Source organism: Tinamus guttatus, unplaced genomic scaffold (genome assembly GCF_059628265.1).
Source record: "Tinamus guttatus ecotype Peru unplaced genomic scaffold, ASM5962826v1 Tinamus_guttatus_pri_ptg000343l, whole genome shotgun sequence".
Classification (NCBI taxonomy): domain Eukaryota; kingdom Metazoa; phylum Chordata; class Aves; order Tinamiformes; family Tinamidae; genus Tinamus; species Tinamus guttatus.
Genome location: NW_028288877.1, coordinates 32,592 through 154,487, shown reverse-complemented (window position 1 = coordinate 154,487; position 121,896 = coordinate 32,592). Strand labels below are relative to the sequence as shown.

General features: G+C 40.8%; 1 protein-coding gene across 1 annotated transcript; it reads right to left on the bottom strand.

The window, feature by feature from the left end:
* Positions 1–1,101: 1,101 nt before the first annotated feature.
* On the bottom strand, positions 1,102–63,539 carry SLCO5A1 (solute carrier organic anion transporter family member 5A1). The gene is made up of 10 exons (XM_088529742.1): positions 63,438–63,539; positions 62,711–63,326; positions 34,416–34,548; positions 30,025–30,251; positions 22,641–22,805; positions 17,718–17,916; positions 7,633–7,792; positions 5,152–5,393; positions 3,225–3,289; positions 1,102–1,668 (listed from the first exon to the last, which is right to left on the bottom strand). Exons 1-10 carry the CDS (start codon positions 63,537–63,539, stop codon positions 1,211–1,213), a joined length of 2,367 nt encoding a protein of 788 aa, XP_088385868.1. The 3' UTR covers positions 1,102–1,210.
* Positions 63,540–121,896: the final 58,357 nt, after the last annotated feature.

Here is a 121,896-nt window from a genome sequence, read left to right as displayed (position 1 = left end):
GCTCTTCTCCTGGAAAGGTGGACAGCAGCCTCGGACTTTGTCTTCAAGGAAAGCTTTAAAAGAAGCTGAGAAAAGGCAGGGCCAGGAAACGAGGGGGAGCTCTGGTCTGTGCAAACCTGCCTCCAGCACCCTTGAACCGCCCCTCAGCTCAGGCCTGCCGGCAGGTCGGGCCTCCTCCCTCGCTGCATCTCCCGCTGCCAGCAGAGGCTGCAAAGCCCCGAGCAGCCCGTGGGCCTCCTAACGAAGCCACTATTGCCCTCTTGACATTTTTCACCTAAGCTGAACTAGACCAGCATGCATTTCTGAAGTACAGCCAAGCACTTCCTATCAAGCTATAATGGATTTTTTTTTCTTCTTCAGGAAAAGTATGGATTTGGTATTAGCAACAGCCACCCAAATATCTGCTTATATCATTACAGAAATATGCACCTATCTGTTATGGTATGTGTGTATTCCTACATCTGAATGTTCTTACAAATTAATACGGCATTTTTTTGCTCCAAGCATTACACTTCCCAAGCCTGTGTACTTTGCTAAGAATTACTGCAACTTATCAAATGAAAATTAATGCACGTTTTAACAGGATAAAGATATTATATCTCAACCATTATCTGATGCGTAATTTTCATATGGCTTAACCTGTTATTAACAGTACTTTAAATGCTATGTTCTTTTTGATCTAATGTGCATGTCTGAAAACAGCCCCTTTCAAATTAAGTTGCAGTAATGTTTTTTAAAAGCCAACTTTAAACTTAACTTGCTGCACATACAATTACCTAAGTTGCATAGTTTAAACAAGTTCGGTTGTGCTTTGTAGCAGAACTCACAGTAATTTGTCATCTCTTAAAAATATGTGGACATGAAGTTATGACACACTGAAGAATTTTTGTGAAGTCTAGACATCAATGATATGAGGTTTTTCACTCTTCCACCAACTTTTGCTGTTCACAACACCTTACCCTTACATTGATATTAGATCAGAGCACGGACATTTTAACGGACACACCTGAAGTAATTACAAAGAGAAACAAGAACTTGGGTCGGTTTGAGGTATCCAGCCCTCAGAAACATAGTATGGTTGTTTGCATTAAGCTTTGTTGGTTTTATCATGTGTTACATTTAGATTAAAAATAGAAGGCACAGGTGTTTCACAAGGCGCCGTATTTAAGTCAACCAACAAAACTAAAGATTACATTTCCAAGCCAGGGGTCTATATCTCAGCAGTGACTTCTTCCAACGTATTTTCGTTTGAGGAATTTATTGCTTCTGAGAAAGGGCCGGGGTATGTCTGTGCTATGCAATTCATCCCTTGTGCCATTCTGAAGTCTCCACACTGCTCTCCTCGACAGCTGAACGTGGGGCAGGATCTAGTCCGTGCATAGTTTTGCTGAGGTCCCGCCTGGCCGACCATCTCACTCACAGTGTTCACCGGCGAAGCCCTCCACCGCTGTCTCTGCAGCTGCTCTTCTTTGTACTTAATGGAGTACCAGGCCAAGAAAATAAAAAAGAATCCTACAAACTTGAGACCAGCTGCCAAGCCAAAGTAGACGAAACGAAACGAGGTGACATCGTATTCCCAACAAGATCCCTGTACGCCACAGTCCTGTTGCCAGAGCATGCATGTGGTATCAATAACAGCCCCAAAATAAATTGGAGTGGGAATGTAAGCTGAAATAAAAATAGCAGCAGAAATAATATGTGTTAGCATACAGTGGAGGACTTCTGAAGAAACTACATGTCTCAGTCAAGTAGGTGTAGGTCAAGGAGGTTTGAGAGGATTTCTACTCTGCTGTTCTCCCACGCAATGTGAAAAGTGGAAGATGGGTCCATGACCTTCCCAACAATGTTATTTATCCCCCACACAAAATGCACCAATAATGTGAAAGAACTCGAACAATGAACACGATGTGATGCCACCTTGCAAGAGTTAGTGCCTCTGCCTCCAGCCACTTCTGCATGAAACACACGTTGCTCTCAGGAAATAAAATGAGGCAGAGTGTTACCTATTTAAAGTCCTTACCTGTGAGCTGGGAAACACTGGGGGTTGCTACTACAGATTAAGGGAAAAATTAACCCCCGGATAAACACAAAATGCAATTCTCTTAGTGGAGATGGATGGAAGACGGAGCTATCATTTTTAGATCGTTCTTTCAAATAAATCTTTTTCATCTTTTGAGGCTGACACAAATGTTGCCAGCCTATTAAATGCTCCTGCTTTCCTTGGAAATACAACATACATAGGACAAGTCAAATGAGGCCTTTCTCAAAGGAAACTTCCTCCTTAATGGACCAGGTGCAGCTATGTGGGTTTTTCCTCTCATTCTTTTTATAATAATAATAATTGCATGCAATATTCACATTTTTGTTGTAGCTGAACACCTGGAGTGCTCTTTATAGACAGGATTTTGTAAGTTCAAAAACTTGAAAGAAATCACTTTGGGTAAAAATGATTTTTAACAAGCAATCTTTTTGCTTTGAAATATTTGAAATTAGACCTTACAGTATAATTGCTTCTTATTTTAGAAAACTCAACAGCTATTGTTACTGCTGAAAGCAAAAATATACATCTGCTTCTTCTTTTTTTTTAAGTCTTATAAGTGATAATTAGTATATACATATATATTAGTATGTACATTATAAGTGTACATATACAATGTACATATTATCTACATATTAGTATGCACATATGTATGGATACATAAGATACTGGTACTGCATCATCTTTTCCAAGTAACCCCTGTTCTTATTCTTGAATGCTATGCTATGTTCAGGAGAAAAGTAAAACTGAAGATATATTTTCTCCTGCTACAGACAAGGTTTAAAAGAATTATTTAAAAGAACATTACTGTTCTTATTGAGATGGATCAGGAACCTTTTGTTTTTTAATATTAATTTGTCAAAAACTGAATCTTTTTTTGGGAAAATGACTATTCCAACATAGCTCTTTTTTAAAGGATTTTAAATAAAATTTCCAAACTGTAAAAATATCCCTGAGACAAAAAAAGAATTGTCTCAAAAAGTCAGTAATAAAAATTCCGACTAAACAATCGGAGTTACAAAGTTCAGAAGCTACTCATTTTATGTTCCTAATGACAACTAGTGGCAGATTTACAGACTTTCAATAGTTTTACAGCACACATAAGCAAAATAAGGTGAATCTTCCAGAAACATGGCGAAACTTTGGGGGATGCTTTATATGAACGCTCAGTAACCACAGGACTTACCAAGAGTTCGTAGCAAAACAAACTGCATTCCTAGTGCAAAGGGCCGCTCCCCATCTTCCACAGACCTGGCAAGCAAAACCAAAAGAAACAGCCATAGCAGATAATCTAATCATTGGGGTAAGTTTTACCCTCACTTCCTGTTCATTTTTTTTTTTTCCCTGACATGTAATAGATCTCGGCCTCAATTTCTCCTGTTTAACTTCTAATATTGTTAAGTGTTATTGCTAGGAAAAAATGGATGAAGCCTCCTGTCCCTGTTTAATCAACATCTCAGTCCTGTCTCTGAATCGTTCTTCCCTATGTAAGGCCTGAAGAATTTGATCCAAAACTATTAGGGAAATCAGAGACCCAAAATATACACGTTTTCTCATAATAATTCCCTTTATTATGATACAATCTTTTGCTTTACTTTCTTAACCTTTTTCAGATCAGTGATTCTACTCTAAATGGAGAATTAAGTTGCTGAAGGCTAGAATCTACCTCTGTATTACATGGCTACCTGCTTAGTACGAGCACTTCAAAATTATATTAGGAAATATATTTGTGATTTACTACAACTGTTTGCAATTCCATTGTGGAACATTACTAGTTCGTACACAGTCCTTTGAGAAATGGACAGCTTTCCCCTTGAAAGCTAATGGAAGCCACCTCCATCACCTTGGCTGAAAAGCACCAGGGTTCCAGGGGACAGCATGGATGCTTATTATTATAAGCAGGCAACTGGTAGTAACATTGGATTTTGAAATAAGGAACACACAAACAGATCATATTCTATGACTGAAAGGTCAAGATTGTGGAATCAAGCACTCACCATTCTGGATGGATGCACCGCATTTGATATGGTATCCCCCTCCCCTTTTTTTTTTCATTGAATATGGTAAAATCCTCCTCTGAAGATTTTCCTTAAGGATTTAAGGTTCACTTCAGTATTGATATCTACCACTTGAAATTTACCTTTCGACAATTACCCTGTGCACTGACATTTTATTATTATCCTCATTTTACAGGTAGAAAACTCAGGAGCAGAAGGAGCCAGAGGTATTCAAATGATCACAGTGCCGGGCACACTGTACTTGGATGAAATCTCATATGTCTAATGAAGTCTAATGATAAAGTACCATTTCCTGCTTTTGAGTATGTGGTTGCACAGTCTTGACTGCGACGTTTTTGCAGTTTCCACCTGTTTTATTTTGTGGGTTTTGGGAAAACAAATTCCATCACGGGCCATAACACAGCCCTGAGTCATCAACAAGCTTGCAACAGTTAGATCTCCTGCACAAACCTCAGCCACTCGAGCAGAGGAAATGACAGCAAGAGAGGGCCCGTGTTCACTGGAGATGAGTGCTACAAGGGGATGAGACCTGACAAGGGCTCCAGAGACTTGCAGATGGCGAAGGATGAAAGATTTCAGGCAGGACCATGCTGCCTAGCTCCAACACAAGCAGACAACGCATGCCAAAGTGCCAGTAACGCACGCATGGCACAGCTCTTTCATTGAAATTGAATCAACACTTTGAAGCATTCCCTTTATCTTCCTATAACCAATGGAATGGTTACCTATGGACGTGATTTGTAAATCCTGCTAAGTAAATATGAACTATGAATGAGTGAATATCAACCTTTTCTCATTTGGGTTTGAAAATTCAAACCATTGCCCTGCGGAGGTTAAACATTTCTTCAGCAGTAATCATTTTTTTACATCATGTTTTTACATCTCTACCTCTCTACATTATGTGGAAATTACTGAGCACTACTTGTTTCCTAAAGTGCATTATCGTGTTACATATTCCTTACAAAGGTCAGACGGTTCTAATCACCTTAAGCCTGATGGAATTAAGCAGCATTAGCCCAGGCTCTGTGGCACAGACTCTACAGTGATGGTAAGTAGTGCATAAATATCTAAATAAACATAGAACGGAACTCTTACCTGAGTGTCACTATGATTGCTGATGGTTGGGCACATGCTGTTATAAGGGTAACTATAAAAAGAAATATTAGGAATGGGATAAGGGTATTGCAGGTTCGGTCACACTTCCCAGAAACAGCATAGCCGTTTTCGTTCAGGTAGGTTTTGACTATGACCACTCGAAGCTGGCTGCGCTGGCCCACTGTCGGTGGCGTAATGACTTGGCGACTTTGGACACAGGCACATTCTGTGTAATTTCTTATCTAGGGAGAGTGAAGAAGAGAAACACATTGATTACTTCTGTATGGAATAAAAACCTGCTGTGAGAAAGACATTGTGCAAAGACACTGTATGACAGTCTGACTGGGCTTCCTCCCTGGGAGTCAAACGCTACTTCTCAGTCAGGAGTCTTCTGCCTCCAGCATTTCCATCCCAAGTACCGACGAGCACAGATTTGAAGTTTGCTTTCATAGATCTAAGAACCACACATGCACAAAGCTACACAACTTAAGCTACATCTTAAGGTTGTAAATTAAAACAGACAGTAGGAAATATCTGAATTAATAACCGAATTAAGGTTGCTTGTCAATGTTAATTTATACCTTTGTATGTGCTTGTGCTTTTGCATAGTCTTATTTTTCTCATAGGATTTTGCTGAACATTTTAATGAACTATCCATTTCTCTAGCATTTTACCTTTCATTTTCAAAATATGGCCTCAGGTATTTTTTTTTCCTCTCACTATCCTTATTCTACTATACAAACACATTGACTTGTATTTCATATGCGTTTTTCTATGGCACTTATGGCACTTATTCTTTATCTATTTCAAAAAGATTAATTTATCCTCAGAACAGGTATGAGATGAGGCAGTGATGTTGTTATCTCTATTTTATATCTAAGTAACTGAAACACAGGTCAAAACGTTCACAAATATGGGTGGCAAATTTGAGAAAACTAGGACCCCTTTTTCCAGTTTATTTGTCATTATATACAACCTAATATAGCCTAAATACAATTTTCCTGCCTTCAGATACAGATTTTGGTACTCAGTCCTTCTACAAATGACACTTCTGGTTATTGCTCACATCAATCACCCAGAACACGAAGAACCAGCTGGGAGATGTTTGGTCTGACTGACTTGCGTAACACCACTTAGGAACCGAGGCAGTGACTAAGCCCAGTTTCCCAAGGCAGCACTGCCAAATATCAGCTGGGTATCTGCTTTCCTCCTACAGTCCCTCACCTTATTGTCCTTACTGCTTCCAAACAGAAAATAATCTTCCTTCCTACATAGTCTGGATTCTTCACCAGAGAAACCAAGGCTGTGCTTGGTTGACAGAGGGGTTACGCAGCAGAAATGCTAGAGTGGAGACATGTATATACAGAACAGGTAGGAACATGTAACTGTATCTTCTATCCTATAAACTAAAATCCAATTTCTGTAGGCTAGCAATATTCATTTGGTGTGTTATAAAGCAATACAAGCTTACATCTGTAGTTTCCAAAAGCACTCCCCGTAAAAAATTATTTAATGAAGAAATGCATTGTCAAACCAATGTCAGCCCTATTTTATTCACCATTAGCTGCTGAGTTAAAACTTCAGGCCAAATCATAATAGGAAATATTATGTTTCAAAATATGTAGTGAAAAGTAAATATACCCAAAGTACTTCACTATTAAAGAAATTACTAGTACTAGTTTGATATCTGCTGAAATATAGCGAAGATCAAACCTATGGCCTCAGTCCAACAAAGTGCAAGTACAAGGCACATAGATACGGAAGGTTACCCAGATACTCACAGGCTTTTTGCAACTGGGCCAAAGCAATTTTCTACCAAAATCTAGCAAGGAACTCTAAAAAGGAAAACTATAAAAGAAACTGATTTGCTCTAAATGGAATCACATTTGAACCCTCATTTTTAGAACATTATCTTGTCAAAAACAAGAAAGTACAGCTCTGAACTAACATTCTCGTGTTTCACTGCTTGGCTCAGCACTGCAAATTAGAAGATGGATACACTATAAATAAGCTTTCTGGAAAGCACAATCAAGTCCTGAGAAGATCAATGTTTATATTGTTTCCTGTCTCTCTTGCTTATTCTTTTTTAGAAGAGAATTCTGTAACACGAAAATTTAAGAGTTTGTCTTTTGTACTAAGTGAGTATAACCATAACAACAGGAAGGCCAGATTCCACCTTTTCCACTGTTTTCCTATGCCCAGCTCCGGAAATTGCCAAATTTCCATGGTGTGGCTTTAACAGCAGAATGTCCTTCCCCAGTATCCTGTGACTGGAAGAGTTTGTTGTATGGTCGTACCAGGAAATACATTTGCCAAGAAAAAAAAGTATTTTGGAAAAACTCAGGCCTGAGTCACCTTCAGAACAACTTCTCCAAAGCTTCAGAGGGTTTGCTACAGAACCCAGGTTCTTGGCTCTGCCTTGGACCGCATGGGCTACTTGCTACTCGTGGAGTGAATGTGGTGGCTGTGGGAAGAACTTACCCCTGTGCTAAGGTTTCCACCATTGATGCAGCCAGCTAGGCAAGGATTAAAATATGTTATTCCATCTGATCCACAGACAGGCTCGTACTCATGAATCTTACATCCACAGTTAACATTACAGCTCCCGGTCAGATTCCTGTGGGCCATGGCAAGAGTGGGACTGGAGAAAGGAAAAACAACATGCTAATAGAGCAAGCACAAAGGTCCTGCGGTTTAGCGGGAGAAAACGTCCTACTCATTAATTCTGCAATGTATATTTGATTATCAGAAGAAAAGCAGCATTAACTCTAGATTATGGATAAAATTAAAAAGAAAACATAGGAGAGCACCTCAGGCTATCAGATAATAACACAATACAAAAATAATTCCAAAATGTAAATCTTGGATCATATTTGTCAACATAATAGTTTTGTTTTCCCCCTGATTTTCTCTTAAACAGTTAAGACAGCACTATTTTACGCTTCTATTTTAAGTTGAAGGGATTTACTGGTTATTACTAGTGAAGGGCCCAGTGATGAGATGTAAGTATTATGTGAACTAATACGCCTTGCCTCCCACATACCAACAACTGCTCAGAAAACTTAATGCATTTACACGTGTTTCTGAAACACACAGGAATCTCTCTAGATCTCGTACTGTGCTGGTACTAGAGTGCACGTGAAAGAAGCACAGCTCCACCTTCCCGGACCACTCTCCTCGATCCTGCCAAGACCCAGCCTTCTGAGTCCCCAAAGCAGAAGGGTTTTGCTGTGCACTCAGAAGGTCCTTCTATTTTGGACTGAAGAGAATTTCAAAACTGAGGAACATGCACACACTGAAGGATTGCTGGTTTCCCACGTCACAACAGCAACAGCAGGAAACTTCTTATTTTTCACTGGCCAAGTGCCATGGCAAACAGGATGTTTCTGCACTGTGGAATGGCATCAGCTCTGGTTAAAGCTGACAGCTGCCTGTCACCATGAGAGCTTCTGATCTGGGGTGACTGAAGTAGATGGTCATCTACTTCTTCAGTTGCTGCTTTGCCACAACACAGTAAAAAGAACTGTATAGCTATATGTATAAAATATGATCATACAGCAACAAAGGAAGACAAAACAAAAGAGCTAAATGAAGATGAAAGGGATACTAGATTGTTCTTCCCCAAATTAAAAGCAGACTGACATAACCAGACGCAACTTAACAGAGCTGACAACATAGGATTCAAGATGCCCAATCTTCTTTATCTAGAAGCCCCTACTAATTAAAAAGTAGGTGATAAACAATTTCTTTTTCCTGACAAGTAACATTTTGAAAAGCCAGGTACTTTTAACTATTTTTAACATGCATACTTTCTTCAAAATTTCCGGTTACCCACTTTCTCTCCAACAAGCCACTGCATTAACTGTAACCCTTTCAATTGCTGATTGCTCAGCTACATAGCTAATTGCTATGGCATCGTAGTGTCCTCCCTTTCCCGGCTGGTTAAGGACTCTTGTTCTCTACATGTTAACTTAAAGCCTGTTTTTTTTGTATGCACACATTTTCACAAATGTTACTTTAAAATATTTATGTCGTTTAGAACCATATAAAAACATCTGTTCAGACCATGGTTGTCTCATCACCGATGGCCTGTCCTTAACACTAGCCATAAGCAGATGACTACGGAAGGACAAGCTTTCTTAACTTACTTTCTCCAGCTTCTGTATTTCTTCAGCCTCTAATGACTCTGAAGTCTCATATATATATATGTGCATATATATATGTATACACACATAAATAAGATGTAATATGTTGAGTTTTGTTACGGGTGGTGGTGGTTTTTTGCTATGTACTTCTCCCATTGAGCCTAAACATTTTGCATCCACAATATCCTATGGCAACAATTGTTCCATCAGTCTATAAGCTGTTATAAGCAGTTGAATGTTTTGAATCTGGCTCTCACCAGCTTTATCTGAGAGTCCTCACTTACTTACACTATTTTGCTTGTAAGCTCTAAACACAAGAAGACTCCTGAAAAAAATAAATTCAGGGGCTTTTTATGCCAAAGTGAGAACATTTGCAAACTCTAGTGAATCTTTGCAATTGCAACGAAATATACCGTATCTAATATTAACTCCTGCATAATATCTCATGAAATTCAACAAGGCCAAGTGCAAGGTCCTGCACCTGGGGAGGAATAACCCCAGACACCAGTACAGGCTGGGGACCGACCTTCTGGAGAGCAGCTCTGCGGAGAAAGACCTGGGTGTCATGGTGGACGACAAGTTGACCATGAGGCAGCAGTGTGCCCTCATGGCCAAGAACGCCAATGGGATCCTGGGGTGCATTAAGAAGAGCATCTCCAGCAGGTCGAGGGAGGTGATCCTGCCCCTACTCAGCCCTGGTGAGGCCACATCTGGAGTATTGTGTCCAGTTCTGGGCTCCACAGTACAAGAGGGATGTGGAGCTGCTGGAGAGAGTCCAGCGCAGGGCTACGAGGATGATCAGGGGCCTGGAACATCTGCCCTATGAGGAGAGGCTGAAGGAGCTGGGCCTGTTCAGCCTGGAGAAGAGAAGGCTGAGAGGGGATCTAATCAGTGTCTAGTACCTCAAGGGAGGCAGTGAGGAGGATGGTGCTGGTCTCTTTTCAGTGGTAGCCACTGACAGAACTAGAGGAAACGGCCACAAACTGAAACACCAAAAGTTCCACAGGAACTTAAGGAAAAATTTCTTAACAGTGAGGGTGACAGAGCCCTGGAACAGGCTGCCCAGAGAGGTTGTGGAGTCTCCTTCTCTGGAGATCTTCCAAACCCGCTTGGACGCAGCCCTGTGCCACGTGCTCTAGGTGACCCTGCGTGTGCAGGGGGGTTGGACTAGATGATCTCTAGAGGTCCCTTCCAACCTTAAGCATTCTGTGATGCTATGATTCTATGATCTGAAGGTATAGCTATAGATACAAGGCACTACCAATTTTCATACTCTTACTAAACATTTCTAACTTATACTACCTACTTTGCTTAATGAGCTGTACGAAAGCACAGAGCAAGACTGCACAACAGAAGACAACGGTGCCCTTCCCGGGTTTTCCAGAGCAATTGGGTTGTCTTTTTGAAGACGTGTCCCTGGCAGTGTTCAAGAAACATGTAGATGAGGCACTTGGGGACGTGGTTTAGCAGTCAGGGTGTTGAAAGATTTATGGTTGGACTCGATGATCTTGAAGGTCTTTTCCAATCATAACGAAGACTCTTCATAGCCAAAGCCTGGGATAGCTGAACAATGAAGAAAGCTCGTGCTTTGAGAAAGCCATTTTGGATAATATTTCTCTGTATTTTTTCACTACAGAAATGAATGATAAACAGAACCCTTTGGTGAGTCATCAGCATATTTTGAAAGGTGTTTTGCAACAACTTTCTTGAATGCTCCATCTGCCCCTGTCTGAAGTGCTTAGAGTGCCCATTGCCCAGAATAAGGGATATCACAGCTACAGTGAAACTGGTCTGAACCCACAAAGAGGAACAACTTCCAGATGTTTTCTGGCCTAATGGACTCCACAAATTTGAGATAGGTGCCTGTTTTCTCAATATTATACATGAGACAGCCTGCCACTTCAGAGGAAGCTCCACAGAAGGAAACCAATACACTAAATGCCAAGCTACTAACAAAAACAGTTGAAAATGCTCAAATGTGGAATTTATGGCCTGTCCTCTCCCAGGAGACAAACTCTGCTCAACTCTGTAATGCAAAGCTGTCCTTCCTTCCTCTTCCCAGCTGATACATTTAAAATAGCTGGCCTTTCTTCACAAAAGAAAGCTAAAAGTGTCCTCCGGTGCATCTTTTGTCAAGTAGTCTACTGATTTAATATGCAAACCCAATTTAAAATGAAGTAAGTTGTTTGAATGCAAGGTGAATGTAATGAAGAAGCAAGGTCGCAGGGGCAGAACTTAAGGCCCTTTCACACCAACTGGAATACATGTGTTGAAATCCTCAAGAAGGGACTTTGGTCAGGGCCTGCGTGTCAAAGGGAGGCTGCCGCCACCCTCCCATGTTCCCCCTGCTTCATGTGCAGCCCAATACCCAGCGGATGGGAAGCGCTGAGGACGAATGCTGGTCAGCCCCTGCAAAACCCACGCAGACTTGAGAGATGATCTAGGTACTGAGCTCTGTTAGGACATGGCTATTTGCACATGCAAAACTCCTGCCTTGGCAGTGACGTGGGGATGCACAGCCCATCCAGGCCGGGCGACAGGAGCTGCCCGCGCTGGCTTGCTTGCCCTGCTCTCAGCGCACTCGGTGCTGCCACACTTGTTACGAGGCAGCTCAACTCCCTCTGCTATAAACACAGCAGCAGCTACGCAGAGAGCTTTAGCAGCAATTCAGCCAGGCAGGACCCACAGCAGAGGGGTCAAGGGCTGCGTGCCAGGGCCTGGGCATCCACGCTCACCACCTGCAGCAGCTGCAGACAGCTCTGCTGGTCTTCACAGTCGTGGTACACGGGCAGGGCTGTCGCAAGGGTGAGCATCCAGCACCCGGACTGCGGTGCACGAGCTACGGCGCAGATCACCAGGGATTTTCTTCTGCTCCGACCCGTCCTCGTGCCTGACTAGATGAGAAGCTGCTGGTGATGAGAGGCTGCCGCTCCACCCGGGGTGACCGCTGCCTGCGCTACCTGTCACCTCCTGTCAGCAGTGACATGAAGCGCTGTGGCTGCTGCTCAGTGGCTTCCACTTGATTCATTTTTCATGTATTTAAACACCACTATTTGCTTTTGCTAAAAATGCTTGCCTTTCTATCTGTGCATTTTTGCAGCTGAGTTACTAAGGAGCTCTTAAATATTTATTGACTGTGTCTACACAGCACACAAAGCAGGTTCATAAATTTAGCTCTTAGAACTACATTGCACTTTATGGTCTACTTGGACATTTACCAAAGACTTTCTGAATGTTTTCTTTCTTGTGCCATAAATAAACAAGGGATAGTTTTAGAAACAAGCTTCAACTTGAGCAGGAAATTGAATACCCAGAACTGATACTGGTCCTGTAGCCCTCTCAGCTATCAGTTGAAACTTGCCTTATTATATCACGCTGGATTTCAGAAAGCAATATGTAGCAACATGTCACATGGCAACAGACAGGACTTTTCCAGTAATGTCTTGACAGAGCCTTTTGTTCAGGGGGAAAATACCCAATTCATCAAAAAATCCCCCAGGAACAGACTGATGTCAGCAGCATGATGAAAGAAATTTTACACAGCAAGAAGAGATGGCACTTTGGGAGCTGCACGGCCTGCAGAGCTGCACATCCCTGCCGTGCTCCTCGGGCTCACCTAGCCCAGCCTCGCCACTCCACGCAGCACCCTCGCGGTCCAGCTTCCAGCAGGGTCCTCTCATCCAGCAAAGGGGCAGGTCTGCGGCACCCCGGGCTCCTGGGGAAATCACAGCTCAAGTTCTCCTCCACCAACGTTGCCCTTGTTGGAAGGCCTCTTACCCCTGCTTCCAGCGAGGGCATTTTTGGCTGTAAATGGAATTTGTGCCCGTTTCCTGCCCAGCTCCATTCCATCCATGACTAATTGGCTGGGGCTACATTGCTGAATTTTACCATAACACACAGGTTAGGAAATCAGCTTAAAAATACAGGTGAATGAAATGCATGCAAGAAATTAGAAGCACAAAGCACTCAATTCCTCGAAATGGAATTGAAACCACTGTGAAAATTTAATTTGAAATACTTCTGTTTTCTTTCCAAGATGCCTTGTATATACAGAAAAACAAAGCAAACTCAGGTTATTAATAAGCTACTGCAAGCTGTGTCTCTGCAGCTTTCTACCTCTTCTACTTCAGCAAAAAAACAGGAAGATTTATTGTTAGCATTTGTTTACCTTTGTTGTTGTTTATAGCAAATCCCCTGTATGCACAGAGAATTTCTGCTTTGTTCTCAAGAACAGATGATAGATAAAATCACCTGTTAGCTCCATCTCTAAAATCTCATTAATGGACATTTTAAAGACATCTGTCCTTTTATCTTTATTACCTTCTGTCTTCACTCTTCTGCCGGTGATGGGAAATTAATGAAGGAATTCAGATGCTGGGTGCAAGCTCTACTAACGCAGATCTTTGTAAACCTCATGGGCCTCACATGTATCTACCACATAGCACACCATATTGTAACAGATTTTCATGAAGAGTTCTCCCTTTTTTTTTTTTCTTGAAGGCATATATTTTTCCATCAGCAAGCTGAAAATGCAGCACTAATCCTGTCTTCTGACCTTGTGTGGCACAAGCGAAAACAGTGTCCTGGCCCCTGAGTTACTGCAGAGCATTCTTAGATGTGACTCATGATAAAAGGGATTCTGCTTCCCAACATTTTCAGTCTAAATTCTTATTCTCCTCTACGTATTACCCTGAGGCAAGGTCATGGTCTTGGACTAAAACAAGACAAGGGAAAGAGTAAGACAGGGTATGTTGCCTGGAGTTTGGGGGGCTGCGGCCTGTTATTGTGGATACTCAGGCTTGGACAGGAACCACACTGTGCTAGGGCTATGTGCACCTATTTTTTAGAAAAGGTGGACCCTGTCCCCAGCAGGTTACGGTCTAAACAAAATGAAGTGAGAAAGTTCCCAGTGCCTGACCTTGTTCTGGTAACATCCAAACAGAAAACTGGTGTGCACATGGTTTTATTCCTATTTAGACTGTTATAGTAACTACAGTACCAAAAAACACCAAGGTAACACAGGAAAAGAGACAAACCTTCACCACTAAGTTTCTATAGTCTTACTATTGGGCTCTGAGATAGAAAGGATGTATCCTAACTTGACACAACAGTAATTGTGGTTTGTTACTGAACCCTTAGGGCCCTGCACGTTCAGGATACGAGGCCTGCAGCCTCCCTACGGCCAGGAGCTGCAGCTGGGCCTGCAGGCTGCAGCCAGCAGTGACGCTGGGTTTGTGTCGCTGTCAAACAAGGGGCGCTCTCAGCGCCTCAGCTGGATCCCTTCTGTGGTGCCACTGTCCGGCCCAGCCGCTGCGTTCAAACCGAGCGCTCTCACCGGCTGCGGCACCGCAGCACCTGCGAGAGCATCAACAGAAACTCGACCTGCTCGTTCCTGAGCAAAAAGAAGATTTTTTTTTAAGGTTAGATGCCTCAATTTAATGATAGGTGCCTCAATAAGTCAATTATACATTTTAACTAAACTTTAAGCTGTCTCCTAATGAGGGTGGTCTCTTAATAACAGACTGCTGCCTGTCGCGTGTCTTGCTTCTCCTTCCCTCACTGCACTGCTGCTGTGTTTAATTTGCACATGGAGTTTTGAAAGCACCAGATGAGGGAGAAGTTCTGAGCACGTTGCAGGAGGCCATTCTGAAACGCAAAGTACTCAGATTGCTGCTGTTCAGAAATTGCAATTACAATGTGGTTAGAATACATATGTGACCTGAGACTTATTCCCATTGTGTCTGCTGTTCTATTTACCTGAATAAATTAATTACTGATCTCACCAACAAATCTTTAAAATCAAGAAATGTGCTATAACCACAGAGGTTTAGGCTCAAATTAATTTATTACATTATCGTGTCACTTGCACTTTCTCACTAAGTTATTATTTGGGGTAATTGGGGGGTGTTTGTTCCTATCACAGAATTTCAGTGGGTGCACAGAGGAGTTTGAGCTTCTTTCTGAAAGGGCTGCATGCTGCTTTCCTTCAACTTTGTTGTTTAATTCAATTTTATTCTGCTTTATTAAGACACAAATCTGAACTTCCTTCTGCCTCTCTGTAGGGGTTGCCAGGAGACAACTCCCTGATTTAGGGTTTCTCATTCTAATTTGAGTTATTATCCAAGAGGAGCAATGCCAGTTTGCAGCTTGGCATAAGATTCCCTGAGCGTTTTCGAACATTAAACAAATGAAATAGCCCCCTATGACAAGGCACAGGAAACCCAACAAGAGGTTCTGAATTTCTGAGATGCATCATGCAGAGGGGTCCTTGACGTTCCTGATTGCAGAACTGCTGATGACACCCCCGCAACCGAAACACTGCTGCTGTCCAACACAAAACTGCAGAAAAGCTTTGCCAATGTATCCTAATCCCTCCATACCTCCAGCTCTCCATCCATATTCTGTCACCTGATCCAGGCACAAAGCCACAGTGAGTAATAAAACGTCACAGTGGTTTATGAAATATCACTGCCTATTTTGCCAAGGAGGGTACACAGAGATGAGAACTGGCATAACCATGGTAGGGTTATCACACATAGTAATTTTCTTGGAACTAAACAGTTGTGCTCCTTCTTGTATCTGATCTAGCTTGTTGTACTGGTTTTGATGCCTGTACGCTGCACTGCTCTGGAACTAGAGAATGAAGGGTGTGTTTTACTAAACCTGGAAATGAAAGCATCAGTTTTTGTTACACAAACAATACCATTCTTTCATGTGTAAGCAAAAGAGTTCCTTACAAAGTAAATTATTTGAAGCTGTGGGTAGATACTCTTATTTAGATTCATGTTATATGGAAAAAAAATTACTGCAAAGATCAAATTAGATAGTCTTAAAATATTCCAGTACTCATATAACAATAGTTTCCATTTACTTCAATTTAGAAAGAGATTAAAATTAAACAGTATTTTTTCACATAGAGAAAAAAGCACAGCTTTCTCATTAGCCAGACAACATTCACACTCAGAACATTCACACTCATTACATGCACTGCAGTTAATTCTAATAATTTTCAATTCTTTGTCGCCACCACAGTCTGTCACAAAGTGGATCATCCATGTATTTTACCCACTTTCCACCCCCCTTCCCTGCAGGCTCGGGCGCTCAGACCGGGATGTGTCACCTGTGCTACCGCCTCCTGCAGTCAGCCCTTTGGCATCGAGCTCTCACTCTTGGCGTTAAGGGCCCAAAGGGCTACCCAGCTTTCCAGGAACTCAACAGATTCTTCAGTTGCAGATTTCTCCTGCTCTAGAATGGGGTCTGACAGCACAAAAGCAGCAACACCCAAAAACATGCAACACAAAATGCTCTCTGTGTAAGCAGTGCCTGCTTTCGTCTCCCTTGCACACCAGTCTTCCTCTTTGCTCTTCACTTAGCTCACCCTTTGGTTCTTTTTCACCATCTTATCTGCTTTCCTGACACACAACTCTTTTTACAGTCTCTCCAAGAGCTCAAAAGGTAGAGTCCAAAACAGAGCATTCAAATAATAAAATATTCAAATGGATACCCAGCAAGTAGAGACAAATAAAAGGTAGACATCGTATCAGATACAAAAGGAAAGTGACGACCATTGTTCCACACAAGTTGGTACTCCTCAGATGTCTACTATGTTCTTGTGCTTAAGCTACATGAAGAGAGTACTTTGAGGGAAAAGCAAATATGCAACATAGAAAAGAAAATCCTAATCATCAGGCTTCTAAGGAGACATCTTGTAGTGAAACACCATCACTTTTAGTACTCTCTGGCCTCCAGATTTCCCTCATTTAAAAAAAAAAAAAAGTCACATCCCTCTCTTCCAGTTCCTATCTTCCTGTCTCTACACCTCCTTATCCTTTAAGACTATATTCTTCACTCTCAATACGTATAAATTTTGATCTAGTCAGTATCCTTGGTAGGTGGTGGAGTACATTCATAAAACTTCCAATGGATTCAAACCTCAAGCCTTTACTGACTCAGGATCACAAGATGTTAATGCCGCTTGTGTAAATGATTTCTGTCAATTGGGGATTGCAGAGCTAAGACATGACGATGATATTGAATTAACCTATTCAGGAATAATCTTTGGTAATCCCTTCATTATTTTCATGATTTTCAGGAGTAGAAAAAGAAAACATTTCAAGAAACAGTAACTAAACTCTGAGTAACCTAAACAGGATACTACTGGTATTTTCTTGTGAAAATAACTTTTTTTTTCTACCATTCTAAAGCATCTTTCCAGCCACCAGAAAGGTAAGTTACTACATGGGCTTCATTGCAAGTCAAACACAAAAGAGAAGAGCCACACAGTAACAGTGTGTGTTTATGTGGCAATACCAAATTCTGACTCGAGCATGTGGATTCTTCAGCCCATCAGCAATTTTTACATTTCTTTACCATGCTCATGGAAAAAGCTGATTTTGCTACAGATAACTCAGAGACACTTACCCAGTTGTGTAAGGTATATTTATGCCGCCTAGATTAATGCTTTCGCATCCAACAATGAAGAGAGTGGAGAAGCACAGCAAAGAGACGCCGCTGCAGATCATGGCCAACTTTGCAGACTCCCTCGCACCAAGTTTCAGCTTTTTTATAATGTAGCCACCTAGGACAATACCAACACCAGCACTTGGGACAATAATGACACCTGGCAGGAAGAAATTGGAGCAAGATTAAGACAGGACCTATAGAAAGAGAATAAAATGTAAATATTGGCTTCATTCCCTCACTGGATGACCACGAACTCCGTACTGAGAACTCCATTGTCCGATTCTCCACTGGCAAAATGAGTCAGATTTTTCAAACCTTTGGAGTGTTGTCAAAGAATTAATAAAAGACTCCTTCTGATATTACCAGCAGCCAAAGCACTATAAAGGAACTATTGTCTCTACAAGCAGAAATACTGCTTTATTTTAGAAAGTGAAGTAGGGATACATATTGCTAAAGTTTAATTACGGAAAAATTGGGGAAATCCAAACCTAGGCATGAATATTCCTCTTTCTATTCTCATGATATATTGAGGTGAAGCAAATGTGTTGACCCAAAGCCGCAGAGACCTGCCTAAATGAGGTGCATGAATGAGCCTGGCAGGGAATTCTGCATCAGTTTCATGCCTGCCTTCTCTGGATTCTCCTAACTTTACTCCTATTCAGCAGCATTTTCCCATATCATTTCAACACATTCCCACACATTTCAACACAAGCACTCGCAGGGCAAACTATGATCAAACATAACTTAAGAAATTAAGGATTTGGAATCAAATCACAGAAGGTGAGTTTAATACACAAAAGACGTATCTATAGATTAAATCCCTGCTGCTTTGCTGTTACAGACTTAAGGTGGGAAGTGTGATAGTATGTCACTTCTCAGGGCAGCTATTAACAGATTTCTTGTACTTCTTAGCTTTTCTTGGCTTTTGCTTCTCACTGGCATGACAGAAGGTCTTTAAATAAGGTCTTTGCTAATAAAGATACATTACACAGAAATATGGAATTTGAGTAACTTTTGACAGCTGCATCTTAGGCAGAAAAAGCTAAACATTATAAGCCACTTTCCTAAATTTTTGGCTTTATTCTTTTTGAAGAGGCCTGTAAGACTATCACTGGAAAATATATGTAATATTACTGCAAACCCTTCTCATCTTCTGATAATTTGTCTGAAGGTAATTTGTGAAGGACACATTGCATTTATTAAAATGTTGATATTGTGAAAGTTAACATGAAAGGCAAAAAGACTTGCCATCTTAGTTATCCTGCCATCACCAATGCTGTTATGTCATTTTACTGCCATCACCAATGCCATTATATAAAGTATAACTGTTTGTAAAATAAAATAAAATGTCATTCCATCAGGGAGATTCTCAATAATAACCCTTCACAGAATCAGAAAGAGTTCTTCTCCAAAGAACAAAATTTAAACAGGGCAGAATTTAAACTCTTTCTAGGAAAGTTAAATGATCTCACAGTATTCAAAACTGTTTCCTCCCTGCATTTCAATGACTAAAGGATGAACAAGGGAAAGAATTCCAGTCCTTTCACTTGCCCAGAAAATGTTCATTTTAGATCAAAATGAGAAATAACAAGATAGCACCTCAGCAATCAAAGTCTACCATGAATAACCTACTCTAAGAAATCTGTTTCAGAAAAGTCCACGCAGACACGGAAGGAAGAAGAGAATCCTTTGCAAAATCTTTTAAACACCAGCATCAGATACTCCATATTCCATGGACCGAAGCCTAGGCTACATCAGTTACATCAACTAAGGAGCTAGCCCAAAGTAAGGGCTTAATTCCCATAAATTATCCTCGGCTATTTCTTTTACTTCCATCTTCTAAGCTTTTGTATTCTCCATGTCTTTTTGACTTGGATTTATCTTTTCTTTCTTCTTCTCTTGACTGCCTTTATATTGGAAGAGAAATTTCTTAGGTCCCTATCTAGTACCTTTTCAAAACACAGCAAGCTAATTTCAAGCAGGAGATTTAAGTAGTGGTTCTTCCTTTAGATGAGTATGAGAAAACTGCCCTCCAAGGCTATCCATCATTGAGAAGGTTGGAAGGGGAAGGGAAAACCTAGGTCCAGGATTTACAGAGAGAAATTCTTCCCTGAAAACTGGACTTGGGAATAGCAAAACTCTCTCTCTGGGAGACTGGAAGGGCAGGAGAATGAACCTGCAGATTTAGCTACTTGTGGTGAAAGCAGCAGACAGAAACTCATTCTTTCCTATGTGTCAGGGAGCTTGAGAAATTCTTTTGCCCGCAGTACAAATTCTTCATCCCCGCCCTCTTCTCCTTCCCGTGGGGCATGTGAGACCCGAAGCGCCATCCTGTCAAAGCCACGTCACCACCGCGCGCTCCCAGAGGAGCTCCCAGGGCACGGCAAGGCCCGGACATCTCACAAGGACACACGTCCCGCTCTCCCAAAGTCACTTGGAGGAGCAAAGCTGAGGATCTGCTGCAGCGCGCTCTCCTTCATTTCATAACGACAGTTTGGCTTACAGCAACTGTTGGTGTGCCAAATGTACTGCTCTGTACAGTGCTGCAAGGCAATATCAGCTTTCAGTCAGCAATTTTCAAGCTTTGTCCTTTTTGTCATCGTCGGGATGTTGCAGCACCTGAGGCCTTTCACAGAGGCAAAAGATGATCTTAACAGCTACTAATAGCCTGGTACCAGAAAACTGCAGTATTTGCTAACAAGGCTTCGCTTCCAGAGGGAACGTGGAGGAGATTTTCGAACCAGTTCTGTCTCAGAAACATACTGCACCTTTTTCATTCAGAAATAAAACTAGAACCAAGGCTTTTTTAACCATTTTCTCTGAGTAGTGCTTTACAATACGTAGTGTGCAACACTTCTGATTACAAATCATTTGAACTGTAACCCTCTTCTGCACAGACAAGTTCTCTGCCAAACCACCTGAAATTTTAACGTGGATTTGTCAAACATCTACCTGAAACCTAAAGTTCTTTTATTTTTTTTTTCCAGAATTGAGAAAATCCGAAGACCGAATGCCCCTTGCTTTTCTCCTGCAAAACAAAGCAACAAAAAGGGCAAGTCTGCAGCACAACTTGCTCAAGTTCCAGACCTGAAATTTGGCACTATGTTATTTTTACTGATGCTTAATGCCATGTTTGTTTAAAAACAAAAGAAACAAACGGAAACTTAATGAAAGAATAGATGCTTATGAACTGAGATGGAAAATGCCCAATACAACACTTATATCACACACATTTGAAGAGACTAAGCAGATGATCTCAGCTGTACACGCACAGAGCACAAATGCATCAAATTCTAAGTCCTCCTTTGGTTAAACCAGAAAAGTTTATAAACTGGAAATGTCATTTACTAGATTATCTAGTAGTAATCTGCTACCGTATTTCCAAATTTTCTTTTCCCATTTTTCCTATAAAAATAATCCAGAAAATTAGTTACAACTGTTAACATTAATGCAACATTTAGGAGCTGGGAAAAATATTTTTGGTTTCTACTGAGAATGAAGGGACTTTTGAAACAGCAATTCCATCAAGACTCCCAGTAATGACATAAATCACTAAAGCAAAACTCATTTGTTATGCAGAAACTATAAATATGAAAAAGAATTACAGTCCCAGGAACCTAAATTTCCTCTGTTTTACAGAATACATGGATTTCATGCCCTACAGAAAACGCAGAGCTTCAGAAAAGCCCAAACTACACAGCTCCCCAGCAAGCGCTCATCTCACGGTATTTATCTGAGTTTCTGCTCAGCTTTTCTTCCAGTCACCACAGATGACAAAGGATTCTCATGTGACATCTCTGGCTATTTGTTGCTCTTTCTTTTACTAATTCTTGTGTTTTTCTAGACTTATGCAGACATAAGCTTCACCTCATACCTTTACCCTGTTCCCGTAACTCTGTCTCCACTGCTGGGGCAAGTGGCTGATTCCTCACGGTCCCCATTCCCCAGTTTGCAGGAGCAGAGAATTAATTAACTCACCCAGCAATTAGCAACTACTCTGTGTAGGAAACAGAATGGAAAAGGCAAAAAAGAAAAGATGTTTACAAGTGAAGAAGAGCTGCAGATTGAGCCAAGAGTCTTTGAGGCAGCTAGGAGGAGATTTCCATGACCTAGGCCCCAGTTCTGCACAACACTTTGTAGCCAGGACTGCTTTCCCTAGGGAAGCTGCAGGTTGAGACCATCTCTTCTTCCCTCAGAGTAGCACAAAGCTGAGCTTCAAGCTACATCCAAAGCTGGATGTGGCTACACATTGCAGCGGGTGGCAGGGGCAGCGCAGAAGAGGGAGCCTCAGAACCAAAGTGAGAGACAAGGGAGGGCTGTGGTAGCTCTTCTGCTAGACTGTGCTGTTGGGTGCCTGGTCTTAGTATGTAACTATTGAGGAGAGCACCAGCCTGAAGGGGAGACATGAATAAGCAGAGGACAGCCTGGATAAACTGGTCACTGGGAAAAATGAAAGATTAGGATTTTTTAAGGATCAAAGCAGAAATAAAAATCATATAAAATAAGAATAGCTTCAAAATATAATTTAAGCTACACAAATTGCAACAATGCCTACAGGTTTTCTAGCTTATTTTTGTTTCTTCCCCTCCCTCCCACCCAGAAGACATGAACATATTAGAAAATATCACTGCCTAGTCTTATGCAACCCCCACCCCAAACTCTTCTAACAAGACAAATGAGTTCATTATTTAGTTGTTCACTAAACAAACATAGCAAGCAAACATCAAAGAGCAGTTTGTGTCATTAACTGACTGCACATAGTTGGATGCAATCACTTGCGATCCAAAGCAAGTTTTGGGTTTCTGTCCATACTGATTTATCTCACTGATCAGGGTCAGAGAACAACAACTTTCAACATTATACTAGATGGCAATGCCTTACCAGTGTAGATGCTGGCATTGGAAGCTGGGATGCCAAACTGTGACTCGATGAACTTGGGAATGAAGGTAATAAAAGCTGTAACAATGGCACTCTCAGCTGTGTATGACAAACTCACAAAAAGGAATGTCATGTTGCTTAAGATCCTGACAGCTGCTCTTGGAAGCTCTATAAAATGACAAAAAAAAATGACAAATGAATGTTATAAATCATGAGTGAAAAAATCAAATGCAAACTGAAACAAAACAAATTGATTTTCTTTGAGATGGACTGTAGCTAATGGCTTGTTAGCATCTGGCTACATTTGCTAAGTGGAAGGAAGAGAGCACATATTTTGGATTGCAATCTCTTTTGTTTGCTCTTTTGCTGTCTTACAGTGTCACCCTGGGGCTGCGGCCCCATTTTCACAAATAGAACAGACGTCTGCTTTAACAAATCTGTCTGGAGAAACAGGGTCTACATGGTAGCATTAAAAGAAAGGATAAACAGCAAGAATATGTCACAAATATGGAATTATACTGATGTCTTATTTCAAAATTTTGTGGGAGATCATAGGCATATCACACTGCTGAGCTTGGCAGCACTGAATTTTGACACCACACAAGGAAAACAAACCACATGCTTGCTTAAAAGTCTGCTTGTGGAATTCAGGGTTAATATTCTAAGTTGAAAAGGATATCAAAAGATTTTTAAATTAAAAAAAATGCAATTAAAAAGCACATGTAGATAAAGCATAATGATGGTATCGGTATCAACAAATTTTATATATCCACAGTTCATTTAATACCCCCAGAAGGAAGAAAACTATAAACCAAAAGCGATGTGTTCTCATTAACTTAAATGGAAAAGGTATTCATAATTTTTTCAAATATTAAAAGATGAAATTCGGAACTGAAAAAGCACTTCAATACCTTAAATTCAGTCCTGAAGCGATATCAGATGTTCATCATAAGATGATGATAACTGCATCCAAGATTTTTTTTTTGGCGGGGGGGAGTATGTAAGGGGGGCGATTTTGTAAGGTGATTACTAAATAGTTTGTTTTGTTTTGTTTTGTTGGCGTTTTTACAAGGCCAAATGTTCAGCAAATCTTATATTCAGCCTAATGTAGTCTGGGCTTTTTTCATTTGCTTTTCTCTTTGTATGGAAATTGAATACGGTCTCAACTAAAGCCCACTGAATGCAACGACCAGAATTCCCATTAGAAATGTAAGATATTGAATAAGTGCAGAACAGCAGGACTCCTGAGTGAGACTGCTAAAAGCTGCCAAGGCAAAAATCTGTCTCACTTACTCAAGTGACTTCAGTAGGTTGTCTAAATAAAAGAACCAGAATTTAGATTCTTGTCATGTCAAAACTTGTCAGACTGCGAATTAGCACCTAAGTCGTCTGACTGCACCGATCGTAGCTTCTGCCAGTCCTCAGAAATTAGAGTGAATTCATTATGAGGACAGAATGTGTAATTGTAATGTGGCCAAATGCTCTCCTGCTGCCTCTACAAAGAAAAATATTAAACACTAAAAATAAAATTGGGTGTAAATAAGTAATGAATAAATCCTATTAGGAAGGACTCATATTCAAATCCTCATGTTTTTAAGCACCTACAGTTTTAGGGTTTTTTTTTTTTAATTATGGTAGTGTAGAATAGCCAATCAGGAAGAAACAAGGTGACACAAGTAAGAGGCAATGTGATATCAGTGTGAATATACAGAAACTGTATTGCAGATGTACATAAATATCTTTGGAAAGTCATTACTGCAGCAAGCACAAGCAGAAAAGAGTATTAGAACTTATTGGCAAATATGCTGCCGGTTCAAAACACAGCTGATCAATTGTGTTATCTCACTGTGCAAGAGGAAATGAAAAAGGACAAACAAATCAAAGCTCTACAGTACCATTAAATGGGACTACCTCGTCATCTTCTGCTTTGTGCCTCCTTTTAGTTAGCCTTTTGCTTCAGTTGAAGGGGGCTCGGATGCAAAAAGCAAACAAAGGACGAGAACCAAGGCTCTTTTTAACCCATATTTTGCCAAGATGCATCAAGCAGATGGGATGCTCTCGCTAGCATTTTTGTTTGATTTTTGTCCTCCCTATCAAAGTTTCAGCAAAAGAATAAAGGTATGTGTTTGAAAACTGCTTATATATGTGAACACGTCTGGGCAGTAACAGCGGGAGAAGCCTCAGCTCTGAGCCATGTCATGGGTCTACACCGGCATTTAAACTGTTCATAGCTATCAGAATCAGGTAGGGTATCTGTGCACAAGTACCACTGTTCCAAAAATCCCAGAGCACTTGAGAAAGGAACACAACCAAATGTCTTTCATGTTTCATGCTCCCAAGCAGATAACAATGATGTAGAATAAGTGTTGGCACAAGAGTGACTGTGAACAAATCTTATCCAATAAAAAGCTACATTTATATACCTGGCAGCTCCTCACAATAGAATACAAGTGGAAAAAAATAATAAGACAGTAACTTTCAAAAGAGTGGACATCAGGGCAAGAAATGTCATTTTATCAGGATAACGGTGCGCTGAAAGTCCTTGGCCCAGACTAAGTCCAAAATCTTTGCTAAATCTCATGATTTTAAAGAGTCAAAATGTCATAATACATGGTAAGGTTTAGCTCTTCCTCGTAAAACAGAAATTCAGGAAAGTTTAAGGTTTAGAACCTTTGATGTAAAAATACTAAAGAATTAATTACCTAAAAGAACTGGATCTGAACTACACTTTGGCAAATGTTCCAATGAGGACGTGTTCTTTCTGTTGGCTCCTACTTACATCTTTCAGGATACTGAGTGCCTGGTACAAAAGTCATCCATTACTAATATGAGAAATAATATTTTCAAACTGGGTTTCTACAGACGAGTAGATAACACTCAGGCTGTCTTGGAACAAACACAAGTCTCTAACAAGTCTTTTAATCCTGTGAAGGCTTCTTCTTAAGAGGCCAGAAACAGAGCATTCCTGCACGCTGCACTAATACACCCGACCTGTAACAGGTTGAGTTGATCCTCTCTGCGACTTCTAAAGGGGAGCTGACTGGCATACGGGGAAACGATACTAAATATTAATAAAAATACACATTCATAATTAGGTTTTCCCTGTTTTCTTTGTATGATTACAGTAAAATCTTGTGTAACAGAATCTTTATTAGATTTCTCATTAAAATATACATATATATATATAATGAAAAGAGACATAAAATATCTTACATTTTCCAAGCACACTAATTTTAAGAAGCAAGAGGGCTGGCAACTTTAAGGAGCCAGTGTTTTGTACTACATAACCCTCCATGCATTTAAAACATTTCAATGTCATGTTATTTTTGTAAGGTCTATCAATCAGCCATAGGCTTAGTCTGTGGTTTCAAGGTCATTATTAAACCTCTAGGGCTCAGTGGTTTTCTAACAGACCCATCATCTGTCACTTTTACAATATACATGAGAAAGAAAACTGTGAGAATTTGCAGTTTCCATCATTTTGTCATTTGAGCAAGTGTCTATCAACTACATTCTGAAAACTGAAAGGATCTTCTAATATGACTTCAAACATGCTTGCTCTGCTGGATAGCAATTCAAAGGCTAAACTTTCCCATTTTTCTTTTAAAAATATATATATAGTAACTTTTTAAGCATAACTTGGAACCTGCCTTGCTGGATTGCTCTGCTGACTAGTTGGTAATTTGATTCCCTTCCTGATCTTTGATCAAAACATAAGTTTTCTTGCATTTTCAGCATTTGTTTTCTGTCACTGCTGTACTGCACCACTGCTGGACTCATTGCAAGGGAAAGGCAGTATAACTTGAGGAGAATATGAAACAAGGCACATATTTGTAGACACTGTATAAAATTCTTAAAACATTGTAACAAAATTTCAATAAAAACTCAAATAATTCCAACTTTACCTCCTTTTTCTTAATGTATTTTCTTTTATTCCTATTCCTGTGTATCTAGCCAAAAGTGGTGCATGAATGTCATAAAACAGGTAATAAAATATCCCAGTCTGCAGCACTATCTTCTTCCAGTCCCTCAAGAAACCCCCTTATGCAGATATTACAGATAATTATTCAAAGGACTCCCTTTGTGTCAAGCCCCTACAGCTCTATCCCAGTCTTCAGATTTGAGGGAGGCTGAATCCAGATGAAGCCCTCAGAAATAGCTGTTGCTCTTGCAGACTACAAGGCAAAGGCAATATTTGAGATGGAATTTCCACTTTGTTTATGAGAATGGGAATACACATTTTCAGCCACACATTAATATTTTAAACATACTGCTTAAAACATAATCAATCAGGTCTAGGCATTCATTCTAGAATAATACTTTGCCACACGTGTTTCATTTTCTACACAAATAACATTTAAGCAATCTCATTCAATCAGCTTCCACAAGGATTTGCACATAGACCAGTATTTTCCTCCTGCTCTTCTGAATCTTACTAAATTATCTCTTTTTTACTAAATTTACTAAATTATCTCTGTACCTTTACCCCAGTACAACCTGGCTGGGAACAGCGTTTGGGCTGGTAGACAAGGAAATTCCACATTTAAGAAATAGCTCGGGGTGATATTGGTTTACTTATATCTATATAAGCACCAAACAGCCATTTTTTTTCAGAAAAGCAAAGACCATTCAGAGTTTAGATCAGCACATTTCAGGTGAGTAATATATTCATTTCCCTGGTACAAAATCCTAGGGTTTTATTTTGTATCCACATAATAAAGGAAAACTGTGTTTCTCTCTGCTCAAGTTCATGTTTTATCCGTGCCTATGGGATTAAACCATAGTTTCTTCATTACACACCTCCACTAGCTCACATTTTTTATACTAACTTCATTTCTCCATTCCAATTTTCATACTCCTATATCCTAATTTTTGATACCTGCCTCAAAAGCATTCTTCCTCTTAAATTGTTTACTTCCATATAAATAAGGAAAAAAATAATTCCTAGCAGAATACCGTATCAGTGATATTTAGAAGTATAGAACAGAAAAGGCGACTTACTAAATCATCAGTCTCCCAGCTACTGCCTAGGTAGAGTTCCTGCCCATCTTTCTATAAAATAATTTGGCATAATATGAGGCCCTGAAATTCAAAGGGAAGTACAAAATGCACATCCTAGCTCAAAAGAAACAATGTTAAATGACTTAGCCACGTGACTCCTTTTTCATTCCCATTGTGAGTGAAATTACCTCAACTGAGATACTTGAGGCATGATCTCATTCCATAAAACCCACTTCAACATGAAAAATAATTAAATGATAGTGCAAGCTTGCTTTTTGCCAGGGTAAACGACACCTAATGGGAAAGCTATTATCAGCTGATAGCAAAATACTTCTCACTGTATTACCTACATTTGCTTGGTATCTTTCTAACATGTGGACTACACGGCTGTTTTTAACTGCCGTTTTCCAGACAGTGAAGCTTCTCCTCTGGAGAAAATAAAAAGGGTTGTAAATGCAAAACTATAATATTGGGACTGTCATTAAAATATTCATAAAGGAATTTGTTAATAAAAGGTGTGGCATACATTTAGGCTGATATATACCTAAGAAACACAAACTAAAAACAGATGTACAGAAGTTGTGGTTCCTGTGGGGGGGGGAAAAAAAGGGACTAGAAAAATTATCTGAAAAGTGTATTTGTTGATTTGTGTACATCTGCTCAGCCATTAGTGAGACAACATAATCTGGAAGGTGAAATTATGTATGGAAGTTGAGAATCAGCATGAGTGAACTCATCCAGACACACAGCTTACCTGAAAACCTGTATTCCTACAGAATGAGTGTGTCAGGAAACCATGGAAGGGGCTCTGAGCCCCTCTTTCGCACTTCCCTAAATTAGTGTAGTAGGAATATTCCAGAAGTACTTTTGACAGTTTGGAGGCTATTAAGTTTGAACACAAATGGAGGCTATTAAGTTTGAACACAAAACAAACCAACTAGCTTTATGAATTTAAGAGAAAACATTATATGAGTCACAAGTACAGGGGTACAGTCTTCAAAGCAAGTAGTACACAACATTTCCTTCTTCCTCTCAATGCACAACTCCTTGAGACAGTCTGGATTGATGACTGTACCAGGAACTATTATGTTCCACCAAGAACCAAAGAGAGGACCAGGTCCTACAGAATCTAATATCGCAGGTTTATCCTGCTTGTTGTGAGAGTTGGTTATGATGCCATTATTTGAGCTAATAAAATCAGCACAATATAATTTATGGTATCTGTTTTTTGTAATTTTCCATAGAAACAGACAATAACTTCAGTTTTCCTAAGAGTATCAGTATGCAATGCAAAGTAGACCTGTATGTATGTGGGCAAACATTACTTAAAACTGTTTTTCATGGTGGTAAGTGTTGGCTACTAGATAAAAGAAGGGATCATAAACGTATCATTAAAAAGTTGGTCAACCATATTGATATCCCTCTAAAGGTAACACTGACTCGTGTCAATAAACAAACTCAAAGTTTTGAGTTCAAAAGTCAAAGTTTGAGTTATGTCTACACCTCAGAATATAACAGTTTTCATGATTTTAATTAGTTCCACCATGTTTATCAGCTACCACAAACACAGTCACAGCTATCACAAACCAGCAGTCATGTCAGGGAAACCAAGTAGGACTCAACAGTATTGATAACACAACAGCACTAAGGTGAATTCATTCTTGTCCTGTACTGTTCAGTATTACGACACTGTAAAGACTATACGGTCAGCTCCAAATTCATATGCTTCATATCATTAATTCAGTTTTTAACATTGCCGTTTTCCCCATAGCATTGTAACAATGATTAGTGCTGACTGTTAGATTTCACATTAATATTTGTACATATTGAACATAAAAATCCCTATTACTATTCACGCTACCCTTCTGAAAATAAATGACTTGCAATGCACAACTGCCGTGAAATACATATGAGCTAAAATATTTCTGTATTAATATGTCCAAATGCATAAAATAACACATGTACTAGAATTGGTTTTGCCTAGGTTGTGGGAGAGGAACACTTCATTCTCTGAGGGACAGCTTAGGAACATGCGACAACTACACACTGCTAAGTGCACAGTCGTGTTGTGAACAGGTATCACACAACCATCTGACAGGCACAGAGCAGAGCATGGAAGGAAGTGCAACAGCTTATTCAAGGGAATAGGCTGCCTATTTGTGAAAAGTGCACATTAAATGCACTCCAGTAGTTTGAGTAAAAGGAAGTCTTACCTTCAGAACTGCATTTGGTGAATTCAAAAAAGGACAACCTATTACAACCTCTTTCAACAGCAAAACACAATATGGAATAGAACATGACAGAATTCTGCCTTCAGTTACACTCATACAGTCCTACAAGATGACCTCGAAATTTGAAGCATTTAAAAATTAAAAGCAAACTTCACCTTTAACATTCTTTCCAAATCCCATAGAGGCAGGAACGGCACTGTCTGCGTGTATTTTACTATTTGTTTTCTCTTTCATGACTTCATCCTCACTTGAAACATCATCAGAGTTCATCTTCTTTTTCTTTTTCCTTTTTTTATGCCGAGGAGGGAGCTTTTTTGGAAAGGTAAACATTGGGAATATCACAAGGAGCATTGCAATGGCACAAAGGAGAAATCCGCTCCACCTAATGCCAGAAGATAGGGAGAGAAGTGAGAGCCAATGCATGACACGAAATAAAAACATCACAGTGATTACGATAGGCTCTACTAGTTAGAAAGAAACATTTGTAAAGTATATAACACAGAAATTAAACTAAATAATTGGAGCAGGGAAGAGACTGCACTGCATTAGAATCCTTCATTAAAAGACACTTCTGTTGACTTTTCTATTTATAAAGGTACCCAGAAATCAGCAACTGTCATCAAATACTGCCTTCTTCGAGTTCCTTCAAATTTTCCCCTTTAATTATTATTTACTCCCAAGTCCTAAACCAGTAGAAGCTCAGTATCTCTCTGTCTTGCTTGGCTAATTATCATAGAAGAGGGTACTGGCACTGTGCAGGATACTAGGAAAGTGTCTTCACAGGGTAAAAGAAGAGTTACCAGCCCTGAAGGCAAGACCCTTACCTCAATTTACCACAGCAATGACTGTGGGCACAAGGGCTTTTCTAGAGAATACTCTAGAAGGGCCTTTCTGCACAAGGGCCTTTCTAAAGAATATTCTCCCCTAAATTCATCTTGTAATGAAAGAATACAGAGGAAACATGGATAAGCTCACACTGACACTTCCATAAAGAAGGAAGGCCTCAGAATTTACTCACAGCGGTCATCCAATGCATCGAAAACATGATTCACATTAGAAACCCACATTGGAAGTACCACCATTTTTATTAGAAAAAAAAAAAAGCGCAGGAATCTTTTGTGAGTCAAATTTAGAGTGCATGAAAGTTTTGACCAGTTTTGGTATTATGTAAACAGAAAATCCTCTCTTCACTCATTTTAGCTGATAAAATACAGGGATTACAAACCAGACTTTTAGGAGGATTACTCAGCACTATCAGACAGGGAATACATTGGCATGCTGCATTAAAAAATGTAGCAACATTCCCTTCAGGCTCTTGGAGGCAGAAGCAGCAAAGCACTAATCAAAGGAGCAATGTGCGGCAGTAATACCCAGCAATCTGAAACCACCCACTCAGCAGGGAGCAGGGAAGGAAAAGGGGCCTCTGATGTAGCAGGGAATGAAATTGGAACCCAAAGGGACCTTTCTGGCAGCATACCAAGTGCTGGAGATGTCAGAAATGCAGCGCTGTATGCAACACTGAGCGCTGCCTACACTTCTTGTCTTACTGGAGAGGTATCAAAGAAGCAGACAAAAGGGGATATCAGAAATAACAAGAACTTTTATGACGGGAAGTGAGAGGTCGGAGTGGGATCTACATTAATTAGAAGATATGAAATCAAGGGCTTTTCAAAGTCAAAGAAAATATGCAGGGGAATCCCTCAAAGGCATCTGCACAAGCACTAGGACCTCCAATGGAAGCAATTAAAGCTAAAGAAGGCCCAGACAGTGCACAAGGAATTCCTTTTAACTTCTTGTGTGGAACAGCAATGAAAGATAATATGAGAAGATCCAAGCACTGAATGGATTCAGAACTAGGCAAGCACTTAGAAAAGTGTCAGCAAAAGAAAATTTAATTCAAAGTGCTTGACAGACTGCCAAGGGCTGCTCTGCAATTAATTTGATCCCAACACCGTACACTAGCAGCTCCTGAGGACAACAACATGATGGGTGACTTCTAGCAGATATCTAAGCCATTCCTTACAGCTACCATATTTGAATATAAAGCAGTTTAAAACTGTTGATGGGATTGCAGAGGAACTTGATCTGTAATTTAGCTCAGAGCACCTACAAAGAACTATTAAAAAATGCAGGTCTGTGCAAAACCAATTTTTGTGAAACTCAAGGGAGAATCAGACCAGAAACAGAACATAAAAAATTACTCTTACTGTGTTTATCAGGACTCACAAAAGATAAATCAAATTGTCTGTTCCCTACATATATAGAATATACTTCTCGGAAAGGAACAATTTAAGTGAAAAATAGGCTTTGCAGCAATACTTGCTGCCATCTATCACAGTTGATGTACTTCTTGCTTTGTCTGTAATCATAACCTTGAGTCTTTGAGATAAGTGAAGTCAGAAACTCTACAGCTATAATAAGGGAAAGATGAGAATCAAAGACACTAATTCACTTCAAAGGAGACAAGACTGAGAAATCTTAAATATAACTGCCCATTAGCTTACTGTAATTGCGCCCTTCTTTTGAAAAGCATGACAGCTCTCTGAAGTAAGCATTAGATTAGTCTTGTATTTCAATTTGCGAGATGACACAAATAAAAATAAACTTGGCTATGCGGCACTTCCCTGCGAAGAGAAAATGTCAAGGTCCCAGAAAAGAGATTTCCATGGAATGAAATGCTACACTTCCAGAGCTCTCTGCAGCCAGGCAATTTATTAGAGATCCAGAACCAATTCTCACACCACTAATCTTGATTTTAAAGAGCAGATAAAAGATAAAAAGATAAGTTTCACAAAGTGAAAAGAGAATGAAGCACAAGTGCTGTGAACACCACTTAACTTTTAGTGGAGGCCACGGACTGTGAAACAAATTTCTGGAAATCGGGTATCAGGGGATATTCATTAGAAAGTTAGGAGAGAAAAAATAATAGAGAAGCAAAAATGAGAGACTAAGACAAATTACCTGGAACATCCATCGGGGATTAATTGCAGCTAGTTTCTTTACTGTGATATAAAGAGGAAACTCTGAACAGCTTTTACTTGCCTATGCTGGCTCAAGTGGGAATGGCCTGCTGAGAGCCATTGCCTGGCAATTTCCTGCCCTTGCTTGAACCGTATTTGCATCAATATTGCTGGCACCCCAGCAAAATAATTAAATCACCACAAGACTTGATGGGGTGACATGAAATCCCAGAGATACATAAAATCCATTTATCAGTTTGACAAACAATCTTCCAAATGCACAACCTAAGCTCTTTCCACTAGTTTGCTTGCAGGGCCTGGTACAGCTGGTGTTCTCAAAGCTTAATTTAAAACTCACATGGATATTCTCACTCTGTAGTGCAGTTACATTGGTGGTTGCGTTGCAGATAAAATCAAAAGCAAAGCTTTTCCGCATTCATATGGCCCAACTAACTCTAAGAGATATATTTGTGGGCTTCTTCACAATTGCTGTTTAAAAGTTCTGATCTGATGCTGATAAAAATGACGTTCTGTCATGCACTTGCTTAAAAACATGTGAAATAAGCGCTTTACTAGGAAGGTATATTATTTCACACTTACTAGTGATAGGTACTAATCCAATGCACATGAACTGGAACTCAATGCTACCTCAGTGACTAAAACTACTGGAATAGCTCCATGATGTTTGCATTGAGCAGAAGCATACAGGACTCCAAGACAGGCTGTTACATCAAGAAGTTGAACGGGAGCTCCTGACCAGAGCTCTGCTCTGAGCTTCAGTTTCTGCTTCATGTTATGAACATATCTAAGTTGAGAATCAGAGAAGAACCACATTCAAGATGTGTGGAAACAAAGGCAAGCTCCTCTGGATTTTCTCTAGGGGGTCAGAAAAATGATTCAACGATACTAAAATGCTGCTTGAAATGAGCCACCAACACAACACAGTTATCCTCTTGGCATAATGAATTTAAGTTTCTAGTGGGCTTTTGTGATTTTCAAGCCAAATTTAGGAATTGTCTCAGAAAAGCTGATGGAAACCTTAGTGCCTTCTTCCCTCACAAGGCTTTTCCAAGAAAGTCACACGTCAAGGGCTGCCCAAAGACGCTGAGGAATGATTATGGCTGTGACACCTCAGCAGCAGCTGTAAGGATCAAAGAACTCGAGGATCATTTAGTGGATTACCTCGTTAGCTCCCTAGAGCATGAGCCATCACGCTGAGGCTCAAGACTGGCAAGGCCAGCCTGACACCATTCTATCACCTTTTCCTAGACCAGGGTAAATGACGCTCACCACTCCTCAGCTGGGGAGTACGGAGTATACACTTCTGCCTGCCTGCTTTGGGGTTATCCACCTTCCATATATCAATCCAGCCCTGGATTGAGATTTTCCACGTACTGTGCCCATGCACTTCTGTGGCAAGAATTTCCCCTCTGCCATGGGGTAAGTTACTGCCTGTGCAGTAACTTACAGGCATCTCCTCTTGCTTGGCTTCCTGCCAGTCTTGAGCAAGCAGTCGAGACGGAGAGCCTCCCTCAACGCCCTGCTGACAATTTAGAGAGTAGTTTTGAAAAAAACTTGACTCTTACCAGTTTCCAATGAATCGAGGATCACTCTGGTCAATATAAATGGTTGTCCTAGGATCAACATAGAAACCAATCAGAACTCCTCCTAGTAAGTATCCAGCTGCAGGACCAAGCGCTCCCATTACATACATGATGGCTGAGGAAACAAAAAGTCAAAATCGTGTATCAATAAAAGGAATGTTTCTTTAGTTATTTATACGTAGAATAGGGATCCAGAAGTAAAAGATGTCTCTTAAAATGAGTTTTGTACCCCAGAATGTTCAAGAGCTTTTTTTGCAATCTTCCAAAGTAGCTACTTCTGGATAAATAAAATATTGATAAGAAAGTACTGTCTTCTGCATGTTTTTAGCCAAACTATGGATGGAAATGTATACTCTTTTGGTGTTTTGAAGAGATAACTTATTTGATTTTGACAATATTTTTCGTATTTGATAACACTTCCTCTGAATCAATACTTAACAAGGCTTAAAACATAAATACAATTAATGGTGAGCAAATAGGAAAGAAATCAAAGGATAAAAATTATGCTATGTGCAAAAGAACTATGTAAAACATTATAACTTAGTGGTCATCAGACTAAAACTTGATTTAAAAGAAGACCAAAGTTAAGAAATCAAATATTCCTACTTTAGAGACTGGCAGAATTATATTTCTATCTGTGTAGCTACAGGCTTGGCCCTTTTGTATATTCTGCTTTCAGCAGTGCACACACAATATTTCCACGACTATTGTTTGCCCTATTTTAGAAACATGATGTTGTAAATTTCTTTTTTTAAAAAATGTTATTTTTAAGAAAGTTAAAAATATTTTAAAAGCAAGTAAAATGAATACAATGCTCTTGTGTGGAAGCACACAGACACATAGTTTATGACAACACCACAGCCTGAATATCATCAGACAGCAAAGAACTTATCACTTGAAGTAACAGAGCAGCAGATACCAATAGTAGGCTCCTATCTGCTGTGCCTTCCACAAGATTCTCAGGTTGGAGCCACCAGTCCTGGTTCCTCAACCAACCACATTAGAAGATCTCTTGGAAATCCCCACAGCTCCCCTATGGCTTGTGTGCCTGTGCTGCAAGGGACATACACAGGAGAGGAAAGACTACAGACGTGTTTCATGCTAGCATGGGACCATGATGCAAGTGAGAGACATTGCTGGACCTGGGACCCAGGAAACCTTTCCACATCCCCTACAGATAGACGGGAGGACCAGCAAAACATTTGTTTTGTTTGCTGACAGGAACTGGGCACTGACGTTCAGGAATCGTGCTCTCATTTCCAGATTTTGCAAGGTGGATATTTTACAGGCTGTGATTTGTCGCACCCCTAAATCTCATCAGTTCTACTCCTATCTCTTTTCCTGTTCTACTAATGCAAATCCAAATCAAGCACCCTAAACTTTTGAACTAAGTCAAGTTCATCTGACACAACTTTGAAGTCAGACACCCTTTACCTCAGGATCTTGACCACAACCACAGCTGTCTTGCAAAGATTGTTTTCCTTCTGCCCTACCCCACTGATCTCCTTCCTCACACATCACAGTGTTCGTCCTTTTTAAGACGTTTCTGCCTTGCTTCCCACATTGTCAACTTGAAAGACAAGAGGGATTTCAGGGTTTAGCTTCTCCAGACTGATGCCCGCTACCACAGAAACCCCAAGCTCCAGCAGCCTGACTCAGTCACCCTTGCTTGGCCGCAGCAGCCCCACTACGTGGCGTATCAGAAACAACCTGATTACCCAGTTCTCTGAAAGCACCATCTTCATTGGGAAATCTCCTTCTCCACATGTTTTTTTCTGGATCAGTTGCCCTCTGTGGAAGTTCATAGAGTACATCCTCTTTGGTCTGTCAAATAACTTGTGTATTTTCATCACGGTTTCCAGAACTGTGTTCACTATTTATGAAAGCCATTTTCCCTTCTGGACTGACTGTGCTCTACCAGACATTTTAACATTGCTGCTTAACTGTGAGTGGTTAAGACAAACCCCAAAGTAACTGTTACTTGTGAACTTCCCATCATGAAGAGGAAAAAATTAAAAAAAAATCCCAAATTCAACCCCCTATAATAAATTTTGTTTACTGAATGTTTAGCAAAAGTTGCTCAGGATAAGTAACTACAGTAAATTCAAGTCTCTCAAAAGTTTACAGAAAGGAAATACAAAGAGACTATAAGAGTGACCTAATCCACTTATGTCGTTCAGTATTTCAGGAAATTACTTTTGTGATATTTCTCCAACTTGAATTCCAGCACTGAAACAGCCATCTGTCCCATCGGGCAAAATACAGCAATTGCTTGAACTCAGCAGTTGTATTATGTACACCTGGTAAATGCAAAGACAGTACATTTTGTAAGCAGAAATACTGCAAAGATAAAAATAACATTGTACCCTCTAACACTCTAATGGGAAACTGAGTGGAAAAAAAGGTTCAGCAAGGTATTCATCACAACCAGACCTTCCTCCTGAGTCAAAAAAAAAATCTGTGGAGAATAGAATACAAGACCTTTCCATTCCAGTCACTAGAAGCTCCCTATCTTCTGAACATACAAGGTTCTGAAACATATATAGGTGATAGGGCAGCACCTCCCTTTTCACCTCCCTGGCTGGCATTTCAGCTAGGCCTTTTTTGGCCATGATCTGGGGTCTTGATCTTGAGAGATGTTTGCATTCAACAGTAGGCAAGTTTTAACAGTAGAAGTAACAAGCATTTTTTATCAGGGAACATACTGAAATATTACATTGCAAAGGCAGGTAACATGGGATCCAGATCATTTATTTAATTTCAGTTAATGAAAAACTGAATGCATCTCTTAGTTGCTTAACTATAACCTTGACAGGCGCTTATGCTTGCAAGCCATCTTCAAATTTCTGAAGTCAAGAAATACTGTGCTATAAAATGGCACTAATAACACCTTTCCTGACATAAAATAACCATGCATATTATACAAATGTAAGTTTTAGCTCTTTTCCAAATAACATATTACTTTCAGAAGATAAAATAAGAAATCTGCTGTTGACAGAGACATAGAACCTTCAAAATTCATCTGATCATCATCTTATTTTTTCACTGAAATGAAAAATTGTACCTCTAAATGTAACTGCATCAGCTGTGTTCATACACAATGCCAGTATGTTACTGAGGATACTTCTCCATATATGTGGGGCTCTCTAAGAAAGACGTTCTGTAGATCACCCTCTCTCGGCTGAATTATAGCCACTTGATAACTATTCATGGCATTGAACACAACCGAATCAGACTAGACCTTGCAAAGATTTTTCTTCGGAAGTGTGTTGTACCTTGCTGCTGCTGTGATGCAGGATCTTAGGTCTTCAAGTCATTCTACTCAATTTACCTCGTATTTACCAAGATGATTTCCAAGACCTTGCACACTTGGTTCCAAGTTTGCATTTTCTCTCAAGAACACGAGCTGGGAGGAATGGATTGGCTACAGAAGACTTGCTTTCTCTCAGTGTGCCCTCTTTCCAGGGACCAGGGATAGCCTTTCACAGCTCTCCCAAACCTGCTTTCCAGATCTCCAGGATTGTATTTCCACCTCTGGCATAGATCTGGGAAGGGCAACATGTCTGAGACACAGGTAAATATGCACCAGTCCCAGGGAGATCCCATCCACAGATGGTTTAACAGGAGCTCCTCTGTGTCACTGAGCATACTCTCAGCATGTCACATCTGGACCTTTACACATATCCTATTGCAGTGAAGTTTCTATGACCTCAGTCAGAGGAACTGGATTCTCTATGGGTCTGAAAATGCCTAAATTCGCAACACATGCATGAAATAACTTGGTTGCCACGCGTTTTTCTTAAATCTGTGTGCACCACCAAAATTTACTGAGATGGAATTTATAACATACTTTGAATGCTCCTCTCCTCCTCCAGTCACACCACATTATAACTTCGGTTGTTTTCACATATGGGAATATACACCAGATATCCCTAGAGCATCCTCAAATGGATCCCATATTACCCCTCCAGCTGTGCCTTTCCGTAGTAGTAAAGCTACCAGGAATTAAAGTGGCAAATATCCTATTTTGTCTAGATGAACAGAAAGTGTGTAACAGGGCTACACCAGGTTGTACAGATTCTGGGATTATAAAAGAGCTGGTGGGTTTAAAAAGAGAAACAAAGGAACCGTTTCCTCAGCGCCTCTCATCTGTGTGCACACACATGTCACCAAGCAGGGTTTACTGCCAGGGGGAGAGGACACTTCTGAAAGACCCTGTTGTTAAGACCTTGGCAGCACATCCCCACCGCACAACTGCTCATTTCACACACGTGCAAAGCAAGCAGAAACTGGCCTTCATGCTATTTTCACTGAAAATTTACAATTTGCAAAATCCTGCAAACGCTAGTGTGGATTCTGTAGTATTTTTTCTCCTATGCATGATTTTTCCTGACAAGATAGTAATTTTGATAGATTTTGCAGGATCCTATTAGTGAGATACAGGCAAAATCCTTTTTCATCTGTAGATTTCCAAATTTACTCCAAAACTCAAATGATCATTAACAGCAAGGTCTGAATGGGGAAACAGAGGCACTACGAGATAAAATCCATGGTCACGCAGTATTCCAGTGGTTCTGCAAGGAAAAGAAACATGGCCACGTTACCACAGTATCTTCCCTGATCCTGCTGCTAGCACATTTCCTTGAAAAAGTAAACTTTTGCCTCTGGAGAAGAGTCAGCGGCAGGATTCCTCAAGAAACAGAGCAGCTGATAATCTACCAGAGACCAAGACACCAGTTTCAGTGGGGAAATGATGTGATTTCAGCCTAAGCTCTCCCCTGTTCCTCCCACGTTCATGCACCTGCGACGGGGACAGCAAGGAAAAAGGGTAAAGCAGCTTCCAAAGAAACACTGATCATTTCTACAACATTTATTCAGCTGCATTTAACACAGCTTGTCTACATTCACCCCCAGGGCGGCTACCCAAAGAACGTAAGTTTTAATCATTCTTTTGAGCCTGAGGACACAAAACAGTTGTGAGAACTGAGGCATCCCTCAGAAAAGCCTTTAGGTCAGGTAATAACGAAGTTCACAGTGTTCTTTTCTCCACAAACACGCACACGAATCCTCTCCATGTATGCTTTCAGATTTGTTTTTAAATGTGGTTATTTACTCGGTACAAATGATGCTTTGAGCGCCACTGCATTTCAGACAACAATGTTCAATTCAAATCTTTATATCATTTCCTTTCAAAATATATTATCCTTTCAAAATGTATTAGCATTACTGTGACTTAAGAAGTCTATCAGATGAGATGCTCCACTCACAGTAATAAACGGAGCAACAAAACTACTCCAGTAGGCTTCCTTAATCTCTGTATAGAATATATTTACTACTGAGCTCCCACAAGTAGATTAAATAGATTTGAGACGAGCTTTTAGAGAAGCAAACCAAAGCATGACCTTAGAGAAGCAAGCCAAAGCATGACAGCCTGCCTGCTGTGCAAGCTAACAGTGAACGGACCAACAGTCCAGCTTGCCACTCTATTAAAAATGCCAAAAGTTAAACTAAATACAAATATATCAATAACTTGCTGATGCCAGAGGAAAAGAATTACATTCTTAGTTTAGGTTTATCACTAAGGTACCATATGTATCAAAACACAGTCATTCCCTGGCTTAAAGAGCTGTCATTTCTAAATGGCGTTATGCTTTTTATTCTCCAGTTGTCGTCATATTTGATAGCATTACAATCATCTCCACATGAACAGAATCTAAAGTCACAAGAAACAGCAGAATAAGTCCAAACGAGATGTGTTAAAACAAGCTGCCTATCTCAAAGTGTATCCTTTATATACACTGCCACTGCAATGCAGCTCCCTGTCACTCACTGTATGATGAGGACACAATTGCTATAAAACAATTCATCTTATACCAAAGTTCCACAGGACTCAACACAGGTCACTAGATAACACTATCAACAGGGAATGCACATGCAGTCCAAACATGGAAGCACTAAAGATATCAAAGGAGACAGGTTTGCATTTGCATCGTGTTACTTCAGCCTTAGAGATACCCTACTTTAAAAAAAAAAAAAAAAAGCCCAAGATAAACTATTCCCATACTTACAATGAGGTCTTTAATTTTCAGTTTAAAATCCAAGAACTAGGGTCAACTAGAGATCCAAGAGCCAGACCATCCAACGCTTTAGAGACAACTCTTCTTCATTTAGAGAGGCAAATATTCTCCTTTTTTCCCCAAGATCTTGCTTTTCTCTATCTGTATTCACGTTTAAATAAACATTTGCCAATATTACCAGCCATAACTTGTGGTTAGTAAGCAAATAAGGAAAAGGCACAGCTGCTGTAAGAGTTTAGCTCAACAGAGGCAATTTCCATGTGCAGTTTCCAAATCGATGTGGTTAAGTGAATTCAAACACCACACATGAGCCCATTCTTAGACTGGATAATTAAGCAAATTAGGCTTTATCAGCTTTATCAGCTTCTAAACCAATTTTAAGGCAAGAACCTTCTGGTGACAGTATTCTGAAAGCACATACAGCTATGTTTGACTTCAAGCCTATGGAAAGCCCCAATGCTATAAATGCACAGGGAAAGATAAATTATATCAGATCTTGAACTGAAAACAAAGATGCTCTGACATTCTTTCCACAGACTAGAAGACATAAAGAAATGCTTTTAATAAACAAAAATTTCAATATCTAGTTACATACATGGATAAGAGAAAAAACAAAACAGTCTTTCTTAAACTTCTGAAGTGTTTTTCCTCTGCGGAGAACTAAATCTGGAAAGGCACTTTTAATTAAAGTTAAGACTCAGATATACACATGCTTCTTGTGCTGAATTCAGTGACTATCAAAGCTGAACTGAACAGCAGAATTTTGCCCCGGTTGTTATTTTCCGAAAATCAGTCACTGAAAAAAAAAAAAAAAATCAACACACCTTATCTTGCATCTTGTCAAGCCTCTTGCAGATGCTGTGATACAAATGGAAGACAACTCCATCGGCCCCTGGGATGTCACTAGCTCTGAGGCCCAAGATAAGCACATAAGCGCATGTTGCTTAAAGGATGTGTCCTCCCCTAAGCACCCTTACCTAGTGGAACTAGGCAAAGACCAAGTCCTTCCTTGCTGCCTTTGGAATTCTTGGATCTGTCATCAATCCAGTGTTACCTTCAGAGAAACTTCACAAATGCAATGCTCACTTCTGCCCAGGCAATGATTCAACTGCTATCCTACATCCTAAGCAAATTATTATACTAAAGTATTATAAAAGTCTTAACACCTAAAATCTGATAAATAACTGGTTACTTTTTTTTTTCTTATTTGCCATTCATTCAAACACCAAAAGCTAAATCCACATTAGTGGATTCATCCCTCATATTAGCAGGACCTTTAAGTCAGTTGAGCAGGATTCGGCCCTTGTGTCAGGTCACTCAGCTGTGCTCCGAACATAGACAGTGAAGCTGCCTGATGTTCTTAACGGATACTGGATCAGACGCCCCACTTAAAAGCCATTCTTTCTGCTACGTAATACTCACATCAAATGGGAATATCTCATCTCCGCTTTTTAATTGCCTGACTTCTGTTTTGTTTTGTTTGGCTGTTGACAGCATTCACATGCAGATTTAATTTTCGTTGGGCATTCCCAGGCCTAGATGTAAGCATGTGCTTGCAGACTCTGAAAAACTGCAACCAACTCTCTAAAACCAGCTTTCATTTTCTTTAATACTTTACTTCCAACTAAAGTGTAATGAGGCTGGGTTGTCTACTTATATCTCATCTACTTTTCTTCAGATGAATGTAATTTTACGATATCAAACTGTGGAAATTCAAACTTGGCCTTCAAGCAGACCTCACTGATTAGAAAACTAATAAGCAAATGCGAGAGTGATTGAAGTATTTTAGATTGCTGTGAGAACACCTGTATCCATAGACAAAAGACCTAGGCATGAAAAATACTTCAGAATATTGATCTCTGACTACGCTTTACATCACGTGTAGGCTTATGCAGTGAACACTATGAGCAGACACAAATATATAGCTCAGGTCCTGCAACTTCCTCGAGCTGGGAACTCGTGCATTCTCAGGAAGAGCAGGGGAAGAGCCTGGTCAGTCTTTCCAGGCCTTTTCAGGGTACGCCATGGAAGAACCAGGAATCAGTGCCTCTTCCTAACAAAATCCAGGTGCAGTAGGTGCTTACAAGAGACCTGAACGCTTCATGTCTCTGCGGATCTGGGCTCTATTGATTATTGTGCAGAAATGGGTAATGGCACAACATAAACGTTTGATTTCGACAGGCACATGCGACACACAGACTTTGTCAGTATCATAAAGCAGATCCATTGTGCCTAGAAAAGAAACTGTGAGAAAGAAACTTACAAGAAACTAAAAAAAAAAAGGATAGTATGGTGTTGATAGAGAATTTATAGATACATATTTTTTTTCTTTGTCCCACCAGCAAAGCAACAGAACAAAGACAGAGGAAATTATTTCAATTATAGTTTCTCAGAATTAATTTCCTTTCAAAAATTGTTTTATGTCTATGGGGCACAGGTTAATTATTGAAAATGTTGGTGATTGTTTTTCCTTTGACTACCTTTTACTAATAGGCTGCAAAGGACAAACCTAATAACATCTCTTCCTGTTCTCTCTGCAAATTGCAGTTACATTTTCATCTTTCAATGGAAACAACAGGAATTATAGTTCATTATTCATATCTGACTGAAAATCTCCTGTAAGCAAGACCATGTTATCCCAGTCGTTTGCAGATGACCCTGTTTATTAGCATTTACTGTGCCGTTAAGCAAGTTGATTTTCTTCATTCAAAAAGGCTGAAAGCAGAAACAGACTGAATAAAAAAGTAAATAAATCACAGTTATTAAAGTGAATTTCAAAGTCCTATAGCCATATAGTAACTATTTTGAAAATATTGTAAATTGTATTGAAAATATTGAAAATATTGTTACGGGTCAGCAAGTCTGAGAAAAATCACACCCACATGTAACAGTAATAAATAGCAATAGCTAGAGTATAACAATTTCATTTTAAGAAAACTTCCAAATTTTCAAAATCTGCTCTTTATTTTCATAACAAACATTGCCTGGATATTTTCACAAAATTAGAATTATGTTGAAAAGTTTGTTTCTGGGAAAAAATAAAAAATAAAAGCTTGAGCTTTGGACTCTGGATCGGGTCCATCATAAGATGGACATCGGAGACATCATAAGATCATTGAACTCCATGTTCTACTTGGACAAAGCAGAGTTTTTCACTGCAGGATCAAGAAGAGCAGGGATCAAAATAAAGTCCTTCACCATCCAAACATAATTCCCTTATCAATAAGAACGGATGATAAAAATGTCAATCTTCCTTTCTTCTTCACCACTACGCACAACAAAAAACTTTTGGTTTTGATGATGCAGCACCACAATATCCTTAATGAGTCTAACCACAAATTTTAACAGAACTGGAGCACTGAACAGAATTAAAAAACTTCTGCTCCAGACGAGGGTCTCATCTCTTGAATTACAGAAGCAGCTCCATAACTGGGCCTGTGACACAAGCAGGAGTTGTTCTGTCCCCATTGAACAGCGCATGCAAAGATGCCTATCAAAAGGCAGCTAAAGAGCACTGCTCATTTCACTGGTCCTGCTGAAGACCTGGAGGAAACGGCCCGCACGTAGGCAAAGGGCTATCTCTACCCTTGTGTAGACTTCCAGACTATGGAGAAATGCCTCGAGGAAAGTCCCCAGAGAGCCCCAGCACCTCCTTTCTTCATCACAGATAGTGAGGCAATGGTGCTCCATGAAGCAGTATAGCACCTTTGACCAAGTCTCAACCAATACAGAGAAGCACTGAGCTGCTCCTCTGGCTCCCTTAAAAGGCCCTGCTATATTTTGGTAGACCAAAGGAAGTGAAATGCTAGGGATGTAAAAAGAGATCTCGATGGAAAAAAACATGAGACTCTCACAGAAGCATGAAGAAAAGGGAGGAATATGGTTGTGTAAGAACCTGAGAGAAGGGAAATCAGACAGATCTTTTGATTTGGACAAAAAAAACACCCCAAACACTATTTGTTAGCAACAAACAGGTTCTTTAAATAACTATGATTGATTAGGCAGGTGCAGTTAGTGTTTTGACAGAAATAAGTGTTTATCTCAGAAGAAGACTTAGATATTGGCATTCCAAGCCAAAACATACGTACTTACTTCTAAAGAAATATAAATTCTGAAAATATTTTATTTTGATATTATTGTTAGTATAATGTGTTTCTTGTTTAGTTTTCTTTTGTTATATACCAAGTAATAAACACATGTTTTTAAAAAGTGTTACCTATATTCATACAAAAAGATCAAAATAATAAAATGTAAACTAAACATTTCAATCTCATTAAAAGCAAATCATTTGATATTTCTCTCCAGGAAAATTACTATATCAATATATTCCTATTTAAGTGATTCATAAATTGTTAGAGCAAAGCCACCAGGACATTTTAATCATTACTACTAATTGTCATGAATGGGAATTTAAACACTGAGTATAGCACTGAAAAAGTAATTACCCTTACAAAAGGTTCTCCCTAACAGCAATATTTAATTATATTTGTCTTCCTTTTCAGGATATAAATTGTGAATGTGATTTAGGGCTCAATTTGCAGCTCATTCCCAGTCACAGTAAGATATGTTAATACTTAATAAAATTACTAACTTAAAATGTTTGACCCAAGACAAACCGATTTATTTTATTAGAGAGATTATTTCAAAACATTTCCAAAAACCCATCCACAATTGATTTAGAAAAGTTGAAAAATGTATAAATTGACTATAATTATTTTTCACTAATTGGATAATTTAATTATTCATCTGGCATGTCTTGAGGGAAACTGGCCAATATTCTTTTATTTAGTCTACAATTTTTCTAAATAAAGACTGCTTATTCTGTTTCTTTCTCCCTTTTATGAGTAAAATTGGGCATGACAGCTTTGTTTCTCAACTACTTGGATTAGTAGATTATTAAATATATTTTTGTTCTCAAACAGTAAAAAGTGCTCTCTTTGAGCAGGCGGACATAAGAAACACAGTGGCTACAGGCTGCAGATGAACAGCTTTCAGTCAACTCTAGCACACTTCTTTGACAACAACTTTTTAACAGGACAATCACTGGCTGCAACAATATGCCTTGGGATGTGGTCGACTCCCTGCAACTATGAGTGGTCATTATACATTAAATTCTTTTACATAAATATACTTTCTGTAGGGATAAGGCTGCAATGAAATCTGATTCAGAACAGATGTCAGAATAAATGAACATGACCATGTCTTCTGGCTTAATAATGTATGAAATGATCCTACAAATCCTCCTTTTGACTCTGTCGATCTGCTAACACGGGCAGCATCCTTCAAAAAGAAGGATGACGAGGAGCAAGAAACCCTTCCACTCGCCACCTTTGGAGGCCACACAGCCTCGAAACGCTTCTGAAGCCTTTTCCTTCCCCAGGACTCCTCCGTGGGCGCAGGAGAGGAGGCACAGGAAGGGGCAGAGCTGACCTGACGTTCCTGACACGTTTCATCACTTGGGTTTTGCTTTCCCAAGCGACTCAACAACTTTTCTCTAGGGACTCGGCCAGTTTTTATCACTCCTCATAGAGACTGTGCTTTTGGTTCTTCACATAGGGGAAGAGTCAGCTGGAAGATTATGCTTTTATATGCAATCTGCATACCATCGTAACCGTCCATCAGTTTACCACAAGCAAGTTACTTGTCAAAACTTTGGGATTATGTTTGCAAGGAAGATTAAATTTGAGGCCTAAATCCCACTGAAATTCATTAAAAGTTGGGTCCTTGACTTCCTTAGGCCCCTTGGGAAATCTTAACTTCCGTTATTGAATTACTGTGACAGAGAAAGAGGAGACACAGAAGGTCTCAAAGAATAACACTGAAGTCACTTGGAATAAACATGATTACAAATGCTACGAGTGGTCTTGCTGCTGACAGAGCTTATCCAAGCCTAATGAAAATCTGCTTGGCATCTTTCCACTGAATAGAGATTTTTATAAGTTGTGACAGAAGAGTCATACCTCAGCACCCTGGTGGACAGCACTCATAAATCTTCAGGATGCACAGGATGCTCAGGATGTAAGACTTCATTTTGTTTCTTGTGAAACAAATAATGGCAGAATGTGAAAGTTCTAATAATTGAGTATGAGAACACTGGTAATAAAACTCTCTTATTTTCTGCTCTACAAGATTTTAACCTACAGTGAAATACTGATTTTAAGAACAAAAGAAAACTACCTGGAATTAAAAATACTGCATAAATTATTTATAAATCAATGTAATATGATCAGATCTATGTTTTTAGAGCAGTATGCTGATAATCTTTTATATTTTATATACCTGAATGTTATAAAGCAAATCACAGTAACACTCATGCACAGAACAGAGAAACCAAATACCACACAGCAAATTCAGTAGAGATCAGGTCAGCTTCGAGATATATTTTTCAATAATTTCTTCCTCTCCTCAACCCAAACTAAGCAACTTACCCATCAAACCACAGTAGTTACTTACCAAATACATCCACTGGTGTGACTGCATTGCCTACTATAGGTATATGGGACTGACAGAGCACCATCTCAAATCACGTTCTTCTCCCCCAGCTGGGAAAGCCATCCTTGAGCAAACTTCAGTTCCTCTGTTTGTGCTCACAAATGGCACACTACTAGTATTTTGCTCACTGCTTTGCAAGTGCTTTTCTGAGATTTTTTTGAGCTGAGACAAACTTACAGAATGAAAACTCTCCTTGGATCAAGTGCAGTTAAGTCACCATCTGCTAACTCACATAACAAACCACTTGGGCAAATGTTTCAAAACAGAAAAACAGTAGTAACACAACATTATGCTTTTTAGACACTAATACTGCTGAGCGAAACGTGACGACTGAAATATCAAAGCACTGCAGTGGAGAACTAGCAGACACGTGACAGCAGAAGCAGACATTTGTCCTCAGAAAATACAGCTCAATAACCAAACTCTCAGCTTCACCTATATGCAGGAAACTTGCAGAAAACTAACAGCATGGATCTGCTTTTCCATGGGAGAAAGGATTCAAAGATACCACTAGCAGTTCTTACCTCAGGATAGGTAACACAAGGCTACTTGGCATATCTTTCCCCGGCCTTTTTCTTTGCAAGTAATTCCCTACATTTCAATTGCACATTTTTAAGAGTCAAACAAAAAAGCTTCCGTTCAACAGAGTATTTTTAACTTTCTTTAACTTTCTTTATTTTTTTCTTTAATTTTCTTTAAGTTTTTAATTTTCACACAATAATGAAAAAAAGGAATGGTTTGCTCAGAAAATGAACTGGCCCAGCAGTTAAAGTCAAAAAAAAAAAAAGTAGAAAGTTTAGACCATACTATGTTCTTCTTTACACTAGTAAAACAGAGAACAAAATCCACAAAAATTTCTTCAAATTTTCACTGGAATCAGAATATGGCTTTCTTTCCAAACTGCCCAATTTAAGGAATATTGCTCTGGTGGAAAAATAGGCATGGTGATTTGGGATAAACTATTTACTAACTAGTTACTCAATAAACTCACCTAGGTCACACACTTTATGTGCAGCCTTCTCTTTTGATGCTTGATTCCACTCCCAACAAGTGAAGGCTTTCATTTACTGAGAGATTTTGATGAAGGAAGGAAACATTCACAACAACTCCACAAAATTGTAGCTATTCCCACTGACTGGTCCGTTCAGTTTCTCTCCCAAGATTTCCCCTAGTAAGGAGCTCCCAGAGGTCCCCTTGTCCCTCTGCCCACACAAGGGTGTCCCGGGCACTTGACCTCCACAGCACCCAGCATAGGTTGTCATTGCCGAGTTGATACAAACTGAGATTTAGGAAAGACGTAAAAAAGGCCGAGCAACCAAGTTTCAATCTTAAAGACTTAAAAGAAACTCCCACACTGCAGTTAAAAAGTATATACATAAATGATAAGGGAAGCTTAGTTCCACAAAGCTAGAGGTATCTATCACTGCAGGGGTGCATTCACTTCCTTCAACACTGAAGACAGAAAGACTGGGCTTGAAAATAGGCCCTATCCTCTGCTAAGTAGATGAGGTTCTACAAATGTATATTGTCTTAATTGTATCTTCAAATAACTTTACGTGCTAACATTTTTATACATCTACTTACTTCCACTTAATGCCACTTATAAAAGAATACAATAGCATTACTACACCTTGTATCTCTCCCTTTTTCTTTAAATATTAAGATGAAAAATCTTTGATGTTCTATTGTAAGAGTAACATTCTGGTTCTTTGAAAAATAATGGCTTATTAGGATATAATATCCATCTCCCTCTGTGCCAGTCAATGAACAAAAGTATAGCACTTAATCTCAAAAGGTTATTCTACGCACCGTTTTTAATTTTTTATACCACATTCATCATCCCAGGACCTGAAAGTAGATTCTGCTACGAACACTTGAGCATGAACTTGACTTCCACTGATTTTCAGCGATGAAAGTGAAATGTGTGAGATAAGGCTGAACGAGGCAAGTTTGGCAGCATCACGAGGATGTCTGCGGGGACCTTCCACACAAGATGCCACGAGAAAGACTGTTCTGTCACAGAGCAAAAGAAGGTTTATTATGGGAGATGATCCAATCCTTTTTCTTTTTTAAGTTGTCATTGGTTAATGAGTCTGATCACACCTGCAAAAGCATGTGACTCTATTGAGATAAAAGGAATTCGTAACCCAAATCCAACAAAGAATGTGTCATTTAAGAATATTTTTCAGTTTGTCTCTGTTAATACATAAACAAAATGACAAAACCTGTCTGACTCATAGGCAACTATGCATTAATGTCCTGAAAACTGTAGATATATTTATTAATAGGTGGAGCTTGAACACATCTGAGTGCTGCTCTGAACAAAGGTTATGTGCACATATTCAGTATTTTCTCTAATCAAGGACTGAAATGCCAGAAAAACGGGTTGGAAAGTTTTCTGGAAGTTTCCCAGCTATAATATTTAAAACTGAAAAAAAGCAAACATAAGATCCCTACAATACAGATCAGGTTATGCCTAGCCAAGGTCAGGACAAGACTTTTAATCTAGTCTGGACTCTACATATTATATGTGCCAATAATAATTTTAGAAGCTAGTATTAACCCAGGATAAAAATTAGTCTACAGATCCTATTTTGGAGCCCCGAGTTCTGTTAGGCTTGTAAACCAATGTTACTTTTTCAGCTGAAAATACACAATTATAAGGAGAACCATAAATAACATTTTAATAGAAAGATGCAAGATCAACTTTCTGTATTATTATCCCACATAAAATAACGAAGTCTGTGCTACAGCGTCTCTGAGATTCTATTTTAGTTACTTATCATATAGGTCGGATTCTGAGCGTGTGGGCAAGCCAGTTCCAACAGAAATCCAGCACAGGAGTTGCAAATTTTTGGCTAAAACAGAGGCATGTCCAGTCAGCGACATGGCATCAGCATGGCAGGGAATAGACAGAGGTTAAATTCTTGTATCGAGTTCTAATGTTTTGAAAAGGGACCAGGAATGAGGGAGCTTACCTTTAAGGTACCATCCATCTTTTTTATCTTGTAAAAGTATCTATGATAAGGAATCTCCAGGCTGACGCAAAACATTCTTAGTTTTGAATGGTAAAATTCACCCCTCAAAAGAGCTATTTTATCCTCATCAATATGAAGTGCAACTGAACAATGTAAATATATTAATCATCTGAGGTGGGGAGGTTAGGACCAAATTTTACTCCATGCTCAGTTTGTAGAATGTCTCAGCTGAAATACAGACCAATACCTAATGTCAGATATAACCGAATAGGTTTTATATTTTGCTGCTATTCTACTTAAGCATATTAGTTACTAATATATTGCTATTAACTACAACATTACCTTAGAATTTAGATTTACAGTTAAGTATATATCATGTTATATTACCTACAAGGTAGAAATTTCAGACATTCACAATAATATATTAAAAAATACGCAGAAAATATTCTTAAAATATTCATATGGTGACTGACAAGACAGATAGCCTCAAGTTAGTCCTACAGCATTTCCTGCCACTTCAAAAACAAACTTAGACTTCCTCCTAGTGATGGTGTTAATCATCTCTTCTACAATCATCTCGGGGAGGATAATGGAATAAAATATTAATTTTTTTCTTAAGAGATACTTTTGCACTTTTGAAAAGAAACAAAAGGAGGAAAAGAAAGAAATCTGTTCCTTCCACTAGAAGATGTGCCATGGGAAAGTTAAGTCATGATCCCAAATATGATAAAAACAAAAGTCATGATCCCAAAATACTAAAAATACATGAGGCAATCAGCTAAATATCTCTCACTAAAAAAAAAAGAAAAAAAGACTCAAGCAGCAGTGTTTTGGGCAGTTGTTAGAATTTCATGCCTAGTATGAAACTGGTGGTGGCAGCCGTCAGTTACACTGGAGTGACACGGAAACAGATCGGCTGGCTGACAAAGCCAAGGTGCTGCAATAAGGAAAAGGGGCCTGGGGAGCTGATTCATACTAAAATAACCCTTTGGGCATTATATTAACAATAGGGATGCTGTGAAGCATATTAGGAAGCCTGTAATTCAGAATTCAACTATTTATTTTCATTTACCAGTGAGTTATTACCACAGTGTTACTAACAGTCAGCTGGAGAGAATCCCAGATGACTAAGGGTATGAAGCATTATATGCCTAAAAAATCTTCAAAATAGGAAAAAGCAAAATCCAAATGTTTTTGTTCAGCTTTTCCCTTGTGACATAAATAATCATTAAACACTATGACCCCAATCCAGTACCTTGATTTATTCCTTAGAGAAAGTAATTACTTTCGTATCTAACTCTTTGGCCATATAATACTATGCAATAAGAGTACTTTAACTCCACAGTATTTGCAAAATCTGAGTGTACTTAGTTATAGACAATCTACACAACAAGGTAATAAATGCAATTTGATACGAAAGTTGGCTTCCAAAAGTGAACAATGAAGCTATTTGAACAGATACCACTTATAAGTAGAAGAAGTGGCAGAGTTACCCAAACATAAGTAATTCTAAACAAAACTAAAAAGCCTGTGGATAGTCCTTTATATTTATCCTAATTCCCCGTGATTCCAGGTACAACTGAAATCGTGCTGAAATATTTGCAAGATGTCAACCCAAGTAAGCCTGAAGTTACAGGGAGGGTATTCTCCATGTCAGCAAAACCTTGGTCTCCTCACAGAATCTAAATATCTTATAAATAATATACTGGATGAAAACCAGAGCAAGAGATATATGAGATATGTAGACAGTGGTCTTCAAATAGGACATTTTGCATATTTCCTGCCCAAGAATGATGCAGATTGAAATGAAAAATTGGAATAGAGAATTAAGGTGCAAGAACACACCTCAGAATGCCAAGCTATGCAAGCAAGTATACACTGATCATCATTTTTTACAGAAAAAAGACTTTTGCCATCAAGCCTTTGCCATCAAACTCAGATCAAGAAAAACTGCACCACTTTCCCAAACTGCTTTTACACCCTGCTTTAATTTTCCCCGACTGGTTTGCTGACTTGACAAATTTTTAACAACCCGTTATTTCACATTACTCAAATAAATTTGGTATAAAACGAGCATTTGTTTGCAGTTTGAAAAATGAAAAATCTTTACAGATACTGCTCCCATTCGACTCTCAGGTGCAGTCTCATCATCTTCAGCAGGAATATGATTGGGCCTATACATAGCTGTGATTTACTAACCTTGCTGGAAAGTTTCTCCGAGTTGAATGTACATCAGATGCCACACTTAAGAATCACAAGAGCAGGAGAGGAGTAAATTATCATGACTCTGGTCTTCATAAGCCCAAAGACATTTCTATTAAATAAATGCCTCCACATCTTCCATTCTGCCTGAACTGCTTCTCTTCTCCCGTAGCCTGTTTAGCCTGTGTGCCCTGCTGCAGGGCAGCCAACTTTGTATTTTCTAAGCAAGCTGGGCAACCTGCAGATAGCAGGAATCACCTTCTCAGGGTCCCTCATAAGGCAGTTGAAACATTTTACGCAGCCTCCAAGTACTTATGGTTTTCCTTTATCTGAATTTCTCGTATTGGGAAATGAGCTGAATTACACAACTCGAAATCTCAGAGGCCTTTTTAAAGCAAATGCACCAGTTAGGAATAGGACTACCAAGAGGACTTGACTGCAGTTGACATTACTGCTGTGAAACGTTAACGGTTTGAGCTGGAAAGAGGGACTTGGCTAATATACAGATCAAGAAGTGCTAAAGAGCCTAGCAGATGCAAATGACAATATCTTTATCAGAAAAAAACAGCTCTGAACTGATGACACTGACTTGTGCTCTATTATTACTCGCTTCACAATCCCACGTAAGAAGATTACTGTCTATTTTGGCACTATGTATAACAAGAGTATGCAGCATATAACCAAGGGGTTGCATTAGAGACTGTCTTGTATCATCACACCCACACAGATATTCCTCAAGTCACTCCTCCTACATCAGAAAACAACCAGCTGTCACATCTCCCAGATATAAGCCATTTTGCTACTGAAAGGAATGAAAAAAAGACAGCAAATCTTTTGTTTTTATTTTCAGAGGAATGCAGTGTAGCCTAAATTCAAGGGCTGAACTGGATTAATTCTCGGTCTTCTGCATATGAATATACAAGTGCACCTCACACCCTGCATCCTGGTTTCCACTGCCTTGCCGAGCCACGGCAGTGCAAAAGCAGCAGGAAATAATCCTAACAGAGCACCCAGGCACTGACACAGCAGCAAGCCACACTACCACCTCCTCTGATATTATGCAACTAATTCTTCTAATATCACTGAACAGGCCGTGAGAACGGGGATTAATCTAGCCCTGGAAGAGTTGCTCAGGCCAGCAGCTGGGCTTCGGAGAAATCCTAATGCCCACAGCCCAGGTTTACTACCACAAAACAACTGCTCTGGGTGTTTTATTAAAATAGACTTACTGCCTTCTTCATATCCTACACTGCTTTGCTCCTGTCAGACACAACTCGAACAAAAAGCCCAGGATGTCTGTCTGCCTCAGGGCTACCAAGCTCCTCTGCATGGTCATTCAGTCCCAGTCACCTCTTGTCCTCCTGAAGGAAAGTGGCCAACTCTGAGGCCGTACATAGGAGACCTGAATAACCCAGCATGTGCAAACAATAAAGGTTATTTTGCACCGATCCTGGAACTATGACTCATGATAGGTCTTTTCCTTAGCCTCCGTAATACTCAAGTTATATATGAAAATGGACAGAACAACTCTGAGAATTAGAGCCTTCGTTTTGCTCCGAAGCACTCGACTGTACCAGACCCACGGTAAACTCTTCTTTTGTAGGATCGAATTTGGGTGAGGAGGGAGAGGGCAATTGGGGACTGGGAAATTAATTACAGAGCTATTTACTCATAAGCAGTTTATTTTTGCCTTACCTGAACACTCCAGCCTACAAGTTAACAGGTTACCACTTACCGAAACAGGAAGTAGTAGAGTAGCTCCTCTAACTACATCAGTGTAGCAAATATGATACTAGCTCATAAATTCTTCTGTTTTTCTCTGGTAAATTGAGTCTTTTTTTGGCTGCGAGTTTCTGCTTTGGCTGAGAAGGTGTAAATGCACCCAAGGCTTCTGATTTGGTAGGTTTAACAACCTTCTCACCTCCTCTCCCATTACCTGGCTTGACAAGGATCCGTCAATCAGTTTTACCCCATTTCTCACAGAAGGCTGATATTTTAATTATCACAAATGTATGAACAACCTGCCAGGCAGCTGCCTTACCCACTCTTTGGAGGACTTTTGTTTGCTTGCTTTTGTACCTTTTTTTTGTATTTCACGGTGAAATGCCTCCCTACTTACCATTTGTGGTGCTTCCAACTGCCCACAGTTGGAGCAGTCACCCATGAAACCCAGTAAGCACAAAAACCTTCCAAGTCTAAGCAAAAACCATTGCTAAAACATATCAAGCAAGACAAAGAGCAAATGCTAACGAGGTCAGGATTTTTTTTTTTACCTTGTGGACAGGCTCAGGTGCAAAAACAGTCCTAAACTCAGAGACTTCCATTTTAGAAGCGCTTATCTTCCTTCTCTTCTTCCAGTGCTTCTGGAAAAGCCATGGGATTAAACACATGGCTATTACTGCCTACTCACAGCCACCTTCCTTTCCTTCTGCAGCCTGAGTTGCTCACCCAGACCAGCAGTATCTTTGCCATTATAATCACTGCCCTGGGGAAATACTCGGGCACCGAGATCCATGAATACACAGAGCTTCTAGAACTCAAGACAGTGCACTCGCTATTTAGGAACTAATTTTAGAGTATGGCTCTCCCTTCAAGCATCAATTCACCCTCTAGCTCTGCTGTTGAAAAGTTATTTAAGGTATGGCATTACATTAGAGTGAGCTGAGTTCAGAGCTTTTTTTACTCTCCGTATGTAACAGGACCAACATGCCTCCAATTGCAACGGAGGGGAGGTATCGAAATACCACAAACTTATCTCCAAGTCCCCTAAAGTCCTTGCTCAGTCACACTACTAAAAAGAAAGTTAATTTTCTAAAAACTCCTATTTCAGGCCAGTTACATAACTTACCAGCTAAATGTCGGAATTTGTGTGCATCAGCGCTAACATATTGCAGACTCAAAACCTCGTGTATTTTCCATGTTCCCCCATGATTACAAAGTTTCCCTGGGGATGCCCTCACTATTTCTGTCACTAGACAGCTGTATTAAATCAAGCTGATAAAAATCGCCCATCAGGTTTACAGAAATTAGAACCCACCACCTTATGTAGTGGCTGAGTATAGCTAAGCACAGCTGAGCACTTTGCTTTTGGAAATGAGAGGGCTATGACTGAACTGATCTGTACTTTGGAATATTGCACTCACCACTAAACTTCTGTTCCACTCACTGGAATGAAGTAGCAAACTGAAATATAAATCCAGATTAAAAATTCACACACTAGCACACCATTTTGTTATTATTTTTAAAATAAGCTACTATAGCTAAGTAGCTAAAATAAAGCTAAGGAAATCTCAGGGATACTATGGTCCATGGTCCACACACTGGCCTGGAGGGACCAGGCAGGAGTGGAAAATACTGGGTTGCGGGGAAGGAGCACGTGGGTGGAAGCAAAGCTTCCCTGTACTTTCCATCTTCCAAATTCCTCAGCTTCGCCAGGGGTTTTCCAGGACTCCGGAGAAACTTAAGGGCAGCATCTTCAGCTCTCCCGCCGCACTCCGCACCACCAGGCACCAGCTGGTTCGAAGCCCTTCTGGCTCTGCCCCCACAGGCACCCCAGACCACACAGGAGAAGAGCAAGTGCCCGTCCTATGCTGCTGGCACCAAACCTCCCTCTTCCTGCTGAAGCTGACTGAAAACAGACAGATAAATATGGAAAGGCGTTGCCAAAACACGAGCTTGCTAAATTCGGTCAACTGAAAAGCAGCTACCTAGTTTCAGAGGAGCACTGGTTTCAGAAAAATACATGCTGATAAACTCTTCAAGCTTTCATTCTAATTGTAGGCACCGAGGGCAGTAGGAGTAGAGAGTCTGAAAACTGTCAGATTGACGGTCCTGCTGAGCTTTGTGCAATGGGGAAAAAAAAGTGTTAAAACCAATATCTGCAGGGAAAAAAAAATGGCAGCAACCAAAAATACACCAAGAAGCCAATTAAAGAAATGAAAGCTACTGAAAAAGCTGTATTGAAAATGGAGACCAGAATTAGAAAGGAACAGAGCAGGGATACAGAATTAGTTAACATGCAGCACTGTTTTGCAAGTACTTCATAGTTCATGTCTCTCCTCTTTCAGTAATTTTTATGTCAACTTGTTCAAATCACAAGTGTAAACATGCACTTTTTTTTTCCCCAACTGCCTCTCTTCCAAACACGTCATGATACTAGTTAGAACACAATTTATCCCGAAGTGCAGTGTTTTGTGCTGGTGCGATGTGTCTTTGCTGCCAAGGAAGCTGTTTACCTGCACAAGAAGCTCTGCTTTCCCATTAGACCACCAGGTGTAAATGGCAGCAGAAAAATAGCAAACTTTTGCTAACCCTGTTAACTCCAGACAACGTGACCGGATAGTTCAACCTAGTGCTGGGGGGGAGAAACAAGCAAACAAGCAAAAACCATGGACCTAGCTCCTAAATTCAGTTAAGAGAAGCAATCAAGTTATAACCCAAAGTGACTTCATTACAAAGACAAGATCTTAATGAAACCACAGAAGGACTCAGAAGGTCCTCACTTCTTGCGCAGAACCATCCCTTCGAGCCATTCCCCTCTTGCATCCACACGGTTCTTGTGACTCAGGTTACAGCCCCAACAACTCTTCACGTCCCCCGGAGCTGCTGATGGGTTTGCAGAGGCACCCTTGGACCTGGAGCTGAAACTCTGGCAATTCTGGTGATGATTCACAGGAAAGACGATAATCCCGCTTGCTCCAAACAGGCTCTTCCGTTCCCACAGCTGTGAGAAGCGTAACTAAAACCCACATTTACCACGACAGTCATCAGGAGGAACCACTACAGCAGGAGCTGACTGAGGAATGGGCCTTCTTTGTAAGGTCTTGCATGTTTCATGCTAACATCATTTTCAAACTGTGGTAAGCATTTAAAAAACAAAATAACAAAACTGAGTTGATGCTTCCTAAATGGCTTCCTTAGGCCTTTTAAAATGCTACTCAGATGAAAAGGACTTAAAATACATTAACAAATAAAATAAAATAAAAGCAAACGTGAGACTAAAGAAAGATACGAATATGGTGGAATTAATGCTCTGCTTTTATGAAATGAGTAGATGGGAACCCATTCTCCTACTTCAAGCATTCCTTGATCAATACTGTTCAATGCTAGCCATCATGGGGAAACAGGGCAAGTCTGTTTGGGGTAACTGCCTACACAGCAAAGCTATATATTTTTGAATGAGATGGTAGTGAGAATCGTCTCTTAACTGCTTAACTTTCCACCAAGTAGCCAGCTGACTTTCTGCTCTCTTTTGGCTGTATAAGCATTCCAACAGCAATTAGATGTAGGTAGTAAGGCAGCTACCGAATGACAGTCAAGCCAATCTGGAGGAAACACAACACGTCTCAACTCTTTTTGCAGTAGTTTTGGTGACCCTTCACAAAATCACCAGTATATCAAGCAGACAGATAAAGCTTCCAGGCACAAAATGCTTAGATACTAGATCTCAAGCCTGCAGTTACTGAGAATAAAAAAGGTACTAACAAACTGTTACTTCAAGACCACTTTCCTACCCAAACTTTTGAGCTTTGCTGGGGATTTACAAGCGAGGAAAACAGCCCATCGGGAAAGCGCAACACGGGCCACTCCGTGCCCTAGTGAAGGGCAGAGCACGCGCTGCCAGTTACTCCAAGTGACCCTCTGCCACTTGGCTCAGGGGACACGCAGCCGTGTGTGACTGACGCCGCAGCTAAGAGCAGCGCGGTGCCAGGAGAGCCCCGGGGACGCTGCACCGGCAGGGCAAAGGGCTCCGCTCCCGCTGCTGGATCCCACGGCCAGGAGAAGAGCCTGCCCGCTGCCCTCGCCCAGCGCGCGGCACGAGCCCGCTGGCTGCACAGCTTCCTCTGAGCACTGGGGAAGGCGGCCCAGGATTTCACTTCGGAGAAAATGTTATCCATCCCACAGCAGGGCAGGAGGATAAAGTGGAGAAGAAAAGTAGAAATTACCTGCTCCCCTCACCTCAGCTATAATACAGGGCAGGAAAACCACATAGTGGTGCTTTAAATCATTGTAAGGAATCTTGCCCAATGGCTCATCACATTTTAACATAAAAAAACATACAGAAATGCCAGAGAAGCAAAACAAGGGCAGGTTTCTACAGAAGATTCGCTTTTAGAGTTAGCCTTTGGTTAAACCAGGATGTGGCTTTCACTCAGATAAATGAAAATCTTTTATTTGAGGACTAAGTTTCAGCATGCCGCTCTGTTATGTGTGACATAGAGCAAGCAAAAAAAAAAATAACATTTTTGCCAGATGCAGCTTCAATGTCGTTCTGATTCATAAAGCATGACTTGCTGTCAGGGTTGTTGTAAAAAATAAATGCACTTTGTTTGTAGGACTTAACAACTATAGGGATCAGTGCTGAGGAACCCTCTGGGAAGCAGCCTGTGCCTGTACCAGATAGCATTAAGCATATTCAGCATGTACCACAAGTGCTCACAGGCTGAATGATGAGAATAAGCTGAAATACTGTCAGCTGTCTCACTCTTTCTGGATTGTCCCTCCTGGCCACTTGGAAAGGTGATTCTCCCTTGGAAAGCAGCAATGGTCACATAACAGACATGTCACGGGCCACATGTCCTCACCAGGCTCCCGCTCTTGCCCTCCAGTGGCATCTGCTGCTTAGCCCAGCATCACCCCCAAAGCAGCCAGGGCAAAAGAGATCGGTGAAAGCAGCACCACGGTCTGGATTTTGTTACGGAGACCCCAATCACCGAGCACCCCAGGAGGCAGCAGGTGAAGATGGAGTGTGTGTGACCAAGTGCGTGAGGCTCTCCGTCCTTCCCTCTCCTTCCAGGGGAGAGAGCATCTAGGGGTAGATATAACTAGAAGCACAATAAATACAGCTAGGAGATTAGAAACACATGTTCAGGCTTTGGAGACTGTGAAAAAAACCATGGTGGGTACACAGAGTAGGCAGTTGTAAAATACTGCCAGGAAGGTGGTTTCCACACAAAATAGAGCCTCGCTGAAAGGACTTATCTAATGTTAGAAACAGCAGCCCACAAATGTTCCTCGTGAAGGCAAAGCCAGAGCCCAATTCCTTTTGAAAACAACCTAAATATTTATTCTTCCTTCAGGTTAGGGAAGGGCTGTGTTTTCTGGGTCTCCTACCATGATCTCTGCCAACTACACTGACATAGATTTCTCCAGTTCTTCAGATATTCTCTCATAAAAGTTCTTTCTTCACATCTGTAATTTTTGTACATTCTCAAAATCCAGCAGAGCCTGCATTAAATTAGACTGACTTAGCCCTTCCCTCATAGCCCTTCATAACCAGCTTAGACAAATCCAGAATCTGAAAATATCATCTTTGGCACAAACACTAACTCATCCACTATTCATTTTTGGAGGGTGCAGGTAAAGGGCATTCCTGATGGGTGACATGTATTTATGAATGCAGTATTTTTTTAAAGATTGCTTTGTTACTTGCAAAACAAGCAAAGTATTTTGAAAACTATTCAGGCAATATAATGTTGCTAATAAATCACTCCTGCACTTTAGGAACAGCTTTTACAATGCACAGTCACAAGGTGTTCACAAAAGCTATTCAGCACAAACTACTGGATTCCTAGAAAACTATACTGTGTTTAAGTTTTTTGGGAATGCACAAAAACAACCTAGATGGCCTGTCTGGAGATTAAGTGTGCAACTGCCATTCTGGCCTATCTGTGATTGATAGAGTCTGTTCTTGCATTTCCTTTGAACTTGTTAACATCAGGATATTAATACCATCCTATATCATACATTTTCTCACAGTTAGCATCATGGTATCACAGCCCCGGCAGGTCTAAGGGACTGGAGGAAACAAGGGTAGTGCAGTTTTCATGAAGAAAAAGCTTCCCACAGATGAGTGTGCTGCACATTGCCACGCGAGCGGCCCCAACACACGCACTGCCTGCCACCTCTGTGGTTCTAAAACAACCCTCCACCTTGTAACCTGGCGTCACGCCACCCTGACAGATGGACTTGAGTGTGGGCAGCCAAGAGACTACGTATACGCATCAAATGTGCCTTTTGAGAGCAGGACTTCCAGCCAGGAATGCTAAAACAGCTGTCCACATGGAGCTTGCAGGCCTACTCTTAAGAGGATATGCTAGTGCCACCCAAGCCCTGAGCTGGATTAACTGGGAAAATAAAAGAGCTTCTACAGCCACATAAGGTGAGTTTTTGCAGAATCAGGATTAGTGATACTGAGGGGCTCTTACTCACTGACAACTAGCGAGCAAACTTAAAGAGTTGTAACTTTAATAACACGGATGCTTGTACACAAATGCTTTTCATTTGAATGTATGATAGGTATATATAAGCAGAATATATCATGTATGTATATACACAAATAGAATGCAATGCAAGTATGCTTACGAACAAATATACTAAGGATTTTCTATTTCGTATTAGGGGATATTGCTTTTTATTTTTTCCCCAAACTTCTCTCTCCTCACTGAGGTGCCTTCTCATGTGAATCAGATCTGCTCCACTAGTCTACCTTTTCTTTCTGAAACTTTCAAACTTCCACGGTCCACTCCTGCACTTTTCAGTCGCTCATATCTACACGCACATGTGTATTTGACATCCCCAGAGCATTCGTATGACTTGCCCCGCTAATCAAACCAGAAACAAGCATTGCACAACGGCAGCCGTGGTGCTGGCCAGCTGGCAGAGTCATCTCCCGGGCACCTCCGGAGCGTCCCTGCCCAGCCGTCCCCCCAGCCCTGCGCCCATCCCCGCGGACAGGGCACATCCCAGACCACGGCGACGGTTCCCAAACCATGTCTGCTCACACCAATGTGCCAGGCGATGTTCTCCCGTTACAGCTCTGGTTCTTCTACTCCTCGGAAAGTCATTGGCCTAAGTCTAAAAGACAGGTAAATCCTCAGTCCTGGACTAATTAAAAGTTTCCTCAGACTTTCAACTACTGGCAGAAAAAAAAAATCACGATTTCCAATGGAAAGCAACACTTACTCCTTACCCTTAAAGGCTGAAAGGAGGTGATATACTTGACTTAATTTTTAAATGTGCTGTGTGTTCATTGTAATTCGTCTCCCTATAAGCCTATCACGGCTGGCTGCCTGGTATAACGTTTTCACTTGCGCTGTAGCTGGATATCCAACCTTTACTTTTCTGAAGGGCCACAGGAGGACTCCAAACCAGTGAGGATATTCCCAGCACAGCCCAGAGCCGAACTGCAGTCCTACCTACCGGTCACGCACGGTCTTTGAAGCGGGTCTTTCACCTCTGCTAACTTTAAGGCAAGCCCAACTTCTCCAGCACTTGAGGATTTCCAGTCGTGACCTTGCTCTCCGCTCCCGTCAGGATTTTCCTCCTCCTCTCGTCCTCCAGTCTCCTCTATAACCTCTCTGCCTCCTTTTTCTTCCCCTGAGCTGTCTGTGTGAAACCATTCATCAGCAAAAGTTTCGGTCCCCTTTCTACCCTTCCAAACTGCAGCTACAAATCACAAGAAGACTTTTTTTTTTACTTTATTCTTAGCTCTAGCAAGGTTAATTTAAACTTTCATACCAGATAACCTTTCTCCAAGGTGCAGGAGGAAGGGAAAATACTTTGCCGCCTATTCAATATTTCATCAGACAACATTGTGAAAATGACAGAAAAAAAAACAGGGTGAATACCTGTCTTTCCTCCTGAAAGCCAACAAAGCCTCGGGCTTTCTCGAGGCATTGCACAAAGAACTGGCTTTAAAACGGTTCGGGGAATAGCCAAAATTGCTGGAGAACACATCAAAAGCAGGGGAAAATACTGATCCAGACGGATTGCTGCTGCTTACTGAGGTCAAGCACGCACCGAGCCTGTCCCTTTTGTGCATGTTTTGCACAGAATGATGCTATCTCCAAGGTTAGCCCGGAGATTGATTGCAAATGGTGATGCCGAGCAGCCAAAACTTGGACCAGTAAGTGCCTGCCCTTCTTTGAAAGCAGTTCGACAGAGTAAGTGAGATTCATTTCTCACAAAATCATTTACATACTAATGCAAATGCAGAGCACAGAGAATCTCCTTATGCATTATGCACACTATATTTAAAAAATAAAAATAAAAAGTTATGCAGTTACTTATAACCTCTAAGTCTCAGGAAAGTTTGGCACCTGCTTATCCGAGAAATCCCTTTCTGCATCAGTGCGACTCTCTGTACCTGCCAAAAGCCCCGTGCTGGTTATGAACCAGTAGAAGTGTCACTTGTTAAGTGTCATTTGAGCTCCGGGAATGGAGCGCTTTGCCCGGGAGGTTTTACTTACTTACGGTTTTATTGGCACGTTTAACTCATTCTTAGCTCCCTAAGTAGCACCGTCACTCCTACACGCACTCTCCTTGTTTCACCTGTTACTACTGTTCACAGCTTCATAACACCAGGACAAAAACATTACAAAACTGGAAAGGATGGCAAGTTTACTTCAAGTTCACTTCATGAGGGAAGCCCAGCCCAGGCATCGCAGGGAAGGTACGGGGCAGAAGCGCCTTTAACTGGCACCTGCATGGAAAGATGCGGGTTTTAGCGTTTGCTTCCGTGCCTTACCTAGGTAAAGCGAGGCATTTTCTTTCTTGACATTGTCATCCAGGTAGGTTGGTCCCAAGGTATAGATGGGTGTGGAGCCCATGCCGATGAGGATCTGGGCGCAGATGAATAAAGCTACGTAGAGGGAGTGACCGTTGCCGCCGGAGTCCTTGACACACGCCGGCGACTCCAAGGACTCCTTAGCACTCCCATTGCCCATTAGGCACAAGCCCTCGTTGCTCACGGACGAGTTCAGCTCCTGGATCTGGTACGGCGGCGAGATGAAGTGAGGTAAGGAGAAGAGCGCGGCGCCCAGCGCGATGAAAAACCCGCCGACGGCGAGCCAGAGCGGCCTTCGCCCGCGCCCGCCGAAGTAGCTGATGAAGACCACCACGACGAGGCTGCCCACGTCGAAACAGCTCACGAGCAGCCCCGACTCGGAGCTCTTCAGGCTGTACCTCCTCTCGATGGTGGTGATGACGCTGCTCAGGTACCCCGACACCATGAGCGACTGGATGAAGGTCAGGAAGCACATGCACACCAAGAAGAAGCGCGAGTCGGACAGCGCGGCCCTCAGGCACGCTCTGCCGGCCGCCCCCGGCGGGGAGGCCGCGGGCGCCCCGCGGGGACACCCCGGCTGCGGGGCGCAGGCCGGGAGGCCGGCGCCGCCGCGGGGCAGCGCGTGGCCGCCGGCGGGAGCCGGGCGCGGGGCGGGCGCGGCGGGCGGGGGGGAGCCGCCCCGCGGCGCCGCCGCCGCCGCCGCCCCGTCGAGGGCCGCGAGGCCGCGGCCGCGCGGCGCCTCCGCCGGCCGCTCGGCGCCGGGCCGCTCGGGCCGCCGCTGCGCCGCCATGTCCGCGCGGCGCCCGCCCGCCTCAGCGCCGCCGCCTCGGCTGCTCGGCGGCGCGGCGGGGCCGCGGGCGGCAGGGCGGCATGGCGGGAGGCAGCGAGGGGAGGAGAGGGGCGCGGGGAGGCAGGGCGGCAGGGCGGGGGGTGGCTCTAGCGGCGGCCGCACGTGTCAGCCCGAGTCCGCCGCGGCTCCAGCGTCGCTCGGCGCCGCTCCAGGGCCCGACCCCGGCGCCGCCGCCGCCGCCGCTCCGCCGCCGGCATCCTCGGGCCGCCGCAGGGCTCCGCCGACCTGCGGGCGCGGAGAAGCGCGGCGGGTGAGCGGAGCGGGGCGCGGCGCCGCGCAGCGCCCGCCCCTGCCCTGCCCGCCCGAGCCGCGCAGCGCCCACGGGCGGCACCGGGGCCGCCCTTACATAAGGGCAGGGCAGGAGGACGCGCGCGGCCCCGCTGTCTGCCACAGGCAGAGGTGGCCGCGCTCTCGACCCCCGGCCCCGAAACAACCCGCGACAAGTGCGCGCTCCCCCGCGCGCCCCAGCGCTGCGCCGCCGAGCGCGCCCGCGCCTCGCCTCCTTTGTCCCCTTTTGTCTCGCTGGCGCCTCCTCGCCGCGCACGCGGAGGGGCAGACGGCGAGCGGGGTGACAGCAGCCCCCGCGCTGCAGCCCCCGCGCCGCTCACCGCGCCGGCCCGCGGATCAGCCCCGCGCCCGCCCCGCGCCCCCTGCGCGCTCCGCCCGCGGGCCGCGGGGTCACGCGGAGCGGCTGCCCCGCTCCCTCCCCCGCCCCGGGTTTGAGAAGGGGGAAAAAAAAAATCTTTAGATCTTTAAGTTGCATCTACTCCGCGCCCGGCGTGCGGGAAGTGCGCGGGGTGTCCCGCGGAGGGTCTGCGCCTGCTGCTTCGCCCGGGGATTTCGGCTGCCCGCGGTGCTGCGGCCGTCGGGTGTTGCAGAAGGTATCTGCAGTCTTGGGATTGCGATAGCTCATCACAGCACTCGCGGAAAACTGAGGAGAAAGAACAGTGCTTATTTTAGGAGGAAAGAAAGGCCAGCTGATGCCCAAGGTCTTGCTTCCAACATGAGCTAAAACCAAAAAGCCACCCCCCAAAAAGGGAAAACATGCACAAAGCCTGGAAAAGGTACTTTAGTGTGTGTTTTTCCTAGGGTTTGTTCTTAATCCCACTCTCTCAGGTTGTATTATGGTTTGAGTTATAATGGTTTGTTCCCCTCCTTGCCTTTTTTTTTTTTTTTTTTTTTTTAATAATCTAAATGGTCCTGCAAGTAATTATTTGTGGTTGGACAAAAGATGGAGTGATGAGGTACTCCTCTACTGACCAAAGTTTTACCAAAAATAATCTGGAAGAATACACCAAAAGACATAGAATATCCTACATTTTTGATTAGCTATTCTTCAGGGATTTTCTAGCAGGGTAGGTTTAGGTCTTGGGGTTTTTTTTGGGGGGGGGGGGTGACAGGTTTTCATCTTTTTTTTTTTCTCTATTAAAATAATCAGTGTTTAAGACTCCTAAGATATGATTTTCACTTTTAAGCTTTTTTTTACATCTCTTTGTGTATGCTCAGCACTCAATCAGCTCAAGCTCAACAAAGCCAGGACAATAGTTTCGCTTTCCAGGCTTTCACCGCCAGTCTCTTTTACTCATCATGTAGCCCAAGCTCAGGGATTGTTTGGCCCTGTAGCTTTGGGATTCTCCTTGAATCACGTTTCCTAGGAGTTTTCATACCTCATTGGTTCTTCCTGTGCAAGGTTTCTAATCCAGTTTCTTTTGTCTCATCATGCCACAGCTTGGTTTCATGGCAGTTCCTCTCTGGTTTTCTTCCGCTTCCACTCCGAGCCCCACACTTCCACAGCTCTGGCACTCAGCAGACCCCTCGGGAAGCTGACTCAGCTCACCAGAGCAGCAGGACATGAAAGAAGGAAAGAAAAGGAAAAAAAAAAAAAAAAAAGAAAAGAAAAATCTGCTCTTGTAGTGAGCTGGAGCAGTTCACCAGAAGAGATAAGAACTTACAAAAAGAAGAGAAGGAAGAGAGCAGCTACGGTCTGTGGGGAAAAAGGAATGGGAAAGGAATTGGCCAAGATGACCAATGGGATCCTGGCCTGCATCAGGAAGAGCATTGCCTGCAGATCAAGGGAGGGGATCCTGCCCCTCTGCTCAGCTCTGGTGAGGCCGCACCTGGAGTATTGGGTGCAGTTCTGGGCTCCACAGTACGAGAAGGACATTGAGCTTCTAGAGAGGGTCCAGCGAAGAGTCACAAAGATGATTAAGGGACTGGAGCATCTATCGTATAAGGAAAGACTAAGTGAGCTGGGCCTGCTTAGCCTGGAGAAGAGAAGACTGAGAGGAGATCTGATCGAAGTACCTCAGGGGAGAATGTAGAGAGGATGGAGCCAGGCTCTTCTCTGTGGTGGCCATTGACAGGACAACGGGTAACGGGTGTAAGCTGAAACACAGGCAGTTTAATCTCCATATGAAGAAGAACTTCTTTACTGTGAGGGTGACAGAGCCCTGGAACAGGCTGCCCAGAGAGGTTGTGGAGTCTCCTTCTCTGGAGATCTTTCAAACCCACCTGGATGCCACCCTGTGCCACGTGCTCTAGGTGACCCTGCTGGAGCAGGGGGTTGGACTAGATGATCTCTAGAGGTCCCTTCTAACCTCAACCATTCTGTGATTCTGTAAAAGGATGGGAAAGGAGGACAGATAGCTCATTTCAGCAAGAGTGAGCTCTTAATTCCATTCAGTCGTCTTATTGAACCAACCTTGAGAGAAGACATATAATTCAGCTGCTCAGCTGAATACCACCCATTAAACTTGAGTAATTCAATTGTGCTTGAACTAATATATGAATCAGTAATGGTAGCTTGTTTGTAAGCTCTCTGGACCACGTACTTATACACTGCCTTTGTGATCTTTGCATATGACTGGTATTCCTAGCCGCTATTATATATAAACAATAATAATTCTCAAGAAATCACAGAATAACAGTAGGTATCACAGAGCATACTCCCATCCCCTGGAGAAACGTATGGGTGTAGTTCTTACAGCCTTCACAACAGCTGTAAACAACTACAATTTCAATTCTTTCCACAGTGGCAAAGCTATTAAGAGATAAAATAATTCTCAGAATCAGGTGAAAGTATTTGTTTTAGGAAGATCTTTAAATTGATTACAGCTGCCAAAGTGCCTGACTTCTCTGCTTACTTTTGAGCCTGAATACTGCTGAACAAAGGCAATACTTGTGGGCTGCAGCAGAGATGAACCTACCGGTGCCAAGCACTGACTGGTGAATCAATACTGTTCTCTTCACTTGGAGGGACCTTGACAGGTTGATTGCAGAAGGTGCAGTGATGGTATCCAGGTTCACAATAAAATATAAATGTATAAGACCTATTATGTAACACCCTCTGCTTTTAAAGTTTCACCCAAATGCATTTAAAAAGCACGGCCTTCCCCTAGCACAAAGCAAGCAACTGGTACTGCAGAGCAGTCTGTGGCTGCAACTGCAAGAAGGCATGGTTTCCATTTTGCTAGGCTAAGGACATGGGCTGACATTTTTGACACTTCTGATTCATCTATGCAAGTGGAAGAGTAAAGTCAGGCCTGATGGAGGCTCTCATTTCAGCAGTGGATTCCCAGTTTGGGACTTTTCTCCCCGTAATTAGAGACGTTGCGGTGTAGGGTGGGACTTGGAGATGGTTAGCGCAGATCCATGCTGTGCCTAGCTCAGCCTGGAGCCCAGATGCCAAAAAGCAAATTTTTGATCCACCCTGCAGGTCAGGTTTTCCATAGCCAGCGATGTTGGTGGACTGGGTCAGGCAGATGTCCCTGCAGCTGTGCTGTGTGGTACCTCACCAGCACTCCTAACGAGGACACTGCCCCCTCGCAGGGCACTCTCTCATCTGACAAACTCCTCCCCAAACCATCTGCAGGAGCCCTCCCAGCTGCCCTGCTGCCATGGGCGGTGCTCACTCTGTGTCCCATCTGTTGCTTCATGAGGGACACGACCTCTTGGCCAGGAGAGGTTAACAAGCAGCAAATGAGGGAACACCACCTTAAGTCCTGTTGGCTTGGTTTCGTGAACTGCATCACTTTCCAGTGAGAAGAGGCAGAGAAGCATCATTTTTTAAAGGTCACTCATCAGCTGTGATGGATTTGGGGCTTTACTAATTCTTCTTAGTATGGGAAAATGTTGATACCCCTGAGGTGACCCAGCCTGGTTGACTCCAAGCCAGGAAGGGATAGAAGAACCAAGCTGAAGAGTGGCATGAGCTGATGGCTCTGCTGGTCCTTCCTTATTTCAGAATTCTGGGAAGGTTTTCCACCAAGCACTATGCCATAAACGTAGCAAATGAACACACTGTTTTTCCTTCCCCCTTTCCTCTAACACTGCTGCCATTTTTGGGCAACATCTGCTCCTCATTCCTTCCCAGCCCACTATTAATAACGCAATAAGCAAAACAGGATGTGGATTAGGAGGCTAATGGGCTTTAGGGCCTGATGGAGCATGAGCACGGAGAAACGTAAAGACAAAGGACAAGAGACTTCCCCCCGCAGGGACTCTCACCAAGCTAGTGTCCTAATGAACCCCCGAGGGCAGGCACTGCTGGGACAGAACTGCTCATTATTTTCACGTGGGAAGTCACAGATTGCATTCTGAGCAGCATGTCCTAAAGAGACACATTCAGACCACTTTGACAGAAATCCACCTTAGGTTTGGTCAGTCCTCTCTAACAATCTCCAGGGTAGAGCTAGCTGCAGTTCTTCATGAACGAAGTAAAGATGCTAATGAACACAAGGCAGGTGCCAAAGCCACGGGGAAGAAAAGAGGAAGTCCCCAAAATAATCATTAGGCTTAGGGGCAATGACAGCAAGCATTAGAACTGGACATGTTGGAGAAAAAAGGGATTATGTGGCACCAGGACTATAAGCAGTCTTCCTTTTGAATGCTTAATCACAGGGGTAGAGCCCATGCCTCCTGTGTTAGTCATGGTGATGACTCCATACTCCTTATGGTTTTATTTTAGAAGATAACAAACCTCTGTTGGTAAGTCATATTGAGTTGTGTTCAGAATAAGACCATTCTTCTCAAAACAGAAGTCCAAATGTTTAAGCATGTTTGCCTGAAAAAGCTAGTCAAAATGGGACTGACTTTCATTTAGGCTTTTCTTTGGAGGACATGTGGAAAAGCTCTTTTATTCTAAAACATAAATTTGAGAGTAAAAAAATCCCTGTCATTTTTAGATATAAGGAGTATAGTATATTTCTATTTACAATAGATAAATGAATAAATAAATAAAACATAGAAGTAGAGAAAGCCTAAAGTAGTCAAGGAGAAGCTAGGTGCATTTTCATTTTCTGTATACCATGAACCTGTGGAGATCATGCTGGTAGATGACAAACAAGTCAAGATTGAGTATCATCTAATTCCCAAATCTTCCAACATGTCAGGTTGTGCTAGGGGAGGCTGCCGAAAGCTATCAGAGTAAGGAGAGGAACTTTACTCTCTCTACTCCCACGTCTTCCCTCTGCCCTAGATCCAGGAATGCAGCCAGCAATGGGGCACACCAGGACGCGAAGCCTCTACTGAGCTGAGAGCCCCAACTCATCCTGCAGGGCAGTACTGTAAAGGCTGCACTCTAGCCCTGAGCAAGGACTATCTCAAAGGCAGATAATCCACCAGCCTAATCATCAAAGATATTTTTTCAAGACATTTACAAGTGAGACATACCAGATTGTTAAACACTGAGATATGTTGATAAAAAACTATGCAGTATTGTGTAGCCTAGCATCAAAAGGATGAGCTATGATATATGTCTTAAATTCAAAAGCACATCTAGTACTTATAATTGTTTTCTGAAATGATCTAAACATCTACTTTAAAGCTGCTTTTTTTTTTCTCACTGTGAACTGTGGAAGCATCATCTATGATGAAAATAACCACAGACAAGGACTAGCACAGATTACCCTGTCACTCATATTCCCAGATATCTCAGTTCCCAGCATCTGACCCTATACTTTAATGTCACTTGTCAACAAACTCTTGGCAAGAATTCTGTATTCATGTATAAGCTATTAGGTTGGTGTATGCATTGAGAAGAGAAGGCTGAGAGGGGATCTAATCAGTGTATATAAATACCTCAAGGGAGGGAGTGCAGAGGACGGTCATGGTCTCTTTTCAGTGGTGGCCACTGATAGGACTAGAGGAAATGGCCGAAAACTGAAACATCAAAAATTCCATAGGAACTTAAGGAAAAATTTCTTAACAGTGAGGGTGACAGAGCACTGGAACAGGCTGCCCAGAGAGGCTGTGCAGGCTCCTTCTCTGGAGATCTTCAAGACCCGTTTGGACGCAGTCCTGTGCCACGTGCTCTAGGTGACCCTGCGTATGTAGGGGGGTTGGACTAGATGATCTCTAGAGGTCCCTTCCAACCCTAAGCATTCTATGATTCTATGATTCTATGATTGTGACCTTAACAATCTTTAAACCTTCTTATATCTTATATGCCTGATAGTATGTTAGCTTTAAATGCTGAGTACCAAAGTATAAGTACTTTCAAATAAAAGTATGAATCTATTTGAAATATTTGACCATATCTAAAATGAAAATTCTGTATTAGAGTAGAATATTGCCTTTTTTTTTTTTTCATCTCTCCTCCCCTGCAGCGCAAACATCAGTTTCTGTAAGGGGAAGTGCAGAACTGGCAAAATCAGGAAATATCAGCACCACGATAGAAGAAACATGGAAGAATGCCATTAAAAAAAAAATCCTCTCAGAAACTCATAAAAATGCTTGGGAACCCCTGGGTCCCCATCTCCAGATCTCTGTTAATGCCATGCACTAGACTTTTAGTCTAGCATGGTCCGCAGCATGCCCTGACCACAAACATCACCGATTGCAAAACACGTCCTGAAGAAAAAGGAAAAAAAAGAAAGAAAGAAAGAAAGAAAGAAAGAAAGAAAGAAAGAAAGAAAGAAAGAAAGAAAGAAAGAAAGAAAGAAAGAAAGAAAGAAAGAAAGAAAGAAAGAAAGAAAGAAAGAAAGAAAGAAAGAAAGAAAGAAAGAAAGAAAGAAAGAAAGAAAGAAAGAAAGAGAAAAAAAAGCAGGCGCTTTACTATAAAAGACCAAAAAAAGCCACAAAATCTATAATGTGCCATTAAAAAGAGGGCAAGAAGGAAACCAAGTTTGTTGCAAACATCTAAGTAAATCTACAGTATGTGTGCAAGTACATCAAAAACATCTCCTTGGACCATGGCAGTTTCTGAACTGATGCTCTAAAGTGTAGCCAAAGCCAGAGAACAGTTTTTGGTGGAAGCAAAGTCCTATGTATTCTGTCCTTATGCCTTGACATCCTTATAAAGGATATCCTTATATCCTTATAAAGGAAAGAAGAGAATATGAATATCATTAAAAAACAACACATTAAGAATGTGAATGGGTTTAATTTATGACTGACAAAAAAGCAATTGAACACTCGTGCATAGGTAAAAAGCGGCACAAAATAAGAGTAAAACACGACTCATCAGAGGAAGGAGTGATGAGAAAAAATTCTCATGAACCACCTGAAAATTTGATAAATATGAGAATATTAAAAGTATTCTTCAATTGCCAAATCAGAAGCTACCTTCCTCCTGTTTTAATAGAGCTGCTAAAGGAGAAAATAACTGAAATGAGAAAAATTAAAGTCAGAGATAAGCCCGTATGAATTTTTGTCCCCGCATCTGGAATGGTGAAACCAGTTCAAAGCCCTAGGGCTACTGTACATTTCCAGCACTTAAACCAAATTCTCTACATAGAATACGGAAAACAGAAAGGAATGTGGTGAGCTATTTCCAGTTATCCAGACTGAAGTAATACTGTGTAAAAAGCAAAGATAGAAAAAAGTAGTCAAGAAATCAACTGGTAAAAACATATCAATGTGCAAAACATTTAGGCCAGATGAGTGCAGGGTTTTGTTGTTTTTAAAAAGAAGATTTTGCCCAACAGGGCCTATTTTACAGCCTTAGGGTCCCTATACAAATAACACTTGCAGATTTCTTGGAGGAATGCATGCAAAGTTATCCTAAGGTTATGTATTTATTATTATAAGGCTGAGAAAAGAACCAAAGGAAATGCTCTAAGAGGAACCATATGCTGAAACATTATTCACCTTTTATGCTTGAAAACATATTTTGTTATGTGGGCGCTCCGAAGGCTTTTTTCGGTAAGCAGTAGCCTCCGCAGCTGCTGACCCAAGGAAACCTTTCAGAGCGAGCACTCGTGGAGGCTTGTTTATGATATCCAGGGGGAATTATAAACTATCTCCCCGTGGCATTGAAGCCACCTTATGCACTGCAGCGAGCTCTGACCTCTGTGGTCTGAATTCAGCTTCAGAGGATAGATGCTCCCCTGGATTTAGGGGAATTATGTTGGACTTGGTCTACCTGTAGAGCTGGGATCAATTTCCAGCTGCTTCCCCGCACATTGTCCAGTCACCACATATGCTTCCCTAGGGACAGGAGGAGCGTCACCATGCCTGGGGATGTTGCCGTGGCGGCCCTGGTTTCGGAGCGCGGAGCTCGCTCCGTCATTGCTGGCTCCTCCGTCTTCTGTGTTTACTCTAGGACATACCGGCAATTAGATGAGGCAACACGATGTCGTCCAGGAAAACAGAGCATTTAAATATAGGTCTGAAAAGCGACAAAACAAGCACTAGCAAGCATGGTATGACTATACGTTGGCCATATGATTTCCTCGGCTCATCTACCTTAATACATCATGCTTATATGAGATGTTGCTTTCTGCTAGGGCTTAAAGGAGTGCATCAGGCCCCATAGGTTCTTGAGTGAACATCCTCAGTTTATAAAATGTCCCTTTTCTGGTGTGAGAGAGAAGCCAGTATCATCTGCTTTTCCTCACACCAGGCCAGAGGAAAGAAAAAGCAAAGGGTGATTATTTTAGGCCCAAGGCATGTGCTGCACTGCACCGGCAAGGGGCTGTGTCCAGATGTGATCCAGCTGCCTTGTTGTTGCCAAGTAGGAAAGGAAAGCTTCCAGGCTATGGCAGAGGGTAGCTTTGCAGCGAGGGGTGGCTGTATCTGCTCCAGTCGTTCACTCATCCCCACTGGCCATTGCGTTCTGGCAGGGATACTGCATAAATATTATTTTGTCTGTTATTTCTATGACCAATAATGTACCTTGCAAAAAGTCACTGGTGTGGCACTATTTGAAGGATATTGAGACAGATGTGCCTTAAGAGAAAAGTACCACTCAGCCAAAGATGCATACTCCTGCCCTCCTTTTACACAGATTGATTTTTTTATTTACTTAAAAACATGCTCTGTATTAATTGGTAATATATGTAGATTCCTATAGTGATCATTAAGACCTGGGCGCTCTGTAATCCTCTAACTGCAGCTCGTCTTTGCATTTCATGCTGTAGCACTGCTGGATCCGAAGTGTCAGAAAATGAGTTTCCTATTAGTCACCTAAAGGGAGAGCTGCTCCCAGGATTTGAAGAAAGTAAAACTTTCTTCTAATATTTAGGCTTTGCTTTGCTAAATATTAAAAATCCTGTTTAGAAGTACAAGAAGCAAAAAAGAATAGCAGCAAAAACTATTGTTACTCATGAGTACACATGCATGCACACAGGCATATAAACTACAGGCAGACTATAAATAAAGGGATAGGGATGAACAGAGGTCTGAAAGAAATATGTGAATTCTGGAAATATGTCAAACCCCTGGAAGAAGCAAACCAAACTGTAAGAGACATATTAACCATCTCCTTATAAGGTGCCTGATGCTAGCCATTTCACTGCTGATCTTTCAAACAGGAATTCCCAGTGACATGTATCAGTTTGTGTTCTGTGAATTACTAGATGGATGCAGGGGTGGTTACAATGAAGATTTATTTAAAAAAAAAAAAAAAGGTGCTGTCCAAGCTCAAAGAGTAAAATCCTGGCCGAACAAGAGCTGATGGTAAAACTTTCAGGAACTTATTCTCCTGATTGTCCCCATCAATTCCTTTTTTTAATCTTCTGCAGCACAAAGAATCTACATGTATTTAAAACCTGAATGCCCCTGAGGCAGTATCCTGAATACCTGGAGAAAAAAGCATGGTCCTGCTCAGCAGAGCAAGCACAACACAGCCATCTCCCTTTGTGCTTAGGTCTGCACGTCCCAGGTGCCACAAGAGCCAATCAGATGAATGGGGCTGCAGCCTGGATGATGGGTCAACACTGTGGCTGGAGTATGAGAAGGAACCAAATGTGGAGATCTTATCCAGACACCTCACGGCTCTGCCGGCTTGTGTTTCTTTACTGAAGACAAATCACTCTGAGATACTTCTAAAAGCATGTTCCACACAGCCTAGGAACACCAAGACTTTTCTTTTCCCCTGCATTTTTATACAAAGTGGTGAAACAATATGCTTTAAATCTGTCAGAAAAACACAATGCAATTAAGGCAGCAATTACAGTTTCAGCAGCCAGAATACTGCTCAAATGGGACGTGAAATATGATCTCCCAGAAAGATGGCTTGATTACAAAAAGCCAAAACATCTTCACAGTTTTCAAATATTTAGAGATGGTAAAAGCTTTTTATGCAGCATTTTTGCTGTAAGAACTCACATTGTCTAGCAATCCTTAAAAAGGATTCAGTCCTTAAAAGCGATTTCAGCTATACTTTGAAATGTTTAGCATTGCTCAGCAGTTAAAGCTAGAAAAAATCTCTCTGTGCAGATAGGCAGCAAAAAGCCATTCACACTTAGCTCTGTGAGAGGAGAAGTTTTTCATGTTTGGTTTTCACTCAGAAGACAAACTAGAGTCTTCAAGTGTGAATGAATTCTTCTGAGTGGTGCTCTCTTAAGCCTCAGCGTCATTATTTGCAGTTTGTCAGGTCTTTCTGCACATTTCTCCCTTTCCTACTCTGCACCCATAAGAGGGGAGAATGAGAGGACTGCCCATGTTTCAAATACTCCTTGGGAGGCTTGGACAAAGAGAGACAATTCTGAAGCAGAGGACTTGATCAAATACCCATCATTTACAATCCAAATGGCAACTGCGACATCAGCTTTTAAATGTCAAGGTCATTTGTGGTATTTCTATTTTGAGTAAAATGGCTCCTGCTGTTTCCATGGTTTCACCTGAAATATGTACTGAGCTCCTTTGTTAAGAACCTTGAAACCCAACCATTCTGCTAAGAGCAATAAGCAACCTATTAGGTAGTTAATTTGAATTTAAATACAAAGCAGTCTGTATTTTCCCCAGACGGGGTTATGAATCTCTACATTGCACTTGAGAACAAAAACAGATGTTTGGCTTATCTAGTTTACCCTTCTTTCTGGCATATTGCACAGTTTTAGCCTAATTATTTCCACAGCATAGACTGTTCATGCAGTAGAAGGATTACAGAATCACAGAATTAGGTTTATTCTTTATTATATATAAAATAAAATCTGCTTTATTAAAATAAATTATGGAGAAAACAGGATAGCATTCAGTCATAAAGGAAATATAACAGAAACCTAATATTCCTGAGACAGGTTTGAAAGGGCATGCACTGTTTCAGATCCTATTTTGACATGTTCATACTCATCTCTAGAAATAATAACAATTATTAGAGCTGCTAAAATTTTCCAGGATGAAATAATGCCTCTTCCCATTATTGCTGTTCTACTATTAATCAAAAATCAAATGCTGCTCAGATAATGAAAAATGACTCCGTTGAATAAAGGAAAGGAATAAAGGAAAGGAATGAGTTTTAAAGCCTCAAAATTTAAACTCTGGGTACCAAGAGACAGAAGATTTCCATATTAGGGCCTTGAACACTGTATTGAGATATCAGTTTGACTGCTTTGCAATACTACTGGTATAAATACTGCATTTTGTCACAGAAGACAGAGGCTGCAGGGGTGTAGATCCACAGGCATAGACAAGGCTGGAGCAGACACTGCATAACAAGGAAGTCAGGTGTCTCATTGACTGGGCATTTTTAGTGCCAGTATTAAGCAAAATATGTATCAATATAATCAATATAATCAAACAGTGAGCTTCTTCCTCTCCTTCTTTCTCTCTTTTGCTTTTACTTTCTCTTTATCTCTCTGTTTTTCTTTTTTTTTCCCCTCAAAAATTATCCATTAGTAGCCTGGCGTCAGTTGAATCTATCATTCACATGACATGGGTATGTGATATTTTCTCACTTTCTTTCTTTTTTTTTGTAGCTGTAAAAGACAGAGAAAATTTAAGTACATTTTGTAAAATTCTCATTTAATCTGTGACAGAGAATTTTTAGTGTTAATGTTTTAGAAAGTCTGTTCTTTTCCTCTTTATCAAGCCAAATGATTTTGAAAGCATCGAATGGGATTCCTGTGTAGCTGTCTAATATGTGGACGTCCATGCAGAGTTCACTGACCATATTCAACTAATGGAAGTTAGTGGTTGTCCTCTAGATATCTTTTGCTTTTCAATTTTTATCATACTGTTCATGGTTAGTTACTCCAATATGAATATATTTATAAATTTCGTACAGTAATATAGCTCTCAACAATTCTGCTCAGTGTCAATAGGATTTTATACAGAACAAAAATGAACAAAAATACTTTTGTTACCTATTTGTACTACTACAAATGTTACATCTACCTCTGTGCTCTTCAGCATTACTGGCTGTTTGATTCATTTTCCGTATAAGGGTTTTTAGAGTTGTTAGGATTTTAATGATGACAGAAAACAAAATTTGTACACTGTGTACAGAGTCTTGGTATCTTAGAGTGGGTGCAGGCTACAGAGCCACGAACCTTTTCCTACCAGCTTCATTTTGGCATGGTGGAACAGCTTTGCCCCCTCCTCATACTGCTCACCCAGATAAGCAAGCCTGCCAGAATGGGGCCTTCGGGTAAAATCTACATGACGCAAGCAGAGCAGGGTAGAGAGATATGGGAATTAGCTCTGAGCTCTAGAAGCAGAGTAGCCATGGTTGCACGGTGCTGCCCCCGGGGCAAAAGAGAAATATCTGGAGTGGTAAAAAATAAACATGACAGTTTGTACGATCAGAGGGGCATCGCGGTGCAAAATAGTATTACACCTGATATAGCAAATGTATTACTAATCTCTTAATTAAAATTTTAAAATTAAGGTAGACCTTTTTTTTAAAAAAAAGCAATACATTCTGCTATATCTTTCTTTGTACCTCAGGACATGTGGGAAATGGGAAAGAAATTATTTCCATCACTTGGACAGTTCAGATGATTACCTGATTTTAATAGCTTTAATAGCTAGGAAGTTACTGGCTGTAAACATGGCTCTAAAATGTACTAAGATATAAGGAGAAAAAAAAAAAAAAAAAAAAAGGAATGCTGCCTTATTCTAGTACATCTGAGTAAAGTCATAAACAGCTTCCAACCAGCTATAGGAAGTTTCCAAAACTCTTCATAGCAGATCTGCAGAAAACAAATGAGAATTAGCCTTCCAAGTGGCTTCACGGATATGTAACATAGGCAGCCGGCTGAGCGGTTAAGGACATCTCCCTGACGTTTTAGTTCTCAAGGAAAACCCGTGTGCAAGAACAACAAGGCAAAGTTGCTTCTGACGTCAAGTCTGGGACAAGCCGCCCAGCACAAGTTTCTGAGCTTCACCCTGGAACAAACTTGCTGTGGAAACTGAGCAGATTTGGGGAAGAGAAAACTGTTACTAGAAAATGCCTGCGAAATAATGCATTTAATATTGTTAGATATGTTATCTGACTGCCCCAGATAGACAGACCTGAGACAACTTTACAGTTCGGACAAAGTTCTTATTTTTTTTTCCCCATTCTTCATCTGCAAACAGCTCTCAGCTCTTTCTTAAAGCTCAGGTTGTGCATGGCGCATCAGTGCTGAAGCCTTACATGTTCTGTCAGTTTTCAAAAAGCCAAACTTTTAGTTCTTTGATAGGAATTGCTAGCTTTGGCAGAAAGAGTTTTTACAGGCAATTATTCTGTCTTACCTCCAAACTAGAATCTCTGCAGTCAAGGGTGTGCAGAGAGATCTCCAAAACACTGTAGGCAGAGAAGAATTTCAGGTTTCACCTAGCCACACAGAGACGTGACTCTTCCCAGAGGAAACCTCTACAGGCTGTGCTGCATGGCCAATTGAGTGAACGGTCGGGAAACACTGATTTTAAATCATCCATGTTCAAAACTCAGGGAAGCCTTTCTTGCTGATTTTAGCTTCTACATTAAAGAATATAAATATTTTATAGTAGATTTTTCATGGATAATATGAGAATGCATACAGAGATCTTGAGGACTTGACTGACTAAATTTAATGACTAAATGCGGGTGTCTACATATAAACTAAGCACAGAAACTCCCACACTAGTTACTGCAGAAATGTCTGAATGTCTTCAGTCTACTGAACTACTGACTTCAGTAGACCAAAGACACTTGGACATTTCTTCAGTAACTAGAGTTCTCCAAACTTTTGTGGGATTTTGGGTCAGCTCCCAAGAGCCAGTACATTCCTGGGTCAGGCCTCTAGTAAGCTGGAGTCAAGCCTCTAGTTAACACTTCAGTGGCTGCTAAGATAGACGCCTACTTTAAGGGATGCTGGGGAGCTCTTCCATGTCTGTCAGCTCAAATGACTCCAATGGCAAGGTTGACATTGGCTATGGGTGTTAGACTGAGGCTTTTAGGGACAGCAGGAAAAACTATCGTGTGACAGGTAACACTGATGCTCCAGGGAGGCAGCAATTGCCAGAGCTAGATAGTGCCTGGAATGCATTGACAGATGAGGACTCACACCATCAAAGTATTTGCAATTAATCATTTGTGCAAGTTCTGTCTGTACTTCCCATGTCCCAGTGAAATCCAGTGCTTCTCTACAAGGCTTGTGCAACTGCTGTCTACCCTTTGCAGCAGCAGTAGAAATATAAGTATATATAAATAAAAAAACAGAAAATGGAACTAAGTGGATTTCTGAGCACATTAGGAAAATAGATATGAAGTCATATCAGCATCATGCTCAACTGTACACAGTTGTATAGGCCCACCAGTCTGCTGACTTACATCAGCTGTTTGCTTGGGTTCTCAATCTGGTGAAAGTGCCTCTGCCTGTGCAAAAGAGGGTTTTGTCCTAAGGCCTATGGCAGCAGTTCTGCAATCCACATACATTCCTGTGACTTTGAATAAGAAGTTTTTGAAACTGAAATTAGTTTTAGGAAGCTTGCAGACCGTAACTGATTGGCTAAAGAGATGGGGGACACATGCTTTCACAAGAGTTGGTTGCCTTTCCTCGAGGCTGTAGCATAGGCTTTTACAAACACACACATGGGTCATACAAGTATGATCTTCATTATGCCTAATGCATGATCAATTAAGAAATTATTAGTCCCAAAGTTTTCTAGGGAAATTCCTAGAGACTGCTGATCTGCTGACCTTGCCTGTATGTTTCCCAGTGTATTTTTGCCCAAGCCACCCTGCTCAGACTTGGTAGGAGATGTAGGAGACACACAGTTCTGTAACGGAAATGTGGTGCGTGTCTCCACAAGAGACTCCAGCTCTCTGTCCCCTCCTGTCACCCTGCAGAGCCAATGCAGATTGGCTCCACGTGGTGTGCTCTATACTCATCAAAAGTGATGAAAGACTAACTGGAAGTCAATAGTTTCCAGTGAATCTGAATTTTCAGTAAAAGGTTTGTGTTGCATCTCTGACTCTATAATACGGAGTGAAGTAGGCAAGCGCGGTCCAGCTCTTTGGGCTTGGCCTTTTCTCCTGTGTAGTGGGTAGAGGACCCAGGCCTAATGCTGCAGCTGTGGCTGTAAGCATTTTCAAGAGAAATCCTGTCAATGAAAAAAAAAAAAAAAAAGGAAAAGAAAAGAAAAGGTTCCCCATGTGAACTAGCTAACTGTCTGACCCAAGCTGAACCTACAGAAAGGTTAACAAGTCCCAGGAGTAGTAGGAGTTCCCTGGATTTTGTCACTGTTTCTATTAATAACTGCACTAGCTGAGGAAAGATCAAGTATGATGAAGAGGTTAAAAATAAGTTCAAAGATTTATGTTTAGCCACACTGCTTTCTGTCCATGTTATCTAATGTGCTCACCTTGTAAGAAACCTCTGATTTAATTAGTACCGATCTGGCATTTACATAATAAAACACTTACATGTGCACTTACACAATAAAACATCTTGGGAAAGAGTTAAAAATAGAAGCTTTTACCAAGAATGTTCTCCCCCTAAATGTTAATTATTCATGTTTATATTAATTACAGCGTGGAAATGCCCAGCTAGCCTGCTCACAGTTTTGCATATGCTCAATTACAGTTGTTGCAGGTAATTAAGGTCAAAACCCACGTGATGCTGATTACATTACAGAAACATTATGGATTTTGTCTAGCTTTCATTCTTCATTGCTGTAACATAATGAAACTTTTTCTAAACTATATTCTGATCTTTTTAAATTATTTTTACAGCTTAGCCAGCTAAGTCATAAAGTTAAAACTTTTAGCTACTGTTTTTAAATCTCTGCATTTGGATGAGTGTTTTTTTTTTTTAATTCACATCTACCATTAAAAAAAAATAGAAGAAGAAGAAGAAGCGGACATGGTTCACTTCATTTCAGTGTATTTATCTGAAATCCTTGACACATTTTTGCAGAACACGTAGGACATTTGGGATCATATTTACTCCTTGTAGCAGTGTCATTAGGAAAGCATCAGTGTGCAGGAAGTGATTATATTCTCTTTGCCTGGCTTCCACACCTCTAATCTCAAAGCTGACCTGATTTATATCACTAGATTTACATGTGCTTGTGCATATTGAAATCCAGAAAAGTGGAGAGGCCTGAGATTCCCAGGAAATAAATTCATCTGGCAAAGAGATTAACCCATTTATAAATGCATTTTGCCTGTCACTGAGTGTGCAGAGTTTTATCCATTTAAGGAGCATAGGCCTAAATCCAGATACTAACACTGCCGGGAGTGTGGAAAGAAAGAAACAGATCAAGTGGTAGACGAAAGAGATTACTCCACAGCAATCTGAATGGTTTGGGAGCTATTTGGGAGGGAGGGCAAAGACTGAAGTAAGAGGTAACACCTCAAACCAGTCTCCTGCAGTGGCTGAAACTGCAGCACAAAGATAATCTTTTATTTTCCAAGCATCACTCTTTGTACGCAACTTCGGAAGATCTTGTGCACCCACAAAAGCAATCCCAAGGTAGATATAATTAGAGCCAGCGTTTCACAGTCATCAATGGCAGAAGTTCATTTAGTCTCATATTTATAGCAAGGAGAACAGTTTATAGAAGAGCATAAACATGAGACACATTGACCCTCAGGCCTTTGCCAAGGCTTCCCAGCAAACTGTGCTGACGCTGAGGTTATCAAGCCTGTAAATGTATTGATATGATCTCAAGGTCGCAGAGTTTCATCCATTTGATGATCACAACTCTGAATCCAGATTCTTCTAACACTGATCCAGATTCTAACACTGTGATTATTTGATGATTTCTTAAAATGGCATGGCAGTAAAGCTCATAATACCAAAAATATTGAGATCAGTCTTGCTTTTTAGCTATATATATGGAGGGATAAAAAAATAGATCATCTAAGGCTAAAATGTTTCTAGGCTCCTGATATTCCAAAGCAGGAGAACAACTCCTCCAAATGATGACTCAGATAAATCGCTTACTTAAGTACTTAGAATGAATTCCAGTACCTCCAAATTAAAACTATATTAAAAGATAATATAGGGTTAGAAAGAAATCGGCTGTGATCCAAACTGATTTATAAAAATCCATTAAATCATCCAGCCTGAGATTTTTGAAGGAATCATCCAATCGATGTGAGCCAGAACAGTATGACGACTGTATTGCTATCAAATGTCTTTCTAAATAAAAAATGCCAGGCTTATTTTTGTACTTGTTACTATTGCCTGTCTGGTGTTTCAAATTAAATATGTGTAAAGTTCCTTCTGAAGAGAAACTTCAACAAAAAAGGAACAAAAAAAGAAAGCAAGACAAGTTTAGATGTGAAATAGTGAAAAAATAAGAAGAAAAAGTGGAGGAGGAGACTGGGTAAAAAAAATACATTTAGATTCTAAGCTGTGCGTCCATAGTCAAAGGTTTCATCAAGCACTTCCTTCTTATCCAAATGTAAACATACAAATTTAGTATAGTCTCTGGAGAGTAATAGAAGAGGCACACAAGACAGCACAACGATCACTTCTGAAATCTATTCTGCATTTAAGTGGATTTAAGGTTGAAAGCACTTGTCAATAATTCAAGGGAAAAAAAAAAGACTACTGTAATTATCCAAAACTCCAGTGATATAAGCCTAGGAAACTTAAAGTCAGGGAATGGATTAAAACAAATCCAGCCATGCAATCACCAAAATTTTGTGGCCACTGTATAGCATCACTACAGGGCAAAGTTAAGACTGTCTGGCTGCCTCTATTGCCCCTGCCTTTTCTTTGTGTCTGTTGATTATTTTAAATGTGAAATAACTACATTTTTTTAAAGATAACCCACCTTTGCTGTCCCTGGTGCCTGTGTACTAAGAGGCAGTCGGCCCCTCCGGAAAAGCAGCAGAGTGGCTGTCTGAACACAAATGAGGTTATTCTCCCTCTCCATGCAAACAAAAACAACATACTTCAGTGAATTAGAGCAAGAAAGATTAAATTAAAAGACATCCCCTGGCCCCTGACAGCTGTGTCTCCCTTGCTGCATGCATCTCCGAACAGCGCATCTTGTGCGTTTGGAAGCTGGCTAGAAGAAAGTGAGCTGTGTGTAAAATCACAGAAAATGGGCTGAAAGAGATCTCAGGAGTCCTTGGGGACACGGTGCTATGTTCTAACCCCACACAAGGACTCTTCAGCAGGTTTTTGCCAAAGGTAACAGCAAAAGGGGCTTGCTGTTTAAAAGAAAGAACTATCTCTGTTTGCTCCTCTTGATGATGCTTTGCCTTCTTAGTTGTGACTAGATCTATGAAGTAATAAATGTTCATTTGGGCAAAAATATCCTTCAAATACAATGACGTGAAAAAGTCCTCGAGGGGAACTGCTGAAACTACAGATGCCATAATCTAACGAAATAAAGCCTATTCTGTGGGCATTAGCATTAGTCACCCATTTTGCACGTGCCCAGACTACTTAAAATGACACAATCTGCCTCTGGCAAATTTGGCACTGGGGAGGAATTATGATTCCACTTTTGACTCATTTTCTTACGTGTACTGTTGATGGCTAGAATGAGTCAGATTGTCTCCATACAAATCTGAACAGCTGAGAAAAAAAAATGCTGGAAATAAAAGACAGCTTTCTACTCTGTCCACCACCATCATCACCACTCACTGTATGCCTAAAATCAAGGCTGATATTGATTAATTCTTACGCTTCCTGTTTGCTTCCTAGAGAATGTAGCTGGATCAGTAGAAAAATCACTCTGAATTGCAGCCTCACCCAGCTGACATGGACAAACTTGAGAATAGCCAACGATTCTAAATTTACTGCTTTTCTCATGTTGGTTAGTTTGCTCTGAGATCAGCCTGACTGCTAGATGTTCTTCCCAGATGCGCTTCTAGGAAGGGACTGAATCAAACTTATTCTATCATCAAAGCCATAGTTAAGCAATGGATTGCAAAACAGGGTGCCATGTTACACAGAGATGGAGCAATCAAGTGTATTCTGCATTTCCAGCTGATGTACTCAGCTCAGTTCTGTCCCTTGGCACACCTCAGTCATTACAGCAGTGGACAGTTCACTGGTCGCAAAGTCTCTTATTTGCACTCCTCCTAACTCAGGTACCCAGTGGGTATAAACAAAGCAGGAAAATAAATCTCAAAATCCTCATATTCCTTCACTCTGTAGCCTGGCTTCATTTCTATCTTTATCCTCCCTCCCCTCCTATTCTGCCGGGTGAGTTTGCTGTGTGCCTGCTCTGAATGCAGATGGAGTATTTTTTTCCCCCTTCATCGGGCAGTCTCAGCAGTGACTACTTTCCAGCATAAGTGCAAGGAAAGGATTATTGATACTTCATTGCTCTTCTTAGTTTAGCTCATTAATCAGAGCCCAAGTCCTTTGTTTTCTTATGGAACATCAGCAATCCTATGAGACTTGTCCATTGACAAGTCTGATTGAACTGAATGAAACTCCATCCATTGGACTTCCCCGTCACAGCAGCAGCACCAGCCTTGAGTTTCGGAGTAATCGTGTGAGTCTCAGAGTAACAATGATTGGGATTGTGTGAATTGTGTTTCCTGCAAAAGCTCTTGAGCAAATGCTAGATTTGCAGCCAGATATGAAGCTAAACATGTGAATCATTCGCTCAAAAGACTGTTAGGTTTGTTCATATTTAGGATATCTTATAGCACACAAATTAATTTTTGATGCCACTGGAGTTGAATCCATTCATATGCAGAGTTATACTGGAGAGAGTGGGGGGTCATAGACTTTCCTATTACCATTATGTGGTTTATGCAAAGTTTCGGGCAGATTTCGGTCAGTGATGTGGTTGAATCCCGTACTAACAGTATGCATATTACAAACTCATACTGTCAGCATTAATGGATAAGTCCTTACAACCAAGGCTGATCTGCTCTTTCTATTACAAGCCTCATCTGCAAACCCTTATAAATTTATAGAGTGTGAATGTGTAAATATATAATATATATGCACAGACTTTTCCATTTCATCTGTAACAGTAACGGAAGGAATCAAAAATAGTCAGTGTCATTAACAATAAAACATTCTGATGCAGGAAATAATTTAAGTGGTGACTAAGAGTATGGAAATAATTCAAACTAGATATAAGTCACCTAGAGGATAAATTTGTGCTGTCGTACTCAAAGATTGGTTTATTTGACTCAAAAAAAATGATATTGATATTTTGGAAAATATTCAGAAAAAAAAAAAAGATGCCTAACAGTTTAATCTCCCTATAGAGATGGCCAGATTAATATTAGAAGCAAGGAGTCAGAAGGGTATAAAGCTTTTTCCTGGTGGGCCCTTATCACATCTACAGTGACGGTGCCTAAGACTGCTCCTTGCTGGCACATGGGGACTGGGGAGGAACAGCAAATAAATGGGGTAGCCACCCTGGCTGCCCCTTGGATTCCCATGGCCAGAAGGGCCCTCACAACTCACAGATGCAGCAGAATTTACTGTGTGCTCACAGCACACTTACAGCCACCCATTAAGTTCAGTGATTAGGAACAGCATCCGTATTGATTGTAGGTAATGACCACAATTGTACTTCAAAATTACTGCATAGGATTTGGCCGTCAGGTGGTACAAACTTGGCTGAATTTACTGCAGCTACAGCAATTAAGATGTAAATCTGGCCCTTAGATTATTAGTAGCCCAAATATTGAATAAACACACCTAGGCCCTGTGCTAGCATGCAGTGGGAATGCTCAGGAATGCAGTGAAGGAATGGGGTGAGTGATGCTGCAGTCGCCACCCCCCTCACCAGGTTCCTCCTCTCTGTAACCTCTCTGACATCCTCTGCTTTCCTGTCTGACACACACACCAGTCTGAAAGGTAACTCTTTGCCCTTGCTATTGCTGCAACATTTAATTCCAACCCCACAAGAAGCAATGAAAATATAGTCAATAAGAGGCCCAGTGTTAAGTAGCTACTAAGGGTATTAGTGATGCATTGCTTATGCATTTGCCAGTGCCATGGAAATGTTGCTAGAAAGAGCAATAGGCCTGATGCTATGAGTTTCTCTCATTTCCAAAAGCAGCGTTTGAGATAAGCTGCTCCTCTAGTGACTGAGGAATATTTAGCAGCTGTAAATCAACTTTGTGCTTGGCAGCAGGTACACATGAGAACTCGTAAGGCTGATTCGGAGAGTGGCATCCTCAGGAAGGGTAATTCCAGCATGAATTCACTGCAATGGTGAGAACAAAGGGGGACACTAATAAACCAGTGACTGCATTACCCCAAAGCTCTCTAAAGACACACAGCAATCAAGTTCACAGATGCACTTACTGGGGACATGGGGACCTTTTCTATAACTAGCCCAATCTTATCCCTATCTCTCTGTGGTCATACAACATGAGTCTCAGCAGTGGGAAAGCAACTGCCCTATACTTTTTAATTCATTGCTTATATAAGAATTTACCTCTCTTGGGCTGGTGAGAGTCCCTCCACAGAGCTGTGTGCAGGCTTACTCACAGGATTTAATATTTCATGTTGTGTAGCAGCCTTTTTGCGATGCTCTGTTTTGTGTTGTCAGTCCCGTAATAGACAACTGGGCTGCCTAATGGCAATGGATAAAGCAACATGAAATATCATGCATTAATAGATTTACTACACCCCTAGAGAGCTCATAGGGCAGATCTATGCTGCATAAGTGATGTTGCCTACAGTTGCTCAAACCAGATCTGTTGCCTAGATCCAGTAACAGGGCTTTTTACTCACATTTACTCACATTTACCTACCCCTTACTCACATTTACAGGAGAAAAATAGCACCCAAATTCCCTCCAAAGTGACGCATAAGGAGGAGAGAGATTCTGGAGGTATTTGTTTAGGTTTGTGGAGGCCAGCAGAGTATGGGGATAACATAGTTAATGCTCTTAGCACAAGATCTTTAATGATTATCTATAGGCACAAGGAAATGGAGGATCTGAACCTTCAGTCCAGACCCAAAACCACCAGAGCCAAAGGAAAGGTTCTGCGCACCTCTCCCAACTCTAAATTAAGCCTTCTGGCTCTGTGAGGCAGCTGCTAAGAGAATTATGCTAGGAAATGGCTCGAGACCAGCCACTGCAGTCCTGACGGTTGTTTAATATTTTATGATTCAGTTATTAAAAAACACATATATCAGACATTTCTCAGGTCGGGTATCCATAATCCTGGCTGCTCCTGGGAGACTGAGGGAGAATATTAGTAAAGAAGATGTTTCACTGTCTGCAATAAGCCAGTGTGTTAGTGCAGCAAGGGACTTGGCTCTTATAACTCCCCCAGTTAATCCGGGGCTGCCTCTGCTGCAGGAAAGAGCAGGAAGAGAAGGGCTGAGCTGCCTGCAGAGGTGCCTGGGCACCTGGGGCAGGAACCAGGGAACCAGGATCAAGGCTTGTGTCGGAGTGGGGCCGGACACTCGGGGCTGCGAGCCTGGGGAGCAGAAGGGAAGAGCTTATGGCCATGAGCCCGGCTGCTGCTGGGCACTGCGGGGGCACGTTTTAACCATCAGCTCGGGATGCAGCTGTGATTGCAGCCGTTGGTTTGTGCAACCCCAATCAAGCCCTTTCCGTCACAGCCTTGGAGCCGCTGTCATTAAAGAACTGTGGGCTAACAATTCACCTTAAAATTAGCACGAACAATAGCACAATTTTGTAGTATTTCCTCAAAACAACAGGTAAACAAGCCAAATTATTGTTAATTATTTTTAATGATTGTTAGAACCTGCTATGACAAATATCCCTCTACATAGAAATGCCAATTAGTTCATTATTTCTCATGCTCTTGAGAATAGCAATGCCTACTTGATTAATTCTAGTCCTATAATAGTTGGTCCAAGATGAATAGCAAAGATTTGGCAACTGAAGTTTGTATTTACCATAAGAAAAAGTTGTACAGTCTTTAATTACAACAGCTGGGGATTTCCACTCTTTTATTCAGTTTGTTCTTTGTGCCTCTTGTAGCAATATTTTATAAGACAATGAGCGATTTTACATGCAGATGACTGTAGTCAAAGGCATTATCCATACAAGAGCAGAAAGTATGCAAATGTTTCTTTTCCCAGAGCAATAGAGTCTCTGATTCCTTTCCTAAGCTGATTTGTTGGAAATAGAAATCTCTCTAGTAAATATAAAAAGAGCGATTATCAACTTCAGTTTGAGGTTGTCTGTAGAAAAGCCTCACGTTCCAGAAAAAGGTACTTTAGGCTCTGTAATGTAATAGTCTGCAGTGCTCATTAAGCCAACAGTGACAATGACAAAATGATTGTGTGTTTTCTAGCCACGTTTGTCTGTCCTCTCATTCCCACTTCTGCTCCAGCACTGTTAGAGTGAGCACTGCTGCCTCAGAAATTACAGCTGGAAGGAATTAATCAGACTGAGGAGCCTGACACCAGCAGTTAAGGACATCACCTCCTGCAGGTACTGCTGTTAAGTGGTGGTCCAGAAGTGCAAGGACTGGCTTTACACCGGACAGCCCAGACAATTAGGACTGATGTATCTCTGATAACGTGGTATCACATCCCTGTAACTAAACCCCACAGAAAGGCTTCACTGGTTCTGCTGGTCCAGTAGAAGTGGCTGTAAGAACCAAACTGGTAAATTCATGGCTATCACTACAACACACAACACCTCCATATCACATCGCCTGGCTCTATCGGACAAGAAGAAGCAGGGGAAGAGAAAGGCAGTGGTCTTGGCTAAAAATTAAAGATTCCATCCTGGTGGCAGGGGAGTGTGAGATGGAAACAAATTACATCCTTCCTGCGCTTGGTATGTAGGATGCTCCTTTTACCTGCAGATAGAAATACACTGAGTTAACGTAATTATATTGTAATTACGCTGTATTTTAAGTGTCAGCCGCTATAGTTTCTGTGTGCAAACAAGCCCTGGCTGCCGGAGCTCTTCCTCTGACACGCTGCTAGAAAGCAAGCGCGTACCGGCCTCCTGCGGTCGCAGCGTCTTCCTTCACAGACGCTCCCCAGCTGCTGCGGCTGCCTGGGCCGAGGCGGATACCTCATCCATCTGGACACCATCTGCCCCACAGGAACACCGAGAAGTGCTGGGGAGGGCCAAGTGCTGATGTGAAGGATATGCACAAGGAAAGAAAATTCCTCTGCCTCCTGCAAGCGTGATCTCTCCCCTCTGCTGTCCCCAGCAGAGCCGCACTGCCCTGGAGCACCAGGAAGGGCTCACCTCGTGTTTGCAGTGAGGTGAGGAACTGTGTGTTTTGCATTGCGTTGCACAGAGCGCGTCTCTGCCTGATCACAGAAAGGGTTTCCAGCGAAACATCCCTCTCGGAACTGCCACTCGACATCACACTGAGGCAGTGCCCCTCACAATGTCATACAGTGAGTGGCAGCCCTGGCCACTCTACTCAGCACAAGCTCTAGGCTGAAGGCTTGAACTGACCCAGCTAGGAGTTAAGTAGGAAGGAAGGAGGAATCAAAAATAAATGCTCTTGGAAAGTCTGGGTATTTTCAACTGACTGCATTAAGGAAAATAAAATGTTTTGAGAGGGTTTTTGTAAAGCTTGTTTTCATTAAAAATAAAAACCCCTGCAATCTTTTATAGGATTCTAATGTAATAGATATAACCCTGGTCAATAAATGTGAGGACAAAACAAAGCTTTTGTAAATACTGTAAATCGTTTAAATCGGTATTAAAAAATAACATTGCAGCAACACTTCCTACTTCTATAAATATTAATGAGAAAGGAGCTTGAAGTGCAGTTTAGCTGTTTGATGGATTATAATTGGGGATCTGGCTCTTCTGGTGCTGAAATGAATCAAACTTCTGCCAGGAGCTTCTACAGGCTTCGCAATCACTCCAAAAAGGTCTGGGCATTGCAGTCACCCCATGATTTTGTTGGGCAACCTGGGTGGGATTCATCTAAAAGACAGAGATCCAGTCTGACATGGCTTTGTGAACTTCTTCGTGGGTCAGTGGCAAGAAATGGGCACCTTAGGAAGGCAATTTCATCCCATCTTAAGATGGGATGAAACATCCTGCAGAGATACTTGCTTCTCATTGTAGAAAGGACCTAGATGTTCAGCCCAGCTTCTAAGGGATGAATTAGGTGAAATTCTATTCTCTAGTTCCCTTTTAAAAACAGAGGGGATCATATGCCTGAGCTGATAGCAGCTGTGCCTACCTGAGCCAGTTTACTTCGGGACCTTCCGTGTTGCTTTGGTGCCTTACGCCAGTCCAAGAGTGGTGCTAGTCCAGGATGCCAACAGTGTTTTCTCTTCCAACTTCCAGCCTGGCACAATGGGGACACAGAAACATCAGTTCTGTTTAGGACTTGATGTCCAGGTTTCTGACAGAGCGGAATTATGTTTACCAGCAAAGACAGCAGGGTGGAAATAAAATCCATATCCCCCAAGTAGCCTTTTTTTCTATGAAGTTACCCATGTACTCTGTGTGATTTAAGAGTTCAATGTATATGTCTCCTCAGCCTGCTCATACCTATGTCCAGAGCTAGTGTTTTCATATTATGCATACATTACATAAGAATGAACAATATTATTGTTGTTTACAAGTAAAGTTTATACCAATATTGGAAAAAATGTTTCTTCCTCAAGAAGCTAAAACTTCCACCTTTAGTGTTGAAATAGTGGGCAATCCTTATTATTCTGATATATTACCAAGCTACTAACTACATTTAACAATTGTTTTCTATCAATACATTACATTATTGTGTTACTTTTTTCATTCGCTATAATTCTTGCCTGACTAAGCTGCAGAAGTGTGATCTCTTTTATATGTTTAATTGAACATGGTAGAGAGGGGTAGAATAGAAGGAAGAGAATAATCCCATTTTCTGTTCTTTCAAAAAGCACTTGTGTCCTTTCTTCCCCTCTTTCTGATGACTGCTAAGAAACAATGATAACCCTCTTTAGAGAGATTGGAAAGTGACCACATTGCATTAAAAATACTTTTCCTACTCCAGCTACAAATGTACCTTGGACCATCTGTCCTAGATTGGCTAAGAAAATGAAGTCATGAAAGAAGGTCTTGGCAAAATCAGCAGCCAACATTACTTAGCTGATCTTACTGGGCCATATTGTTTGCAATTTGCCACTTGTTTGCAATCACTGACTGTTTCTGAAAGATACACATTTTTATTGATGCAAACACTATTCAAGAATATTTGCCAGATGCACATTTCTATTATATTTTACTATTTATTAAATCTAAAATATTGGGTAGGAATTTTTTGCTGTTCTGAATTATGTAGCTAAATTTTATTTTCACAGTCTATGATACACTGGTAACAGTACTCTGAGCAAATAATTTGGACAGCTGATTGCCACTGTGTAACCAGTAAAAGATGTTTGCCATATTCAATAAACCTGCAAGTACTGTCTTCAGAAGATGATATTTCTGGGAAAGATGTCACAGAAAAAGCCCTACAAAAATATAGAAACATTCACTAGATGAATTGCTTCAAAAATCATATCTCTGGATTAAAAGGAAAATCTTTTGGATCAAAAGAGATTGGAAATCTTTGGCCAAGGGAAATTTTGGAGTAATAATACAAAATCATATTATCATATTAATGTCATGTTTGAAGAATATGAATATTTTTAGAGAGTTTTGCTATATTTTCCTATTTCTGCTATCCACATTATGTCAGTCAACCCAAATTTCTAAGACACACATCAAAGCTGTCCCTCTACCACAAGTCCTTGGAGCCACCCCATGCTGATCAGCTGCACTGAAAAGGTCTTCAACTGACTTTGAGGAGAGAGAGGATTTAGGTATTCCTAATGTTCAGCAAATATATAAACACACACGTGCACAAATATAGATGTGCAGTGACTCTGTTTCACCTGGGTGGTTTTACCTCTTTTCACCATCTGTAAGCAATAAATGACACAGTCAGCAATAGCTTCTCTGGGAGTCTCAGTTTTTGAGAGTTTTAGCAAACACATCCTGCAAGTAATAAAACATTTTATATTATACCTAACAGGTCGGCTAAGGCTGAAGTTTTCTTTTTAAAATTTTTAATATTAAGCATTGTATAAAAGTTTCACAAATTAAGCTCCTGCCTTAGAGACCACTAGACCTTGAAGAACAAATTCTCTCATGACTAGTTCAGACAGGAAAACCCAAGTCCTGAAAAATCTTGCAGCAATGCAGAAGTGCTGTGGAAGGACACAGCCCATCTCCTGAATAGATGTAATGCTTGTTTGACTTCAGGTGTTGACTGCACATTAAATATCTGCAAGAATAACAGGATGAAGTGAAAATATGTCCAAATCTCCTCTTTTCCTCCCTTATCTTTCTGACTTCCAAGCTATTTTCTGAGTCAGCTGCAAATTTCCTTACTGTTAGCCCTTTGCTTTTTCTGATAATCGTTTTCCTCCTCTCTTTCTTTCCCTCATTTTCTTTCTTTTTAAGCAGCATTTTTTTCTAAAAAAAAAAAAAAAAAAAAAAAAAAAAAAGTGAATGCAATATTTCATTGACAGATCTCTTCAAGCAGTTTCCTTTACTATTTCACAGGACTTTTAAAACATTCAAGACACATTAATAAGGCTAGTCCAGCCTCTAGTGTTTTCCCAGACCTGACAAAATTCGCAGCTGATGAAGAGTCAGGAAGCAGGCACAACTTCTTCACACGTCCAGGGTTTCAGGTCTGAATGGCAGTCCAGCTGGAGGCTATTCAGTAGCACAGTACTGCCACAAACCAACGAATCTGACCATATGCAACAATATTATTTGCCTAAACAGCCAGGCACTCAGCAGGATTTGGGGATGGTGGTTGACATTTCCTGCATTCCAGTCATCATAGGTCCTCCTTTTCTCACCACCTCCCCTTTGGCATGCTCCTGAAGACAGATTTATTTGATTGATTTGCGTTTTGCAGATGCTTCTGTACAGGTTATTCCACTACCCTGCATTAGCAAGAGCTGATTATTTTTCCCCTAACCTCAGCAAAATAGTCATTTTGCTGTTTGACCAGAAGAGGGCAATATTACGTCATCTAAAAAATGCTAACCCCTCTTTGGTAGGAATTCAGGCGATGAAATAGAAGGGAACTTCAGAAAAAAAATTGAAAAAAAAAAAAGTGTATATCAACATAATGTGATATTTGTTCTCCCTTTATAGCTACTTGGTATTTCGCTTCTTTATGTGCTTCATGAGCATGTCCTGTTAGACACAGGACATTTGTGTCCTTTATTCACAGATAGGATGCCTCAGTCTCCCTTATCCCTCCAGTGCTCATGGGGATGCCCTTTTATAGTGATATTGCTGCACTGATGCATTTGCACCTGCATAAGAAAAGACCTACACATCGTGAACTAGTTTTAAATCACACTGACAGAAATCACAGTATTCCCTGGCTGGTTTTCCATGATGGGAGAACCCAAAACAATCTTGACAAAGATTAGCCTTATAGTCTTACAGTGCTCTTACACCCACTGGTGGGTGGAGAGGACTGCAAGACACAGGTCACAGATCCATTGGAGAGCACGTTTAGTATGGTGAATAAACCTTCACCCTCCATATAGTCCCGGACCCTCTTTTGCTCTTGACTAATGGAATTTACACAGATTTTACCTTCTTGTCATTTGGCATTCCTTTTTCTGACATGCAATGCTTGAAATCTATTGTTCTGTTTTTATCTTGTAATACTCTGATGTATTTATTGAAATTATGATAGGCCACCTTAAGTTTGTCTAAAATACGTAAGTGCCTTTCTTACTATCTGAGACCATTTTGTGCCTTTGTTAGCATGACTTTGGGTGACTCTGTGGTCCACTGTACATTTTCAGGGCTTCCAAAGACAAAGATAACATTATATATGCAGTGCAGTCCTTATTGCTGCTATTAGTTTTTTGGTTGGAGACACCTACTTTTTTCCATCTAGAAATTTAGAAAGGGGAAATCTTTGATTTTCCTGAGATAGCTCCATGAGTTTGGTTCTGCCAAGGCAAAAATCATAAAAACAAAATAAAATTAAGCTAAACACAAGCTAAACAAAACAAATCAAAAAAGTCCACACAGTTCAGTGTGGACTCCATACAGCTCTGGCAATAGTGTACTGCCAGGATGGCAATAGGGAACTGCTAGGACTCCCTCTGGTGTACATCACAACTGATCCTTAGGGCTGTAAAGTGCCTACCTGAGGGATTAAATAAGATTATTTTGCATCTCATAATAGATAGACTATTTTACTATAAATTATTTGGGACAAAGTCCATGTGCAAGACAAAAAAAAAAAATCCTAAAATTCAAATGATCTGTTGCGGAGTTGGGATAATACTAGAATTGCAGCAAATACAGAATGCAAGCTCCAAGCAAAACTCTTGACAAAAATCAATGAAAATCAAATTTTTTCCTTATTTTTCTTTATTTTGTAGATATAAACCAGTACAGAGACACAATTCCTGTTTTGTCACAGCATAATAACCACAACAGTTAATCAATTATTTCACAGATTGAAAAAATATATAGGAGAGGACCTGATGTTGTTTGTGGGAGCTGGGAAAGTGCTAACTCCAGCCACACAGAGCTTTTGACCAGTGTCTGCGGTCAGATCACTTGACCTTCTGGTTCTTCAGTCACTGTAGCTGAACACTGGGTAAAATGCAGCCTTCTAGGAAAACGACAGTGTGTGTTCGTGCATTACCGCATACAGGATTATTGTACTTCTTCCCTTTTAGTTGGTAGTTTCTGGTTTCCTAAAGTGTTATCCAGAATCCTGTGCAAGTGATGTTTTACATTTCCTAAACCTTTTATATCCTTGAAGTTTGAGAAATTAGATAGTATTAGCTTTCCTCTCTTGGATTTCTAAAGATATTTCAGGCTTGTCTTTTATCTAAATCATTTTATGGCCCATTAATTGAATAGATAATGTTTCCCAGCAAAGTCTGAAGGGTCATTTAGCATTTTCAGCATGACTACAACATGAACACAGAGTATTTTCAGAAGGTTGATTTTTTTTCTGACAGGGTTTTAGCAACAAACCATTGAGCCAGCCTTTGATTTTCATATTTTTTGATAAATGTAAACACTTCAGCTGAAATTTAAGCAGAAGAAATAGGTTTTGGGTTAAAATAGCATGGCCTCTAATGCCATGGTTGAAAATTTTGAAAGGACAGAGGAGCTATGCACTAATTATTTTAATAACACAGAGCAAAATCCACAAAAGCTTTGACCACTAACTCCGACTGAAGTTGAGAGAGAGATTTCATGTGTGAGATGATGATAGTAAAATGAAGGGAAGGGAAGGGAAGGGAAGGGAAGGGAAGGGAAGGGAAGGGAAGGGAAGGGAAGGGAAGGGAAGGGAAGGGAAGGGAAGGGAAGGGAAGGGGAGGGGAGGGGAGGGGAGGGGAGGGGAGGGGAGGGGAGGGAGGGGAAAGGGGAAAGGGGAAAGGGGAAAGGAAGGGAAAAGGAAAAGGAAGGGAAAGGAAAGGAAAGGCAAGGCAAGGAAACTACAGTAGTGTTCCAGACATCTGGTGGCATTCAAATAAGTCAATTTAGCAGTTTACTCTGTAACATAGGCAATACTGCTAACACCCCTTGAGTATAATTAAGTGCTAAGCTCTGTCCTTCAAAACATAGGAACCCCTTCCACACCAACATGGAGAAGAAGATTAAATACTGTTTATTAGATGTGTGTCTTGGGGTATTTAAAGAAGTCTTGGCTTTCAGGGAAACAGAAGGAAAAACTGTGGTCCAGGCCATCGGGCCTGGAAATGAGGAGGGCCTACGGGTCTAGCATTAGGCCTTCAGCTAATAACCAGCTGTTCTAAAGCTAATGCCACAGTATTATTTCTGTGAGCACATCTTCTCATTTGAGCTGTGCATAATTTGCCATGGGTCTCTAACTTCTTAATTTGCAGTTGCTGCCTGTGCAGAGGGTATTTTTTTAATGTGGTTGCACTGGGGAGGGAGAAACAGTTGGTCATTCATACTTAAATACCTGCAGCTTTAATAGTTAGTTAAATCCTCAGTGGTCCCATTCAACAGCTACTGCCTAAGAGTATGACATACTATAGTCACTTAAGTAATTACAAGCAATGAAAACTTCACTGTATATTTTAAAAGACTGCATGCACACCCAAGGAATGACAACTCTGATGCATTTCTAGTTAGTGTTTATTGTTGTGAATCAAGCAGAAAAAATCATAACACTGCATTCCTATATTACTCCTGTTTAGAGTACCCTTGCTCCAGTACTATCTCTGAATTCACACACCATGCTTATTAAATAAAGTATTTAGGGCATGAAACTCCTCTTTCGGTTCCTGTGTTATCACAAAGAGACAGCAGGGAAGAAACTTCATAACAGACACAATGTTGTTTTCCCACTCATAAGATGTAAGTACTAACATAGATTTTAGATTATCCGTGAAATTAGTGCAGTATACTGAGCTGTGTCTGAACTGCCAAACAAAAATTCCGTGATTTCTATTAATCTTGTAGAGCAAATGAAAAGTTCAAAAGAACTGATCAGCTTTTCAAGTCTTAAATATTGAAACATTAGTTATAGGACTGTTTGCTTGAGTTGGAGGCTGTGGAGTGCACCCTTGAATCGGGAGCCCACTCAAAGCACTGCGACTCTGCTGCCATTCTCAGAATCCAGAATCCCAGAATGTCTGAGGTTGGAAGAAACCTCTGGAGATCACTAGTCAAATCCCTCTGCTCAGAGACACTTAGAGCAGGGGGCACAGGGTCACATCCAGGCAGATTTTGAAGATCTCCAGCCATTAGAAACCATAGATTAGGTTAGTGCAGCCAAGAGCAGATTGAGCCTAACATGGAACAGAAGCTTTGTGAATCCTCAGTAGCTACTACATTTCCTGTAGGATTTAAAGCTAAAATGATAAAGGAGCCTAGCATAGTACAAAAACTAAGTTAGTATCTATGTTCATCCTTGAAAGAACGAACTTTTTTTTTTTTTTTTCCGTATATAATTTAAATGCTATCAAATGGTGCAATTTACCTTTTCAGAATTTCCTGAACATTTAAACAACCATTGGGCAACAAGTAACAAAGACTTGGTAAAACAATGATAAGCAAAAAAGGGAACACAGGGACTGTAAGAGGCACTCCCTGAGTGAGAACAGGACAGAAGACATGGCTTTCGGAACATAGCCAGATTCCAGATAGATATTTCCTAGGGGCTGGAAAGTAAGAATTCAAAGCAGAAAGTACTGCAATGTTATATCACAATGATAGAAAGGAGGTAACATGAGAAAACCTGTGACTCCTACACCCACTCTACAAGCAGCAGCACAAAGGATGCATACTTCCTCAACTGTATCAGAGAATCACAGAATGCTTAAGGTTGGAAGGGACCTCTAGAGGTCATCTAGTCCAACCCTCCTGCACACGCAGGGTCACCTAGAGCAAGTGGCACAGGGTGGCATCCAAGCGGGTTTTGAAGCTCTCCAGAGAAGGAGACTCCACAACCTCTCTGGACAGCCTGTTCCAGGGCTCTGTCACCCTCACTGTTAAAAAAAAATTCCTTAAGTTCCTGTGGAACTTTTGGTGTTTCCGTTTGTGGCCATTTCCTCTAGTTTTGTTGGTGGCCACCACTGAAAAGAGGCCGGCCTCATCCTCCTCACTCCCTCCATTGAAGTATTTATAGACAGTGACCAAGTCCCCTCTCAGCCTCCTCTTCTCCAGGCTGAACGGGCCCAGCTTCCTCAGTCTCTCCTCACAGGTATCACGTGGTTTGGGGTAAAATGTGGATTCAAGCATCAGAAGTAATTGCAACAGTGGGCAGAGCAGGACTGAACAACCAGAGATGTCTCTACAGTTGTGAGCACATTTTCTCCACTTTCTGCTCCTTAACTGCTTACTCTGATCCTTTCACTTCTCCTTTCCTGTTTTCTTTCCCTCTGCTTTGCTCACTCCAAGCGACTGCATCAAAGAATATTTGCTTCCACCCCACAACATGGTGCACTTCCTTTTCATCCTTGTGGACTTATCTTGCCCATTTGCACTGAAAGATCTCTGAGACTCAATTATTCTGTGTATTCACAGGGTCTTTAGCCCAGCTTTGATTCCTGATTGGATTAATTTATAATAGGAAAGTGCTAATCTACTCCCTATGAAATGCGACAGAGTATCTTAACAGATAGCAATTTTACAATAGATTATGCCCACTCACTGCTGAATGTGACCAAAACAACACTATATGTCTACTTCTCATGACTTTAATGAGAGCTAATGCAACACACCATTTAAATACTAGAATAAAACAAGCTCTTTCTCATTTCGTACACACGTGTTTTTACAGTGGGTACAGAGACTGAAGTTCTTCCAGGGAAATCTCTTATTATTACAGTAAAATGAAATTTCTTTCTTTACTTCTGTTAGTTATTTTAGTAACATGTTCATATGCATTTTCTCCCAAATCAAACAGTTTTGTTTGTTTGTAGTGACATAAAGGCTTATAACTGAACATTAAAAAAAAATGGTGGGAGAAAAGCTCTGAGACAGGTCAGGAACAACCTCTTGAGATCTTGGTAGGAGCTTATTGCTTCCTGGTAAACACCCAATGAGCTCCTCATCTGTGCTGAAGTAGAAAGATCTCCCTGTACCTAGATAGGATTATCTAGAGGAGAAGCAGAGAAAATATAGGTGAGAGACTGTCCATGAGATCATAAGTGTTTTTACAGAAGCAAACCTAGCTCATTAAAAACGTGAAAGAAAAATTATGGACTTAGATAGATAGACCTTCCTTTCTAAGGATAAGTGTAGGCTGCAATTTGGATTGGGATTGAAATACATACATGAATTACATCCAAACTAGCCAATTCAGATAATGATATCGATGGGATACAGCAGGCCCATCAAGGACAGCCAGAGAGCACTGATTCATTCATTACACCTTTGGTATAAGCTCATACAGTTATCTACAGCTGTTTGACATACTGTGACAACATCCTAGAGACCCCTCAGCCTCTTCCATCATGGTCGGAAAGACAGCAGACGGCAGCAGAGAAGGAATGGACAGGGAGAGTAATTCATACGGGGAATTCATATGAAATTGCTAATGTGGTTATACCACCATTTTCTCTGGTGACAAAAAATAAATAAATAAATAAAAAGAAGAGCTTAAGAAGTTGCTAGTTTTCTTTTTTTAAGCCCTTCACACGATTCTTTTCCCATGTTTCAGACTGCAGCCCACCAAGCTGTGCACATTCACTGCCATGGGCTAATGCTGCAAACAAAACCACCCCAGGAGCAGAAACTCCAATGGACACGAGGAGAGAGCTTTCCAGACTGCTTTTGCCAGCAGCATAAACCTACCATACTTCTAATTCCTCCTGTCTAACAGAATGTTTGCATTCATATAAATGGGTTTTGAGAAAAAAAAAAACACTTTAAAAAAAAAAACTTTCATTTGTATCTTTACTTGTGAGCATCTTAGCCAAATTAGCAAACTCATACTTGCTCTATTTTCCCTCACCTGTGAATGGTAGTGCGGACATTTGCTGGATTATTAGGGGGAGCATATTAGGGGGAGCATATTAGGGGATGTATTAGGAGGAATCAACTGGAAAATAAAAGTGAAGTATATTGTTAGTTAGGTGTACAAAATTCCATGCTGTTATTTTGCATCTGTTGGGTTTTCTGAAAATGGTGAGCTAAGCAAGATCTCTATACACACACAAACACACACTCTTAATCTTTAAAATACAAGCTGTTGATTTATAATTTGTATTTCCATATTATTGCTTAGCCATAGCTTGTGACTCCTAGAAGCTGAACTTGTCACCAAACACATCTCTTACTGATATTTATATCTCTGACAATAAGGATTTTTTTAAGGTATGTAAGTATATATTGTGTAAAGCTACAACATAAGGCGATGAAATCATTTGTGTTGTGTCCCTAGTTAGATTTCTATATTTACTTAACAAAAGGTTTCGCTGAGGCTTTTCAGTCCATATTTACATAGATCCATCAAAGATGGCATAGTTAGACAGTTAGACGCAGGATGTCGGATGTCGTTGAAGGTAGACAATAGCACAGCAGGGTTAAGGTATTGGGCTCCAGCTAAAGTGTTTTGTTAGGAAGATCTGATAAGTGCTTAGACTTTTGCTAAAATAAAGACCCTAACAACAGTGGGAATTCAACAGGGTAATCACACTTAAGGCAGAGCAATTAGAGTTGATTGGCAATGCCTTAAAGCCCTTAAACAGAAACAATATGTAAAAAGAACTGACCTCAACTGGATTTCATCTCCATTGCCAGTTTCAGTCTAATTCATGCATTGTATCAACTGGCTTAATGAACATAAGAATTAAAATATTTTTGTTGGTCATGGGGATTTAAAGGATTGCTAATGAAGCTTCTTCTGTAAAGGAAATATGAAAGCACATAGTATGATATATAGTTTCATAAGTAAACTGTGAAAATGAAGAGTTTGTCATTGCCTAGGGATATATCTCTCTTCCATGATGTCCATGAGGTATTTATCGATGAATGGATCGAGAATGCTGAGGGGAAAGTGGAGAGACAGTGACAGATGATCTATTTGCAGAAGGGACCACAGTATTCTTTTAATACAAAACAAAGGTTTCTTGTGAAGTCTCATTTTTAAGCCTTTGTGGATTTGTGCCTATGAACAACATACATGAGAGCTGTTTAAATTACAAATGCCACCATGGAACTAACTATATAACAAATCAGGTGAGCAGCATTATAGGCACTCCAGGAGTTCTGCAGCAGTGTGTTTGGACTGAACTTGGTTGCACAAGACACCTCCTACAATTACAGCCATTTGAAGCAGTGTATCTGTCCTGGGTAGAACAGAGACTTGAAATGACAGTCACTCTTACCTGGTCCTTTAAATAGACACACGGTGTGGTCAGAAGCACAAACCATTGACCTGGGACAGTAGTTTAAAACACTGCCACTGAGAAGAAGTATTCTTAAACCATGTTGTCTTCATCACTTGTGAATCTCTAACCCTACCCGCGTTTATATGAGTATATCAATATATTTGTTGGTTTGACTCTGTCAGACTACTCAGTTGGGAATAACTATTAGTCTGTTAGTATGCCATCATGATTGAAGCAACACACCTGCAGGTACAGCGGTTAGAGCAGTTAGGAAGAGACACTGGTAGTGAACACAGCTGCAGCCAGTTCAGACTTAACACTGTGTCACACTAGCCATTGGGTCCCTGGGGTAAGGGTGACCCACAACCGGTTGCACCTCTTTAGCAGCTCGTGCAGTATAACTTATTATTTCCACAGTTCAAAATAACAACCAAAAGCAATAAACTTTTGCTAGTCTGAGTGTGTAGTGGGATGCGTGTAAGCAAACAGCCATTTTCTGAAGCAAGTCTACTCAAGGCCTTTATTTGCATGAAACTTTGCCAACAGCTGTTACCTTATGAGAAAACAAAACAAAAACCCTGCCATTTTAGCTCTGTTAACCAACACACAAGTGTTTATGAGTTGCCATAAGGATCCTGTCTACATAAAGGTGGAAATCTCCTCCTTAGTTCAGCTTCTCGTCTTGCCTGGGCATATGCTGTTATCAGCAAAGACAGAGTAGGCACCTTCAGAGCTATTCCTCCCAACCTCCTGTAAACCAGGAAAGTGTCTACAGCTACTACAGATAAAAAGGACTTACATGATTAACTCAGTGCAGACACTTATCTTTCAGAGATTGGGATTTCAATGACTATTTTTGTATGAGTTGCCTAACATGCTGAAGAGGACAACAGAACTGTGCCTTGCTTCAGTAAAAGGAGCTGCCCTTTGGAGTTAGTGAACACCCACACAAATCCTTCATGCTTCTTCAAGAAACAGATGCTGAAAAGCCTTTTATCTGCTTTCAAATACAGTAGGACTGGGACTTTCCTTTACAAGTTTCACACAAACCCTCCTATATACCCAGCTAACTCCTGAGCAATTTGCTTATCCACTTTGTACCCTACTGATCTCAGCCAGCTTTATCAAATATTTGCTCATGCATTCATTTCGCTACTAACAGAACTGATAGAAACCAAAAACAATGCCACTTATGTTTGGATCAGTAATGTCACATTATTATACATAAAGACTAGAAAAGATTCAATTAAAATAATCTTTTGGTCCCAAAGTCAAACTCTCAAAAATGAAGAAATATCATCATTCTGGTTGCTTGAATAGAGCATCATTTTAAGGCTTTTTGCCATACAAGTAGCTTTGCTCTAAGTTTTGTTTTTATTTCTAAATATTGGCTTGTGGCAACTCCGTGTGTTACTTAATTAAAAAGAAAAAAAAAGAAGTTAAATTAACATTCTGTCTCTTGCCCTGGGAAGCACACAGCCAGAGGATAATTAGTATTATTAACTCTCAGAATGTCAGTGTTGACTGCATCCAAATATTGGATCCATTTTCTGTCAGTCCCTAAAGAACCACCTGCAGAAGCAGATGGGTCAAGGATTAATTGATCAGTGTAAGGTTCTCTCCTTCCGGTCAAACTTTAGCTATTAAATGACTTGTATGTGCAGAATGAAAGAGTAAAAGGTGTTTTGGGAAAGAGTTATTTCTACATAGCACGTTCCTGAGCACCATCCTCCTTTTGACTGAATGCTCAAGTTTCTCCTATAGAGTCAATGACATTATTGCAGTCATTCAGCAGTTGCCAAAAACTGTTGCAAAAAACACTAGTCTCTAGGAATTTGTCAACATTTTTTTTAACCTAATGCTAATTTGTGGTGATCAAGACATTGCCTAAGAATGTACCACCCTCCAGGAACTTCTCACCAGGAAAGGACTCTCTAGCACAGGAATTTGGAGAGACATCTCCACCCCAGATTAAGAGGAAGATCACTGATTAGGGCACTTGCCTGGGATGTGGAGACCTATTCTTCCTCTGCCTCAACTTCACACTCAGCTGTTGTGAGTGGCCTTGGGCTACTGCAGGCGGAAGAGAATCTTCCTCCATCTCTTCCTAGGGCTTTCAGCTTTGGATAAATAAATCACTATTCACTGTGCGGCAAAGACTGAGGGTGCTGTCTAGTAATGCAACTAAACTCATCAGACATCTAGCTGCTATTCCAGTAATCCTTCACCAGATTTTTCTGCAAATTCCCTCTTGCCTGCACTAACACTTGTCTGACTCCACAGAAAATGGTTTCAGGGGACAGACCAATAAAACACTAACTACACCAAAAAGGAAAAAATACAGTGTGTGCTCCCTAAATTGCTTCGTCGTGGGGCCAAAACAGCACCAGTATCAGCACGAATGCTGAGGGAGAAACCAACCAGGGGAGAAAGAACAAAACTGCCCTGTTTGATGGCAAGTAGCTTTTAGATCATATCAGTTAAATGGTCAAGTCATGTCTCCTCCACTACCATTTGTGTCTTTCTCCCTCCTCCTCTCATTCCCTGTTCTTCTTTGGGGGGAATAGGGAGAGAAAGGGAAAAGGAGTCAGTGAGACTGATTTGTGATTTCTTGTGAAAAGACTTGTGTCTTCCATCTCCGAGGAATGGGAGGCAGGGGAAGAAATATTTCTTAGCAGCTTTCCAGAACATGAGATTTTTATTCAGCCTTTGTCATAAACAGCCCTCAGCTGGAAAGCAGAAGGTAAAATCTCCATGAAGATAGCCAAGGCTGAAAAAAAAAGAGAGATTTTCCAATAATTAAAGAACATATAACCCTACAGAGCCCCAAAACAAAGATGAAGAGGAAACAGGTAAGAGCAACTGCTCCCACCATGTACTTCTGTCAAAAGTGGGTGAACTTTCAAGAATTTGCCTGGTAACCTGGCTGGGTTGATCTCATTCTCCGACATCAGATGGAGCATCTCTGTTGTTTACACATTGACACTTGGACTCTACTCTGGAGTGAGGAAGCTGGATCTCCAGCCAGGGACATGTAGGTGCAAAGATGGACTGTCTCACCTTTCAAAAACTGATTTAACTTAATGCAACAGGAACACAGTAGAGTACAGGGCAAAATGGTTTAGTGCAGTCAGGATAACAAACTTGGAGCTTTCTTGTTTTCAAGAGGCTCAGCAAAGCTGCTGCTTAGTTCAGGGACACAGACTCTCCTTAGAATAGATGTTGCTGGATATTAATGCTGAGCGCCATGTGCAGCTGGGAAAGCCGCATGTATTTTAGGTAAGGGAAAGCCTCTAGGGTGGCCTTGTTTCGTTAAAATGGATAGAGAAGCAGGTTAAAGGGTCTGAAGATAAATAATAAATGAGTGACAGCTCAAGACCACAATTAGGCCAAGGTTAATAAGCATCAATTCCAAAGGATAAGGTTCTTTAAAAAGAACCACTACATAATAAATGTCTTACTGCAGACTGAATGGAAAAACCTACTTGGTATTAGAGTTCATTGCAAAACAGCAAAAAGCTTTTGTGTAAGAAAGAAAAGTGAATAAGAGTTAGATGACTAGATTAACCTTTTTTAACCTACTTTAACTAGTCAGGCAGAGAGTTTTGCTTGCCATTCCCTCTATACTGTCTTTCAGTGCACACAGGAAGCATTGCAACTAATTTAAAGATACATCCACAATCATTTTTCTTCCTTGCTTCTTCTCCCCCTTGGTACTGCCTAAGGGATAGCCTTACAGTCATATCTATGGAGGAAAAAAAACAAAACACCAGAGTACTTGTCTGTCCTACCACTCAATCCTGATCTTTCAGGCATCACTATCTTTGCTCTGCATGTTACTGTCACCCCATGTGCAGTAAGAAGGAAAGCTTCTTGCTGCAGTGGATTTACCGTCTGCTTCAGATGAGCTGGGAGAAGATGTCCTGTCTTGCTAGCTGACAAAAACTGTGTTAAATTTTGCACAGCTGTGTGTTGGGTGAACACAGCATTGCACCAGCTACACTTGCAGGTCTTCTCAAAGCAGCAGAGGCAGCCTCAAGAAAACATCTAGAAAACAATAATGTTGAATTAAATAAGATTTTTTTTAATCACTTCTCCTATGCTCACTATTTATTTCATCAAACTGTACTGATTATCAAAACATCCATCGGATATGTCTGGCTCCTTCTGAGCATAGCAATTTCTTTGTCTCTCAATTCCTTTTTCTAACGACAAGTCACAACATTTCATACTGCTTGAAGTTCTTCAACTTTAAATGCCTTAAAGTGATTTTTGCCTTTATTAAAGTCTTAGAGACAAGATGATGATAATGGACAATCTTATTACTTGACATCAACAAAACACAAACACTGTTTGGCAAGAAAAAGAACTTTAATAGATAATAATAAGGCACTGACAACAAAATCTTAGTAGATGGAGGAAACATTCAGAAATAATGCCATAATTCACATGGTTAGTCAGGACTTACTTACTTTCTGCCTTCTACAGCAGTGGAAGTGTAGTCCACTTCAAATGCTTCAGAAAACTGAAAACTTTAGGGAAACTTGAGGTTTCATTATCCTGACTCCTCCTTCACACCCCTCTCCCCGCCAAAAAAAAGAAAAAAAAATCCATTTTAGCACAGCTGTAACTCAGTGTAAGGCAATGAAATTATTCTCCAAACTTATTGTCCAGGTTAGCAGGTATTGAGCCAAGTAAGGGCAAATTTTGACATGAAGCATTGCAGTTGACAGTGCTAGATAGAGGAAGCATTAGTTATGTGGAAATCTAGCAGCACGGGCAGTCTCTCTCACTGATAAAAAGAGCACTGATTAAGTAATATACATTTTCTCTTACCTATCAGACAGAAAATGAGTCAGCATGTAGCCATGAAGATATATTTGCTTAGAACATTTAGAATAAAGAGACTAAGTAAGAGAACTAGTACTGCAAAGCAAGATAGATACACTCAAAAAGATCTCCATTTACTTATATATTTAAATGCAAAAATTCTTGGTGAATTGCAACAGTCCTTTTTAAAACTGTGTGTGGTGTTTCACATGTCACTGTGTAGTAAACTGGGATGAACAAGCAGATACCACCACTAGACCAGGCAGGGAACACACAGAAACCGCTAATCCTATGCCGTAAGCACTGATGTTTCTAAAGCACCAACACATTGAGAGAGGGGTACCCAGATATTATTTTGAAAAGCTAACTCTCACACTACATTGGCGGTGAATGATTGACACCGAGTGTTGAAGCCTGCCTGATGTCAAACAGCAATATTTCTCACTGTTTTTTCCTGTCAGCCTCTTGCTCTCCTAGCTCACACCACTGTGCCCTGCCTGCCCAAGACAGAAAGCTTCAGTAAGTATTGGTGATTGCTGTGATAAACGCAGCATTACTGATGTACGGCGTCAGGGCCTGTGGTCATGTATCACCTGCTTACATAAACTGGACACTTCAAACAATGGTGATTACATTTGTGATTGATACGTTTGCTTTGCATCCTTTTAAATCAATTCAAAAGGCAAGAACCTATTGGTCATCTTCATTATAAACCTGACTAATGAAAACCTTGCTGGTATTCACAGAGCTCGATATACCCTTGTGCTGTTTTGTCCCTGTCTTGGAGCTGCGGTTTTGCATTAGCCTGTCCACCCTGCATACTGGTGAGAACGGATGGGCATTGCTGTCTGTACACATTAATAGTGGGCTCAAACACAATACTCTCACTCAGTTTCCATTCAGTCTACTGACATTTGCATTAAAATCAATTGGAGGTTTACCTCAATGAGGACATGAGAGCATATGTAAGAACTTGAGGATTTGGGGCCCCTTGAGAAGTCACTTTTACATTAAAACTCTGTAAATTAGAGTTGCTCATCAATGGATTAAAGAACCAGCCAGTTCAGGGACTACTAATGGTTTGTTAAGCTTTTCAGTTCTAGATTACCAGAATTTAGAGCATGACCCATGTTGGCACCAGGTGACAGCTGCTCATTGACCCATAAAAGGAAAGAGCTGGTGGTAGATGTCAGGTCCCTGGGGACCAAACATCCGAGCAGGAAAGATGAGGGTTGGCAACAGCAAACGCATGGGAATGCAGCTGAACGAACGCAAAGAGCGAGCGCTTGCAGGGATCACTTCCCTATGCCAGGAAGCTCCTTGCACATGGCAGAGAAATCATCCTAGTCGTAGTTAAAAGCTTTCACTAGCCAGCGCTGCTGGTAGGGCCCTCTTGTGTAATCTGTCCTGTTAATAACTTCTCTCATTTATAGCTGACAAAAGGGCTCCGTTGTTGTGGGGCAATAGATACGGCTGCATCTGTCCCATCCTGGTGTGAAAGTTGGCAAAGTAAAGCCAGCCACATAAACCTTGGCTTTAGACCCCTGTACTATGTGTTTAGATTACCCTGTTTGTCTTTAAGATGAAGTTGTTAACCAGGAGGTTTAAAGAAACAGCCAAATACAAAAAGCTTGTACACAGAAAGTGTAATGATATTCTTTGCCAAAGGATGTTTGGGGTCATAGAAGTAAAAGTTGCTCCAAAAGGACTCAACAAACCTGCAGCAACATGTCCCTCCAAGGACTGTGTTCAGCAAAAGAGTTGTATGCAAATTCAGCTTATTAAATCCCTAAAAATCAGAGAGAAGTTCAAAGAGCATATCAGGAATAGTAGCAATCTGTATTTGCCCTCTTTTCACATTTTTCTTTAAAAATATAGATATGGCCACTTAGACATGCAATCCTATATACCTTAGATCAATATCAATACTTAAGTTCTTGTATTACCTATAAGCAAATATAAAAATGGGTCTTGTGCTCTTTCCCGCTCCTATACAAAGGAGATTTGAATTATTTCTGAACTGTGCATTTGTTGATCTTTGAAATCTTTTGAAGATACCACAGATGCTCCCTGTAACATTTTACATGAAGTCGGTGTTGATATATTTCCTACGGCCTTTCTCCAAAATGTTAATTAGTAAACATGATATATTTCTAATGGACTTTTCTTTCCGAAACATTAAACATTAAGCTGATGTATTTTCTGCAGACTTTCTCTGAGATATTTGCCAGGACTGGTAGACAAGAGTTAGTTCACAGGGAGACCTATTTAAAGATGCCTTCACTTTTACTCTTATTTTTCAATACCTATTTTTTGTTTGTTTGTTTGTTTTTTTCTGTACAGATAGGTTTTGAATAATGTCAGTGTATGTGTGTGGGAACAGAAAGGGATTCTTTGCAAAGAAAATATTTTCCTTATAGACAATCAGTAAAGATCATTGGATTTTTTCATTTGTGATATTGATAACGTTTCCGTGCTAATTTTAATGACTCTACATTAACTGGCTTGTTTTCATCTTACATGGGATAAGTATTAGAATGTCATGCTTCAATATCGTCCTGCTAAATCCCCTCCTGAAACAGTACCATTCAATCCAGATTTTAAGTATCAGTGCAAAACATTGTACACTGGTAGGCAGGATTTTATTTCTATCTTGTCATTGCTCATGAGTGAAATACAGAAATACAGGGTGAAATCAAACTTGTTTTTTTTTTTTTTGAATGCTGATGGTGGTTTCTCTTTAATGAACTATCATCATGAATGTGTTCATTATTGCAAACTGCTCATCAAAGCACTTCAGCTCAAAACTCAGCTGACACATGCACCAGAGCAGTGGCATTTTACCTTTGAATTCCATCTGAAAACATAGATGAGATTAGTTGCGAACATTTCCTTATTTCTCAGAAGATTCACTGCAGGCTAAACTTGCAAAGTGGTAACATTTCTCCAAAGTTGAAAAAATAGACAAAGAATCAACCTCTGAATCTCATAATTCAGGCCCTAAGTGTAGCTATACTTTAAATTTCATTTCTCCAATTGCACTATTGAAAATATATTTTCAAAAATGTTTATTCAGTGATTACCCATGAATTATCAAAACACATTTTAACTAAATTATTTTGCCCATTTTATTTTTCTTAGCAGTGTTTTGTTACATAATTCTGGAGATTTTTGGCCAGCGATCTGTGAAAGTAAAATCCACATTTTTGAGGATACAGAAGATGAGAATGCCAACTCATGAGAATTCAAATGTTACATGTACTCCTTTAATGTACTCATTTCTTCAGTTCCAGTTTATTTACTTTTCTGAATTATCCTTCAAATTTGTTTATTTATTATAAAAAGACTCATATGTGAAAAATAAATGAATAAATAAAAGTTCTGAAAACAGAATGAAACCAAACAAAAAAAACACCAAGAGAAAAATTCAATTTTTACTGAAATTTCCAGTAAAATAACATGCAAATTGACAGTGAATAAGTAAACTGCTCTTCAGTGGTGAAAGTTTGCCTAGTTTCCCTTTAATCACTAAATCCATCACTGACTATACATCTAGAAGACACATATTAAATGCTACTTTAGGCCATTAGTGGTTATTTCTTGCATGCTCTTTTCCAAAAACTACCCGGCATTATTCTTAATGTCACAGCAATGAGGTGCAAAATACAATCAGAAAGGCCACAGACTCTGTTCTTCTTAGTGAAATAACTAAGGTTTCTGCAGTACTTACAGTTCTTTCAGCAGAGCAATGGAGTAAACAAAGTTTGAACCTTCTGCAATAAACACCCAAAAGGCCATAAAATAATGCTTTCAGGTTTATCAATTTTGCCTTAGCAAACAAATTAATCTTATTAGGTTTGTGAACCCTATCGCTTTGTGCTTTGTTCCGAATCCAGTCACTTTGAGGTGACAGTCACTGTCAGTAAGAGCTTGTGCTGCAGGCCTCAATATTGCAAAAATAAAGTCACAGCAAACAAACATATCTTTCTGAGCAATTAGACTAGCTGGACTAAATTCCTCCCTGGTGTGATTTATAAATTCATCCAACTTAATTTGCTGATAGGAAGCTGAGCACTGTACCTTGGCCATTTGGTCTGATTTATATCAGAAAAGAGCACAAAAGAAAATGGAGGTTCTCTATCTTGCTCTTATGCTTTCCTAGATTCCAGCTACTATATAACAGGCATCTTTTTCCTTTAATTACTTTCTTCATGGCTTGAGAGCTTTGATGACTTGATTAAGCCTTGCAGTGCAGTTCCAGTCCCTACCCATCTGATTAATTAGCCCAAACCTTATTAACTTCCTAATTCCAATCAATAATGCACCGATGCTGAACTGTGCAAGGGCAAACTAAGGATAGCAATTTTGTCTGAAGACACAGAGCCACTAATATTGTTTGTTTTTTCATCTTTATTTGCTTTTTTTGTAGTAGTAGTAGTAGTAGTAGTAGTAGCAGAATTAAAACTACAAGAAAGTAACCATGCAGTGATGCATTTTGGCATAATACCTGTCGCACTATAACTGGAATAATGCTTAGAGCAACGCAGGCATACTGGTAGTACCTCTCTGACCCTTTTTTTTTTTTTTTTTTTTTTTCTTTTTCAAAATATTTAGCTGTTGCTGCAGAGAATGGTACTGAGTGGCCGGTGTTTGTAGTTTCCTGCACAGCTGGCCCTTATGCAATAAATGTCAGTGGGGAAGGCTGGAGAGCACTGCCTGGGCCTGGGCACTCTCCCCAAAGGCAGCTGGCTGGTCACTTGATCTTCATGACTGCAAAGGTGGCATTTTGATGCCCAAGGGCTATTTCGATGACTGCCAGCACAACCAAAACAGCACCCATTGAAGCTGATACAGGTTTAACTATGGGTGCCTAGAAGAGAGTGGGGAGGTGGCTGTGCTTCCTTGAACCCAACTCCCCTGCCCCAGATTCTGTCACTACACTCCCTTTTCTCCCTTTTTCCTTTCTTTTCTGCCTCCTTGACATTATCTAAGTGTCCTGGCAGAGACGTCAGCAAGTCCAGAGCAGCTGTGAAATGTGTCAGACTGCTCCACTTCCAGGATCTCACTTTCCCACTCAGTGGATTTTAGTTTCTAGTGTACATTAGACCTAAAAGAAGTTTATTTTCTCACAGAAGCATTAAAAGTGAAGATGACATTCAAAGGTCTCCAAAAGTCAGTATAGACGGAGCATAGACTGCATATTCAGGTACTTGTGCCTGCTGTTATACCTGTTGTTATAAAAATCATAGCTTTTTTTTTTTTTTCCCAGTTGTTTCATTGGAGCTTCTTCAGTTCACCAGTTTTCTTCAATTTCTAGGAAGAAAAATAAATAAATAAATAAACCCCTTTTTCTCATCCTCCCCTTGTAGCAACTAGCTCTTCAGGTACTAGCAGAGACAGTGAAAGGTATGGTGTACAGTGCACTAAGATGGTGAAAGGTACTGTGGTCAGTGCACTCATGCAAACTACTTCTGGCTTGCATCTGTGGGATTTGGGAAGAGGCAAGCAGGTTGGAGGCAGGTGGATGGCAAAAAAAAAAAAAAAAAAAAAAAGACTGAGGATTGTTTCTTTCTGCTAGCTATCCACCATGTATTCTCTAGAAAGTTACTTCTAGAATAAAAGTTTCTGAATAACAGATCCCCAAACTGTGGCAATGTACTAAAAATACCTTCAAGAGAGGAGCTGCACAGCTAGAATAGCCAGTGGGAGAATTCAAGGGAATTATAATTAAATGTCATTCCTGGTTTCTCTGCTTTTGTTTGTTTTTGTTTTCTGATCATGTGAGTGGCCTTTTTTCATTAATATCTGCCTTTTTAAATAGCCTGCAGTAACAAGTACCTCCATTATGCTTTTGCAGGGCACTGACAACAAACCACAATTCTCTATACAACACATTGCCTGGGAGGTTGTGGGTATCAAGGACTCTTAATGGTGCTGTGGCAAGGACTGATGGCCATGTCTACAGGGCAGGGTTGTCTCCTGAGCTTGGCAGGGCCTGCTGTTTGCTGCCTTCACATGCAGCATTCCAGGTGGTGGATGACATTTCTTTCTTAGGGATCTTCCCATTAGAGATGCTACTTCTAAACGAATCAGGTGAGGTGTTTGGAAAACAAAGCATGAGCAAAGTGGGCTTTTATCACATTTGGTCATGTTACTGATAAGGAATCAGCCACTTTTTTCTAGCACTAAACAGGAAGCTTTAGGAAAAAAAAATGCTTTAATTGCTGGAGTGCTACTAGTAAAACTATTTTGGCTCATTTCTCTGAAGTTTTGGTCCTAGTATATCACAATCAGGGTATGACAAAGAATTTTTAAAAATGTCCAGAATTCTTTGTCATCATAACAGGATGAGACCAGAGCAGTACCTGTGTAATGGGTATCTTGAAAGAAAGCTGCAGATGGTGCAGGTGAGGTTTTGGCTCATGAAGAGAAGATGTACACTGCAAACAAATCTGGTTTTGAACATATCCTCCATATGCAAAATGCCTCTGCATGTGCACTTGCAGTTTTTGAATCCAGCATCGTGCTAGGGGTGTGAGGTCAATCACGTACTACCGAAGAAGCTGGGTTTTCTTTTTCTTTTTTTTTTTTTTTGTCTTATATTAACATTGTTCTCCAATGTTGTCCCACAAGTCATTTTGCAGCACCTATTCAGGAGATATCCTGTTGTCGCTGGGGTCAGAAAAGGACGTATGAGATACAGAAAGGCTCATTTGTTATCCATGTGAGATTTACCCACAAATAAATAAGATATTAATGCATAATGTGCCTCAGCCAAATCCCAATTTGAATTGCCTTCAACACCTTCACACAGTACATCCTGACCTGCTGCATAGTGGACTTGATGATATTGAAGGTCTTTTCCAACCATAATGATTCTATGATAGGACTCTTGTTCCCTGCTTACAAGCACAGTACCATATCAATGATGGCTATTTTAGATGTGTTTCTGTTAAGCAATAGAAAATGCTTCTGAAGTGATTCTTATAGATGAAAAGCTAACTGTAAAAGTGCCATTTTTCCTGGATAATAGCTCTGTGTTAACTTATTTGCAAAAGTAACAGGAATTTACAAAGATTTTTCTATGAGATTTTGAGTCACATTACCCTGGAAGTAGCTTGTGAGGAGTGTACCACCCTGGTCTTGGTGACCAAACACCAGGATTTAGGAGGGAAGTGTTTGTGTGACAAGATACACCCCGGTGCATCTTTCTGTGTCTTTCTATAAATCCAGAGCCACAGGCCATGCTGAAGCACTCTGCCCAACTCCATGCAAGCAGAACACCTGCAGTGTGTGGGAGAAATGACAACCTCTTCCCAAGTCCTAGCTACCTGCTAGCCATGACTTTGCCAGCACAGGCTACAGACATAGATTTCAGCCAAAAGGAGACTGAAGAGCCATGGTACCTAGATAGGTGTAGTTCCATGAGAGATAGGTTTAAAGCAGCAAAGACAACTTAAGAAGTTCCCCAGGCTTTCCTCCTGCTCTGCTGGTGAAGGACTGCTTGTTTTTCCCTCTGCCCTGGGAGGTTGTCCAGACATCAGTGGCTGAAGTGGTTTTGGTTAGAAAAGAGCCTCTCATGAGGGTAGAGAGGGCAGTAGGAAGGCAGGAATGTGTGGCCTCAGTAAGGAACATTTTAAACTAGATTTGCCACAACAGACACAATTTTGTAGTATAGACAGTCTCAAACCTCACTCCCATCCTGCCTTGCCACCCCTAGCAAAATACCCAAGGAAGCAGCTCTGTCTGGCTGTTCTCCCACGGCTGGCACACAGGAAAGGGAGGTACATTTCACTGGTTAAGATAAGCATTTAAGCAGCTTTCAATAATCCTTTCACTCATTAAATCACACTAAGCAGATTTGTGTGGTCTTCAAAATGAGGTCAAACATGAAGAGAAAGGAAAGATCACTCGAGCTGATTGCACAAAAGCAACAAGAGTCGCAGAGCTGCTGTCCCACAGCAGGCCTGGCCGTGCCAGGGAGCCCTCTGCATACAGATGCACACCAGCACGTGTCAGAAAAGCAAGAGAAGGGCAGGGGCTCCTGTCCCTCAGGACAGGCAGGGCCTGCATTAGTCCTCCACAAGCTGCAGAGAATATCCCCTTGCACTTGGAGCAACCATGGTGCCCAGGCTTAGATGGGAAAAATAGGTCTAACAAACTTTCACCACTCATCACCAAGAGACATTGAGAAGTAAGGTAACCAGAGGTTGTCTTATCATTAACAGCTTGTGGAAGAGTGGATTGCTCTGCAGACACTTTTCCATTGCTGCTTTACTGCCTTAGTTACAGTAAAGAACTTTGGGAGCCAAGACATAATACCTGTTAACTCTCTAACCCATCTCATTCAGTTACTGTGTCAAGTCTTCCCCTCATCCCTTTCCTCCTCCTTTCTTGTCCTCCTTCTCACATTGTCTTCTGTTTCCTCCCCAGCCCTCATTACTCCTTTGACCTTTACCTTGCTCTGATAATGTGCCTATAAAACCCAGTCTCATTTTCACAGATCCTCAGGTGGCAACCAATACCTTCTGCTTGTCCTTTCTTTCATTACCTGCCCCTCTCCCTTTCCTATTGCTTGAATGCTACTCAGAAACATGCAAGCCAGATGATAACCATCAGAGAACACAAACAGCAACACAAACAGCAATGCAGCCTGCAGACAGCACTGAAAGAGCAATCAGGTTTTACTGCCAGCAAGAAGGCAGAGTACTCTGTGGTGAGCACAGCTGGCTCTAGCAAGGACAGAGGACAATATAGAGTCAAGGCATACAAAGACTTCTTCCCCAGCCTCACTTATTGAAAGGCTGTTTCAGTATCTTTTTCTCTTCTGTTCATATGTCTGTTTGAAAGGATGCTCCCTTTCTGCTAACACCGCCATAAGGGTGGTGCCCACCACCTTCTGACGTTGGGCACGTTACTTGCTTTGGTAGCCATGCCCTGAAGGACTGTGCCCTGAGGTCTTCCTGATGAAAAGAAAAGAAAAGAAAAGAAAAGAAAAGAAAAGAAAAGAAAAGAAAAGAAAAGAAAAGAAAAGAAAAGAAAAGAAAAGAAAAGAAAAGAAAAGAAAAGAAAAGAAAAGAAAAGAAAAGAAAAGAGAAAAGAAAAGAGAAAAGAAAAGAAAAGAAAAGAAAAGAAAAGAAAAGAAAAGAAAAGAAAAGAAAAGAAAAGAAAAGAAAAGAAAAGAAAAAAGAAAAGAAAAGAAAAGAAAAGAAAAGAAAAGAAAAGAAAAGAAAAGAAAAGAAAAGAAAAGAAAAGGAAAAGAAAAGAAAAGAAAAAGAAAAGAATGATTGCAAAGCTGGAACTGTCATCAGTGTAAACTAACATCTGCTTACTTGCTGTTCAGAATCTTATGATTCTGATTTTGAGGTGGGCGGTCATTTTTCTTCCTTTTATTTTCCCTATGTTATACGAAGATATTATTCTAAGAAATGTATGTGTATGAGAGTGGATGAGATTTAAAAAAAAATAACAAAATAAAAAAACAAGAAAGAAAGATCTGGTTAGCATGATATCATCCAAAAAACAAATGAAATAACCAGGCTAAGATACATCACGCTTACACATTTTTAACAAATGTATTGCAGTGTCCAGAAAGCAAGAGATTCCTGTTATCCCAAGGGCTTTAGCTATAGCTTTCACTCTAGGACATTAATGAAAGCTTCCTAACCAGCCTGAGTTTACTAAAACAAAAACATCTCAAGGTCACACTCCTTTCGAGGAGTGTCACACTTCTTAGAAGAGGTATGTTCAATAGACTCACTGAAAAAGGCATATATGCTGCACACAGATATACTTACAGATGTCAATTATCTATGTTCTTTCTTTTTAAAGTCTGAAATGTAGTGGGGTATGTTCATGTTAAAAAGCATTAAAAAGTCAAAAAATCAATTGCTAGCAAGAAGCCTTCATACGAGAAAGAGCAAATGTTCCTTACAGCTCTTAGGTTTTCTTTTCTTTTTTTTTTTCTCTTTTCTTTTCTTTTCTTTTCTTTTCTCTTTTCTTTTCTCTTTTCTTTTCTTTTCTTTTCTTTTCTTTTCTTCTTTTCTTTTCTTTTCTTTTCTTTTCTTTTCTTTTCTTTTCTTTTCTTTTCTTTTCTCTTTTCTTTTCTCTTTTCTTTCCTTTCCTTTTCTTTCCTTTTCTTTCCTTTTCTTTTCCCTTTCCTTTCCCCCTTTCCTTTCTCCTTCCCTTCCCTTCCCTTCCCTTCTTTTCCCATTTGCAGACATCTGGGGAAAGTATAGCAGGGACTCTGTAACAGTTTATTGATGAGGAATAGCCAAATCTACAATCAAGTCAAAAGAACCTCTGAACCCTTAATTCAATCATAAAAAGACCACCAGTTAGCTCCTCCTGGCGTCTCCAAATAATAGAACTTAGAAAACCCTTTATCCTTATGGGATTTCCTTTATCAGCCTCTTTTGACAGCTCTCAAAGAACCTATTTAACCAAGTAAATCTTACACACTGCAAAATATAAGGGAAAGCACTATCTATACTTCACTTCAGGCTTAACTTCCGATACGCTCTTCAGGCACATATTATGTGTGGTTTGTCGTGCTGTTAATTGCAGGTTTAGGTTTTTATACCAAGTGGGCATGATGGGTTCATCATGCATTTTGTGCAGATCTGGACTGCAATACTGAAAAAAAAATAACATTTAATTTCAGTTTTGACATTTTTTTCAGTCTCCTTGCCTCAGCCTGGCTTTCTAAATGAACACGTATATATTTACACACAAGAGAATTAAGGACCAAAACAATCATCAGGAGCAAGAAAAAGGGAAATAGTAATAATATCAGAGCATAATATATTAGGCCCCCTAATTAGTGTCCCCTAAAACAGCCATTGCTTCTGCAGAAAACTCCACACAAATGCACACACCTCTGGGAAGTCTTGTAGCTTGTGTGTGTGCATTCAGCAGGAAGTGCTGTAGTATTGAGGTGACTGAAATATAGACCAGGTTCGGCTGGAATGCCTTTGTTCATCTTTGATTGATTTTGGTCTACTTGTCACCTTTTTACATCCGAAATATATAAAGCAATAGCAGCTAAATGGATATGCTGCAGCCTGGGCCTAGTACGAGCACTGAGAGGAGAGGCAGAGCCTTTCTAACTCAGGCTGTTCTCTCACCAGTGGCTGAGGCACAGAAAAACGCCTCTCATGGGAACAGCTTTGCAATGGATAATGTTTACTTACCTGCCTTCCCAGCAGATCCTGGAGTATGAGCCGCATACGAAGGGGAACCGTTACTGAAAGCTACTGAAGAAATCAGAGCTATGACCGGCATCTGAACATAAATTTTAGAAAACTGCAAATGGTGTAGGAGATAGTAGATTTCTAATCAAGCAATTCAGACGTCAACCTTTCTTCTAAACAACATGTATGTCTTAGATCTGTTCCCATATATGTGCTAATTATAATCTTGAAAGTTTTAAGTAGGTACAAAGTTGTGCCAATTTGTCCACCATTTAAAATAACAAAAGGGTTCATCTCCATGGAGAAGGTCTGCACAAAAGGCAATTCAGCCATGCAGGAAAAGGCATTTCCAAGAATACCAAAAGGCCTACAGACAGTGATTTTATTAAAAAAGCGTAAGAAAATCAACCCATGAGGATCTGCCTGGGACATCTTGAACAGGTATTAGAGTCCTAGATCCATCTAGTGACAAGTACTAATGGAGGAACACGTATTAAAGTTTTATTTTAGATGAGTTCTTGAGCATGGTTACATGGGCATATATGCAGTGGTCCAGAAAAAGTCATCAACAGGCATGTAAATGCAAACTCTACCCTTGGAAAGCCAAAAGGAACTGAACAGAGCACATCAAACAGATAAATGCAGCAGGACAAAGACAAAAACCTGAGGCACTAAGTCACCGTTCAAGAACATTCAGGAGGGAACTTCTAATTGCTGGATTCAGCCAAAGCAGAAATGCTAAATGATGAGTACATACATGCTGATCTGTTACCGAGGCACTGAAGTTTAGGGTAGCTTAGTTGTACAGTGGTGCTCTCCTATTGCTTTTTCCCATATGCCAGGAGAAAAGATGTGTTCTGCAGCACACAAAGCTGTGGCCGGCCCAGTCGGCCTATACCACTGTCAGTGTGGGCTGCAGCTCCATCCAGGCCACACGCACAAGGCCCTTCCTTTGGAAGCTACATTATGGAGTGGGGAAAGAGAGAAAACTGGGAGAGTTGGTGGGAGGTATTTACTTGTGTTTCACAGTATAGTAACCATGGCACTCAGATCCAGAGCTCATATTATTAGAGAGTTCTATCAATACAGACTTCGGCTCTATGCCCAGCATCGGTCTCTGCAGCACAGAGAAAATCATTCTAAAGGTCTGCATGTGTCTCTCTCTTTTTTTTTTCTTTTGTATTTTTTCATTTTTCCCCCCACTGGATAAAATCAGGATTGCTATCCTCATGTAGCTTTACAAAGGTCCTTTAGAAGGTTTAAGAACAAACATCATGAACTGATACCACATCAGGGTACTAAGATATAACTACTAGAGGTTTCCCAAGCTTCTGGCAGTCTCCACCAGCCTTGCTATATTTTTACTGCTTTGAGAAGACCCTGTTTTAGCAGAGCCATCAAGGAGTAGCACAAGGTCACTGAAACAGCTCCAACACCTCCCTGACTGTTTCAGACGTCCACCTTGGCTTGGCTGCTGCCACAGCGCACTGGAGAAGGTGGCAGGGAGGAAGAGGCTTGGAAGAAGTCTGTGTTGCCCCAGATCGTAGGCACCATGTGCCCCTGGGCAGCAGGGAGCCCCAGGGGTGCTGGCGAGCCGAGCCCCACCAGGCCTGAGCAACCAGCCCTGGAGTCATTGGGCTGCAAAGGACCCATTGTAGGGAAATCAATAGGGACGTTTTAAAATACCTTTACATGTCAATTCTGGTGTCAGAAGAGAGCGGTCGGAGAGGGCTGACCCTCGCAACAGGTTAAACTCCTGAGGGTGGAGATAATCTCACAGCAGGAAGGGAGGAAAGTGCTGCGCCCGCCTGGGCCAGGACGCTTTCAGGCAGCCCCCCGGGCAACTCGGGGCTGAGGAGCCGGCCATTATCAGAGTCATTGTCATTATTATCTTTAAATCTGCAGCCTGACATTCAGGCATCTATCAGGAAAAGACCCAAGACCCTATTAGTGCAGGCAATAAACCCCCCTAGAAGGAAGGGAGGAAACTAGTTCATAGACAAATTAGCATTCCTCCTGGCTACATTCCTATCCATCAGCTTTGTTAATTCGGAGTGACGTTTATTGATAAATCAGATTTCACCACCTTTCCCCATCAATCAGCTGGACAAGTCTCCTACCAGGGTTTTATTATCATCCATACAATACTTCTTCACGTACAAACATTGATGCCGTCTTGGCCCGAGCGGAGCTGATCACTAGCCTTGAGCTGCAGTATGAAAACCGTGTGCCCCAAAGGCATCATGCCAGTGAGTCTCAGCTATTTCTATGGCATCTACCTTCCTGCTCTCCAGCAAAAATTTGGGAAGTCACTTTTTCCTATTGGGATATATTTAGTCATTTATGCAGGCATCTGACTTCCTCCCAGAATCAGAAAGGGTGCCTAAGTAATGGAAAAATCTCTAAGCTGGAGGAGAAGGCTCAGTGGCAGATGCATGCTGGAGATCTGAAAGCGGGGATCAGAAAAGCACATGCATTTTGCTGATACGAAAAGTGTGTCGGAAAAGACATGCCTTTTTGTTTCTTACCGCAGTTAGTTAAGTCCCGGTGGGAATCATATTCCTCAAAATCATCAGGAATGTTGGCCTGTTCTACCTGTCCAGTCACAAAGGCAAAATCTGACTAATTTTCATTTGTAGTATTAGGTTAATTGAAGATTTTAGCAGTAACTGTGCATGTGAAATACAAAAGAAGACTTTCTTTCTTTCTCTTTCTTCCTTTCTTTCTTTCTTTCTTTCTTTCTTTCTTTCTTTCTTTCTTTCTTTCTTTCTTTCTTTCTTTCTTTCTTTCTTTCTTTCTTTCTTTCTTTCTTTCTTTCTTTCTTTCTTTCTTTCTTTCTTTCTCTCTTTCTCTCTTTCTCTCTTTCTCTCTTTCTCTCTTTCTCTCTTTCTCTCTTTCTTTCTCTCTTTCTCTCTCTCTTTCTCTCTCTCTTTCTCTCTTTCTCTCTTTCTCTCTTTCTCTCTCTCTTCCCGTTCCCTTTTTTTCCCTTTTTCTTTCTCTCGCAGCTTTGTTTTTGAAACACAAATCCGTGAACCGGATTTTCTGCCCAGATTTTTAATGCTTCTGTCACGACTAAGTATTTCCTTTTCCCGAAAGGAATAACTGAGAGATAAATATCTATATATTATATCTAGATATATGGATATAGAACTGGGTGGAAGCTTGCAGTAGGTTGTTGCTATATCTGTTTAGGGAAAGAAAAAATAAATCTAAAATACATGCAGGTTTAAGCAAAATAATCCCAACCCTGTGAAACTGGCTGTGAAGAGCACGGTCCTTAAGGTGATGAATAGTGTTAAAAGACCTTGTTTACTTCTCTGAAAGCAGTTAACAGATATGACTGCTTTTTAAGCACTGACTCTTTTAAATTCCAGGTTTAGCAAGGGGAAAACAGACTGAAGTTATACAACCTTTGCCTTTTTTTTTTCCAGACATACATTATTCTCCAAACGAGGTGTTTTGTTTTGTGTTGTTTTGTTTTGTTTTGTTTTGTTTTGTTTTATTTTATTTTATTTTATTTTATTTTATTTTATTTTATTTTATTTTATTTTATTTTATTTTATTTTATTTTATTTTTCAGACTCCCTGCCCTGCAAGTAATGACAAAAAGAAATGAGGGCAGTGAAGAATTTGGCGGCGAAGTTAAAGCAAGTCTACCGCTCTCCTCTGCAAGGTGAAAGGTAGGAGGGAGGGATTCCTGGGCGGCAGCCTCACATTAGAATAGTTACAATAGCAGGTTAAGAGCTCTTTTTTAAAGGCCTCTGGGAATTGATATGTATATAAGCGACCTACAATGCTTCTGAATCCCCCGGAATTGCTAACTGAGGAAGGGACCTGGCTGCAAGCAAAGAGAGGCCAACAACAGCATTTTTTTTTTTTTTTTTGGACTTTACATACATAAGGTTTAAGGAGAGGCAGAGGATGTTTGTCTGTCCCTCTTCAATGGCTGTGCTGAACTGGCCATTGGGCCTTAACTCTTTCCGAGTGACCAAACAGCAGTAGGGCCAGATTTTGCTGGAATTACAGCACCAATTAAATTCCCAAAGTTAAAATCCTGACGAGCTTCTAATGGCTGTAAATCTCCCCTTTGCCTTCCTGTCATAACTATTTGTGGGGTTGACCTTTGATTACTCTCTCTTGTAGAAGTCTTTGAAAATATGTCTTGGAAAGCTTGACAAATACGAACCTCCCCAGCGTGGATCAATACCAATATAGTAACACTGCAAAGAAAAGCAGCTTCCGCAAAAGCAGATGCTAAAATCGCAGCCTCTTCAAAGTGCCCTTTGGCTGGCCACTGTCCCCTGTTTCAAATAAATTACAGAAAGGTCCACGGAAGGTAAGAAATGCAGGAGGTACCAAATATCAACTCTAAGAAAAGGACTGGAAAAAAAGAAAAGCTGCTACTTTACCCGGACCCAGGGGGAACGTAGCAGTAGCAGTCAGTGGCAGGACAAGGAGAGCGACTGCCATCTGCCACTGTCGTAAAGTCATCTGCTCATCCTCCACCCGGGCGGCACTGGGAAACAAATTGCTGATGCTGAGGGCCAACTTTTGAAGTCATGGCATTTATTTAAAAGAAGCTCCAGCAAACTCAGTACGTATTGCAATTTAATGTCATCCAAAGGAGAAACACAGCAGAGTGCTTAATTATTAGTTCTACAATCCCTTTACATGAGTATTTAGTTAGTATGTTTGATTTTCAAAAGAACATTCCTCCTTTGCTACAGGATTTTTAATAGATATTATGCACATGCATGGGCATACCTACATATACACAAACACATATGTGAATATCCATGCACACAAATAGAAAACAAATGGCCATTAACATTGTGTGGTGTGTGTGGAAAATATTCATTTACACAGTGCATGGAAAATGCACTAACTTACAGTTAGTGAAGTGTAAGGATAGTAATATTGGTATGGTTACCAATATAACCTTATGATTGCATAAAACAGAAGCAAATAGGAATCTCATAATCCAAAATATTTCATTTTGCTTTTAACCCACCTACTATAGCAGTAACTTTAGGATTATGTGCAAGTTTAATATCTTCTGCCATGAGTATTAAGGAAATAAGTTTTTTTTTTTCTTTTCCTATGACAATAGTTAAAAACATGAACCTGTGTAATCACAACATGCATCTTCTTTGACCATTGCTATATTTTACACAGAGCTCTTATTTCTCCAAAATTGATAAGTGCTACCACTGTTAGAATAAGAAAGAGCAAACAGAAAACTCAAAAAAATAATGATAATAATTCTCATTTTCTTATTGCTGCCATTACTAAGAGAAAAAAGAGGCATTCCATTTAAAAAAAATGTTACATGGAATTTTGGGAAGCTTTAAGTATCATCAGTCACTCTTTCAGTTTCAGTCAGTATTTTTTTAAATTCCTCCTTCCTCTGAATTTGCCCCAAATTACATGATTTTCTCTCAGTCACGAGAACAACTGTTATCCCTTAGTTCTCTTGCAGAACCTTTTTGTCATAATAACATTCCAGCCAAAACAGCCCCCATGAGACTAAATCAATCAAAGCCATAAAACAGGAATGTTTTTGTCATGCCGAGCCCTGTGGCTCATGTCTTACAGTTAGTTACAAAACTACCCGTGTCAAAACTGGATCAGTTAGCCCATCTCCACAGACACAGCCAGCTACTCAAAATTCAACACACTTTCTAATTTGAGCATAATTTCTGCAAATAATCAGATGTCTCCCTGCCAGGAACTTTCCCTTCTGGTGACGTGGTTTTCATGCTGAGTTTATTTTCTGTATGTGCTAGAGTAACATTTTGGGCAGGGGATCCCCCTGTGTAAGAAACTGAGGGGGAAGTGCAAGAATTAAGTGCAAGTCTAGTGTGCTAAGCACGCTAATATCCCTGCGTGACT

Excerpts from the sequence above, each read along its gene's own strand:
- SLCO5A1 (XM_088529742.1), bottom strand. The coding sequence starts at position 63,539 with ATGGCGGCGCAGCGGCGGCCCGAGCGGCCCGGCGCCGAGCGGCCGGCG. Across the intron at positions 5,394-7,632 it reads GTGGAAACCTTAGCACAGGG|ATAAGAAATTACACAGAATG; the intron begins GTAAGTTCTTCC and ends CACTCTCCCTAG. Across the intron at positions 3,290-5,151 it reads GCAATCATAGTGACACTCAG|GTCTGTGGAAGATGGGGAGC; the intron begins GTAAGAGTTCCG and ends TTTGCTTGCCAG.